Source organism: Ciconia boyciana, chromosome 21 (assembly GCF_034638445.1).
Source record: "Ciconia boyciana chromosome 21, ASM3463844v1, whole genome shotgun sequence".
Taxonomy (NCBI): Eukaryota; Metazoa; Chordata; class Aves; order Ciconiiformes; family Ciconiidae; genus Ciconia; species Ciconia boyciana.
This window is the reverse complement of record NC_132954.1, coordinates 3,171,419-3,299,766: the sequence shown is the minus strand read 5'-3', so window position 1 is coordinate 3,299,766 and position 128,348 is coordinate 3,171,419. Positions and strand designations below refer to the sequence as shown.

Here is a 128,348-nt window from a genome sequence, read left to right as displayed (position 1 = left end):
TGAAATTAGTTCTCCTTTGGGCCATAACGTTTTAAATACCTGAATCTTAAAGAAGGCAAGGGAAATATAGGAAAGTCACTGATTCTGCAGAAAATCCTTTTCTTCCCTGTCTTGTCACGTAAGCTTTTATTGATGAGATCTGAATGACTTCAGTGGTGCAAATAGGCTCCTGCAGCACTTAAACACTTTAGAAAGCCTCACCTGTGCCTTCTTGTAAACTCTTTTCATAAAAGAGTGCATTAGCAAACAGTCCGTTCTAACTTTCCTACTGCACAAACCTTCTTCTCATAAAAGAGGAACTGGAACTGATTCTTTCTTAACTTGCTTTGGCCAGGTAACACCACTGATCTGTCAATTCAAGAAAGTTACTCTTTCTTTACCCTAACCAAAAGCAGGATTGGCCTACAAAATCTAGAATATGCTTTTTCCGCTAGATTCCCTGCTGTCTTGGTAATCCCAATGACTAGTTAGAAACTTTTGCGGTGGGGCATTTGGGAGGAGAGATATCACTCCAGTACAAACCGTGTTTTGAAATATCTTGGCTCTCGTTTGCCTAGAAAGGTTATAAATACTGTTCCCAGGACAAACATTCTCCATGTCTGAGAGCTAATGAGCCAAACAGCTGCTCTGAGGCTATTCACCTCTGACACCAGTAAACACTAAGCCATGTGAAAAAGATTTTAACATGCCCAGACACTCTGATATAAGAGGTTGTACATGTGTCTAAAATGCAGTTTTCTTGCCACATCCATTTTGTACCTTCAAAGGAAAAAGTCCTTCACTGACCATCTTTGACACCTGTAACTGTCAGAACAAGACCAGCACAGACCATCATCTCTTTGACACTGGTGCAAATCCAGCTGTTTTCCATAAAACGCACTGTGTTCACAGAAGGAAGAGAGCGTAAAGTGTCACAAACATCTCTCTTAGGAAATGATGCATTTTTTGTAAGGATCCATCTGAAATATGCCACATGCAGACAGTGTTCACTGATATCCTCTGGCTGCCTGAGCAGCTTCAAGTCCAAAGCACCAGTAAATCCACTTTAACTGGCTGACTAAACTGGGCTTATGGCTGCTTTGCGCTACCCGAACAATGAAAGGTGTCCTGGCTCATGCTGATGCATCTGATCTAAAGTATAAAAGAATTTGTAAACAGGGTCTGGGAACCATTTGAAGAATCAAATAACTTCGTCTGTAAATTTGTATCCGCACAACACAAATGTCCACGATTCACTTCAGAAGTGACATCACCAGGAGACTTAACTGTATATCAAACCTAAATTAGTCAGAAAAAGTGTGCAAGTGATCTTGCAGCCTGTCTTGCAGTTGTGAGGAGCTGGATGAGTGTGCAAAGATCAGCAATTTGCATAGAAACCTCTGCTCCTCAGCCATCCTTTGGGAGGATCACAAGGCCTTTCTTGCAAGACTTTTTCCCATCCAGTGCTCCTCAGACCCCGAACTCTAACCGCGCTTACAACTGTCCCACTGAAACCAAACTAAAATGCAGTTGCAACTAATTGTACACAACCATGAGAGCAAAAGCTGTGTTATCGGGTGGATCTCAAAACTACACCTGATTCTGGTTTCTGCAGAAGCTGCATAAATCTAGAAAAGCTCCTTTGACTCTGCCTGGACTCCTGGCACCACCGAGAGCAAAAGCAGTTGTATTAAAGGGCACTGATTCCTGATCTGGGGCTGTGGGAACCATTCTTTTTGCCTGATGCCTGACTCATGTTGAGTTCAACCCAGATGACTTTTAGTTCGGGCAATGTCAAGGCAAAGTTGTGAACAGGACCTTTTAATTCATGTTCCCAGTAAGCATGTATCTTCTTAAAAAGACAAAAAAAATAAACTAGGTCAGTTGAGCACAGTAAATAGTTCTGTCTCTCTTGTTTTGGGCTTTAAAAAATGTCCCAGTTGCTTAAGTGAAAATTGCTGTGACTTAGAGAAATGTGTCCCAAGGCCCCTCTTTTGTTCGTCTGTCTGTCATTAATCATTGTAAAAATCTTTCTCTAAGAAATGCAATTGGTCAGTTTGCTTTTAGTAGCTCAGGGCTGGATGCGGATCTGAGTTCCTCTGCTTGCATCTGGCATTAGTCTGCTGAAGTAAGTGGAGTGACTCAGGATTTATAGCTGTGTAAATGAGAGCAGAGGCGATCATCTGAAGCCTACTTGGTTCTTTAGCATCTGGAGAACATCATCTATTTATTAAAAAAACCCAACCAAACATCTAGTGGTAACTGCTCTTTGACATCCCAGTCATGACATTCTTTCTAACAGGGAGACAGGGCAAGGGTGGGAAGAGAACAAAAGCGGTGGGGGGTAAAGGAATTAAGAAATCTGGCCCTCATATGCTCATAGAAATGGGCAGGATACACTTCTCATGCTGGGTTTTCCCTGCTCCTGGCCCCTTGGATTCACTGGAATTCCTCCTGATTTACACCCATTCGAGTGGAACAGGATCACTGCGTTTTTCTTCAGCAAAACAAACATTTTTTACTTGGAAAGAAAAACAGAGGAGTCTTAAAATGTGACCCACAGCTGAGCGGAAATTCTCAGTAACGCAAGAATTCGGGTTTCTTTAGTTTGTAAACAGAGAAGGAACCCTTGGAGGGAGCGTGTTGATGAATGCCACGGGGGACTGCAGAGGGACAGTTCCTGCGGCCATATAACTGGGGAGTCATCCTGCCGTGGTCACAGCAGTTCCAGGGATATGCAAAAGGAACGTGGAGGAGCAGAATGCTCTAACAGAGGAGGGTGTTGAGCTTTGGGGATGCTGACAGCAGCTTCTCAACTGGCTCTGAGCCCTCAGGCAGGCCAAAACATTGATAAAAATAACCCCAACTGCCAGAAGAAATTGAGATCCAGTGCTGAACTGAAGGTAGTTAGGGGTCTACAGATGCAGACAAACGCTTAGAATTATTTCCAAAAGCACCCTAGCAGTCTGGGTGCCAAAAGCTCAAAGGGAATTGGTGTCAGATGCTCAGCTCGTGTAAACTGGTGTGGGTCCTCCCAGGCCCTACCTCTAATCAACGTTTTCTAGCTCTCTCCAGATTTCAGGTTCCTGTAGCTCTCAGGAATAAACTCCATGTTCACCGATACTGGATGGTTTTGCCTTCCTTCCCCTCCTTAAATACACCAGCACTGTTTTGAAATGCCAATTTAGCCTAAGGAGAGCCACAGAGCTCCCTGACTCAGGAGCTGTCAGTCAGGTAGGGAGAACCCAGAATAGCTTCCCTCCAGCAAGAGAGAAGAGACACATGCACATTCACACGCACTCTGCTTGCTTAGCACAGTCCATTAAACTCAGCATGAACTCCAGGCCCAGCCATAACCCATGATATTTATGGAGTGAATATCTTCCTGTCAAGGATGTGGAAGGATAATACAACCGCTGTAGAGCCCCTATCCTCCCTCACATTTGCTCATATCTCATACATAGGCTTTTATGACTATTTCACTTATCTGGGACTGGAATAGCAGGGTCAGATCCTGGCTGCTTCTCCATTCTGCACAGGAAAGGAAAGGACAGGAGAAATGCTTTTGCTCTCCCTCCCATGCCCTGGGGAAAGCCCAGATCCTGCTAGGAGAGTATCAGCTTTCCCACTAAAGCCTGGCTTACCAGAGCCAGCATGGGCTGTAGCCATGCTAGGGGCGTTATGAGACAGGTATGCTGTACATCCACAGAGCAGGGGTAGGGTTTGCAGCTGGACCTGCTCCTGCCCCCAGCACTGAAGATGCTCTTGTTTTCCAGCAGCCACCAAGCAGACTGCCTGGGGCAGCACAGAGGCTGGTGCAAGGTCTGTGGTTGTTCACTGGCTTCTACACCCTTTTTCCCTAAGAAAAGGGCAGGCACATGGCACCTGGGAAGAGTTGTTACTATAGAGGAGCTCAGCAGCCTGCATGGCACAAGCATGCTCCCTCCAGTTTAATTTTACAGCATCTACAGTATGAATATAGACCTTTCCTTGTACCTGGTCCCTCTTGTCATCTGAGGAGAGAGTCTGACAGAGAAGAAACATGGGGACTGATCATTGCTGACTGTTCCTCCTATGGCTCTGCTGATGCCTTCCAAAATCCAGAGGTTCACACTGCCTGTTGAGCTCTCACCTGGGGCAGAACAACCGCGGATACTCCAGAATGAGGAGCTCCTGTCTTTAAAAGCTGCATATGGAATCCTTTGCCCAGGAGCCCCAGTGCAGATGTGTCTCTCTCTCGGGAAATAGAAAGGACCTGGTTCCAATCTTGTGTGTAGGAGAGACTTGACTAGTGCAGAGGCTGAGGTGATGGCGGCACTGAAGAGATCAGGAACAGACCTGTTGTTCCCTCGTAGCTTCGCTCTCTCGTGAATTGATGGGAGGTGTTGCTGAATGTGCGAACAGCAACACCTGCACTCAGAAAAGAACTCAACCACAACTGAATAAAACAATAAACCTTGCAAGAAGATGGGAATTGCCATTCCCCAAGCTCATTTCGTGGCCTCACCTGAGAGATTTGGGTGACAAGATTATTTTAAGGTGCCTTTTCCTGAGCTGCACTATTCTGTCTTCCAGCCACCTCTTGCCAAGCGTGCTGCATGCACGTCCTACACCACTGCCTCCCTGCCGTGCCAGTCACCTTCCTCAACGGCATTCACAGGGCACAATGACTTCAGGAGGCAACTCAAGGGGAGAAGACAGAAAACGGTTTCACGCTGTCTCCTTCCCAACCCTGCTGTGCCCCACGTCACTTTGGAGCCATTGGCACAGGTCAAGGGCTCTCCCTTTTGTCTGATAAGTCATGAGGTGGGAAGACTTGGAACAGCAACAATCCCTCTGTAGGAAAGGGGTAAAACTGAAGGGTCTGCTCTCTCTCCCTCCTTTTGAATGAGCTGCAAAGAGCTTTAGAGCTATCCAGTTAAAACAACCCTGAGACAAAAATAGGATGAGAGTGTGCTACTTTAAAAACAAAACAATTAAGCAAAGCCTATCCCTTCCCCTCCCCGGAGGCTCCTATGGAACTGGCAGCTTTTGAGCCAGACAGCTCTGCTGAGTTGGGTATTTCTGGCATTCGAACCCAAGGCAAGCGATGACCTCCCAGCGCTGGCTTTGGAGGAGAGGCTGTACCGAGCCCATGGCAGCAGATGAGACCAAGCTTGCAGGCACTGACACGTCTCCCCTAAAGGCTAGTTATGCCGTAGCCTGTGGAACAGCAGAAATGAGATTCTGAGTGTGGGAAAGAGCTGAGCAGGCACTGGCACAAGCTGCACCAGCAGCCAGCCAAGCCTGGTGGGGGGCCGTGCAGCAAACACCGTTTCGGGCCTTAAGACTGAGAAGGGAGAATGGGTTTGGTCTTGAGCTCACAGATCTGAGTCCAACACCAGGCCACCAAAACCTGGTGCTAACATGGCTCCACGGACCAGGGTTGTGGGAACCCCTCTCCAGAAAGGGTTCGGCTCTCTGCCTGCTGTTTGTGTGGCCTCACTCTTAGCAGGGATCCTTATGTCTCCTTTTGAAGACCAGCTGCTGCTGCTGAAAAGGCACAGGGCCAGTAGCTTCACTGACCAGGCTGAATGTTTCAGGAATCTTTTTGGAACGTGAAAGCCTTGCTGATCACAACAATGCTGCTTTAAATGTTCTTCTGTACCTCATAACACTTTGTTTGAGCTGTGGGATGACTACCCATAAAGTTAGTCTCGAAATGATCAGAGAAGGAGTGACTGCCAGCGCTGTGTCTATATAACCTCAGAAGTTCATCCTGCAGTGAACACATCACTTGAGCCCCACTGCCAGCAGAAATCACTCTCAATGAAACCAGGGACTAGCATAATCACTGTGCGGTTGCCACAGGAATGCTAGGGGTAAGGTTCTGGCTTTCGTTATATCAGTGAATGTCAAATTAACCTCATGCTTCTGTTCCTGAGGTCCCTTTGTTGCGGGCGACTTTTCTGCCACAAGATTCTTTCTTTCAACTCTAATTTTAGATCATGTGAAGGATGAAAAAGGGTCTTACATCCTTGTCATGAGCCTGGTTCATGGGATTCCCCTCTGACTCAGCACAGCCTGGACTCTTCCCTGGCCTCTTCAGCTGAGATCCCCTTGAAATACACCTAGGGCTTAAAATAGCATCGCAAGCTCTTTCCTGTGTCCATTCTGGTAAAGCGAACAGCCCCACTGCGAGCATGGGAATTTGTCTCATTCCTTTTGTTTCTCCAAATTCTTGTTACAGCATAGCAGTACTGACTAAGCTGACATATTATTTTGAGAAGAATTTGAGAAGCTGGAAGTAATTTTGTTTGTTTCCTTTGTTCTAGGAAAGGGATCCACACGGCCCTGCCAGCCCTCCTTGTTTGGGGCAGAGTGAACAGGCTTGCAGGGCTTGCAGGCATTTGAGCTGTGTCCTGGCCCTCACTGTTTCCTCTGAAAGAAGATGAGCATAGCAGAGGAACTTCACCGGTCCAGGGGACTTGCACATGGAGAGGGTGAGTTTCACCATTTTAGTGGAAAGGCAATGGCACTGGTGAGTCTATGCAGCTGGGTAGTTATTTCTCCACTTGGAACATCAGGGACACACAGAGCTCTAACAGTTAATGCCAGAGGCGAGAACCTTTCTGTGGTTTTTGAAGGTGTTGAGTGCCAAGTGACCAAGAGCTGCCCTGGCAGGAAAAGCCTTTTTTCCTTACCTCCTCGAAACACAGCCAGGCTCCATAGTTTTCATTTTACCTATCCCCTTTTCCAAGGTCAGGACACCTTGGGCTCAAAATTGTAATAACCTGAGAATCCCCAATAACTGTTTTTTAACAGAGCCGCTTGACCTAACAGATTGGCCTATCTCTTCCAGGCAGGTCATTAATTTCCAGTCTAATGCACAAGGGAGAACATTGTGAAATGACTGCATAAAGAGGCATTAGAGTAAAGATGATTTGGGGCTATTTGCCTGGCAAAGAAATTGAACCAGCTACAGCTTTTCTTTTACCTGACTCATGGCTGTATTGCAGCGATCAGATTGGAAAAAACCAATATTGTTCACCTTAAGTCTGCTTTCAAACCCATGTCTGCGCACCTCTTGCCAGATTACATCATGCTTCTGAGGGTGAAACAGTTTAAACTATAGAGATGAAAATTATTGGTTCAAATAACTTCCTTAAAACAGCAACAACAACAGCAGCAGACTGAGGCTTTGTACAACGTATTTGAAAACGTCTGTTGCTGCATCTCTGGGGTAAAGCGGCCTGAACTGTAAAAGCTTTAGTAGTCTGTCATAGTGGTTGCTTTACCAGCAACAGGGTATTTTAAAGACAATACGGCAAAAGCCATACTGAAAATAAAGGCTCTGAACTTAAAGTGGTTTAAGCAGGTTTGTAACAGTAATGCTGTTGTACCTATACATAAAATGGTATGAAAAAATGCAGCATTTGTAGGCAGAACTAATAGTTCTGCTATTAGCAGGTTATTAGCTAGAATTGTTCCACTACTAGCTAATAAAACTGTCACCTCTAAATATATCAAGGGGGTTTCTAATATCACACAAGTTTCTGGGGACTAGAGCTAGGGCAATTGTTTGGGACAAGGGGCTAGGGGAGGAGAGAAGCACCAGGTGCTGCGAAGCAGCCCGCATCATCCAGCATACAGAGAGGAGTGGGTGACCAGGAGCACGGCACTGACTCTGCTCACGTGAAAGCCCCACTGGAGACCCCACGCAGGTTGCAGCCTGCTGAAACATCTTCCTCAGCTTGTGTGAGTTTGCTCTGTCTGAAGGCAATGATGGCTGCAAATACAGACTGTTTCCTTATTAATGTTGTGTAAAATGATGCCGTTCTTATAACAAAGCTATTCATGGAGCTTGAGACTTGTCTTTTCTTAAACATTTGTGATGTGAAACTTCTAAAAAATCTATTAGTAAGGAAACAAATGAAAAAAACAAACATGAAAGATCAACCTCAGAGACGTGTGCCTGTAACAAAAATAAAGAGTTAAGAACATGTAAGTGAAAGTCTCCCACTTAACGTGTCACAATTATTTTTCATCGGTTTGCAACTTACAGCAGTTTGTGCAGACCTTCGGAGTAAGATCATGTTCTTTAATCAGCAGTGAAGTAGTTGGTTTACAGCTAATTTCGAAGGTGTCTGCATTACATTCCAAGGTTAACACTCCCTTCAGCCGAGAGAAGTCCCTGCCTCCCTAAAGGTGCAAGCCCTGTGTTAAGGCTGGCTCACAATTACAGCCCCAGGGGCCGGAAAGCTAATCAAAGATTCATGTGGTGAGATTCTTTTGTGCCATACAGGAACAGGCTGGCAAGAGCACTGCCTCACTGAACTTGCAGACCCCACTGACCTGCACTTCTCTCTCCATCTCTGAAGTCTACCCCTCTTCTCTATCCTCTGCATTGGCATCGGCTGCAGGAGGAACCAGGTGACCTAAGGGTCCTTCCAACTTACATTATTCACTGATTCCATGTAATGAGCTGGAATTTCTCCAAAACCTGAATGGGAAAGGTGTGGGCAGGCTCCTGTTGGAATCCCAAATCCCTAATGAAAGATACACGCCAGTCCTGGTAGGCCACCCACCCCTTCCGGTCCTACCAGCCTGGCAGAGCTCAGGGACCTGTTGCTGCCTGTCGAGTCTGTGTGAGATGTGCAGCTGGTATAAATTAGGGAAGACCTTTTGGGTTCAGCAGAGTTATTTTGACTGAGGGGCTGAGTCCTGGATTTTTAGGGCAGAGATCCTTTGAGCTTAGGTGATGCCAGAGGTCTGTGGAGAGATGGGATCTGGTGGAGAATTTTACCTTGCACCCTTTCAGATATGGCTGTATAGACACAGCAGTGCCCAGCTTCTGCACTAGAAAAAGCTCCTGGTAATTATGGCAGAGTGGCTGCTTATTCGGGGGTGGCAGAGCCCAGTGATTAATGCAGTAGCCCATAGAGAGACCTCACGTTAGTAGCCCGTCAGTAGCCCATAGAGAGACCTCAACTAGAGAGACCTCACGTTAGTCCCTTCTCTTTCACAAGCCTTATTACCTTGAGCGCATCCTTTTGTGCCACATCTGTGCAGGTGTTGTGAGGACCAAATCCCATAAAAGATAAGAGTGCTATTCAGATACATCAGAGCTGTGCACCAAAGGAGTCCTGTAGATCAGGAGACCTCCTTAAATGAGCCTGCCCAAGTCCACCTTAAACATACCCTCCCTCCCTGCAGTTTTCCTTCAGGATAATTAAGCATGCAGTAAGTTAAGAAGTGGAAAAACCCAAGGAAACATCCATTTCACAGGTGGGTGCAGCTGACTGTTTCCTCCCAGGGCCTGTTCTTCCTGCAGTTCCGTGCAAGCCAATGCCTTGGCACAAATGCTCCTGGCCGTGATGGTGAGCATCCATTTGTATCCAAATTTTGCAGTTGCTAAGGGTATCAGATCACCCGCTATTGCACTGGCACGTGGAGACCGGTGCTGGTCTGCAGGTAACAGGTGCTTTTTTATTGCACCTTGACAAACCTCGAGGCACAGAGTGATTGCCTCCAGCTTTGTCTGCGTTGCCCTCGAGGTCTGATTTTCTGCGTGGACCCTGGATGCTGAGCCCCAGGGATCCTGGGGCGCCGGCCTGCACAGGCGCGCCTGGTGCAGATCGTGCCCTTGGACAGGTCTGCACAGCCCACGCTGCCTCCAGGCAGGGTCAGGTCAGGGAACAGGCTGTGCCTGCAGCCCTTTCTTGACCACCCTTTGGAGGGGTTATAGCTACAGCCAGAGCAGTGTGCCGGGGTCTCGCAGGGGGCCTGCAGCAGGGCTGGGTGCTAGGTCAGGCTCCCCAGAGCTCTAGGCCGGGGCCTGGTCCGTGCATTAACTTCTGCCTCTTTGCCACATTCAGAGCTGGTTGTAACCTGCCAGGAGGCAGAATACAGAAGCTGGTCGCAGAAGCCCTTGTTGCAGGATCTCGTGCATTATTTAGGCAAAATCCTTCAGCCTGGCAAGAAGTCAGGTTAGATAATGAGAATGGTCCCAGCTGGCCTGAAAGCCTCCCAGCTGGCTGTGCCCTGGGTTGGGGTGAAAGGCCAGAGTTCTCACAGCAACAGAAATAGGGCAAAAGAGAGGGAGAAGACTGTCAAGTGCTCTGCTCCCAAAAGCAAGGCCTGTTTTTTGCAAAGAGCTCAACACCTGCGGTACTCTGCTTTGGGAAGGCTTCTTGTTGCGTGTCTGTCCTTAGAAGTGGTGACTTTCTTACTGCTCACCTGTTCTGAAATGGGAATCCTGTGCATTGATAAATGGGGTTTAGTGTCTTTGCTGGTAGCCCCTCTGGGTACCCTTGGTTGCACGCTCTCTGGTAAGCTGCAGAACTGGCTTTTTGCCTCCTGCCAAGACCAGGCTCCAGGGGGGCATTTTTTTTTTTCCCCAGAAGAGAATGTGTGCTTTTGCTGGCAAGCTCTGTGTCTCAGCACTGGCTCTTTCCGAACTCGTGATGCCAAGGGTGTTTTTATATATTTACTTCCTTTATAAGGACATCAACAGGCACCCCACCCATCCCAAGTTTTGCATCCCTTGATAGGCTTCTATTTCACAATAAATCCTCAAATACAATGGAGGGTTCCTCCCAGAACCAAAATAACTGTAGACTTCATTAGTGAACTCTGCAGCCAGGGACGAAATTTGTTCCCTGCTTGACATCCCTTACACTATGGGCACAACAGCGTGCCCTCGGGGCTGCAGTATCTGGCAAGCCAGGCGGAGAGGGGAATCCTGGCTCTGCTGAAGCAGTGGGTGTTTCCCTGCAGTCAGGATTTCATCCAAGGCTGTGCTGAAGTGGGGAGGGGTGGTTTTTCCTGCCCTTTCCGTCCCTAGGGCAGGGTAGCCTTTCCCACCCAGATTGGAGTCAGATACGCTGTAGCATTTAGCCTTTGCTGAGCTCTGACGCTGCCTTTATATGACACTTTCTCTTGACAATTTACAGCACCTAGTATCGTGATACGGCTGATGTGCACGGAGCAACGGATAGAGGGACCGTCAGAAGGCAGTCCAGGAGCTTTGGTCCTTCTCCACTGATTGTAAAGAGAGCCTAGAGAGATTAGGCTTCTAATGTAGACGCCTTAATTAAGTGCCTAAGGATTAGATGGCATGAATCTGACCCCAGATGTCCCTCTAGGCAGATGCTGAATTAGCACTGAACTTGAACTGGAACACGGGTCTGGAAGAGACCATCTCAGCTGTGAAGCCTCTGGGAACCATGTTTAGCCCAAAAGCGTTCAGAGGCTGCTCACCTGTCCTACCCCAAGGCACACGGACCTGCAGAACTCCTTCGCAACCTTGCAGCAAACTTACGGCCTTGCTAGATGTTGATGGGGTTTGTCCTTTTATTAGTAATATACCACAGATGGAGAAATCACTTACCTCTTGCAGCCTTGTATCGTCAGGGGAGAAGCTGGGTGAACGTGCCCAGCCAATCTTAAGAATGGCATCTTATCCTCAAACTACAGAAGGCAAAAAGCAGAGGACAGGACCCCTGCATGGCCCCAAATCTGGCAATCGGTTTAGCCTGAGCATGTGAGCAGGATGCATCAAGCAGGCATCAGTAGTTGGGTAATGAGCAATGAAATGAAATTCCTGCGTTTCAGACCATCTAGCTGGATGAACCTCACCATCTCTGCTGGGCCAAACTTATGTTTGATATAATTTCAGTGAGGCTCATAAAGTTAAGAGTGCCAAATTAGAGTGATTGCCTGTGATCCACTCCAACAGTGACTTTTGCTAAGACTGGCCAGCTGAGAGAATGGAAACCTTCCCGTAAGGAGCAGTCCCGAGAGCCACCAGCACGTCCTGTGGATGACGGAGCAGCTTTGAGACAGGCGACAGCTTTGAAGTCATTGACAACTGGGTGAGCATGATTCCCCTTACCATGCTGCTTGTACCGGCTTTTTATTTTGGCTTCTGCAGGCAGAGTGCCACTGGGAGAGATCACACTGAGCCAAAAAACTGTGTGTGTGCTTGCCTTAATTTTATTCTTCAGCCTTACATGATTTTTAGCAATTACCTAAATGTCTTCTTTTTGTAATTACTATAAATTCAGGAAAGCCACTGGTTGGGGATGGTGAGTGATCCCAGAAGAACGTAGCAAGGTGAATTAAACACTCACTATTCTTTGCTTGGGGGAGATTTTAAGCAGGGTTGACATCTTTATCCCTTCAGTTGAGGCAGCTCAGGCAAAAAGAAGAGATGCAAATTGGTGTTAACTTGGGAGTTTCCTCCCTTCTTCTCTTGCTTCTTGGCAAGTGGTATGTCCAGTGGGGTGAACAGTTCAGCTGCTAGCATTAGGGGTAGTTTTGGTTGCCGCAGCGCCCTAAGAAATTCTTGGACCACGGGTGTAGGGAGCTCCCCAACACTTGTCCTTCACGTCCTGCTGCTCCTCTACTTTTTTTCAGCTTACGGTAAAAAGGTGCCTTTGTGGCAGACTTGCTCTGGGCTCCGAGAGGCAAGGTGGGCTCCTCTGTCCCCAGAAACCCTCATGTGGAGGCCTTGGCGCTGCTCCCGGCACTTTGCGGTGAAGATGCTGGTGCAAGATGTTGGCTCTGTTACCTAGTAAAGGAGCTAGAGTGGATCCAGGTGCTCGCCTCTTGGCAAGGCAGGGGAGAGAGCTGGCTGGCTGTGGCAGAGCTAAGGTGGCTTGAAGGACGAGCGGGGTTGCAACTCTGTTTTGCTTATCCTACTGTCTGGGAAGATGAAAGCATTCAGGTGGATGATGATGAGCAGCTTGGTGAGGATGTTTTATAATCAAATTATTCTTTATTTTTGTTGTAGGTTGAAAACTTAATCAGCCATCATAATGCTGGTTTAGTGCTGAATGTTACCTACAAAACTCCTGACAGGTGGGTGAGCGTTATGATTTTGGTTGAACAGTTCATCTGAGGTCACACAGCAGGTTAAAAGAAATTCTGAAAGCAGAGTTTGGAAGATCATGGCTCAAAATGCCACTGCTGCTTCTTGGACAAGGAGCAATGTATGAATTGAGCCATACATTAAGCACTGTCCTTTTAAAAAGGCACACACCTTCGAATGCCCATATGGCTTGGAATTCAGCTGTAGTTTATATTCTTGCTGTGTGAGAAAACGAGAACAGAGGTGTGTAGCACTTTATCCCTGCTTATTTACAAGCAGTGGGAGAATGTCCTGCAAAATGTGAGCAGCTAATTTTAGGCGACAACATAGTTCAAGGTGCCAAGCCTTCCAAAAGGGGAAGGAATGTATATCCAGCTAGAGTGCCTTTAGCTCTGAGCTGCTCTAGGGCACTGGGTGTTCATACCACCTCCAGTATGTTAAATCTTTTGTGTGGAGACATAATCCTTCGTTGTGACATTAGTAGAGGTAGCTGTTATGGAAATGATTGTGAAATCCCTCAACTTATGGGAGAGGAGAAGAAGGAGGTGCATCTGAGGTGGTTTGCAGTGTGCTAATGCTCTCCAGCCCCAAATCCCAAGGGGCTTTCCAAGTGCTAATTAATTAAGAGTCGGAGTTGTCTGTTTTCAGCAGTGGACAAACAGTGGCATAGGGAGTGTGGAGGCTGATCTGGTGTTGCACAGGGACCTGAAAGGACCCGACTAAAACGCAGGGCTTGGATTCCTAGCTAAGATGCCCTACACTTGGAGGCAGGAAGCAAGGAGGCTGAGTTTAAATGACCCACGACAGGCTCCCTATATTTTTCTTCATCTTCTGTCCTACTTCCCAGCACGCTCTGCTGGGACGTGGTAGGGACTGTATGGCACAGTGCGTTCTGCATGCGCTCCTGCCCCCTGCTTTATGTTGGCCCAAAGTAAGTACATAGATCTTGCACCGCTTCTACCCTGGAAAGGTCCCTGACCCAAAGGCACGGCTCCATCTTTTTAAGGCCACTTCCTGTGCAGGATTCCTGTCCGGTACCCAACCTGCTCTGTCACACCCCAGGCCAGCAAGGACTAAGAGTGCCCTCTGCTGCACTCCTTCTCCTCATCTTTCCATGGCAGCATTCCGCTTGCTGTTTGGAAATAAACAAACCAACTCTTTTAATACACAAACCAAATTTTTCCTATGCTAAAGGTCTTTTTGTGCAGGCTATGCAAAAGCCTGGTTCTGTATTTCAGCAGCAAACAGAAAAGATCATGCCCAGAGATAAAAATGTGTGATATCCTGCATCAATCCCGAGGCGCAAATAAAGCACTACAGGGAACTGCTGTCCTTTATCAATAACCTTCACCCCGTAGCTTTTCATTGCCTCGTAAAACAAAGCGGCTCCTCGTTGCAGGAGTTCAGGCAGCAGTCTTTATAGTCACGAAACTTTTATTTCCCGGAGCTGGCAGCAGCAATGCACGGTCACTTATGGTACCTAATTGCGCCTAACAGTGCTGAACTTTCCACCTCTCCCTCCTGTTCAAAGGAAAAACATTGAGCACCACAAAGCTCTGCTTATTTAAGTCCTCAGCTCTTGCAGCCAAAAAGGAATGGATGTAGGTAGGGAAGGGGGGGTTGTGTCAAGAGAGCTGTCCCAGGCTTCATACTTTTGGAGTTAAAAAGAGGAAAAATTAAAAAATAATAATCCTGCTTTTACTGGGGTTTGATTTACCCACGTGGAAAGTAACCAAGCTGCAGGCTGCGCCGGCAGCCCCGTAACCGCCAGGGCCACAGGAATCTGCTCATGTTCCCTGGAATTTGGACATTTTTTGTTGCACCCATTTCAGCTTGCTTTCCAGATTGTCACTCAAGTGCGGGGCACGCCCCCTCCAGGAGGCTATTTAAAGAGGAGCTGGTGTGCAACTTTCTCCAAAGAGAGAGGAGAAACTCCGAAGGAGGAGGCGTGAGTCAGTCGGCAGCCTGAACCCCCTCCTTCCCTTTACTCGGGATGTCTGGCAACTTGGGGACAGTGACCTGGACCCTGTTCCTCCTCCTCCTTGCACCTGGCTGGGTATGTATTGCACTGCAGCAGCTCCGTTTGCTGGCTGGGCATTGCAGCTTCTTGCTTTGATGCATGCGAATGCTTTAGGCTGAATAACTCTTCCCAGCTGCCACCTGCCTCCCAAGGTTTCTGAGAGAAGGCTGGCTGTTAGCAGAGCGATGCAAATGCACTGTGTGACTAAATCACGCTCGGAGCTGCACCGCGCGTAACGCCTGTCATCTACGGATCTCAAAGCTCTTGGCAAATGTGAATGGATTTTGTTTCACTCCACTCTTGTGAGCTAGAAGCCAGCCCTGGTTTACAAGGGGGGAGAAGAGAACAGAGAGGTGAAGTCCCTGAGTTTATGTCACTGCAAGGAATAAAGGTCTCGTATCCCAGGTCCTTACCATCACCATCCTTCCCCAGCCACCACTGAATCCACCCATGTGTTCCCAGAAACAGTGATCCTGAGGGGGAAATTAGACTGCAGCCTCTCCAGAGCAGGATTTGTGCCTGGTTTTGTGTTAATACAAGTGCTTGACAGAGCAGCTGATTCTGCTTAGGACTTTTGTGTGCCACTAATAGCAGGAACATTGCTGCAGTCATTAATGTATCTAAATTGCAGTAAGTACTTTTGTATCAGGGATGAAATCAGGTTCACAGAGCCACTGCGCCTTGTGAGGCTTATTGTGCTGATAGATGCAATAACCTTCTGGTTGATAAGGTCTGTTTGATTGCGCCTGGCAGCACTCGGCGTGTGCCAGCCCCTTTCTTCCCAGGAAAGGTGTCCTCTGCACCAAACGCTACTGCGATCTGAGGGTAACTTCTGCTGTTTGGGATGGTCTTCTTGTTTCTTGCACTGACTCAGCTTTGGCAGCATCATATTGGTCGTATAAACGATTGCAGTGAATCCCACCGCTGTGACGCTTCATTGTTACTCTGAGATGATGTAATTTTCCCTAAACCTGCCAACTGCCTCGGAAATGGGACTTTTTACTTTATTTGAGGTCTGAGAGTGATGTTTAGTGGATCGAGCAAGGAAGTGAGAGCTGTTGCTCCTGAATCCGCCCCCTGCGTTGTTCAGAGGTGAGAGTAGAACCAGGATTGCTGGGAGTTACGTTTAGCTCTGCCAGGCTCAGCCTGGGCAAGTCTCCGTGCCTCTGCTCTCTGTGAAACGGGGGTAGTGTTTCTTTTTCTCATAACGGGCTGTTGTACAGTGTGCCGCAGCAACCTGGGAAGGTGCCTTGAGAGCCTGTGATGGAGGGAGAGCAGGTATTATCCATGACAATTCAGTGTTTGGAATATGCGAATAGCTGTGTTTTGACTGCTTTGTCTACTGCCAGTCTTGGAGCATGAAAGAGAACCAGTTACGTGTTTATTCTATTACTTCTACCTTGCAGCGTTAACCCCTGGCTCCCAAAGCACTTTGCAAACAGCTAGCTCAGCTTCGAAACGCTCCTTTCCCAGCCCTTTGAATGCAGTCATGAGCCCAAACGCATTTTAAAAATCCTCTTTGGCTTGGCCCTCTTAGCTGGTTCCCTGGGCTCCTGTGGACATTGACTGATCAGGAATGAGAAGTCCTGACAGCGCCGCAGAACTGCTGCAGTGGTGTGAACTCGTGTCCCCCCACTCGTGCCTTCCTGAGGGCGTAGGTGGAAGAGGTTTTACGTGAATATGAAGGAGGAAGAATATTCTCACTTTTTCTTTCCCCCCAGGTAACTGGGTTCGGTGCTGGCAGCTGGGAGGAAGCTTGTTCTGGCTTGTCAGCTGAGCAGATGGGACCCGGGAGTCAGTGGTGGAGAACGTGTGGAGCACAGGCAGGGGAGCCCTCTGGTCAGACTGTTTTAACTCCCATTGTGGCTTGGCCATTGCTCAGGGGTCCCGGGAGTGGCAGATTCGCACATGGTGTTTGTGGTCAATGTGAGAGCTGCCAGCAAAGCCAGGAGCAGGGAGAGCTGATATTCCAGGCGTTAGCACTTCCTTAAATCTATAGCCTTGATCTCTAATACTGGTTCTGTTCTGCTGCTCTTGAAGTTCGCAGAAATGCACTGCTAACCTCAACAGAAACAAGGTCAAGGCTATAGTGAACTTGAAGTTAGGATCCTGCTCAGTGAAGGTAAAAGTGTAATTTTGGGGACAGACCCTTCTGCAGAGGGGAAGAAAATTAAATGTTCTCTAAGTTGAATCCCTCTGCACCCAGGCTGGTGGCATGTTATGTGGAAATGCTGGTCTTTGTGGTACGTATGGGTCTGTAGCAAAGCCTTGAATGTGAGTCCTTGCAGTTCTTTGGGACAGTTCAGGCAATTTCCACACCGTATTGAAACAACTCCTAGAAGCAGTCCTTGCAAATAATGGAGGGTGGAGGGTGCTCCATGCAAATCCGATATAATCCATTATTTAGCCTATTTGAAATTGCTGCAAAAGCAAATTAAGTAATGGAGAACTCCAGGAAGTTGGTTCAATGTTGACTTTCTACCAGCTGTTCCCAACTCAAGAAGTTCCCCTCGCCAGCCAGTTATTCAGTGCTCACTGTTGAGTGTGCGTGAGCCAAAAAAGATTTCAGCTCATTCTCTCCTCTCTTGGGCTCGTGAGAGGAGCGGGAGTTATAAATAGCATGAGCTGACTTTGCTCAGGAATAAAACAAGCAAACAGGAGCCCCAACACACCCTGGGGCCAGGTGGACTGGGCAATGAAGAGAGGCATGTCTGAGCTGACTGGTGGGAGAATCTCAAAGTATGGAAAAGAGCCCTGCAAATAGGGGTGAATTGGGCCTTTTAGGCCGTGCTGGTGCTTACAGGTGGGGGAACTGAGGCACCGAAGAGGTAGGGCTGCAGAGTCACCCAGCAGGTCTCTGGTACGTTGGAGATCTGAATCCAGATGTTCTTGTGCTGAAAAGCAGCCATAATATGAGGAAGTGAAGCTGATTGTGAGCAGAAGGTAAAGCCAGGTGGTCTGGTTTCTTTGGGTGAGTTATTAAAGGAAATAAACAGCACCAACAATGATTAATGAAGGCGAGAAAGAAAACTCGCTTGGGTTTAATTCCGTTGCATTCTCTGTTATCCCGAAAGAGGTTGTTTTGGTTTGTTTTTCAGTAGGAGAGCTATTTTGAGAATGTTTCTTTATATGGCCTGTGGCTGACACTGCATTGGAAAATGCTTGTTGTCATTATTTTTTTTAAGTGCATGGATTGCATCTTAATATAGGTCCTGTGTTAGGAATGCTTTGCCTCTTATGATCTCATGTACTCCCCACCCACTCATCCATGGTTGAATAACACGTCCTTTTGGCAGCCACAGCGGTTGCATACATGAAAAACAGTAGGAAAGCATTTCTGTATTTTTAGCGTCTTTTAATGCACTTCAGCAGTCGGGAGGAGATCTCTGTGACATGCCAGCTCCCAGCGAGTGGCCCTAAGACTGCCGTCTGGGAACAGCTGGGCTACAGCAGGACAGGCTTGCTTCCAAAATACTTTGCGCTGGGAGTTTTCAAGGAGAATTGTGCTGATTCCTGCTGAGCAGGGTGAGACTCTGGGAGGGCTTGTGAGTCAAGGTTTAGATTGATCCCTGTCCTACACCATACCGCGCTGATTGTTACAGAAGTACAAAGCAGTTGGCATCTTCTGACCCCATGTGAGCTAAAGTCAGAGCAGCTGTTTCGGGCAACAGTCAAAACAGCTGGAAAAGTTTTACTACTGTTATTGGTGACAAACACAATATCCAAGGAAGCTGTTTCACAAGCGAGGGCTGGATGGGATATAACAAGTGCAAACAGAGCTGTAGCAGGATATTTTTTTGGCCTCTGTTCCAGGTGTTCTTCCCTCCCGCCTGTCCCCAGGCTCTTTCCAGCCGCTGCAGCCCCTCTCCCTGGGTGGCAGTGGCCAGGTCTGGCAGCGGAGCTGTGAGGGGTCTGCCCCATCGGGTGCTTTCCTCTTCACCCCACCTCACAGCAATACAGGATCCCAGAGCGTTTCGCTGGCATCATCTACGTGCGAGGGTTCTATCAGCCCTGCGGCAGCAGCTGCCCCTGGGGTGGGAGCTGACCCGTGTCCGGCAGCGTGCAGCATCTGAGCACTGCAAACTGGAGTAGTGCTCTTGCATCCTTCTGAACTGCCTGGAGAATTTTAGTGGGCAGAAGCTGAACAGAAAACCAGGCTAGAGTTGGCACACTGATGTTTCTGAGGAGGTGTAAGAGGATCTTTCCAGACCGTATGCTCTGCACCTTTCACAGTCGTGGTTTTACGTCTTGCCCATCCAGAGCTGAGGCTAGGGTATTCGCTCCGAGCTGATTCAGGACAAGGATGCCACAGATGGAGTTACTGGAGTGTTTGAAGCATCCTGGGTTTCCTGGAGAAGGTCACCCTCCTTCAGACATAGCCTGACCTCTGTTTAGCATCTGAAGTGGCATAAAAGCCAAGGGTGGGTTTCAGGAGGTGGCCAGCACCTCTAAAATGCTACCAGGATTCACAAGGTCCTGAGGAAGGTTGGTTACGCTGTGTTCCCTGCACAGGGAAGAGGAGAGGGCACATCTCTGGGAATAATGAAGAAAGTAGGAGATCCAGGGGACAAAATGGAACTCAGGAGCCTTTGGGTCAGTTTTCAGCGCTGGCTGACTTTGGGCAAGTCCTTTCTCTATGCGCCTCACTTTCTCCATATAAGGCAGTAGTGGTGTTTAAACCTGAACAACTGTGTGCAGTACTGTGAACTGGAAGGTGAGGGAGATAAAGTCTTCATTTGGCAAGGACAGCAAAATGGGGTAGATGAAGTCTGTAAATTAGACACTGAAGTACTTCTAGCTGATTTAGACCCCAGAAAAAGAAGTAGTATTACATATTGTGCGCTCTAGTCTACCTATAGTCTCACTGGGTCATTAGATGCCGCTGCAGAGTGCTTTGATGTTTTCTCCTGAGCAGTGCTATGTAAGAGCTGGGAATAGCTTACTGTTAATAATTACTATTTTATTGCTTCCAGGGAAGTGGAGTGCTGAGCTGCGCATGGGACTCCAAGCTACTGCTTGTCCTGTTTGTTTTGGCCCTGCTTCCCAGAGGCATCTTTTTTCCCTTGAGCTCCAGATGAGTTAGGGATGAGAAAAAGATTAGTCGTGCGAGTCCTCGGGAGCTGCTCGCACATCCTCTGCAGCAGGGCTCTCCGGTGGAGGGCGAAGTTGGTCTTCCCTCCTCTTGATGGGGTGTCTGTGCTTGAGGCAGAATCATGTTTTTCATTTCTCTGCCTGGCTGGCTTGCGGGAGACTCATTCTCTCCATGGCTTGTCTGCCCTCCAGGTAGAGCCGCAGGCCTGCACGTATCCATGCCAGTGTCCCTCCCAGCCTCTGCAGTGCCCCGCCGGCACCAGCCATGTGTTGGATGCCTGTGGTTGCTGCAAGGTGTGTGCCAGGCAGCTCGGCGAGCTCTGTTCCCTGCAGAAACCCTGTGATCATCACAAGGGACTCTACTGCGACTTCTCCAAAATCCACAGAGGCAGCGGGATCTGCTTAGGTGAGAGCTGTATGTTCTGTTTTTGTACGGTTTTCTTGTGGCCCCTTCAGCCCTCTGCCTGCAGACCTCCCAGAAAACCCACGGCATCGTCAGAATTTCCTGTACTGCTTGGAGCTTCATCCAGCATCGCGTTGTGAGATCTGTGCCAGCCCTGCGACACAATACACACGCAACCTACTTCCTCCTTCCATGAAGGATGTTTCCAAAGGCATGAGTGGGGGTCTGGGACTCTCCTTTGTTCCCGTGACATTGTTAGGAGACCTCCTCTAGCTCTGTAGCGCCTGTGGGTAAATATCAGCAATCTGGACTTTGACTGGAAAGTACAGTTGCTTGGAAGATCTCACCCAAAATCTCACTGCCTTCCACTGGAGATTGGCATTTTGCACTCGACTGGTTACACGCAAGAGGCATACTGTATTTCTGGCTTTAGCACGTGGGTGGAAAGAGCCGAACAACTCGTTTGCAAAATAGTGTATATGTAGACCATGAGAATTACTGAGCCAGGTAAATACAAATGCAGACCTGTTTTCTCTCCTGGTGCCTCTTTTCAGCCAGAAAAAAAAAATCTTTTTTTTTTGTTTAGTCGCTATTTTTAAAGCCTGCAAAAATTATTTTGGTAGAGGGGAAAAAAAGTATTTCCTCAGTCTCCTGTTCTTTGTTTAAAAACAAGACTCCTCTGCCCCGTCTCTGCCAGGAGCTGACCATTATTTTAATTCAAGCTTTTCAAAATAGTCAGGAAGACACGAGGGCTGGAAGGCTGATGTGAACGCTTTGGGAAGCCTTCAGCCACTGCACGTGGCATCTCTGGAAATGCTCCCGCAGCCGTACCACTTGCATCAACCCGAGACAGGGGCGTTGGAGGTTCGGGGTGGAACTGCACTGTTTTGCAGTGCCAGAATCACATGCAATTTTTTTTTACTCTAAATAATGAATTTAAGTTGTAGAAGGTGTTTTCTCCTTTCTTTTGAGAAGTTTTTATCAGTTATTTGTTTAATTTTCCTCCCCCAGTTATTGTGGTCTTTAGAAGACACATGAGCTTCCTAGTACTTTCTGTAGGCATCGATACACCTAAGAGCTGATGATTGAAGCTTAATGAGGTGAGCGTAGGCGTGATAACATCCAGCGGGTGTAAGCTGTAAGCTGCCTAATTCGACTGGAAATGAGGTGTATGTTTGTAGAGTAAAGGTAGCTAAATCGCTGGAACAATTTACTCCGGAGCATGGAGGAGTCTTCATCTCAAAGACTTCACACGAAGACTGGACATCTTTCTAAAGAAAGTGCTTCATATTCACCGTGACATATGGGTTTGATACAAAGATTTTGGAGTGGGAGTCCCAGATCCCTGCTGTGTAGAAAATCAGACTTGAAGACCACAACTGTCCCTCCTGCCTTGAAATGAGAAATTAAGTTTTTCATGGCAAAAATCCCAGATGAATGTAGACCAGGATATCTCCCTAAATTGGGCGGAGGATTTGGGCTGTAATGTCCTCGGGTGATATTTTTGTGGTGTCCACACTGATCTCTTGGAAGATGGGGGATTTTGGAGGCAGTGAAAGAAGGTGAAGGTGGAGTGATGAATCAAACGAAGGGAAAGATCAGTGTTTGTGAATAGAGAAGAGAGGACTTAGAGGTATCCAAATAAGACAGATGTGATGGGAGCAGAAGGGAGCAGAGAGGTGTTTGGGTGTCGTGCGAAAAGCTTGTGGGTTGGCAACTAGCCTGAAGGCCATATCAGAAAAGACAGGAAGGGAACCATCAGAGTGAAAATTACTGTATATTTGTTTGATGTTATCACAGTATGTAGCACCTCACGTCTTGCAGAGGAATTCATCTCTTCCTGCAGAGTAGGATACTCTGGAGGATATTTGGAGTATCAGAAAGGTAGAGACAATCCCACAGCAACTCTAGAGTAGGACAGCCCAAGGGTGGTAGGGTGGCCTGGGTGGGCGCAGGGAGCTGGCAGAGCTGTGGCGGCTGGAGCGGCTCGCTCGAGCTCTGCCGTATTCCCTGCAGAAAAGGGCAAAAGCCTCCTTGGCTGGATGTGGTGTTTGGAGGTGGGAGGTGGCAGCGGTGCCAAGCGGAGCTGGTAAATAAAGAGCCGTCTCACTCTGCTGGCACGATCTGTTTTGGTACTTTAATTGGATCAGGTCAATGGGAAAGTGAGGTCACTGTAGGGCAATGAAGGGCATGACAAAACGATTGAGTTTTGGAAACATAATAAAACCCCGGAGCAGGCTGCCATTCCTTGGGTGGGGAGGAGTGCTGCTGAGGGAACAGCACGATCAGTTCATTGGGAAGGGAGAGAGCTTGGGCTAAAAACCAGTGAAAGAGGATTTAAAAATAAGTATGAATGGTTGTGTAGAGGGGAAGTGGATGGCTTCCACTTTGATGGAAAAAGTGAGGATTTTGAAACTTCTAAGCAGGAGCACAGGAGTATTTTTATACCAATGGCATTGAAAAGAGTTGCAAGTTGAGATCCAGCTCCGGTTAGAAACCATTAGCAGCCCGGAAGGATTTGTGTCCCCTCAAGGACTAGGTGGGATGGAAAGAGGCTCTCGTTCCTTGTTTGGTCCAAACGCTTTCTGTCTGAGACAACGTTCCACGGGCGAGCAGGACTAAGGGGAAAATAGATCAGGTTTCCTGGTAAGCCTCCGCAGGCAGCCAAGAATCCTTCATTTGGGTAACTTCCCAGTAGAGGTTTGCATGGATTTTTTTGTTTTTTAAGGGTCAGGATTGCAGAAAGCAGCAGCTGACAAGAACTGTCCAAAAGCAGGATTTCTGTCCTGTGAACAACTCTGAGATTTCAACATTTCATTTCAGGCTGAAAGAGAAAAAAAAAAAAAAAATCTCAAAACTTTCCCTGGAGTTAATTAGAATACTCCTTTGGCTGTGTCAACTTTCCACGTCCATGTTTCATCTTGATCTTTATAGTATCTGAAATAATTACCCAAGCAAAATGCTTCCCCCTATGGATACTGTCCAACAAGTATATTGTTTGAGCTATTGTAAGCATAAAGGAAATCTATGATATCAAATTGAAATGCTTCAGTTGTTTCTCATTGAAAACATTCCTGACGTTGATCTGTGCCTGCAAAACTCCTAATCCAATACGAGTTTTCTGCTGGAAAACTTCCACTGGAAACATTTTGGCTAATACAGACCTAAGAACTTGTGAGCATCGCTCGCACCCGCAGACTGAAGATTGCTCCTATGTGTCAGATATTGTTGCATTTCCTTTTTGCTCATTTAAGTTTCATCGGGAAGGAGTGAAAGACTCGTAGGAGGGCTGGAGATGAGAGATCTGGAGATCGGAACAGAGAGACATAGAAAAAGTTGTGGCTGGAAGAAAGAAGAGATTCATGCATCACAGAGGAGCCAAAAAGGTCATAAACCCAAAGTGTTATTTTCCTTCTGTAGGTGCCTTTAGACACATGGGGACCCAACTGCTCTCAGCAGAATGTTGCCTTTTGGTCTCCCAGGAGTAACGAGGAGCAAGGCTGCTGGCTCACACATCGTGTCAGGAATGCATCTTGCACAACACCGCTGACTGGAGCACTCTCTGAGCTGGGCAGGAAGACCTCTGACTGGAGAACAGGCTGTTTACAAGCTGTAAAGACAAAGTCCCACTTAGTAGCTCATCCAAGTGGAGAAGAGATTTTTCTAGAGATCTTTGCGAGGTCTGGCACAGCTGGAGCCAACTTCCAAAAATCAATGTCAGGAATAGCCTTGGGTCCAGGGAGCCAAATATTAAATGTGCCAACTTCTGCTGCGTCCAGCACTGGGATGGCAGAGCAGAGGAGAGTCTGCACGTGGGCACTTGTCCCTCATCGGGAGCCCTGTGACCCCCTGAGGCAGAGGCCGTGCTGCCAGCCCCGTACCATCTTCTCAGCTTCTCCTCCTCTTCCCCCTTCCCACAGCTCATGAGGGTGCAACTTGTGACCTGCTGGGCAAGATTTACCACAACGGGGAGAGCTTCCAGCCCACCTGCAAGCTGCAGTGCATCTGCATGGACGGGGCCATCGGCTGCATCCCTCTCTGCTCCGATGACCTGCGGCTACCGTCCCCGGAGTGCCCCAACCCCCGGCGGGTGAAGTTTCGCAATAAGTGCTGCGAAGAGTGGATCTGCGAGGAGGGCAGTGAGGAAAACCGCTTCGAAACAGCCATGGCGGGTGAGTGGTGGGCAGACGTGACAGGGCCGGGGGCTCTTTGCTGGGAGATAGAGGTGGATCCAAGCTGCCTTTGGATCTGGTTTGGAACTGGTGGTGACTGCTCACTCTGTGGTGTGGGCACCAAGTGTTGAACTCCAGACCCATTAAGGTGAGACCGAAGTGATGCTGCGGGGAGGCTCGCACACCCTCTGATACCGCAGCAGAACTGGCTGGAGCTGGGCTGTGGTAGGAAATGGCCCCATGCTTGCTTGTGTCCTCTGTCTGCTGAGAGGCCGAGTAGCTCATGGGATGGATCAGCCCTTTGCTACTGTTCCTGAAGAGTTAGACCACATTGGGAGCAGCCATGGAGCTGCCACGCTTTGTCCCAAGCCCTGAACCTTGCCTTGTGTCTCTTCCCCGTGTCTCAGTTTTCAGGGAGGATCCAGCACACAAGCCGGAGCTGAATAACCTGCAGGAGAACTGCTTGGTGCAGACCACCGAGTGGAGCGCCTGCTCCAAGAGCTGTGGCATGGGCATCTCTGCCCGAGTAACCAACGACAACCCCCAGTGCCACCTGGTGAAGGAGACCCGGCTCTGCATGGTCCGGCCCTGCGACTTCCCCATGGAGAAAACCAAGGTACTGGGCTCGGGGACAGGGGATGCAACACCGTGAATGCCAGGGACAGCCTGGTTAGGTACTTGTCAGGCATCAGCCTGTCTCACGGGCTCTGCTCTGTGCCTCCACTTTTTCTGTCTCCTGTTGCCCAGTGATGGAGATAGAGCACAGGCCTTGGTGGCCCTTTCGTCTCATCATCATGTCCTTGTTAACCCATCTGCTCTCTCCCTAGAAGGGGAAGAAGTGTGTGCGGACCCCAAAGCCACGCCAGAGCCTCCGCTTCGAGTTTTCAGGCTGCACCAGCACCCGTTCCTACCGGCCCAAGTTCTGCGGCAGCTGCACCGACGGCCGCTGCTGCACCCCGTACGTCACCAGCACCGTGGAGGTGGAGTTCCGCTGCCCCGAGGGGGACTTCTTCCAGCGGAAGATGATGTTCATCAAGATGTGCTCCTGCCACTACGACTGCCCCCGAGACAACGACATCTTCCTGGCCACGTATCGCAGGAGGATGATTGGAGACCATGTCAAGACAGAGAGGCAGTAGCTCTCTCCGTGCCAGATCCACAGGCCAAGGTGTCAAGAGGGCTCTGCAGCGCTTTCGTGGCTGTGTCCCAGGACAATGCAGCCTCTTCCCCCTCTGTGAGGGACTGTGCTCTTCAGAACAGCACCGCTCGCCACCAGTGGTCCCGGTGGCCTTGCTAACAAGGCGAGGTGCGTGGGGGAACAGCCCCGTCTGCCCCAGGCTCCTGACCTTCACCCATGGTGGTGCAAAGGTCAGTGAAGGAACCAGAAACAGGCTTGAGCTGCAAACTTGATCCATGTTCCCACTTGACCGGGTGGGAGAGTGGATCAAAGCCACGTGGCTCCAGCCTGTCTCCAGCTGAGAGCACGGTGGGTACAATTCCCCGTGGCCGCTGGCCTGCCAAAACCATGTGGCAAACCCAGGGCATGAGACAGGGGAAGCCCAGGAGGCCTGAGCTAAAGCCGAGCTCCGCAGCCTGCTTTCCAGCAGAGTGGGGCTCTGCTGCGTGTTGATGCAAAGCTTCTCGGTGGGGAAGGTGGTCCTGGCCCCGTGCTGGGCTCCTGCTGAGCTTTTCAATTATTTTTGGCTAATTGGATCCAACAAGTTGGCAAAAGCTCTTCCCCCTCCTTGTGCCCACCTTCCTCCCTCCCAGGTGCTTTCCCGTCAGCACCTTTGTTCCAGATCAGTGTGCTCCTAGAGAGGCCGGATCATCTGCTGGGCGACCCCTTCTCCGGGCAGCTCAAGGCTGGGCTGTCTTTTTTCCCCATTAAATTCCTTTTTGCCTTGTGTGCCAGCGAGGGTGACGGCGAAGACAAGGAAACAGCGAGTTGTGTAGTGTCACTGCAGGAGACATAGCATGGCTCAGGGCCTCCTGCAGAAGATCTGAGCCCAGGAAGGGGTTTCTTGATAGAAGGAAGGATCCGGCCAGGCTGTAGCTTTGCCTCCGGTGCTGGCAGGGCAGCGTTCCCTGCATCCTGTTGCAGACCCGAGGAGCTCTTCCAGCGTGAGACGGGGGTGAGCCAGGCTGCCAGGCTGAAACACGTCCCCTGCGGGTGCTGCTCCTGGCAGTTTTTAGTGTCGTGGTGAGCGTGTCCTACCATCCCTTTCGGTAATCTCTTCAGAAAAGGCTCTGGGGTGGGAGAGGGGCTGGGCTCCACCGGCTGACACATCCACAGTGGGGCTGCAGCTATGTTTTGGCTCCGGAGTCTTTGCCTGTAGGTCGTAAGTTGGAGGGAGGCGGTTCAGCTGGGGTCTCCCGGGGAGTTTAAGGCACTGGCAAGAAAAACGCCCGTATTTGTAAACGGAGCAGATCTCTTCTGGAGTTACCGAGGCAGCGGCACGGAAAGCTGCGTGGTGCTGGGGTCTCCAGCGGTGGGATTCCCGTCTTGCCGCAGGCCTGGGCAGAGTCTCTCTGCCATTAAGGACGTGCTGAGTGCCGGCCCGCAGCTCCAGGAGAGGCCACCAGCCCAGAAGCGGTCCCGTGAGCCCCCAGCCCGGCTGGCACAGCCAGCAGCAATGCAGCCCCGTGCACCACGGCAGCTCGCTGGCATCTCTGAAGACTGATCAGCTGTGTTTAGTCTCTGCTGATTTTAGCAGAAACATCCAGGTAAAGGCCCAGTCTCATTCCTTCAATCTTCACCCTTTTCCAGTCACTGGAAATCACGATGAATTCCTGTCCCAGCCGGGCAGGCGCGGGGGCCACGCTGCAGCACTGAGGCTTTACCCCACCACAACTCCCATCCCAAAGCAGAACTTGATGTCGGAGGATAATCCCAGCCGTCAATAAACACGGCCCATAATGCCGCTGAAACGCCAGCTCGGGGCCTGCGCCTCGTCTCAGCCCCTCTTTTCTTGCTCTCTCAGCCTGCGGAAGCTCGTGAGCCTTCAGCCTCCTGTTACCTGTAATCAATTGGAACTGTAAATAATTTATCTGATGTAATTTCTTTTTTTTTTTTTTTTAATGCCTTTGTACAGTTTCTGTACCCTTTTAGCACAACCTTGCTCGGGGCCTCTTCTCCCCTTGCCCTCCGGGTCTGCTCTGAACTTTTCCCCTGCCGTTTACACGGTTTCTGAGTGTAAAACTACGCTGAGGTTGCACTTTACTCAACGCTAATAAATATCTCTTTATTTTTTATATCCCTGGCAGCATCCCTCTGTGCGAGGCTCCTGCCTGGTTTCCCCTCCAGTCTTTCCCCCGTGCCGCCAGCTTGCTGGGACCAGTGCTGGGACCCTCTGCAGAGCTGATGGCTGGGTGTGGAGGGGAGGGGGGTCCCGGACAGGCCCTGTTCCCCCTCCCAGATCGCAGCGGGGCTGGTGTTGGTGTCTCACGGGCACCTCTGCAGCCACAAAACGCGGCTCCCACTCTGGGGGGGGGGGCAAGCGGAGCTCCCCCTCCGCCTGCTTAAGGACCCAGAAGTCCTTAATACCCGCTTAAAAATAACCCTGGGAGCAGATGTGAGCAGAAGTCGGCGATAACGGGGCCAGAACGCGAGGGGCTTTGCGGCGGCTTAACAGCTTACGGATTCATCCCCCTCTCATCACATTAGCCAGGGGCTCCCCCCTCTCCCACCCCCGGCACCGTGGCGGGGGGCGAGAGGCTCTTCCCCTCCCCGAACCTTCCTCCTCCCCTGGGGAAGGCTGAGGGCTCCCCGGGGGGAGGCAGGGGACAGGGGGACAGGGCCCCCGGCGAGCTTGAGCGGGAGCTGCGGGGGCCGAGGCTCCGAGCCCGGAGCAGGAGCCGTCCTCTCGCTCTCTGCAGGCTGGAGGGGCCCTGGGGGAGGCAGCGGGGACGCACACGCACACGCGCGGTGACAGCCCTCGCCTGCGTCCCCGGGGCGGTGGCCGTTAGGTGGCACCAGGCACCTCCCTGCGGGGACAGCCCCCGAGGCGGGGTGCCGAGGGGTGCGGGGCCGCCGCCTGCCCCTGGGGACCCGGCTGCGGGGCACAGCCCCGGGGCAGCGCCCACCTCCTCAGGGCCGGCCCCGGGCGCCCACCGCGGGGCCGCCCCCGCCCCCGCCGGGCCACCACCGCGGCCTGCCCGGGCGGGAGGGCAGCGGGGCCCTCGGTGCCGGCGAGGGGCGGGATTCCAGCCCGCCACCGCCTCCGCGGCCGTCCCGGGCCCCGGGCAGCCCCGCTCCCCCTTATCGCCCGCGGCCGCCGCCTGCGCGGCACCGATAGCCCGGGCGTGGCCCCGCGGCCGCCGGGGATAAGGCCGGGGCTGGGGGCGGCGGGGCCGAGCGGGGACCCCGGCGGGGAGCGGGGGGCGGCTCCGGCCCTGCCTCGGCCCCCGCCACCCTTATCGGCCCCGGCCACGCCGCTGCCGGGACGGCGTCGCCGCCCGCGCCTCCCGCCGCCGCGGGCAGGGAGGGGCTTTTCCCTCAAAAAGCTCAGCAAGGGGCGGGTGCGGCGGGACGCGAACCGCCTGGAGACCCGGCTCCGCCGGGCCCGGGGGCATCGGGGGCTCCGCCGGGCCCGGGGGCATCGGGGGCTCCGCCGGCTGCGCCCGGCGGCCCCGGGGACCCGCCCGGGGGTGCCCACGGCCCGTGGGGCGCGCGGGGAACCCGCGGGCGCGCTTTCTCCTTATATGGGGTGGTGGCGTCACGGCGGCGCTCGGAGGCCAGCGGTGAGGTCACGCGCCCCCCGCGGGGGGAGGGGCGGAATCTCCTCGCCCCGTGACGCCACACCGTCACCTGCCCGCCCCGCCCACTGCAGCGCCGCGCCGCCGCCGGCCCCGCCCCCTCCGCGGCGCTGACGGGCGGCAGCGGCAGCCAGTGGGCGCGGCCGGCGGCGCGGGGGGGCGGGGCGCGCGCTGACGTCACGGGGGCGGGGCCTGCGGTGCAGGTGGAGGCAGCGCCGTGCGGAGCGGAGCGGCGGCCCCGGCCCGGGTGAGTGGGGGCACCGGGGGCACCCAGCGGGCTCGGGGCAGCCGGGGGGGCTGCAGGGAGGGGGGTCCTGGGGCGGCCCGGAGCTGGTTGTGGGGTGGGGGTTATAGGGTCAGGGTGGTTGTGGGGTGGAGGGGTCACGGAGGGACCTGGGGGGCCCGTAGTGGGGTCAGGCTGGTTGTGCGGTGGGGGTTATAGGAGGATTTGGGGTGCTCTGGGCGCACGTGGGGGTCAGGCTGGTTGTGGGGTGGGGGTTACGAGGGGACGTGGAGTGCTGTGGGGTGGGGGGTCCGCAGTGGGGTCAGGCTGGGTGTGGGGTGAGGGGAGTGTGGGGCGACCTGGAGCTGGGGGAGGAGGGGGGACCCGTAGAGGTCAAGCGAGATGTGGGGTGCTCTGCGGAGGTCAGGCGGGGTGTGGGGGGCCCGCAGTGAGTGAGGTGTGGGGTGTGGGGGTTATGGGGAAATGCGGGGTGTCCTGGGGCTGGGGAGACCGGGGAGGCACCACAGCGGGATCAGGCAGCGTGTGGGGTGGAAGGAAGGATGTGGGGTGCTCTGGGGTGGGGAGGCCCCCAGTGGGGCCAGGCTGGGGAATGGGGTGCACTGAGGCTGGAGCAGGGACCCTGAGTGGGGCTGGGGGGTGCGTGGGGCTGAAGGGGAGGATATGGGGTGGGGAGGGCGGGAAGCTCTGGGGGGCAGCGGGGGGCCCCACAGCGGGCTCAGGCTCGGGAGGTGAATGGGGCGCAGAGGGCAGGGGGGCCCTGCCCCGCGGGGGATGCCAACCCCCGGGCTGGGGCGTTTCCCCCCCCACGGTGTTGCTCCCGCTGCTGCAGCGGAGGGGAGAAGGTGGGCGCAGCCTCGGGGAGTCGGGTCCCCCCCCTGCACCCCGCGGTCCCGGCGGCAGCGCTGGTCACCTGGGAAGCAGCAGCTCCCGCGTTGGCATCTGGGCCCGGCTCTGATTTCCCAGAGGCGTTTGGTGCTCGCTGGGGTCGCGCCTCAGCCGCAGCCTGCTCAGCCCGGGGCTTTGGGCGGCTGCGCTCTTTCCCCTCTCTCCAAGACGCCGTCTGCGCCCGCCGAGACGGTTCCCGAAGCTGGCGGTGGCGGCCAAGCTGCAGAGTGCCGGGAGCCTCCTCCTCCCGTCGATACCTTTCCCAGCGCGGATCGATGCCGCGCTCAACCGGGCAGCGCTAAAACCTCACCATCAACTTTCTGCGCCGTTCCTCCCGCGCGGCTGCGGGAGCAGGGGATTTATCTCGCCACATCCCCTTTTAGATGGGAGTGCTTTGTGCTGATGTTGCAACCGGAGGAGCGTGCGGCAGGACTCTCTGTCCCCGGCGGTTCCTGCAATCTCTTCCCTTCCTGAATTTCACCCTCCTGCAGCCGTAGCAGCACGAGGGGTTGGTGAACCTGATCACTAGCCCATGCCATGGGCTGCACCGGGGGCTTCTGCCTTCGCCACTTCCCGGGGGGCTCAGCAGGTGCCGTGGGGTCTGAGCTGCTAGCCGGAGTCGCAGGGGACGGTGGCTATCTTTAGGGCTGTGTTGCAATGGAGGGGTGTGCCTTGGCTCAGCGCTGCCGGCAGCCACCTCCTCGCCCGAGGATTGACTTACGCCGGGGCTCCCGCATGGGGAAAATCAACATTTGCTCTGCGGTTTGCAGGAGCGGGTGCTGGGGTGCCCCGTCCTCCGTGGGGTCCATAGCGGGGCTGTGGGGCTGGCCCCGGCGTGGGGCTGAAGCCTAGGGTCGGGCACGCTGGCAGCTGCCTGCAGCGGGGTCGCTGCCAAGGCTGCTGGCCGGCCCTGCCAGCTCGGGCGGGCAGGGGCTGACGTCAGGCGACGCACGCCCTGCGCGAGGTCAGGCTGTGCGCGGTGCACAGGGCTGCGGTTCGGCGCAGGGTGCGCCAACGGCTCCCCGGCACCCTCAGCCGTGCTCTGCCGCTGCCCAGCAGGACTGGGTGAGCCGGAGCAAACGGCCGGGGACGGGGAAGGCTGACGGTGCGAGGAAATCTCTCCTGCCCCGTGGGAGAGGGAGCCGCCTTGGGGTGCGGGAGCAAGTTAGGTTCTTGAAGGTGCACCCCAAAACTGTCTCTGTCCCTCTGCTGCTCCCTTCCTAAGGCTTTAACGAAGGCACGGACGTGGCTCCAGGAGAGTGGGGTCAGGGCTGCCGGCGGCAGCGCATGCTCCCCTCCGCGTCCTCTTTCTGCTGGAGTAACCCGGTTAGTCCGTGGCAGTAACTTGCACCCGCGCCAGAGCTTCAGGTGTTGCGGGACTAAGGTTCCCTGTTCGGCTTAATCCTTCCTCCGCAGCCATTGCCCTGCTCGTGCTAAATGTGCCCGTGGGTGATGCAGCTACGCCGTGCCCGGCCCCGAAAGGAGGCAGCCGAAACTTGTGGAGCAGTTTGTGTCCCCCTGGGTGCGCAGCCGTGGCACAGCTCCTCTCGGAGCACTGGGGCATGCGTAGATGTGGGTGTCCCCAGCTCGTCGCGGCGCTGGCAGCCCCTCCTGTTTCTCGCCCAAAGCAGGGCACATGCCGCTTCTGCGTGTCGTGATGGTAACGGCGAGTCAGCGGCAGCAAAAAGTTCCTCCGTGCATCAAACTGTTTCCCCGTGGTTGTGCTCAAGCTGTTTTGCGGGCGGCAGGGGCCTCCCCCGTCCCTTCGGTTGGCTTTGCCTCACGCTTAAGAGAAACTTCAGGCCTTCTTGAGAGGGTTTGAAACCCTGTCGAGGAGAGAAAGTGCCTTCTCATCCGCGGCGGTGCTGCTCTGATGAGGCTCTCTCCTCCCGACGCCCAGCCTGGCAGCTGCTGGAATTGCCTGCAGCCGCATCTCTCCGCACCACGCGTCCCCTCTGGGCCGGCACAGCCCTTTTGGAGCTGCCGGTGGGTGAAGATCGCTCAGAGGGTAAGCAAAGCATCAGCCATTCTCCGAGCGGGGGACTCTGAAGATATGTCACTAATTTAGTGTATAATGAAGCTTTTTCTGAGCTCCATCCGCAGCCGTTCCCCAGGGAGGAGAGCAGGCTGCAGCCGGTCCCTACCCCGGAGGGCAGATACTGTCCTTTCTGTGCTGAGCAGCATGTTACCTTTGTGCGTGCTCCCAGCTGCGGGAAGAGGCTCAAGGCCGTGGTGGCTGGAAGTTTGGGGTCAAAACTGCCTCTTGGCCACGCTGGATGCTGCGGGCTGGAGGTGTGGGAGCTGTCGAGGTGTGATTCAGGCAGGGGGGATGGACTCACCCACCATCAGCCTGGAGATTTCTCTTTGAATGAGCAGCCTGGGAAGGATTTGGATGTTTTCGTTGTCCCTTTTATGCATTTTTTTCTTCACCTAGTGATTTGTGCGAGGCTCTGAGTCAGGCTTCATGGGGAGACGCTGCAGCCGCCTCTCCGTGCTTAGCCCAGGACCAGCAACGGGCATGGGACCGTGGCCGACGCGTGGGGATGACCCCTCTGAGCAGTCTCCCGCGCTGGATGCTCCGCCGAGGCCGTGGTGGTTCGGTTTATGGCTCTCGGGGACCCTTACGCCGTGAGCATCAGACGGGCCATCCCCAGCTGGGCTGGTGGGAACAGCGAGGGTGGGCTCAGTGGGGCTGCGTGTCCCGGGGCTGTGGGGTCCGTCCAAAGCGGCCAGCCCGTCTGCGTGCTTCTCCCCACTAGAGGCTGCTGATGAACAGAGCATTTTTCTTTCCCTGGCTCTGACGGAGCAGCCGGGTCTTGAATTTGCAGGGCTGAGCATCCCAGCCTGAGCTTTTCCTGCTGATTCACCCTGGAGACAGCAGCAGGCTTCCCCTGGCAGCAGCCGGGTTCAGGGGGCACATCTGCTCCCCTGCCAGGCTCATAACAGATCTCCCCACTTCATTAGGTCTTAATTAGGCAAATGCACCGGGACGGTGTGCAAGGCCATTGCCAGGGGACACGGATCATGTGTGGAGCCGGGTACTGGGGATGCTGACTCCCATCCCGCCTGCCTCAGGGGTGCTGATGGGGTTTTTCCAGCTGGGTGCTGAATGCGGAATGAGTTCAGCCTCTCCTATCGTTTTCCCAGAGGATGCGTGCGCAGCGATAACCACTTCACCCCTCTGGCTTATCCCACCTGGCAGAAAAGCCGAGGATTAGTTAAGCGATGGAAGAGATACTTCACCGCTGGGCGCAGCCGCGACGGCACAGTAAAGCTGCCCTGTAGACACAAAGGAGACTCTTCTTCCAGGGCAGCTGGTTTAGTACCTAAGGCCTAGGCAGGATGGTAGTCTGGAAAACAACCCCAGCCCCTGGGAAGATGATTAATCACATAACAATTAGGTGTAAAATGCAAGGCAGTTGCTGCCCCATGGTAATAGCTGCAGTGGAAGGTGTCTGGGAAGGAGTTTGTGGTGTTGCACAAGAGCCCGCTGCCTTTGCTAGGTACAGGCACTGCTGGGAGGGCAGCGCGGTGCCAGCTGGCTCCGGCACCGAGCAGGCAGCGTGGCTTCCCCGACAATGGCAGAGCGGCACTTTACATAATCTGGGACTTGCAAAACAAGCTTGAAGGTCTGGAAAATCCTCCTGCTATTGTTGGTGCTCAAAGTTTGCTGAATTTCCTCGTTTGATCTGTGGGTCTGGTTTTTGTTTTGGGACCATAAGGGGGAAAAATGCACTTTGCACAGGGAAAAGAAAAGGGCGTTTGTGGCATTTAATCCACGCCTGCTCCTTAGATGAAACTGTTTTTGTGGTTCACAAGCGGTTTGAGCAGCTGCTTGCAGCGTTATAGGGCTGCGGAGGACTCTTCGTCTATCCAATTAGCATGGTTTGTCTTTAGTCCCCTCCTGATGCCCCCTGAGAAAATCCTGAAATATCAGACGTGCAGGCACAGGGCGCCGTGGGCAGTGCGCACACAGGCACCGTCTGGGCTCCCAGCCCAAGTCTCTGCCCAGGGGCAGAAAATGCTGGGTCAAAATGGCTTTGTGTTGTCTGAGCCTCGTGCGAGTTGGACCCTGCTGCTCTGGGAAGGCTCTAAAGCTGCCTCTCGCTTGCAGGTTTTAGGAGGAGAGGCTGGAAGGGAGCTTGGGTCGTCTTATTTTGCTGTGCCTTTTAGCTAGAGTTGTCTGCTGCTTCTTCCTTCAGCTTGGTGATTTGAAGGCAGCTGGGAAAACGCACCCAGGAGGGTGCTGAGGCTGTTGGGAACCACCCCAGCCCCGCACCGGGCTGCGGACGGCTGCAGGTTCAGCAATGGCGCGTTGCCTGGCCCCTGGGAAGTGTTTTGGGGTGTAGGGCCTGCCCTTGCTCCTCCATTTGCTCATCCCAAAGCCTTTTGCCAACGCAACTACAGCCACTGATGCCCTGTGCGCTATTCAGTTAAATGAACGAATCCTGTTAAAATGTTCTCTGCTCCTGTTTGTAGATAGGTGACTAAGAAACCTGCCTTCTCCTGCCGTTCCTGGGAAAGCCAGGTCTGGTAGCAAAGAGGGAGGTTAAGTTCTTGCTGGTCCACTTAATGCGAGGCAAGTTTTGGCACCCTGGTAAGCAGCAGAAAAGGAGGAGGAACCCTGGCCTGATGGCACAAATACATCCTCTTATTAGAGGCGGCTTCGAGCTTCTTTCATGTAGGTAATTACATCTGGCTATGGTTGACCTGAGCTGGATTTGAGCAAGGGAGTGTGAGGCTTGACATGTGCTGGGAGTCTTCAGAGTGACCGAGCTCCGACCGCAGCGGTGCTAAAGCAATCTTGTAGATGTTGCAAACAAGCCAGCGCATCGCAGCGATGGGGTGGGAGATGTGGTGAAGCTCTGGGCTTGCTTACAGCCTGGAGAACCTGCTGTTGGTGCTGAGCTCTGCTCAGTGTGGGTGGGAGCTGAGGTGGACTGATGTCTTGAAGCATCGTTGTAGCCGGGGCGTTAACGCCGCTGATGCATTACAGCATTTATCATGCTGGACGTGACCTCCGTGAGCTGATCCCTGCTTGGTTGCTGTCCTCTGATCGCAGCGAGGGTTTAGCTGCTTGCCAGACAGCACCAGCCTTTAAGGGCTTGTATTCCTGTATCCGGTCTCCAAAAACCCTTGGAGATGGGGTTTTTTGTGGGCGCTTCCAAAATTGAGGGGAGCTCTTTCTCTGCACTGAGGGTCTGTGTGAAACAGGAATGGCACCGACTCGCCTCCCTGCACCTGCGCGAACTCAAACGCTGAGCACAGGAGCAACGGAGGGCAGATGCTGGCCCGGCCCTGAGCCGCGTCGGGCTGTAGCGTGACATTCTCCGCCTGTGTGGATGTTGTGCTGGGGCGCCTGTGTCTGAGGTGGAGGTGAAGCTCTCCCGTATGGTCGGGATTGGCCTTGGCCAGTCTGCGGCTGTGAGGAGCCTCGCTGCAGGCTGGCAGATGGGGTCAGCGCTGCTTGGGGATTTCCTTGGATGCGGAGTGGAGGCTTTTAATAGCAAACGCGGTCGTCTGTATCATTGCATAGCTTGAAACCTGTCCCTTAAAAATACCGAATGGCAGCTGGGATGTGACTGAGCGACAGAATTCTACTCTTTTCAGAATTTTTCCCTGGTTTTGGGTCAAAATGAAATATGGTTTAAACCTATCACTGGTGATGCTAACATGCTTGTGGGTTTGGGGTGCAGTTCCTCCCTGGGAGGCAGCCTGGAGAAAGCCCTGCTTTTCTCAGGAAGGTTGCTTGGCCCCGTGTGACGGTTGGATCCTTCCTGGTGTGCTGTGCTGTGTCGGATCCTGTGCCTCAGCCGAGTGCCAAGACTTCAGCCTTCTAGGAAAGGCAGCGGGGGCCGGTGTGGGTTTCCCTTGCTGCCCGCTGCCAGCCCATGGGTGCCTCGTGAGCGGCAGTCAGGGGTGTTGGGGAAGCATCTGGAGCTGCAGATGGCTCGTGCTGGGGTTGCAGCACTGTTCGATCCATCCGAGCTGCCTTTCGGTGGGAATACACAAGATATCCGAGTGCAGAATTGATCCATGCTGCTGCTGTTTTTCCCCCACTGCTGTAGCAGGAGGCAAATGTGGTTACAGCAGCTGCCTGGCTCTGGCAGTTTGCATCTTGCCTTCCCTACAAACTGCCTTCAAACTTCTCGGCTTTGTGGCCCCCTGTTCTGGTCGATACGAGGCTGTTATCGGAGCTCAGCAAACCATGATGATCACATCCAAGTGCTGTACCTCAAACCACCTGGCAGCGCTGGGCTGGATGAAGAAGCTCATTTGCATGGGGCAGTTAATTCTCTGTATGTTTTAATCTCTGCGACCATCTGTGTTCTTGCCTGGGCTGGGGAGATGGGAGCTCTTGGGATTTATTCCAGGAGGTGAATGTGGAGAGGACTGCTTATTCTGTGTCTGCCAAAAACTGCCCTGGGTCAAAGCAGGACAGCCTCATTAACTCTGGGAACAGTTGTTCCTGCATCTTCAGGCAAGGCGGCCTCGATGATGTGTCAGCTCTATCCTGGAGGCATGTCCCAAAAAGCTGCAGGGAGAGGGCAGAGGCAAAAGGCACTTACTGAAAATGGGGACATCTGTGAATGCTTTCTAGCATACAAACCCAAAGACGGAGGGTCTGCGATGGGCTTGGCTGGCACCTTGGAGGGCTGAGGTCCCTCCAAGGAAGGCTGCATTGGTCTGGGGAGAGGTAGGGAGATAAAGCATCTCCTGGCCGCCCTAAAAGCCCTGCCCCAGGTTGCAGCACCCTCTGGGGCGTGAACCTGCCCCACCAGCAGCTACTGCAGTCTCTGCTCTGGTGAACACCACGGCTGGAGCTCAGATTTGAGCTTCAGAAGCTGCTGTTGAGACTGAGTTCCTCAGGACGGGTGCTTGCCTACAGCACCAAAACCAGGGGACCAGTACCTATAGGTGGGCTGCAGTAGCATCTCCAGAGAGAGCTGTGCAGGCTGCTGCTGACCAAGAGAAGCTTTTTTGCAAGCAATGCCTGAAGTCTTCCTTGGTTTGGGTTCTCACATTTGCCAGCCTGAGGCTCTGCTGCTCATTGCAAGAGCCCCAACCAGGATCTTGCTGACCACAGGCTCTGCACGTGGCACAGGCAAAGGCAGCGCTTGCTGCGGGCTCTGTCAAGGAATGCCTGTCCTGGGGGGCAGCAGGGCCTGCCGAGGCTGCTGCTGACATCTGAACCCAGAGGGAACGATCCCTGCCCTCTAATTAAGCTCTCTTCTGCTCCTGTTCACCATACTAATGAGTAGTCTCGCAGATGCGCTCCTTGCAGCCGAGGTGCTCTGGATCCTCTGTGTGGCTCAGGAGCTGGAGCTGGCTTTCCAGGAGAGCCACCTGCAAAGGGGCAAACCCAGATCTCTGTCCCTGTCTCGCTGGGGTGAAGCTTGTGGGCTGGGAACCTTTGACTTTAAAGGCTTTTCCCTGACTGCACCTTACTGGATGGCACCCTGCATGCTGTAAATTTGTCTGCCAACGTACACCCTGCTCTCTTAAGTGAGGAAAACCCTTCCTGCTGTTCATGCTGGCAGGGCCGGGCTAGATGGAGGTGTTTCCCCAGCCGGCAGCTGAAGGACGGAGGCTGCCTCTTGAAAGGAGAGCTCTTCTTCACCTGCTTGCCAGGCTCTTGACATCAGTGGATAATAACACTTAAAAACCACCAGCACTCCACCTAAATCCTCTCCTGGTTCAGCAGTTCAGGGTTTCAGCCTCGCTGGAGATGACAGCCCTGGGACGGTCAGCATTGTGGTGCATCCCAAAGGATGGGTGCAGGCTTGTGCCCATCTCTCTGGTGTGGCAAGGTGGCTGTAGAGGAGTCCGGCACCGTGCTAGACTTCCCCTCTGTGCTGTGAGCGCTCGACTGTGCACTCGTGTCGAGCAGGTCCCCAGACCCTCGGTGGGGCTGTGGCATGGGCTGAGGATCTGGCTGGATTTCGGGACCCTCCTTGGGCCCCGGCGTGTGCCCGCTGGAGCATGCAACCGGCCTTGCTGCGGCTGAGAGTACCATTGCTCTCTTGAATCTCTTCATTTAGTTAATGATCCTTTTGTTGAGAGGATTAGGGTTTAGAGGCCTCTGGCAGAGTGTTAATTAAATTAAGTCTATGGGTGTTTTGTTGAGTTTTTAAAGCCCACTAGAGGGCTCAGTTGGAGCCCTGTGGAGTTAGGGCTGGAGGCGCTGGGCTGTGTCCATCCCCTGCAGAAGTTTGCATGAGAAGTTACGCAAGGCCGGAGGAGCCGGACGGACGCAGAAGCGCACGGGGTCGGTCTGCAGCCTCCGCACCGGCACTCGCTGCTTCTCCAGCCCGGCTCTGCCCGGGGCTCGGCGGTGCCTGGCCCGTGCCGTGCTGCTCCGGAGGATATACTCGCTGGAGGATATACTCGCTGGAGGATATACTCGCTGGAGGATATACTCGCTGGAGGATATACTCGCTGGAGGCTGGCAGGCACGGGACGCTTGCGTCACCGCTCGCTGTATTATCAGCGTTAAGTAATGTCGGGTTATTTTTTTTTTTTTTCCCCTTCCCCACTTGGTGTTTACATTTCTAAGAAGTGGCTCAACGTGAACGTCCGGTTCCAGCTTCAGTTCTGGGAAGAGTCAGACACCGAAGGTCGCTTACATGAACTCTGTTGCAGCGCTCACGTAAAATACAAGTGTGAGCACTTGGCTTTGTGGCTCGAGGGATTTTTCTGGCGGGTGTGTGGGGTTTTTCATGTTTAGCTGGAACTGCTTATTAACCAGTGTCTCTTCTCCTTTCTCTTCTATACGCTGCCCCGTGATGGATTTTGGTGCCTCGCCTGCGTGGTTTGCCCGGCTGTCTCATCTCGGGGTAAGTACCTGCTTTGTTAGATAAGTGAGGGGAAATAGTCGAAATGAATCACTTGGACTTAAATGATGAACTGACGTGTTTATTCCGCCTTAAACTCTGGAGCATTGATTGTTATCAAACAGTGGGATTTATCTTGTGTGTGTGTGGAGATTTTGGATATTGAAAAGCACTTCATATAGCAATTTCCAGGCCAAGTTTATAACATGAAAAAGCCCCCAGCAGTAGTTTTTCTTGCCAGCCTGGGCTGTGGAGCACTGACCCGGCAATAAAAGCACACTGAGCGCCAGCAAGTGAGCAAATGGAAGTGAAAATGTCTTTGGTAGTGGAAAGCAATGCTCCCTCTTTCTCCCCAGATGCCTCCTGACAGCTGTTGATGGTAAATCAGTGCTGTGGTTGTGTAAGGGACTCTGAAGGCCAGAGTGCGGCACCAGGCTGGCTTCCCCTTTGCAAACCCGCAGATGTGCGGGCATCGCAGGGCACGGAGGGGATCCTGAGGCTCTTCTGGCAGGAGAGGAAGGGAAATGCATGTTGAGCTTGGAGAAGTGTGGTAGGCACTGATGTTTCCAGCTTGCGTTCACAGAGATCCTGCTTTGCACAGAGGGAAGATCGATCGTCCTGGTGGGCTGGATTCTCGTGGTTTCCCAGCAGAGGTTTGGTGCCTGCCCCTGAGCACCCTGTGAGGTGCTGTTTGTGCCTAAGGTGTGTGTGCTCAGGGTGGAGGAAGGAAAGGGGTCTCTGCTTGGTAAAGCTGGTTCTCCAGATGCGGTGGTGCCTTTGCATTGAGACTGCTATCTCTGGAAACTTCATAAGTTTTTAATTGACTTTTGTTTTTTAAATTTAAAGTATCCTGCTGCTAAGCTTTCCCCTTTCCTGTCCATTACCCCCCTTCCCCAGTAATAGCCTCTTCTCTCCCAGTAACAGAAAGGACTGAGTGTATTTAGAGCAGCTCTGCTCTGTGCCCGAGCGCTCGATGTACTGCCAGTCACTGATGAAAGACTTGAAGGGAAAGCAGAGGAAGGTGCTGGAAACAGATTGCTTTATTCTTAAACTTAGCATTATTATATGATACCTCACAGGGGAGGGCAGGAGAGATGAATCAAATCCAAGCATAAATCTGTTGTTCTTGCACAGAAGTAAGTGAAGCACTATATTTGGAAGCTGAGCAGCTATCTTCTGTTCTGAATGAGCTGTTCTTTGCTACCAAGTCTCTAAAAGAAGGATCATTAATTAACTAGAGAACCTGCCCTGGTCAGAGGTGCTGAGCTCCCATCCCCGCCAAACACCCAGCAGTCATTTGAATGCAGAATAAAACTCCTCCGCGCAGAAGGTGTAACTGCAAGAAATGCAGGCTGGCAGTGTGCTGGCTGGGAGCTCGTATTTGGAGCAAAATGCAAGTGCTTACGCGCATGACTGTCGGAGTGGGTTAGCAAGAGGCATGCCTCTACCAGCGCAGCGGCTGTCGCTGTGCCAGGGTGTCCCGGACCAGGTGAGCAGCAGCAGGGCCTTCCTCCTTCGTGCTTGAGCAGACCTTCAGGATACAGTCACCCATCTGGTTATCGCTGTGTAACAAGTTTCTGGTCAAGGGTGAATTTCTTCCTTGGGGAAAGCTGGTAACCTGAACAACCCCTGGTTTTCTTTCCCCAGAGCAGTCTCACTGCGACTTTTGTCTGCGCGAGTGGTCTGTTGTGTTTCATGTACTGCACAGAGAGTAGAGAATGGCATTTCAATGGTCCTGCTTATTACAGGCTTTTGGTGTTTTGACCCCGATATGAGATGAAATGTGCTGCATGCTGAATACTTGGTATTAATCTTGGTCAGCAAACAAGAAAGCTAAGTGGTACCTTGTTAGCGATGGCGAAGATAAAGGTACAGTTTCACTGGATCAGGGACAGCCCTGACCTTCACCCAGCAGAGGAATCGGCAGGCTCAGGTTGCCTTTCCGTCTTTAAGCCTGGCTTATCTCTTAGGTAAATGTAAAAAGCATAGGAGCTGTAGTAAGTGAATCTCCTCCCCTGCCCTGATAAGTGTTGGGCATTGGTCCTAAAAGTAACACACCAGCAGCTTCCATGAAGGGATGTGCTGTGAGAAGCAGGAGGGCAGAAACCGTGAAGAAAGATGCTGAAGATGCAAGTGCAGCAAGAGGAGCCTGTGATGTTTGAGGTTGTGCTCTTGACCTTCGAGCTAAGATTCACATATGTTGCCATTATTTGAAGCCTGTCAAGAAATCCGAAGTGAGGTCACGCATGCTGGCTGAAAAAATGTTCAGAGCTATCTTTGTGGCAAAGGAGGTGGTAAGCGCAGTGTGTCCATTAACGGGCTGCTGCTGGGCTGTCTGTCCATACTTTGGCATTGGTGATGCTGGGAGCCACATGTTGTGACCTTGAAGTTTACCTGTATGTGAAATTGTTTCTTTCTATCCCTTAATTCATGGGTCACCTAGAGAAGGGCATTGCTTCATGAAGCTGTTGAACAGCAGTTGTGTCGTGAACTCGGGTCTCACCTTAATTCTTATTCACATATAGCTCAAAGAGGAAGAACAAATAAGGTCTCCTGCTTTTCCACCCTTCAGTGAGATTTCTGCTTTGAACCTCTCCTGGAGATGTGGTAGCAGGGTATCTCTTTCGCTTGTCCCACCCCTTCAGAAGAGCCCATCAGAATCCCATGCGGTGTCAAGTTCTAGGGCTGGCTTAGCTCAGTGGTTTCACTTCAGCGCTTTGTAAGGCAGTGAAATAGTTCTCATTGTGGTGTTTAAAATAGCAGCGCTGCCTTCTGAATTACCATCTAATTAAATGAAAGCAAAAACTCAAAAGCAAGTGGGCTTTCTGTATCTCTTGTTGCATAAGAAAAGCTGTTTTAGTTGACCTAAAAACCAACATTGAAAAGCAGCCTAAACAGAGATGCTTTCCTCCCAGCTCTGCAGGCAGTTTGTAGCAGTTGCTACTGTTCTTGGAGAGCCATTCATGTGGTGGCAGCTGCAAGCCCTCTTCAAAACAGTTACTCCTTTGAGACTTGCTTCCCTTTTGCTTGATGGTTGGAGGAACCCTGCTGTGGAGACAAATAATTAGAAATAAAAGATGGCAGCTTAATGATTATTAGCTTCTTTCTGATGCAGTCTGGGGTGAATGCAGGGGTAAGATCCGGCTAGCGTGCATCTCAAAGCTGTTGCTGCATCTCTTGCTTGAAAGATTTACCATGTACACCATGTCAACTTGCAGCCTCCGTGGACCTGCAGAACGTGCTGAACTAACAGAGTTGTTTTATTTATTTCAGTAACAAACCTTTTTCACAGAGGATGACTTTTAGCAATTAACTGTGATGATGGCAACCGTTCAGATGAAGCATGCTTCCTGCCCTCTCCTCTCCATCTCTCCATCCATACCACAGCTTTCCTCTACAATTTCTGATTTCCCCCTCTCCCCTCCTCCAGTACTTGGATTCTGCCTATAAATCTGAACCACTTTGGGTTTTCTTTATAAAATGAGCATGGAAAGATAAATTTGAGGCTTAAATAAAGCCTCAAAATGCCTTATTTTGTAAAGCTCCAGAAGAACTGGCAGCAATGTGATGCTATCCTCTGGGATTTTGTCCTATTGATATTAATCTTTTTGAAGCTGGTATCCATGACTGCTGGTTTCAAAGGTTAATATACTGCATTTCAACCAAGCTGAGAAGTCTTTTTTTTTTTTTATTTGTGATATGGAAATGTGCACCAATTAATCATTGCACACCTGCAGACTTTCTCAGCAGACTTTGGCTGTGCTGTATTAGGTTGTGGGATCGTCTGTAGAAAGGACTTGAGGTGATGAGTCTGATCCAGTTAGTAGCTCAAGACAAACCCTGCAAGGTCCAAGGAGATAGCAGGTGGGGGAAACAGCACTGAACAAGGTGGTGCGGAGCTTCAGCTCTTATTTCTGGAAGAAATAAGGTAGCCCGTGCTCTGTTTGGAAGTTATATTTGCTCTCCATAGCTGAAGTCTTAAATAAATAAATGTTAGGTCTTGCCAGGTGTCCCTCGCTGGTGGACAGGTCTAGCCTGCAACAACAAACTGCTGTCAGTTGCTGTTGGTGCTGGGTTCATGGCTTGGGTGAACTTGTTGCCCGGCCTTTGGATTACAAGTGATGTGTTAGTACACACGAATACAGTTAGTACAGACTAGACTGCCGAGTACGTAGCTCTAACTTACTGCTAGGTACGCATCGGTCCTAAATAAACCCTGATCTTGAAACTTTCCTTCCCTGAACCAAAGAGCTCTGAGTATTTTGAGGTAAAGGGATGCTCTTGGCCCAAATTGGGAGAGTAACAGTATGGAGTCAAATCTGTGCTTGAGCAGCCTTTGGTGAGAGCTTTTCTGGGGAGAAGCTGCAGCTCAAGAAACACCTACCTGATGTTATTTAAATAGACCAGAGCCTCTCCTTGCTGCAGTTTGACTTCTCATCCATGCAAGGAGTAAAGCAGCTGCTGACACCCTTTGTTTGCGGTATGGCTCTTCTGCCTCCCTGCCTTAGCACTGGTCCCTAGGTGGCACTAACTGTTATTTTTGGGTTTATTTCAACAAAGGCTGCATAGCTGAGCTTGTCCCCTGCTGAAGTGACAGCTGTGTCTCTGGCCAAGCTGGCTGTTCGTGTTTGGTTTAGAAGGCTGGCACAAGAGCTTGAACTTCCTCCTGCTGCCCAAACATAGAGGTTTCCAGCAGCGTCTCCTGGAATTTATTAACGAGGAGCAGGGAGTCGAGCACTCTTGTGAGCAGCGCGCTCCTCTATTTTTAGTTGTGTCTTTGCTAAGACTGCTAGGGAGCGCAAAACCGGTAAATACTTGAAATGAGGGAGAGCTCACGACCTGATGGAGGTCAGCGTGCCGTTGGGCCGGCTGTGTCTCTTGCAATGGCTCTTTCCATGGTTCAGTCCATTTCTTGGACTGTTTCTGGAGCTCAGGCTGATGCCACGCTGATTCTGCCTTTTCCTGAGCCTGCACTATTTGTATTCACAGCACTGCCTGTAATCTATTCTCGAGGCTTTTTTAAGCACTTTCTAGTCCTTTAAGTGCAGCCACTCGTATGTTTAATACTTCCTACCCATACTTAAGGGGAAGAGTGTTTCTCTCTCAATGTAGAAACATTCACTGTATGAAAACTCGATCCTGCACTCTGAAGCTGACCTGCTCTTATCTTTAAATGGTGCATCTTGGCAGAAATGTGATTTACACACCGTCTCTAAGCCCTGGAACAAAGCTGACTTTCCAGGGAGCTGTTCGTCCCTGCACTGGCGTGTGGCCTGGAGAGAGCTGATGCTCCTCTTCATCTATTTTATTCCTCTTTCTTCTTGGAGCTAGTCTGCGGTGCTGCAAGACACCAACTCAAGTGAACATCAACTTCGTGCAAACCGATGAAACCCACGGTGGGAGCTTTTTGCATAAATTAACCAGATTCTGGGTGGGACAGGAATTCCTAGGTGTAGAGGCTTAGTTGCCCACCCGTCCCCTCTGCCCTCTCCCTCTCCCCAAAAGGCATCCGCATAAGCCAGCCCAGTACCAAACAGATGTAGTGGCTCGAAAACTGGATTCTTCTGCCCACAGGAAGAACATGCAGTTTTAGTTTGGCAACAATGGCCCTTAAAGGGCACAACTCCTGCTGTTAAAAAAAGACCAACAAAGGAAAACTGTCCGGTAGGGAACCGCACAGAAAACGGATAGGAGAAGCAGCTTGGATTTAGCAAAACTTGAGGCTAACTGCCGTGATGCGAAGTGGGATTACAATAGCAAAATCACTTAGTGTCTTTAACTATGGAGGGTGCTGCTTGGCCCTTTAACTTGCTCAACAGTTAATCGATTGTTGGTTTTGGAAAGTACTTATGATGGGCTGGACTGGATTTAATCTTTGGTTAAATACTTGATATGGAGCCAGGTGAGTGTAGATGTTCCAGGTCGCCTTCACTGCGCACACACGTAGCAAAGCGATGCAGCGTGTTCTGGTTCTCTGTGAAAATGTCTTGAGTTTGCAATTCAGCCTGTCAGAGCCTTTTTCTGGCAGTGAATTCTGCTGTGCCTGCCACTTTGTGTGCTAAATCGAGGGGTGAGCATGGGAGAAACGCAGTGTTAGCTGAAGCACCCCTTCCTTCTAGGTAAATCATTCACCTGAAATATCTTTGTTCTAGATCAGCGTTTTACAGTAAAACGAAGCTTGTGAAGCCAAAGGGAGATTTCCTTTACACCTCATCCTGGCCTTCTGCTATCAGCCAAATCAGCGCTGCTGATGGTGACAGTAAATCTCGGAAGAGGAGCCAAGGGCAAAGGGCCAGTAGCTGGCAAAACTGAGCCACCTGCTCTCCTCCCACCTTGTTTGTTCTTGTGAAATGGCTGCTGCTGCTCTGGAGGTTGTCACTTGCTAGCAAAACGCGTGAACGTGGCACATAAACTGCATATGCCTATTGTGTGTGTACAAACGTATGCATAATACAGACCCAACCAGCTTATTTAGAGCAGCAGTGGATAAATGATTCAGTTGACCAGCTTAATTTCTTTGTTTTCCTAGAACTTGGCTTAATCCTGAGTATTTCTCTTCACCTTAAATCCTGCTTGCTTTGGGGGAGGGAGCACTGATACCAGTGTGATGCACAATTCCTTTGTTTAGATTGGGAATTCCTCATGTAGAGAAGCTCCTCGGGGTGAGCAGAGCTCTGTGCAGTTTATTATTTGTGCCGGTAATGCTCTAGGCACAGTGTTCACCGGCACTGCTGTGAATTGGGAGCCCTGTTTTACAACAAATCCTTCCAGCAGTATATCCTGCGGGGCCCTGCAGAGCACTGGATCACCTTACAAAATATTTTTTTTTTTTAATGAAGAACTTACTTGAGCTGGATTTAATCTACTGTCTAGATGCTCTTAAGATGCTAGAGTGCATACTGCTGAGCCCCTTGCTAGCTGCATGCACATTTAACAGGCAGAGGGTAGGGTTTGGCATCGTTCTCTGTTGTGACCCAGTTGATTTGCGCTGACTGAGTCCATTGGGATCTGAGCGCTCACCAAGTGGACTTTCAGCTTGCAAGGAACAGCTTCTGCCTTAGAGACCACAAACGCATGCCTAAAATGAATATAATTCCTCTCCTTATTCCAATATCCAGCAGCCGAATACCAAGAAATCCTGACTTATTGAAATAATTCTCAATCTCTAATTGACTCCTATAAAGCGACTTAAAGCAGCTGTAACTGGGAGAGTTCTTTAAATATTTGCAGTCTGGGCTTGGCACAGGGCAAACTGTTCTTATAGTGAAGAATTTAAGAAATTTCCATTACTTCCTATGGGATTTCAGAGGTCAGGTTGGGGCTGTGTAGGAAGGAAAAGGTTAGAAGCTAAGCCAGCGATTTACAGCAGAAGTGTGGTGTTGATGGTGGTATTTCCATATGCAGAAGAGTGTTGGTTTTGGTTGGGTTTTTTTTGTATTTTTTCCTTTTTTCTGCTCTCTATGAAAGGATTGCTTTAGCTTAGGTTCAAATCACCCTGCCCCAGAAGAACATTTCCAAGGCGCTCTCATGGCACAGACCATGTGCCTCTTCTCATGTCTGATGACTACCGCTCTTAAGTTTCTCCTGCTGTTCGATCTCTCGGCCATTTGCTTGGGGTCTGAAGAGGCAAGAGCGTCCTTTGCCCTCGTGCACAGTGTGTACAGCAGCTTGCACTAGCGCTCCCTGTGGATAAATGCTTCACCTGGGAAATAATGGCTCAAAATATGGGAGCTGCTGCTCTCTGTACTCGGATGCTGGCAGATGGAGTTGGGGCTCATCTGGTGATCTGAGCACGGTGGATGATGTGCTGCGTGGTGTTAAATCACCGTTTTGATGCGAAGTTTTCGTTGCCCTGGTCTCTTCTCCATATCATCTGCAGTCTGCTGTCGGTCAGCGTGTGTGCGTGTTATGACGAAGCAACGTGGTTTTGTTTGCTTGTTTTTCTTAATTGCAAGAAGCTGTTGCCAACCCCTCACATCCAAAAACTGTGGCTTCTTTGCTCGGTGGTTTTCTCCTTAAAGTCCTTTGGACTCGCGTTTCTCTTCTGATGCAGCCTGTTTTCAGCCCATCCGTGGGTGAGCAGTAGCAATGGCAGCAGTTATTGTGGTGGGTCAGCACCAAACATCTGAGCCTCCTCCATTCACAGCCCGGGCTATTAAAATGTGTTGATTTAATGCCGTAGGGAGTGAAGTCAGAGCTTCAGGGCATGTTTCAGGCGAACTGCCCGTCCCTGATGTAGGAGCAGCAACTTACAGCCGCTAGACCTTTCCCAGCCTTCTGTCTTGAATCAAATGTGCTCATCTGAGCCCAAGGAAACCACTAGAGAGTCCAGATTTAAGGCAAAAATACCTCTCTTCCCTCCCATTAAGGAGTTTTTTGCAGGCGATCTCAATACTGAGACGAGGGGGGAGCTGCCCTGTTCTGTGCATTTTGGCAGAGCTGAGTGTCATAGACATGTAGAGGAGAAGGGGTAAATAGCTGAGAGAAGCGCATTATTTTTTCTGGAAAATTGGTTGTGTTTGGCTCCTGTTTAGCACAAGTGTCCTCAGTGTGTGAGTGGTCCTTGCTAGGTCAGTACTAGTGAGGGCTTCAGCATGAGGATGAAGCCGTCCCAACCAGGGTGCGCATCAGCTCGGGGTATTATCTCCTGATGAAGAGGTAGGATGGTTGCTCTTAAGGCAAGCAGAATAACGTACCTGATAGCTTAATTCTCTTTGGGAGACAAGTGGAGATGCTCGGTGCCATGCATCTTTTGGGGTTGTGTAAATATTTGAGAGGGATTTGGTCCCCCCAAGCTGGTCAGGCTGGCGCGCTGGCAGCAACCTCACTGGAGCTCTGTGGAAGCATTGACAAGAAGCTGAGCAGCGTTTTGCTCTGGCGCACGTAGCGGGGGGAGCTGGACAGCTCTGGTTGACAAAAATAACTTCTTATAATTTGGCTGTAGGTGAGGAAAAGCCACTCCGTGCTGTTACATGCAGTTTCAGAGCAGCCAGCAGGTCAGTCTCCTCTGCGGGCTTGTGCTGGTGCTCCTGTTTTTGCACGTTCACCAGCGTGACTGTGGGCTCTTCTTGCTGACCAAGCACTCGCCATCTCAATTGTCGCTTTGTCGGCTCAGCACTCTATCGACTGAGCCAGTACCGGTTCGGTTCCTAATGGCCTTATGTTTAAAAAAAATAAAGAAAACCCTAACACACACACACAGACACAGACACCCCCCCCCCCCCGGTCCTTCCTTCTGAGCTGGGCCACAACTTTCTCTGGCAGACAGCGAACTGTATTTAAAATCTAGGTCACGGAGGGAGGAGAGAGCAGCCTGCTGCCGCTCGGCGGTACCGGCACACAGGGTCCCTCCCGCCCCTTTCGTACCGGTTCCGGGCGGTGCCAAACGGATCTCGCCCCCCCCACCCCCGCCCCCCATCGGCTTAGCGCCGGGCCGGCGGGGAGGGCCGGCGGTAATTCTGCCATTTCAGCCTCCCCCTCCCGGGGCGCGGGGGTGTTTTTCCGCCGGGCCGAGGCAGGCGGCCGAGGCGGGGCAGGGCCGCGGTCCCTCGGGGCCGCCCGCGGGCTCCGAGCCCCGGCCCTGAGAGGGGAAGCGATGAGGGGGCGCGCGCTCCCGCTCCCCCCACCCTCCCCGCCAGCCGCGGTTTCCCCTCCGCCAATAGCAGTGCGGCGCTCGCGCCCCGCCCCCTGCTCTCGGCCAATGGGAACTTACTACAGTGTTGTGGGTGGGGGCGGGGCCGGGGGCGCGCGGCGCGGGGGGCAGAGCCGCGGGGCGGGCGGCGGCGGCGGCGGCACCCGGGCGGAGCGGACTCGGCGCGGAGCGGGCTGGGCTGGGCTCGGCGCGGAGCGGAGCGGTACGGCACGGCACGGCACGGCACGACTCCCAGGCGCCGCACCGGGGGGCTCTGCGCGGCCCGGCGGGAGGGCGGCGGGCGCCGCGCGCGGGGGCGGCCGCGGCCGCGCGCGCGCGTGCGCTCTCGGCGGGCGGGTAAGTGCGCGCGGGAGCGTGTGCGTGTGTGCACGGCGAGTGTGTGAGTGCACGCACCCTGTGTGTGTGTACGGCGTGTCTGTGCGTGCGTGCACCCCCTGTGTGTGCGTGCACGGCGTGTGTGTGCACGCACGGTCGGTGCGCGCGGCGTTCTGTGTGCGCGCATGGGCTTTGCACGGTGTGTGCGCGTGCACGGTGCGTGTGTGTGTGCGTGCAAACGGCGCATGAGTGCGTGCCCGCGGTCTCTGTGCTGTCTGGGCACGTATGGCGTGTATATATATATGTGTGTGTTGGTGCACGGCGTGTGTGTGCGTGCGTGTGCGCGGGGTCTCTGCGCGGCGTGCCTGTGTGCGTGCGTGGTTTGTGTGCGCGGTGCGTCTGTGCAGGCACGCGGTGCGTGTGTTCGCGTGTGCACGGTCTGTGCGCAAGGTGCATCTGTGTCTGCACGGCGAGCGTGTGTGCGTGCGTGCACGGTCTGTGTGCACCGTGCCTCTGTGCGCGTAAAGGATAGGCGTGCGTGGGGTTTGAGTGTGCACGCGTGGTCTGTGCACGCACGGTGCCTGCACAGGCACTATGTGTGTGTGTGGTGTCTCGGGGGTGCACGATGTGTGTCTGCTGCGGTCTCTGCGTGTGTGTGCACAGTGCGTGTGTGTGCACAGTGCGTGTGTGTGTGTGCACGGTGTATTTGCATGTGCACAGCGTGTGTGTGCACGGCGTATCCGTGTGTGCACGGCGCGGTGTGCGAGCTCTCCGTGGGGGTGCATGTGTCATGGAGAACTGCAAGCCGAAAGGCTGAGGCTCAGCTGGAGACAGGTTCTGCAGGAGGCGAGAAACGGGGGGATAGCGGGACAAGGGGACACGACACGGGGGAGCTGGCACCCAGTGTCCCCCCCTTGCTGGGGCGGTGGGTGCTCGGCGCTGCCGGTGGCCGAGCCGGGGTCCCCAGCTCTGCGCGGAGTCCATTGTGCAAGAGGAGGAGGAAGGAGACATGGCGGGGAAGAGCTCTGGGCTCTGCAAACCGGCGGGGCCCCACTCGCCCACCCGTGGGATGAACGTGGGTGCTGTGGTCTGGCACCGGCCGGGTGAAGGCTCTTTCCTGGCCGGGCATCCCACTTCCCTCTGAATTTCAGCTCAAGAAAACACCTCATCCCACTGGGAAGCAACACTCGTCAGCTAAAAGGATTTTCCGCCAAGCTGTATTTTTATTTTTTACCTCTAGCGAGGCAACGCTTACAATGAAAACGGTTCCAAAGGGCCCGGAATGAGTTAAAATCGCACCACGACCGCGTCTGTGAGTGCAAGTCTGCAAGCCTCCGGAGTGCCGTCGCTTAAGTGTTTCGTGGTGAAAAGGAACTTGCTCCCCCTTTGTGCGCCGAGGGGGGTGTGTGCGGTTTGGGGGGGCTGGTTTTGGGCCGGCAGCCCTCCCAGCTGCGGGTGCGTAAATGTTTAATTAAGAATTGCATGTCCAGCCGCAAAGAGAAAATTTCTTAGAGACTGTCCAAATTCCGGGGCAGGTGTTGTGGTGGAAATTATAGTTCAGTTACAGTTTGGTTCTTTGTGTTATAATTCAATTAAGATGCTGGTAAAAATACAGAGAAGCAAAGCAAAATCTTATTTCTGAACAACAGCACACAAAATTGATTTTTGCCTTACTTTGCTATTTATTTTTAGGATTTTAAGGCTTTCCAAATGCGCTAGGTTTTGTTTGCATAAGTTACGTAGATCTGGAGGGATGGTCCTTCTAATTAGTTGATTCTCATTGCGCAAGTGAGTTACTGAATGGAAAAATAATCCCTGTAAGATCTCAGGGGGAGGAGAATACGGCCGTGTACTGATGGGAGAGGCGGGGGGCTCTGACCTGGCTGCTGCCGCTGGTCATCGCTGGGGCGATGCTGCGAGTGCAGTTCCTTTCACAATTAGCTGACTCGCGTCTCGCTGCCCCGGGAGCTGTTCCCTTCGGTGCCGCAGCCCTGGAAAGGTTGTTTTGTGGAGGTACAATAGTAGGTTTGGGGTTGGTTTTTTTTTTTTTGAAATGGCTGGCACAACCCTGTTTTGAAGTCATTGAAGGTTTTCCTGCAATGTTGTGGTGGTTGCTAACGGGGATGTCCTGCTTGCGGTGCGTGTCGGGTGTGGATGCTGCTAATGCACTTGATGTTTGGTTTTTTACATCATGGTGCCAACCTCTGGCATCTTCAGTTACGTTCCCGTGACCATTTTGAGCATTTGGTGTGATTTGAAAGACAGTGGGGTCCTTTGCTTATCTCTGCTGACATGGCCTTAATAAAGAAGGCGAGGATTTTCTAGGATTCCCATGGACAAACATAATCTGCTGCAGAAGGTAAATATCAGGATAAATGTAGTGCTCCTTACCTTTAAAACTCAATTAGAACCTTATGAAACAGAGAGAATGATGATTTTTTTCCTAACATAAATGCATTAATTATTTCCTGTATCAGTTTAGATGAGAAGAACAGGAATTACCTGTGTTTTCATCTGATCTCACAATTGCAATTTAAACCAAATTCTTATCGGAAGAAAAGCATTTGACGGGAAGGCAGCAGGCTTTCTCTTGGGCGCTCCTGGCCCGGGCAAAGGGAGGAAGGACTCTTCTCAGCCTGTTTCAACACACCGTGTGTTCCCAAAGCCTAAAAATGCTTTGGACAATGATACTCCAAATCTACAGCTTCTGTCTCTGGTAACGCGCTGCCAACCGCCCGCCTGCTCCGCGTGAGCGGACACGATATTTTCACTTGACAGCATTTGATTTTCAGAAAGCGGTGAAACATATCTATTCCGACACCCCATTTACTGCTTGTTGAGCAAGTATTTGAATTGATGGGAGGTAGGCTGGTAGGTACGTGGCTTCTCTTGTCAGCAACCAGGTTTACAAATTCATTCATTAGTGATCAAAGTGTTGCTGTGCCGGGGTAGCTTGCAGGCTTCCAACCACGGGATGTTGGGATGCTCCGTGTGCTTTGATATGTTGCTGGGTGGATGACGATGTCGGGAATGTGGCATGTAACGTGCTGGAATAAAATTGTATGTACAGAAGTGTTGCTGATGGAAGGCAGTGGCTCCGTACTGGGTTTTCACCAGGAGTTATTTAGCGTCTCAAAGGAATCTGGGATTTTTGGTGTCAGAGAGTAAACCTCCAGCCCTTTATCCTCGGGGAGGTTTGTGGAGGTGTTGGTTGTGTGTCCACAGCACCTGGTCAGGAGTTTCTCATCAAACGCCTTTCCTTGATGCGCTCTCTAATGAGGGGTGTTTGATGAGAGCCTCTTCATTTGGGGGGACCGTGGCAGTACCTGTTCTGCTGCAGAGCAGGTTTTTCTTCAGCCACTTACTGCCACGTTGCATCTTGTTTCTAGGAAAAAGCCCAAGAAGTTGGTGCAGCTCAGAGATGCTGTGGATGGGGAGAGCTCCGGGCTCTTTCCAGGTGTCCAGACCAGGGGGTTGCCTGGAATAGAGGAACCCGGCTGGAGTGGGAGGCAGAGCGGGTGCTTCCCGGCGTGCGTGGCTCTGCGGATGGGGTGCTCGAGCTGGGCTGTATTTGTGTCCTCTGCTGGGTTTGTCTGGACTTGCTCTGCTTGCTGAAGCTGCTTTTACCGTCACGGTAATGAGCAGTGATGAATCAGAGATGTTGCTTTAATGAGGTGGTCTTTGAGGGGCCTGCAGTAGCCCTATGGATGCAAATTGTTTCCTCTTATAAACCTTACTTTGTGTTTTTAAACTCTGCTGCAGATCTAATCCTTCCTAACCGCAGCTCACCCCCATGCAACTTTTCTGGAGCGTTAAGAGACGGCCGATACTCAGATTGTTCAGACCTGGAGCTGTGTTTTGTTGCTGTCATGCGTCTCTCTGGGGAAGCTCGATGCGAAGCTTTGCATCTCGTGTGGAAATTGCACTCTGGGCTTGGTGATCTTTTGCAATGATTGTTCTGCTTTCTTGGTGCTTGGCTTTTGCTGTAATCTTGTGTAGATTAAGCAGGCGACTATATGTAAACATTTCACCTTATACTTCTCATCTGCTACGCTGTTTTGATCAGTACTGTGGTTCCTTAAGTTGCAAAGAACTGTAGGATGCGACGTAGCAGGGATTTTGTCCGTCGGATGGATTAGGTAGGAATGTTCATGGCTTGTACTTAATCCAGATTAATATTATTAGTTTCTTTACGTTCAGTCAGTTGTTTACACGCTTGTTTTCTGTTTATGTGAATTTTTGCTTGTCTAATGCTGCTAACATTATGTATTAAAAGCAAATACTTTTAATTTGTCTGTGTAGATAGACTAAGTATCTTTATTTTATTTTTTAAATGGAGCAGTTCCACAGAGAGGAAAATTGTGTGGACTTGGGGTGCGTGTTTCAAGCACTCGTACTCTTCCAGGGCACGCTCCTCCAGACCCTGCTGCCATTCTGATATGGGCTTTCTAAACAAATTCCCATGCCAGGTTGCTTTAGCTGCTGTGCTCAGAGCAAGCGTCTACAGCAGTGGTTTATAATTTATTAAGTCCCACAGCACTTGAACTCTGGTGCTTTTGGAGGGGACTGAGTATTTTGTATCTCCCTGATCTCGATGCGGAGCCTGGAAGATGTCAGAAGAGCAGCTCTGGGGAGTGTTTCTGCTTGCAGCGTGTTTCTGGTGGTGGGAGAGCTCCGTGGCTGGCCGGTCGCGTGCCGTGGCCATGGCCGTCACGTTGTGCGCTTCCCTCCCACGCGTGTATTTTTGGAGAGTGGTTCCTTCCATTTCTTGGCGAGGGTGAGTGCCATGGGATGTCAGCCGGGCTTTCCGGCAGGTTCACAGCATGCAATAACGTCCTCCCTGGCCACCCGAGGAGACCTGCAGCCCAGACCGGGGAAGGAGCCTTCGCTCTGCTCGAACCGAGGCCCTTCTTACAGGGGTCAGGTCAGCCTGACTTGTAACCGCAGGAAAATACACCGGGGATGGAGCCCTGCAGATGGAGGCACGGTTCGGAAGCATCAGGAGAAGATTTGGGCTAGTTAGCTGTTTCTATGAAAAACACAATTCCTTTGAACCCGCGAGTCACTGGTTGTAGGCTGATTATTTCCCCCCCTTCCCTGTCCCACGTAATGCGTGTGTGTGAGAGAGATAATTAAAAGCTTTTAGTTAAATAAATAACTAAGCCGCTCACGCGGCTTTATAGTAGAATTGCAGAGTCGAACACTTGGAGGTAGAAGATGGCGTGTGCTGCTGCTGGTCCCGCAGCATCTCCTCCGTCTTTCCGTGCGAGTGCAGACCAGCGTGGTCTCAGTGCGTGACTGCATATGGGCTTTTCCCCCACAGGGCTCGCATATTGCTAAATATAAGAGAAAGCCTCCCGCTAAGTGGAAACAGTCCATCCCATTGTGTACGGCGCCCCGGGCTGTATTTATGTCCTGCTATTCAATCTCTGCTCCAAAGACAGGATTAATAATTCCCGCCCGGGTTCATATGCGATGCCTGCGTGCAAATGCATCAAAAGCATGAGCTGGCCTTTGCAATTCGCTTGTGAGATGGGGCTGGATGCTTCGGGACAGGTAATGGTAGAAACCTTGAAGGGCGGTTTGGTTTTATCCCTTAGACACGGAGTGTGGTGGAACATTTTATATTCAAGCCCTGGTTTCTGCCTCTGTGAGCTGCCCGCTGTGTCTCAAGCCAGGCACTCGGAAAATGAGAAACATGCAGCTGGTGACCATTCCTGGGGAGTTTTAAGAGTCGTTTGTCATTGGGCAGGGGCTGGTTCATGGAAGGGTAAAAATCTTTCAGGTCCAGCTTCAGCTGCTGTAGCTAGGAAATGTTTCTCCTCCTCCAACCCTGCCTTGCTTGCTGCCTTCCAGTTCATGAAAGAAATGATAAGAGGGCCCTAAAACCAAATATCCCTGATTTCTCCTCTTAACACGAGGGCCAGAGGAGAGCAGGATGCTCCGGGGCTCTACAGGAAGACGCGGATTTTAAGAGGTGCAGAGGCAGCTCAGGATGGCATTTTTCAGTCTGACAAAAAAACCCTTTGAATCCCCAAACAAAAACTGTTAGTCTGTCTTTTAAATACTGGATTCTGCGTGCACGTAGTTTTCTAGTCCTGCTTGTGGCATCATCTTGATGTGCACATCGGTCGTTAGAGACACAAGCAGATACGGGGATGCAGCCCCTTGGGTGGATGGGGGAGAAGAGTAATGGTGGGCTGCAATCCTCCCCAGACAAGGGAGCCCTCCTGTTGTTCATATAAATGAAAACAGCTGTTCATTTTGTCTGAAAAGTCTTAAAATCCAGCGTTAGGCCAAAGTTTTCTGTCTTAGGTGCCTGTTTTACAACTGTTGGCTTGGCAGCGATTGACGTGCAAGATGGAAATTTTGTGTTTAAATTGCGTGGGGGGGGGGTGTGAAGTCAAAAGAAATGCCACCTAACCGACGTCTCCGTTTCTCCCACGTGAGCGCGTGTAAGCATATAGCGGCAGTAAAAAGGCCACCTACAATGTAACCGTGCCCTGACACAGGCAGAAGGCAGAGCATGTGTTTCTAGGCTTCTCGTAGGAGGAAGGCGGTCACATCCCATGCAAGAAAACAGCGTTTTTAGGATCCTCAGTAGCAAGTATTAGAATTTGGGCAGTGAGAGACCAAGTGGGGTGAGTACCAGGCACTGCCCTCGTGTCCCTCCATCCCTGCCAGGGATGTGCCCTCCCAAGGATGTCACTCTGTCCGTCCTTCCCGGGGAGGACCGGCACTCTCCCCGTGTCCCTCCATCCCTCCCAGGGTTGGTGCTGGTGGCCGCTGCCAGTATTGCTGGTTTTTTATCTCCAACTGCCAACTTGAAAGTGAGTATGTATGGTGAGAAGCTAGTGGAACTCCTGGTGAACAAGCACATCAAATAGCAGTACTATAAAACGGAAGTGTGGGCTGCCTGGAGTAACTTTCATCTAGGTACAAGTCGGAAATGTTTGGGGCTTGGGGAGGAGTCCAGCTGCAGAGAAAATGACTGTTTTCAGCTGTTTGTTGTACGTAGCTCTAGTCAAAAGGGTTTAAGGACCTCCATGCTTTCTTGGAGAGAGGAAGAGAAACTGATTTGGGAAGGAAAAATGTTGTTTTTCCATTGATTTTCATGTGCAGCCAGGCCTCCTGGAGTGTTTAAATGTGATGGAAAAGAGCTCTTGCAGATGCACGGGTTTGCTGAGTTAATTACGCAAATTGGATGACTTCATTCTTCAGGAGTTTCTGAAAAATAATTTAATATTGTAGAGGACGGGCACAGGATGGACCCTGGAGAAGGGGGGTTTATCTGTGGCGAAGCCAGCAGGAGCAACGGAGGCGATTGCATCAACATGGGAAGGGTGTGCTGCCGATAGCACGGGGAAATGGCCACGAGCTGAATTCCTCTGACTTCAGCAGCATCTGATATCGTTTCCAGCGTGTTTCGTTAGAGGAAATAGTTTCTTTAGACTACTCGTTGAGTTGGTTTTTTGTTGTTGTAACTGCTGCTTCTGTTATTTCCCTCCTGTCTACCTAGATGCTGTCTTCAAAAAACACTTCCTTTGTTTATGGGCGGCAGTATCTGGTTTGTTTGCTCCCGCCTGTCTCTGCACTTCCTTTCCCTCCCCCGGGAAATGGAAAAAAGCTGGAGTTGGCCGATGAGGTCAGAGCAGCCTCGTGCCCGTCCTGGTGCAGGGATCACGTCCCTGCCCCTCTCTGCAGCGTGGTTTGGGATGCTTCACCCCCTCGTTAGAAATGGTAACGAGAACCCAAGGGACTAGCAGCGTCCGAGTGCGTTCATCTCAAAGAATGACCTTTTTCCCCCTGCTTGCAGGCTGGAGCAGGTTTTTTTCTATTTTATTTTGCTCCTGAAGTGAGATGCTTTGGGTAGCTCCCATCCCCTCAGTTTTGGGGCACCGATGCAGAAAATATTCCTCCTCTCGGTTGCATTCAGGTACGCTCGATCCCGACCTGCAAGCGCCCAGCTGAACGGCATCTCGGATGCTGGTAGGGAAGCCAGCAGTGGCATGGGCAGTGTTACTGGCTTCATATTTTGCAGCTGCTGCTCTTGGCTTATTTAAAAATGATGATTGACTCTCTTCATCTGACCTGATGATGACAAATGGCGATATGCCTTTTGTAAAGATGTAGTTTATTTAAAAAAGAGCTCCCACTGCATGATGAATAGAGAGGGAGAGCTCGGGGAAACTGAATCTATTAGTGTTACATGCCCATGTGCCTCCAGAGGCAGGAGTGGGACTGCATAATGAACATGAGAGATGACTTCAGCAAAGCAAGGAGGCTTGCAATTACAGTGAAATTTGGTATTTCACTGTGATGCTTTTCTTGCAGCTTTCTTTCTTTCTATAATTGTACTGGACTCTCCAGCATCAGTATTGCCTGATTATTACGCTGGCGGGGTTGTTCTGGCTGGGTTTGATCCCTGCAGCGCTAATCACAGAAAAGGCAGGCAATCTAGTAATGCGAATACAGCGGGCTTAAACTTTTTTCTCCTTTTTTTGAGGTAGATGCACTGCTGCATCTCTGCCAGCAATTAGATTCATTGCAAACGCAGGTGAAGCGAGCGGCAGAGCCGGTCTGGGGAGACCTGCCAGCACCCTGTGCCCGGAGATCAATCACGCACAAGTTCAGTAGGTTGTAAGGTCTGCACAGAGCTAATCGGTGGCTTGGCAAGGTGCAAGCCTGATTGCAGGGTTAGCTTTGTTTGCTGGGCTAATGCTGCTGGTGGAAGTGGTTGCACATTAACTATTTCTCATGATTTCTCATTGCAAACAGTTGTAAATCGCTCATGTAGTTGGAACAGATGCAGAAAGCCCTCAGCCCTGGTTTTGCTGGGCAGCACACCACCTCCTGCTTGGGTCTTTGAAATTGGAAACAGAACTGTAAGGAAACAAAGATCTGTGCCCTTTTGATGCATTACTTATAAAATCAGCTGAAAAACTGTCGATAGCTTGTGCTCATTTTGGAAGCAGTTTAACTTTCTGAAACTTCTGACTGGCAAAAAACCAAGTAGTGATTAGTTGTACTGAGATTAAAGTTGGATTAATTGTAACTTTCATAACACTTCAGCTTTACCACTAGAAAAACATTCTGGGATAGGCGAAGAACATTTGGGTTTTTTTTAAACTAAAAAACACCTGTTCTATTAAACTTTATCATAATCTGGCTGGGGGTGGAGAGGATGTAGGCTGAAGCTGCAGCCGTGCATGTCTGAAGTACGAGGTTTGTGGATAGGTTGTTCCTATGTACTTCAACGGTCTGCGTATTTTTTCACCTGTGTTGAATACCCTGCTCCACTTCAGCAGAAACACTCCCTGGGATAATATTTTGAGACATTGCTTTAAAACAAAACACAAATGGAGAAAAGCACAAGCCTCTCTGTATTCCTTTCAGTTGGAAAACATCATCAGGGGTTTTTTTTGAATGGAACAATTTATGAAAACAGTGCAGAAATGCGGCCAACTGCACCCCACGAAGTCGAGCATCGTCTCAACATCCCTACATAAGCCAAGCCCAGCAGTCGCTCGGTTCCTCCTCTCTGGAGCAAACAGCACCTGGAGAACGTGCGGCTTTTGTCGGCTTTTCTGGGTTAATCTCCTTGCATTGCTTTCCCACCCATTTACTGTGTTTTTGCCTAGTCACAAGGTGTTTCATGGGTGCAGCCAGTTCAGATGCTGCGAGTCACCGGGATGTTTGGGAATGAGTCACTAGAGCTCAGGGTGGGGCAAGTTTCTTGAAAACAACCTGGGAGATCCCCAGGCTTTGCACAGGTTTAAAATTAAAGTTTGACTCCAAGACACAAAAAGATCCAGACCTCTTGGTATCGGCAGCTATAAGCTCTTTTAACGGTGCTTTGGGAAATAATGCTTGTAATTTGTTGCTCTCTTTTTAAGAAAAATCTGTCTTTGTTGCTCCAAGCAGTGAATTATAATTTTTTAAAAAATGCAAATTGGAAAAAAATTCAGCTTGGAGCAATGCAGATACTTGATTTTTAAGTTGATAGTTTGTCGTGCAAGTAATGAGCCAGTGTGGTACTGGGTGCGGCCCCTTACGGCTTTGTAGGATTGCAGTGATCATATATGTGATCTGCATTTACTGCGAGGAAAAATGGATGTGGCACTTGCATTTTAGTAGGCGGACTGTCTTTTTGGTTGAATCACTGTAAATGGGGATGTATGCTTTTCATTCAAAATCTGAGATGCACCCATCTCTCTCATTAAACGAGTGTTTGGTGTATGCCACCTGCAGTAAAAGCCTATGCAGCCATTGCCTAATTCCTAATGGCACAAGCATGTTTATGTTTGTGTAGCATCTTCCTATTTTAAACCATGCTACAAGTTGATTTTGCTGCTTGAAACGATCTCCTTTTGTGAACTAGCAGCTCACTGGGTGACCACTAATTGATTTAATTGCCTCTCTTAAGATGAAATATGTTGTGGATTAGAAAGGCGCGTTCTGCTGCCCCAAAGTACTCGACCGCAGCGGTCCCAGATGTGCGTGAGTCGTCCACGTTCCCCGTGTCCCCGTGCGGGCACATCCCTGACGTGAGCAGTTCACGGCACCGCCGTGTTCCCTGCTCGTGGTCCAGTGGGGTCTCCAAGCCCTGTTGCTAAGCAAACCTGCAACGAGATGGGTTTTTCTCAAAAAGCTTGTGTTTGGGAAAGTGGGCAAGGGCTGGGAGCAGAAACGAAGCACAGGGAAGAGCTATTTACCTTTTTGTTTTTCCTCTTGTATATAGAAGTCTAGCACTGACCTTCTCTGCTGTTGTCAAGAATGAGTTTTGCAGTGCAGTTAGCGAAACGCTTTGAAAGTGCACAGCACCATGCAAAGAGAAACACATGTTTTGAAAAAAAATCTAATATTCAATTAAAAAATTGGTAGATAATTGTGGTAAAGTGATTTTTCCTTCTGGCATGTAGCTGTTTCACACAAGTGGCACTGCATCAGTCCTTTGTGCAATAGATACCTATTTGTAGAAAGGAAGAAAAGAGACCAAAGTTTACGGGATCTTTCTCAAAATCTGACAGAAGGATGTCTTGCACTGGCGTGATTATTAAATCTGAGCAATGTGAGTTGCAAAATAACTTCTTGCGCCGCTGTCTGCAGATGCCAGCGTGTTCATGAAGGCTTCGCAAGCTGCAAAGGGTCGTTCTGCGCCGTTTCCCAAGGCTCATGCTGTGCTCCCTTCTCCCTGGGCTCTGCAACAAGGGAGTTGTTCCGGGTCTTACCTCCCAGGTCTGGTGTTAATACCTGAACAGGCTCGGTTCATGGTTTAAAGTGACCCGTGCTTGGAGGGAGATGGTTTTCAGGCATTTTTCCCGTACTCTGGGGAGTTTGGGGTCTCCATCCTCCTTTTTTTGAATGGTTTGCCAAAGGCACTTGGAACTCGCATGAATTTATATGGCGCGCTGGCTGCTGATGTATGCCCCACATCCCAGAGATTTCCAGGTTAGCGTCCCCAGTCCTGAACTGGTGCTGTATTTTGTGGAATCCCAAAGAAGAAAACAGGCATTTAGTGTGTGGATACACAGGGGATCCGAGGGGCTGGCAGAGGCCGCTGAGATCTGGGCATTGAGGCTACGATGACCTTCTGCTCATCCACTGTTTCCCCAAACCTGCTCTTCTTGCTCAGGGCTGTTAGTCCGCCACCGAGACCGGGAACCTCTCTTTCTTTTCCCAGAGGAGAGGCTGGTCCTGGATGCCGGTGGGTTTGAAGCAGTGCCTCCAGCTCCGTGCAGCGCAGCCGGCAGCAACCTCGTGCGCAGGGAACTCTGTAATTAATGTCGGCTCTTGAGCACCGAGTAATTGGGAGCAGTAATTGGATGGTAGCTTAAGAGTAGGAGCATGGTTAAATAAAACAAACAGGCTTGCAGTCGTAATGTCAGCAGGTAAAATGCCTGGGAAACAACAAATCCACATGGCAATGACGCGCGCCGCGAGCGAGGTCTGTGCTGAAGCAGGCGTGCTTCAAAGCAAGCCCAGCGAAACCGAAACGTGCAGACACAGAGCAGGGGCAGGCTCCTCTCCTTCCCCGGGTGCTGAAGAGGGGACGCCACCCGGTAAGGCAGATATTTTTTAAGCATCTCCCTCGCTTAGGATTAAGATAATGAAATGTTTTTGATGTGGAGTTGTAATTCACCTGTAAACAGTTTTTGCAACTTGTTTAGTTTGGGGAGCTGAAACGAGCTCAGGCTGCTGTGTGTGCGTGCACCAACGTCCTACGTGGGAGACCAGCTCATGACATTTGTTTCTGTCTTTGCTTTGCTGTCTACTCTTAAACCACTTCTTGCCACTGTGAGGGCTGCAAAAACCAACCTGCTTTCTGGAGCTGGTGTGGCTCTTCTCTCATTTTCCATACTGCCCTGCTAACAGCTTACGCCGGCAGGGAGGTGTCTCGGAGTGAGCTGAACCCCAGTCAGACCTTGTTTGCATGTTCATTGTTTTTGTCTTACGGAGGAACAGGCGACCATTTACCTTCAGCTTGTGTATATATAAAGAGAACTTGAAGGATGTGCAAAGGAGGTGGTTTAAGAATATATTGGAGGAGTAAAGAGCTGGTTTGGCATGAGCTGCCTGGCTGGGGAGCCTGGGTGAGCTCACCGATGCTTTTTGCTCTCTCCACTCTTTCGCCCTGGCGTCATTTGAAGGGTCTTCTCATGGCAGTTTTAGCCTGAACAATGATATCGACAGAGCTTGCAGAAAAGAGGATTTGCGTGGCATTTTATTCCCTTGTGCTGCATGAATGTGGATTTCGGTGATATTGTTGTGTCGCTCCTGCTGTCAGCAGCGCGGTGAAAAGAGTAGCTCACTTGTCTGGTATTGCGACTGGGGCACTCGCAGCCCTTTTGCAGCATAATTTTGGCTGGAGCTCTCCATTCGGTCTTCAGTACTGGGTGCCAGACAAGACCAGTAGGTTTTGAGTCCAAAATACCAAGGATAATAAGGTTTATTCTTAATTTTCTGGTGGTACTGGTACTTGATAAATACCCGAACCATGCTGGGTCCCCATGAGTCTGTGGAGCTTTCAGCTGGATGAAGCAGCGCTGGGCTCAGTGAGGCTTCAGCTGCGCATGAGGCAATTGCACAACTAGGATTTAAATATAAAAAGGGGAAAAATAAGCAAAGCTTTTCCAAAAAAACATGCAGTTATTCATACCGCTTTTGTATTGTTGGGTGTGCGCGCGTGCACACGCATGCGCACGCTTTGAATAGAGTGAGGATTATTCTGAGACCTAACTTGCAAAATAAGTATCAATGGGATGCTGGGTTGTGTACACAAGACCAGTAGCTTATCCAGAAAGCAGCACTAGCCTCGGCTACGATTTTATTTTAACAGGGAGATGTTTAAACCGGCTGCTTTCTGTTTTCTGCATATGCTTTATCCCTGCTAAAGGAAATATTTTGTCTTGCGTGGCTCTTCATTTATTTTAAAATACTGCAATGTATAAAAAGTTGTGAGCTGTTTGCTGTTTTCTTCTCAGCCGGACCGGCAGCATGCCAGCTGTGCCGCGGTGGTGTGTATCGGCAGCGGTGGCGTGCATCGGCACCGGTGGGAGCAAAGAAAGCTGGTTTGCAACTTCAAAGCGATGCCCCGGTTTCCCCGGCGTGCGTGCCTGCGGTCTGCCCGCCTGTCTTTACGCCCAGGCTCTCTTTAATGCCTTCGGGGACGTTAAGCTTCTCTGGGTGCGGCGTTTAATGCAGGATGAAAGGGAGAAGGTTGAAAGGGCTGCGGGGGGAAGATGTGAGCGGGCTATGGAAGGGGGCACCCGGGCAGCCCCCGGCAGCAGGGAGAGGGTAGGAGGGGAGCAGTGGGGCGGTGGGGAGGAGAGCGGGTCTGGTGCCCCTGGACAGGGAGGGCGGGAGAGATCCTTTTAGTGCCTCTTGTCCATCGAGCAGCATACGGGCTTCTAGGTGGAGCGGTGTTTGGATCAGCAGAATTAAGGGTGGCTGGAGAGGAAGGTGCTGCGGTGTGTTATTCAGAAATACAAGGGCCATCCAGGAGCACCAGTACGAGATTCAGCACTAAGACTGTCCTAGTGTGCTGGATGGCAAAGGTGGGAGTTGAAGAAGTCAAAAATACTCCTCGAGAACTGCTCAAACCTGGCAGTGCTAGTGTTTGTTCAGTGAAATCAAAACCTACAAAACCCCTCCCATACCAACCCATCGAGTGTAGAAAGGAAGGCAGCAACCGAAAATATACGCAAACAGCCCCTGTAATGTGGGTGCAAAGCGTGTTTCTGGCCTCCTCCCTGCAGGTACTGAGGGTGAACACAGCTTCCTTTTCCTTTCTGTAGTTTGAAGAAAGCAACATTTGTGCACATTTCCTCTGTGCAAATAATTGCAGCGACCGTGAGCAGGAGGATTGATGCAGGAGCTGAGCAGAGGGTGCTGTGGGGACCAGCGAGGACGCCTACTTGGGTCTCCGGCAGTGGAAAGAAAACTCGCGATGCCATGTTATCTTCCTTCCTATTTTTTAAATCGATGCTCTCCCTTCCCTCCAAGACGATATTTAATATTCTGCTTACTATTTCCTATCGCTGATAGGACAGGCTGCACGCTGGAGCTCAGCTGCCGCGTCCTAGTGAGCTATTAGTGCATCAGGATGGGAGTCCGGTGTAGTCATTCAAAGAAAGAGTGAACACAGGCACCCTGTGGGATGACGCTACAATGGCTCCGTGGGCAGGCAGAAGGTGTCAGTAATTATTTTGGTTCGGCAGCAGAAGTGGTGGTAATAAAGTGCTCGCTGGGTATTTGCTCTCCCAGAGGATCAAAGGGATTCCTGACAGCTGAGCAACTGAAATGAAGCGTGCCGTTGTCCGCCTTTAACTGAGCTACCGAAAGGCGATGTACCAAAATAACCGGGTTAGGCATTGAAATATCATCCCTCTATCCCATGGGTCAATATTGCCTGAAATGGTAACTTTTTTGCTGCAAACTTTTAATAGCTGCGCTCCCGCTCTGCTGCTTCAAGCAGACTACCAGTGGTTTCTCAGTGCTGTAGTCACCTCGTGCTTAAATCCTGCCAAAGAAACAGGTGATTATTTAATGAAAATCACATTTCCAAGCTGTGTGCGAGTGTGTTTTGTTAAAGCATCCGGAACGCCGGGTCGTGTCTTCTCCCCATCAGCGACACAGCGCAGCCAGTGTGGGAAAGACGGCAATTTTAATTCAAAGCCATCTCCAGTGGAAAATGGTTGTTTGTAAATGTGTTGCATCAGATGTGTCAATGGATGTAATTAAGGAATGAAGACTGCTGCACACCCCTAATTAAGGGGATTAAAAACTAAAGCTGCCTGATTTCACTGCTGGGTGGAAAAAACAAACAGATAGGCTGGTGGAAATGGCTGGGAGGCCAAGTCTTGGGTAGGGTGGTTCTGCTGCAGCCACGTCGGTACCGAGAGGAGCAGCTCTGGGGAGGGTGACAGGACTTGGCTGCTCTGTAATTTGTGTGTAATTGACTGCTGAGCGCAGAAGAAGATATTTAATCGCTGCTTCACACTCCCTGCCATTTGGTTTCTGTTCCTGGTGGGGATGGGAGGGTTTTCATCCCCTGCCAGCCGTGCCGGGATGCAGCCTCGGCGAGGGCACAGTCGTGTCACTCCCTGCTGGGTTGCTCTCCTGGTGTCTCCCCACCATCTCGGTACCCATTACCGGTTCTTGGCTGTTCAGGACGGTGGTGCGAGATGTTGTTGCATAGAAGCAGAAGTGAGATGTGTGTATGAGGTCCTGGAGACAGGGCAGGACCCTCAGGCATCTGTGAGGTGCTTTTACGTGCATGAAACGGGCAGTACTCTGCCAAATCCGGGACAGTGAATGTTGTGTAAGGGAGATACTAGAAAGCTGTGCTCTCTGTGGGCTTCTCCCTAGCCTTGATAAGAGAACTACTTTGTCGTGGGATGGGGACTGCCACCAAGGATGTTGACGCTATGATCTCCCGTTGCTTATCTGACTCCGGGCGGGTGTTACATGCCGTGTGGGTGCAGATCCCTGAAGGGCTTCTGGGGGAACACCCTCCGCGCGGGAGGTGTTGCAATGCCAGCTGTGATTTTCCAGGAACCGTCTTCTCCTTTACTCTCCAGGTTGTGAAGCCACCCCAGGGGGAAGGGTGACTTTGGGGTTACAGAGCATCGTGAGCAGGAAAGATGGGAAGAAAACCATCCTTGTAGAGGCCGTGTTAGGTGTCTGAGTGAGTGCCTGGGACATGCTATGCTCTTCTGTAACACACAATGCTCCATTTGCCGGGGCAACGTCCTTCTGGGGACCTGGTGGCACTTGGGTTTGTCCCAATCGAACTGAGTCAGTACCTTGAGGCTTTACAAACAGCATCAGACTCTTGGGTATGAGTATTTGGGAAAACATCTGAATGACTGGTTTGCAGGCCTGCTGTTGATTACCCATTGACAACACGGTTGCACCCAGGCTTTCAATGACGTTGGGTGTTTGCCTGCTACCCTTGGGCCCAGGCGGGAGCCTGGACACACGCAGTGGGATCGTCCCCGTGGGATGCTTTTCTGGGAATGGTGCAGAGTTTGAATTAACTCATCACCTGCACTATTTAAAAAAAAAAAAAAGGGGGGAGCTTTCTGGAGCAGGTGTCTCTGCACCTCCCTTCTGTGCATGGTGCCAGCAGAAGATGCTTTGCAGTTCCTACTCTTGAGGCAAGGTCAGCAGCTGGCTGGGGCTCTGCATCCCAGTTTGCATTCCCCATTGCGGTGTGCCCTGGGGAGCTGCAGCCAGCTCGGAGAGGGCTCACAGGGCTTGTGCTTCTGCAGGCTCTTCTGTTTTTGCTGGGGAACGTTAATTAGCTTTTAGTGGTTTCTAAAGCTAAGCTGCATGGTCATGCGAGTTTTCAAATGGTTAAAGTTCTTTCTGCGATACTGGGAGAGGGCGAACCTAGTGTGACTCAGGCCATGCCAGCCCTTCTTGTAAGTGGTTCCCTTAGATAGTTTAAATGTTGTGCATTTATTGTGCAGCTAAAAACATAAAAATAACTGGCACGATAGATTACTTCTAATGAATTTTGGGTGTTGTACCAGGGTGCGGCAGATGTATTTGAGGCGGGCGGATGAATGCAAATTCTATTGCAGCCATATAATTACAAATCAAGCGCTTGAGCGCGATGTCCCCAGCACGCAGCAGAGGAACAGCCCGTGCGTGTGAGCCGGAGCCGTCAGCACCCGCTGCAGAGCAGCAGCAGGCAATGAAGCCTGTTAAGAGCCTTTAGCATCAAACATCCTCCCGGCTCTCGGTGCTGCAGCAGTACGTACTTGGCAGGTGCCTCTGTGTGTGTGTGCACGGGCGGTATTTATCTAGCAGGCAGCTCTTTATCAAAGGAGCGTGCAGGTCCCTCTGGATTCTAATTATAGCTTTGGTTTGGAAACAACCAAAGGGAAAATGACAAACGCAAAAAGCGCTTTACCCCTGTGCTTGAAAAACTGTAAGGAAGGAAAATGAGCCCTGTTATGTTAAACCTTGAGTGTAAATGAGGCACAGTGTGAGTAAACACATCTGTGTTCAGGCAGGGAAAAAAAAAGCCTTATGAATAATGCATGGAAAAAATCCTCCTATTCAGTTGATTGAGATCTAGTGCTTATTTCTGTTTAACTGTTGCTTTAGAAAGCGGTATGCTGCTGGAGGAAGAACGTTGTTGTCATGTGTGGCGCTGGCGTTTTCGTCCCTGTTTTGCTGTCATTGTCATCCTAGGTATTCCTTCAGTGCAAAGTCAGGAGCGGTTGTGATGGAGTGACCTGCTGGGACGAAGCCCACGTGTCCTTGGCTTTGCTCGCTCGTGACGAAGTGCCGCTCGCTCGCGGCGCTCTTGCGAGCGTGCGGGCTGCGCCGATCCCACTGCTTTTATTTGCACAGGTTTTTGGGTCCTGCCTCACTTTGTGCGTGCTGGGCTGCCCGTGCTCCCTGCCTCTGCAGAAGGCTGGTGGACGGAGCAGCCCCCGGGGATGCTATCTGCAAAGTGCAGGTGCCGGAGCTGCTTGTGGGGTGGGGACGGGTGCCGGGGTCCCCTCCCTTCCTCCCCGAGGTCGGGCCGATACCGGCTCCTTCCGCAAAGGAGGGTTTCGGTGCGACTGCTGCCTGCGAGGCCGAGCTCGCCGTTTCCTCCGTGGCGGGTTTGGTGCAGTCGGGTGGTTTGGAGACTTGTTTCTGCAGAGGGAAAGCTTCGGCAGGTGCCGTGCATTTGAGGCAAAATGTTGTTGTTTCTGCTCTGACCTCTGTTGAAGCAGGGGAAGGGAGCCCCGAGAGTTGTTTCTGCTGCTTGCTATGGGATAGGAAGCAACACTTGTATTAAACTGATGATTTTCATAGCCTTTTTAACAAACTACTGATGTGCTTCTGCGTTGCAGCAGGAGAAGGGATAGTCTATGAGCGGCTTTATTTTGCTGGCAGCCTGGTGCGTGCGCCTTCTCTGTTCTGGGTCCAACCGCTCCAAGTTCAAATGAGTTTTCTTAACACGTCCCACATGGGCAGCCTTCCCAAACCCATTGCTGTAGACAAGGCTCCAGTGACAAGTACGTGTTTTCATTTAAATTTCAGTGCTTTACCGATAAGCAAAGCCCATGAATTCCTGCGGAAGGAATCCTGTAGCATCCAGGAGGATTTCTGAGGATACATGGGAGAAGCTCCCGGCTCCCTTCGGTTGTAATGCACTTACTGCTCCATTTAGTCAGGTCATTTTATAAGCCCAGTCTTCAATTTGACATAAATGATTTGCTTTCAGCAGATGGTGAGCTACTATTTTTTGCCCTCATTTAAATAGGAAAGCTGTACGATAGCAGAAGATGAAAGAGGGGCATGGTGCTGCCGACATACAGTAGATTACGAGGGCTGGTCTAGTGAGAATTAAATCCGGGCGGTTGTAATGTGCCATCTGTGTTGTGTTGGGTGGTTTATTTTTCCCCCGTTCGATGAGGCTCCTGGAGTCTCCTGTTACCCTCCGGGTAAGGCAGCGCTGCCGGCTGAGCAGCACGTCCCTTTTGTTCAGGACCCAAAGTATCGGCACAAAAAGACGATGCACGTTAATGCTAACTGTGGTTATAAAATGCCAGCGCTAATTATTCCTCTAATAAAATATATTAAATAAATTTTGAAAGGTTTTGGTGCTTTACAGTATTTTAAAGTTGTTTGAATTTCTTATTGAGAGGATTATTTTATTGCATTTGAATTTCTTATTTTGTTAAAAAAAACATAAAACCAGTTCTCTGCTACGTTTTTCTAACTGTAGTAAAAACCACGTGTAGGATATGTTACTCGAGCACACGCGTGGGGCGAGTCCTGCTTGTGGTGGTTGCAGATTCCTCCTCTCCCACCCGCAGACGCAGCTTTGTGGCACAGGCACCAGGTCTTGAGAAAACTTTTCAGCCTGTGCTATCTATTTCAGAGCAATGTTCTGTGTAGTTTCCCTGGTGAATTGTGTGCTTTTCACACATATTATGAAATGGGAAGGAACCCATTTTAAAAAAAAAAAAAAACACACTGTTGCTGAAACGATTTGATTTTTGCCTATTTTTAGCTGAAATTTCTTTCTTTATCGTTGTCTCCACCTCTTGCTGGAGCAGTAGCATTCAGCAAAGCCACACATTTTTGGGTAGGAAGGTCAAGACAGTTTGTTCCAGCAGCGTGATTACCATTACCTGGCATTGGGCATCACTGCGAAACAGTTTGTGTTTCTGAGAAATGAACCTTCCCGGTGGACGGTCCTTTTTCTTCGCTCTCTGAAAGACTAAAACACTGGGAATTAAGTAAGTCATGGCGTGAGCCATAAATCGTTTTTCCAGGCTTGGAAGCTGGGATAAGTTAGATTTTACTTATTTGTGTGCCTAAATAAGAGAGATGGGAGCACGCTGACAGGTAGGAGACACTGATAGACGCATATCTAAATACTAGTGTTTCTTTGAGCCTCTGTAACTTGTCACGAAACAACCCAAACGAGCAGCATCGTTATTTCCAGAGAACTAACGCACCATCACTTAATGACAACCTTCTGGGAGCGCAGGCGCAGTAATTCAGCATCCTCCAGCCTTGAAGGCTTTCTCGATGGCGAGCCGTTGGGATCTGTTGAGCTGCTCTAAAATCTGTATTTTAGAGAAATTGTTGTGCATGCGTGCAGGCTGGAAAAAGGGGCACGGTTTGACTTGGAGGGTTGGTTGTCTTTTGATGTCTGTAAGAGCAGAGTCCGTGGAACGGTGTGGGGTTGAAACCGAGTTTTGCTATCCTCTGCTCGTCAGATATTAATTAGCATTGGATCAAACCACGGATGTTAGGAACAGGATGAGCAATGAGCCATTATACTCCTTTTAAGCCTCAAGTCTATTTTGTTTAAAGGATCTTGATGCAGAGAAGCGGGGTGAGTGTATAGGTGACAACGAGCCTGCAGAGATGTCGTGTGCTCCCTACAGCCATGTCCTTGGGTAGAAACGGGGTGAGCCCTGCGATGGGGGAGCTCGGGATATTTGGGTGGCTGGAGGGCCTGCTGTGCAGGGGACAGCAGGTTCATAAGGTGCCGGCTTGCTTCGGTGTAGAGGTTTGCTTTGACGTTTGCTGTTCAGAGATGCTGATACCTTTTAAGAAGAGGTGTGCGGGGCTCCTCTTCATCATGGCAGCACTGATGTTCCCGGTAGTGCCGTGGGACACCAGGAGGTCCAGGTCCTCTTCTGGGGGTTGGTCTGGTGCAGGCGAAGGGGGATGCTGTCGGTGGGGAGGTGGACCTGTGGTGCGGGTCTCCTTGGCGGGGAGAAGCCTATCTGTCTTCTCCCCACAGGGTGCTCTGGGTATGTTTAATTACCTTTTCCTCAGATTACTTCCTCTTGCTAAAGTCTTCTTGTCTGGAGTAGGACGTTCTTAAACTTCAAAATGCTTAAATATAAATACATACTTGAACTCTTTTCTGCTGAGATTTTTATTCTGAAATCTCTATGTGGGATCATATCTAAGTTTTGCTGTGATTTGCTTATTTCCGTAGCGTTAAACGCCTTCTCTGCACTAGACTTGTGAAGAGCCTGCCTTTTACAGGCTGTCTGGCACCGAACCCTCATCCTCTACCAAAAAAAATCCCCAAATCCAGCATTTACAAGCGTGGCAGCTCAGAGCAGGAGGTGAGCAGCACTGCTTGGGTGCTCCTACATGAGCAGAGCATCCTCCTCCAGCATCCGGGGAGCTCCCAAGGCACTTGCAGGCTCTGCAGAATTGCCTTGTGGAATAGCCATGGGAGAAAATGTAATTTAAAAAAAAAACAAACCCGCTTGTGGTTTGGCTGTGGGCAGTGCTTTCTCCAAATAATGAGTTGAAGAGCAACTGAATAAACAGTTGAAGGGAACCTCGCCCTTCGTGCTGACTCTGTTGTGGGCTGGGTTGGAAACAAAATGCTACTTAGCAAACATCTCCATGCAGCAAAGGTGCTTTTTTAAAAAAAAAATAATACAGCCTCTCGGTTATGTTGCTTGCTTACAAATCTTTGTCCTTTTGGTCGAGAGCTTAGGGGAAACCATTTCTGAACATAAAACTTCAAAGGGAGGGAACCAGCTGTGAGCCCACGCAGCGGCCGAGCGTGCTTGGGTCTTGCAGCAAGATGTTTCCCTGCACCCAGAGAGTTACTGGTGCTGGCTGCCACTGTGAAATGTTTATTGGGAAGGGCCGGGAAGGGAAGGGCTCATCCGTGCCCATCTCTGCATCCCCAGCCCTGCCGAGGGGATCTGGCCGAGCTGCAATATGGTTCCCAGGGGATGGAGGAAAGATGCGGAGACGTTTGCTCATCGCCAGCGAGACCCACCTTCCCACGCCAGGAAAGGTCTGCAACTGTGGCTTTGAAATCCAAACAAGTAAACATTTCTTGTTCCAGAAATGTTGGTATTTAAAGAGAGAAAACTACTTCCAGAGGAAATGTTTGTTTGTGGACTGTCCCTCTTGTTTACCACGGCTGATAAGAGCTGCTCTTGAGCTGTGCCCTCCCTGCAGTCATCATTTCAAGAGCCTCAATTCTTTTTATTTTTAAGAGCAACACGCTTCCAATGTGTGTTTAGATAACGGATTCTTACAAATGTATTTATTCAAAACAAACACAGTAGGAAGCAACTACAAAGCAGACTGCTTTGGCAGCTGGTGCAAAAGGGAGCTTGCTATTTTTGTGTGTTCGTGGTGGGACAGTCTTGCAACGCGTCTGTCCCCCTCGGTGCGTGCCTGGGCATCAGGAGTTTTGCCCTGGGAGTTGGCCATGGCGAGTCTGTCCTGCATCTTGGGCTCGGGGTGATGTGCGTTTGGCTGAACGTAGCTTGTTGCCTCCCTGCATTGCCTTGTGGCATCTCTAGGAGGTTTTGGAGAGCTGTTGATGGCGTGAATTGGCTGTGTGGTGGCTGGGGTGACTGCAGATGGAGCTGGGTGTTGCTAACGGGGCCAGCAGCATCCACGCGTGCTAGCAAGGGATCACGGGAGGAGCAGAAACAGCAGCAAGAGCTGCAGGAGCAAGTCACCGGGTGCTGCATCTGCAAACCGATTGCAGCCCTGTGCCCTCCATGAGTGCACAGCCCCTTCAAAACCTCTCCTGAACTGACCCGCAGATGTTTCTGGTTTAGGGGAGAAGGAAATTCAGCGTTGCAGATTTCTTTTGCTTTCCCCGCCAAAGTGAGCAGCAGGCGCGAAGCTGCCCCCTCCTCGAGGGGGGTGGTGGGAGCCAGCGGGATGCTGCGTGAATCCGCCGTAGCCTTTCATTTAACTTGGATTTTACAGCTTTCTCCCAGAGCCTGTTCTGTGATAATCTTGCAAAAACAAACTCCTGCAAGACTTCTGGGGAAATGAGGTGACATAATGCCCAACTGGACAGCGTTTTGGAGAATTACCCTTGCGTGCTCTCGCTGCCTTGGTTGGGCTATGCCAAGCGGTTCTGTCTTCTCCTGTGCAAAGCACCGGAGAAGGAGAACCGATGGAGTGTGGTTTTCTGCACATTTGCATCTCTGTCTAGCTCAGAGACTTGACACATCTGGGTTTCGGCACCGTCTTTGCCTTGCGATGTCCCTGGTGCCCATGCAGGCTGTCTGCTCGGACGCCTGTTTTCTCAGTGCAGGTAGAAAGCTCCTGTTTCGGTGGGCTCCACCTCTCCGTTGGGTGTGGAGAAACCCAGAGCAGCTCACCGAGGAGAGATGGTGTGTAAGGCATGAGGCTTTAAACCTGGCTTCTGCAGGAGACCAGGCTAAAATGGGCCCTGCAGCTCATCCCCAAAGCTGGCTGGTGGGGCTAAGTCCAAGTGAAGAGGTTTCACAGAGTCCAGAGAGCCCATCCCAAATCTGATGCAGCTCTGAATCACTCTGATGGGAGCACAGGCCCTGTGGGTCACCATCCCTGCTTTTACAAAAGACCTCCCTGCAAAAAACCCCCAAAAAACTAAAATTGAAAACAAACCAAACCTTGTAAACCCAGGAAATTTGCATTGCTGGGGAAATGAATTCAGTGACGGTCTCTAATGCTGCTTTGTTTTAACCACAGCTTTAAGAATAATATTAAGCTTTTGCATTAAATGCAGGGGAAGAGTACTTTGGAAAGCTAGGAGGGCTTTTCTCTTTCAAGCCCTCTGGTTATTTTGTCAATCAGGATGAGTTAAATTAAAATTGTTGAATGCAATAGGTAGGAGGGTGACATCTTGAAATGTTTCTTAATTTTAAGTATATATTTTGAACAAATGTTTGTATGCCGAGGCTTGGACTGGTGGGATTGGAAGGCATATTGGATTATATGCTATTTGCTCTGTGTAAGCAGCAGCAATTTATTGCTGCACATACATGTGATGCAACGCGCAAAGATTAGTTCTATCCTCTCTAAAGCATGATTATTTTGGGTCCTCTTTATACCTTAAATAGATATTCTTCTCATGTGATTTCCATCTTTTTGTGTCAACAGCCCAGGCTAAAGTTGAAATAAACATTGCATCAGCTTAATAGCACAGGCTCTGAAGAAATCTGCTCTCTGTTATGGGGGTTGCTTGGAAGCCTTTTCATTTTGCATTTTTCCAATGTGCAATGCAAAGGTCTCATGAATCCTGAAGCCTGCTCTGTTTCCCTGGACCTTTCTTGTGCAGATCAATGTAGTTGATCAACACAGATGAGTCCCATCTGGAGCAGAGCATCAGTGTGGTTCATTGTGTTTAAATATTCCTCTTTTTAGTTCATGGTGAGGATCTGTAGCTTCTTTCAGGGACATTTAGAAGTGAGCAGCTGTTAAAATTTGTTGTGGCCATCCAATTTTTGACTCTCAAATAGCAGATTTCTCCTTCCAGTTGCAGTTGCGGAGAAGGATGCTCTAACACGGCAAGCCATCGCAGGTTGCTTGGGGTTTTGGCATGGTGTGGCAGGAGGAAGGTTGCCTGGTCACATGCGTGTCTTCATACAGTTGAACTCGATGATCTTAAAGGTCTTTTCCAACCTAAATGCTTCTATGATTCTTGTCTGCTCCACTCCCGCAGCCAGTGCTGCTAGAGGGACTTGGAGGAAGAGAGGACCTCAGGACAGCCCTGTGGAGCAAGACCTCCTGCCATCTCTTCCCCTTTCCCTAATCTTGTTCGCATTTTTTAGTCATTTGCTCGTCAGGCTGCAGACCTAGTGCCACGGCTTTTAGCAGTTTGGAGTCAGTGTCATCCAAATGGTGGAAGATGCATGGGCAAATGTCGATAGAGATGTTTCTATCAAAGCAAACCTTAGCAAAATGAATGATTTGTTTGCTCTTAATGACTTTGCAGGCTGGAGTTGGCAGGACAGGGTGGTATGACTGGGGAACGTGGTGTGTCTGTGCTTGTGGCTTGGTTTGAATAGCTTAATGCAGACTGAAATATTGGAAAGCTCTTGACTGAGACCTTTTGCACCTCTCTTACAGCATCATCATGACAACAGAGAAGAGTCTAGCGGCGGATGCCGACAATTCAGAGCAGCAGCAAGCCAAGGAGGAGGAAGGAACTGCTGAAACACAAAAGCAAGAGGCTTCCTTAGAAGAAGGGGCTCAGCAGACGTCGGAGGGACAGCCTGCAGCAGGGCAGAAGCAGAAGGCCTCCAACAGCAATACGCCCACACACGAGGAGCCGAGCAAGAAGGAGCGCTGCACCTCCGAGGGCCGGGGTCTCTCCCGCCTATTCTCATCCTTTCTCAGGAGGCCCAAGTCTCAGGTGTCCGAAGAGGATAAAGACACTGATGCTCCTAAAGAGGCGGGAGGTGACCAGAAAGACCCGGGATTAGGAGCCAGCCCTGATGAAGACATCCTGGTGAAAGCCCCAATTGCAGCTCCTGAGCCTGAGCTCAAAACCGATCCATCACTAGATCTCCATTCCTTAAGCAGTGCGGAAACACAGGTAAAACACCCTGCTCCTTGTGGCATGCTCCTTTCTGTTCTTGAAAACTTGTCTTTTCAGCCAAAACTATAAAATCTTCGTATCCTAGGATGGTGAGCTTGATCAGAAAAACTCATGAGATGCTAAAAAGGCTCTTGTCAGCCCCCTGTGTTGCATCGCTTACTTCCCACTCTTGCATTCCTGCAACATACTGTCCTGCAAAGTACCTGCTCCTGAAGTTGTGCTCACGCTTCACAGCATAAATTAAAAAGCTCTGTGCTGACTCTGTACTCTGCTGAGGCACGGGAAGTCACATCAGAAATAGGGTTCAAATTCATAATTCAGGATGGAGCGGTTGCTCGTCGGGATGTCCTTGGTGTGTGCAGGATAAAGGCAGCTCAGTGGCGTGAGGTGGGGATTGCAAGAGGACATGGATTTGGGAAAGGGTTTCTTCAGCTTCAAGGAGCACGAAGCATGGTGTTTCAGGATTTGGTCATCTGTTCAGTCCGGGCTGGTGCTGAGCCTGCCAAATACAAGTATTTTCTGCTTATGCATCATGTAGACAGGGATTTCTGCACAGCACGTGGGCTGAGCCCAGCTCCTAGTAGCCGTCTGATATCTACTCTTTACAGCCAGGGTCATTTTTCATGCAAAATTTAAAGTTTTTAAAACATGGTAGAAACTGAGGCAGAGAAACCCACAGGGAGACATTCACAAAGCTGCAGCTGGTTATTGATCTGGGGGTATTGGATGCCCTCTCTTACTCCTTGGGTAACGGCTGCTCTGCCGTTACTGGTGCAGCTGCCCGGAGTTAGAGGAAGGCGGGTGCCCCTTCTCCTGAGATGGGGATTTCTTACGACCCAAGCAGCCTGTGTGTATTGCTGGAGTCATGGCACATTTGTGGTAAAATCTGGATTACTTACCCCACTGCCTTAAGTTTTGAATGGGCTCCAGAGAGGTGTTACATATCTGCGAACTCTGACTTTTGGAGCGATACTTTACAAGCTAGAGCACTGACAACTGTAGGCAGTGATTGTAAATCCGCCTCCTTAAAATTATAAAGTTGTAGAGAAGGTAGTAGGTAACACCTTTTTCTCTCTTTTCTCAAATTTCTGAGCCTGCGAAAATGATGGGATGATCTCTGCTCGTGTTTTGTACCTCTGAGGGTTGGGATTAGCAGAATGGGGAGGAGCTGGAAATTTTCATGTAATTTCAGCCCAGAAATTGTGTCTTCAAGAGGAAATGCATGATTTCTTTCTCTATTTCACTTTGATTTGCTGCTTCTGAGCGCATGTGAGTGTGCATCCACAGCCTTCCTTCACCATGGGCTGTTTGTTTCAGATGAAGCATTTGTGCTTTTCTCTTTTTTTTTTTAGTTCTTATTTTAGATCAGCGTCAGTGGCTTTTTGAACTGTGACACTCGGCAGATATTTCTGCTGTGAAAGCATTTGCGAGGTGCTGCCTGTTTGATAAATGCTGACCGATGGGCATTACGAGCTTTGACTGATTCTCTGCTCCCGCTTGTCCTGGCCCTGCTGGAACAGAAGTCAGCAGCTTGTGGACATTATTTAGTTTTTAAATACCTCTGTGCAGTTGTGCCTGGGTGTGATTTCATGAGGTGCGATGGGCTGAAAAGACAGGGTTTTGCTCTTCCTCGGCCGCAGCTGCGTGCTCCTGCTGCATCGAGCCACTTCCAGCACTTGTCAGAGCCTGCCGTGAACTCGTTTAACCTGCTGAAATGGCAGTGGAAAAAAAAACCCCAGCTTTCTTCCTCCTCCTGTCCCCAAACTGCATCTCTTTCTGCTATTTTAGTGAATTAAACTGGCTCGCAAAGTGCTTCGGTAGGCCAAAGGGAGAGTGGTATGAAGGCTGCCTTCCCTTTTTGGTGGCAGAGAGCTGCTCGGTCAGCTCGGACGGCTGTGAAATCTCAGCGCTGACCCCCCCCTTTAATACCACTGAGTGCTCCAGTGCATGGGAGCAAGGCCCATCGCCCAGGGTGGCGGTGAGAGTGTGGGCCACGTGCAGCGGGAGCAGTGGGTGCGCTGGGTGTCTTGCCGAGGAGGGGAAAAACTTACTAGTCCAAAAGGTGCTGTTGTTAAGACCATGAAGGTTTGCATGATGTAATTTGCCCTGATTTCTCTAATCAACCCTTTTTTCTTTTTTATTACATCCTTTATTAAATGAAGACTTGGGAATGACTTGAAGGGCTTTAAAAATTAATGTCATTACCTTGCTCATCCAATCTGCTGCTCCAGGTCCCGGGTTACACATTTAAGGCAGATAACTAATTCTGGGGTGAGATCGAGCCCTACAGTGCACCTATGCAATGCTTGTTTCATGTGATGGTTTTTTTACTTGACACATCTAAACTTCAACTTGGGTGATACGGGGGTTTCAGCCTGCGCAGGAGGAGAGGAGGGACGACCAGGAGCCGGACAGCAGAGACCTCGGGGGCGAGGAAGGAGGGGAAGCGAAGGAAGAGTGTGCCAAGCCAGAGCCGAAACAAGAGACTCCGGAGACCAAAGCAGACAAGGATTTGAAAGCTGCCCAGAAAACAGTAAAGAGACACAGAAACATGTACTGCAAAGTTGTCTTGCTGGATGACACCATTTTTGAGTGTACCGTGGATGTAAGTACTTTTGGGGTTGGTTTATGCTTCTCCTCTTTTCCCTTTCCCTTCTCCTCCCCTTGAAAAATCACCACAAACACTATTTAATAGGGGCCTAATTTGCTGTCGGTGAATTACATGACAGGCTTTACTGCAGAACAATCTTGCTGTAAGCTATAACAACTTATTTAGTGTGTTGTAAAAATCTCTGGGTGCCTAGGAATCTTTTTTTTTCTTTTCAATTGTTCTACACTTTCCAGGGTGCCTTGCTTTGTAAAGGTGGGGGGAGGCTTAAAAAAAGAAGAAAGTTATCTTACTTGCTGTTCATCTTCTCTCTCATTTGTATCCCAGACTAGAGTTTAGGTTTTTGTGTTAGGTTGGGATTGTCTAAATATCTTCTGCCCCTTTCCTTTGAATAAAATGGGTTGTCAAGTTGATTTGTACTTTTCTGTTCACCCGAGGTACATTTGCCTATCAGGTTACTGGCGAACATAACTCCTGGAGCTTGGATGTAAAGAAAAACATGCTGTGTTTAGCCTGCAGTTGAATATATTTGCAGTAAACAATTTAAAATTATTATGTTGACTTACAGCACTGCAAACCCCTTCATCTGAGAGCTTTTCTTCTGCTTTATTTTGTGCATTCTCTCACAGGGCCGTCTTGCTGTCAGGGCAATAAAAAGCTCACAGAAATCCCCATTTCAGTATTGAAGCACTTGTCCAGAATATTAATAATCCGGTACTTACCATTCGAGCATACTTCCATCAGCTTGTTTTTCCCCAGTCCCGCTGGCTAAATGGGCCAGGAGAGGGTATCTGGGCACAGGGCTCCTTGTGAAAGCAGTTACCTTGGGTGATCCTGGGCAAGTAGGTCAGCGCCGGCCGTTTGTGTAACGGCCTCGCTGCTGTTACTGCCTGGGATCAGCTCGGAGCATCACCGCCCCGATCGCCTTCCCCACCTGCAGCCAGCCTTTGCCAGGGATTTTATGTGCAGCCCCCGAAAAGAAACTGTTCCCCGAAATGTTGGTGGCAGCATCTCCGGCAGTGTCGGCTTGCTGTGGCTTTGTGCATGAGTTTGCTGCAGCAATGCCTTCAAATGCCAGCGGGCTGCACGGACACTGTTGGTGGGAGAGCTGGTGGTGGTGTGGTTGGTCCTGACGTGAGCAGGATCTTAGAAGTCTCTTTCTGTAGGTCCAGAGAGCGGTGATGGGCACTGTGGAGAGGATTAGGAGGGGCTGCCCTGTCGGTGAGACCCTCTTGACTTGACAAGTACCCTTGGCTTTAACGCCAGTATAATCCTGCTCTAGCATTTTGAGAATTTATTAAGACTTAATTGGGAAGGAATTGCAAAGGTGTAGGCAAAGACCGGCACAAATGCCTTTATCCAAGAAGAATAAGTGCTTTCAGGCATCCTTTCCAATTGACAGCCATGGAAGGTTTTCAATTCCATTTATATGACTTTAAGTGCCAATTCCTTGAGAAATATCCAGGCTAACACATGCACTATGTTACCTATAGAGTCACAACGTATGCACTAAGGACCTTACAGCTGAAGGACTGGAAGAAAACAAGGCTATGGTCTTGGATCAGTTGCTGTGCAAATATGACTAAAAGGAGAGATGCGGGCACAAGCGATGCATTAGTAAAGCTTATTTTGCATCACTGGAACTGCACTTTCTTTTTAGCGAAGTCTCCAATAGAAGTAGCTGCTTCTGCTTAGCACAGTTTTGTGCCTCAGGGATGTTTTCCTTCATGCTTTTGGACTAAGAGGGTATCTGTTCCTAGGGCTAGTTCACTTCTGCAGGATTTGGAAAAAAAAAAAGAGGAGATAGGAATGCTCAAAACATGTTTCTGGATGCAAGAAGTTGTGTGGTAAGCAGCTTTTGGTGCATAAGGCAAAACTGGAGAAGCTGGGTTTCATCAGCAGATCGGGTCGATGAAAAGGCCACGGAAACGATGGTCTTTGGTTCTCAGACGCTCTTTCTTTTGTGGCTGAGGTTGCCCCCAAAACGGGGGACTATAGCAGTGGTTTCATACCCCGCGTTGATCATCTTTTGATCAGTGCCTGATTGTCTGACAGCCTGGAGCTGGGCGATATCAGTGCAGTGGATGTACTTTGGGAGGGAAAATCCATACAAATCCTTGGTGTTTATTGAGCTGTGTTGAGAAGCTCAACTTTCGGAGGGCTTCAGGCATGGAGGTGGTGGTAGCAGAGAGACCCACTGCAGTTCCCATTGCCTCTCCGGTTTGAACTTTATGCCTAAGGCTCTTTGCTATAAGGAGTGCTTGCTCAGAAACAGCCAGGAGATCTGATTTTGAGCTACTCAGGACTTTTTTTCCCTTCTTGATAGCGTACAGCGTGGTTTGATTCCATTCCCTTTCTTCCCTCTCCCGTGAATGAGTGCAGGCAAAAACCAGCCCATCCTACAGGATTTCTTTTGTTTATTTGCAGAAACACGCCAAGGGGCAGGATGTACTTAAAAAAGTCTGCGACCACCTCAATCTCCTGGAAGAAGACTACTTTGGTTTGGCCATATGGGACACGCCGACCTCCAGGGTAAGCAGCTGCTGGTGCGTGGTGTTCTGCACCCGGCTGGGTTCAGCTCTTTCGAAGGACCCTCTCCCCTGGGGAGCAGGTGGTGCATAAGCTCTTCTTAAAACTCCTTTTGGTGTCCTCCCCAAAAAAGGACTAAGAGGGTCATCACAGAGGTAGAAATTGTGAATAAATGACTACAGGAGTGTGGATTTTAGTAAAAAAGCTACGTGAACTTGTATCTTCACCTGGAGAAAATTAATTATATTAGTTTACTGCAAAATGGTCCCATTAATTTGTAAAGCTATAGCTCAAGAAGTTAGGGAAAGGTAAGGCTTTTCTCACTGTAGAAAAGCAGCAAGTTTTTTTATTGTGATTTTAAGAATAGGTTAACTACTCTTAGGCTATAGAAGATGAGCCTGAATGTCGACACACTGCAGGGGAACGTCACAGTCCTGGAGCCTGTGCTCACCAAAGGCGTGAGGCTGAGCAGTCAGCAGGAGGAAAGGCTGGCTTGCCCTGGCACTGCTGTCATTTTTTGTAAGGTTTGGTCGGAGCCATCCAGAGCAGTTTTGAGTTGAAGCTTTGCCCTGCGAAAAAATGCGCGTGACTCTTCATACCGAAACTCTTACTCATAGGGTTTCAGTTTAAGGTCTTTGTTTGGTTAGACTCAAGCAGTGTCTTATCTTTTAAACCCTTGGTTACGCTTTAACTCAGGCAATTACCCAAGCTCTGTTTCATGAAGCTAGCCAAAAGTGTCCTAAATGGAAATCAAGGGCCCACTTTTATGTCCTTTAGACCAGTTATGTTGGTCCACGTTCTGACTATTCCCGTGCTTCACCTACAGCAGTCACTTATGGGCCAGGTTACTATGGCTGACAGACATTTGTCATTAAATACTTAATAATTGCAAGCGTGAATTTTTAATATACAGGCAAAATAACACCCCATCGCTATTTAAGGCAGGCAGAGCTCTGTCTTGGGTTTGTTTTACTGTCTCTGGTGTCTTGCTGTTTTCTTGTATGTGAAATTTGCTTCCGTGTATATAGCCTGGATTTTTTACTCTAGGAGTTTGTTGTGCTTGCAGAGGGAGGGATAGTGTACTTTTTAGATCCAATTAAGAGCAAAAAGAATTTAACTGGAGCAGCTCAACTTCTCTCACTTGTGCTGTGGGTAGCTCACTGCTGCATCTCCCAGACCCCCAGGACTTGCTCTTCTCGCGTCTGGGCTTGCCGGTGTCGATTCTTCCACAAGCAAAAGCACAGACCTCCTTCCCCCCCAGCCCACAAGGGCTAAGGGGCTGTGCAGCTTTTTAGCCATAGGGACTGAAAACAGGCAGTTTTGCCAGATTCGTGTCCCAGAGCTGGGAGCTGAGGAAGGTGAAGCTGCTGTGCATGAGTTTAGCTCCAGTGCAGAGCGAGCTGCTCGGTGGAAGTCTGGTTTGCTCTGATGGGGGAAAGCACCATTTTTGGGTTTCTTTGGGAATCTTTCTGGTTATGTTTCACTGAACTTCGAAATCTGAAGCTCCATCTCTCTCTTGCTGTAACTTCAAACAAGACCCGACACTGAGTTACTGATTCACAGGTAGAAATGGTCTTAATAGGAAACCAACAGATGAGCTTCACCCGCAGCTGTGCGGAGCCGGCGGAGATGCGCGTGTGTATTCCGGGACAGGGAAGGGTTGTATGTGGGATTTTCCACCTTGGTATTTAGGGAATAAATGTTTCTGGGGACGGGCATTTTCGCACACGGGAATAGGAGAGGGTGACAGCGGGAATAGGAGATGGTGACAGTGGATAGAGCAGCTGGTCAGCAGCGAAGGAGCTTGATGCTGCTCTGAAAGGGAGGATTGTTTCCCACTGATTCAGGACACAGTCCGGATAAAAGTGCCGTTAGTTGCTGTACCCGTCATTGTCTGCTGGATCAGGCAGGGTGCGTGCCGGGGACGCGTGACTGCACCCCGGGCTCAGCTGCCCGAAACGCAGCCGCTATCGCTGCAGTAACGAGCAGTCGTGGCACCAGCGTGGGCGTAGAGGTGCTCTGCTTAAAACGGTGGCCCTAAAAAGACAGCAAGTGGCATGCCTCCCTTTCCAATGGATTTTGTATCCCCAGTTTATAGGTTAGAGGGGCAAGCATATAAAAAGATAAGATTAAATGTAAGTATTGCTGTCTCCCTGCCATGAAGTTACGTGTCCTTCTGGTCAAGACAGATTAGCCTGGGGGATTCAATGAGTTAATTCCTTCACCTCGGGAGACCTGGACATCCAAATCCTGCTCAGGGCTGGTGAAAATGAAGAAGGTGGTTTAATGTAGCCTCTCCAGGAGGGCTGTTAGCACCGTGTCAACGCCTTCAGCGGGGCAGACCCTGACCTCTGCAAAGGGAAAGGCTCCGTCTTGATGTGCTGGGAGTTGCTCAGACCGTGCTGGCAAAAGCAGGAGTTGTTTTTTGAGGCTTAAGTTGCACCACCATCCCACAAACCCCCAAATTACAGAGGGGGGAAAGGATATATTTCTAAATTTGTAGCGGAGATAATTACTAGAAACTTGAGTCATACTTAAAAGAAACGAAGTTTATGTCACGCTCCTGTAAAATATTCCAGTCTTCCCCAGTGATTGGATGTTTTCACTCGTATTTCAGTGATTAGGTCATTAAAAACCATAGCTAATAATAGAAAGTCTTGGCTATCTTTGAATAGGGTAAGTATAGAGGCAGGGTGCCTAAAATGAATGCAAATATCCTATTTGCCTATTTTTAAAGGTGCTGGAGGAAAAAAAAACGTGTTGCACAGTTGCCCCTTGTAGCTGGATGTGCCTGCGACCGTACCTGCTGCTATGCACTTGCAGCCCTAATATGCTGCCTTTTTTTTTTTTTTTTTTCCTCCTGTTCCTCATGCCTCCCCTACAAGTACCTGGTAGGTGAAGGGTTGGCACCCACCTGGAAAGGCACCCACCGATACCATGGACTGGAGTAAAAGTTGTGAAAAATGCCCCGTTTCCCCAGTTTCCATGGCTGCGTTCACGTCAAATATTGTCTTTTTGCCGTATTTTTAGCAAATTGCAGTTTTCTGTGGTGTTTCTGGAACGTCTGTTAAACTGTGAATGTTTTTATCCTCTTACAGACGTGGCTGGATCCTGCCAAAGAAATAAAAAAACAGGTTCACGGTAAGTAGATCAAATTTGTCATGTGGGGGTGTGTGGTTTCTCCCTGCATCCCTAAATAAGCGTGGCTTTGGCGGGCGATCTGAGGGGCCCAAGGATGGGTGAGAGCTCGAGTGAGGATCAGCACAAGTTCAAGCAGCCTGTGCATCCCGTGTCTTCTTCTTAAGTACTTAGTGATAATCTAGATTTAGGAAAAAATGTCATTTCCTTGGGAAAACATAACTTGGGGTGTGTTTGCCTTATGCAAACCCACGCTATCCTTACTACCATGCGACGCTGAAGTGGGAGATCTGCTCCCTGTTGGAGGATGGGAAAATAGGTGTCAGTGGGAACCATGTAAATCTGAAAGGAGATTGGGAGAGCCTGAGCAAAAGTGCATGCTGTAGCAAGGTTTTATGGACTCTGAGGCTGTTTCGGGGTCCGAATAGGGGTACCGGGATGATAAATGGCTCAAGTAGTATCAGGGCAAATGCCAGATGCTCTCCAAAACTGTATTTTAAGGTCTGCTAGCGCTGAATTAGTTCAAGATGAGGGCAGTGTCAAATAAATTTGAGAGGCTTTTGTTTTCTCTCAGGAGCAAGTCTGACTGCTTCGAAAGCAAAATACTGTTTTTTCGAAAGCAAAATACTCTTTTACGTAGGCTTGTGGTGGGGGGCGCAGAACAAAGTGTGTCATTAAGTTCGGACTGGGGGGAAATGCCGCAGGGCTGTGGAGTAGGAACAGCTCCCGCTCTTATCAGCTCTCTTTGAATCGATAGCAGGATGTGTGCGAAGGGCAGGAGCTGCTCCTGCCGTGCAGGTAAAATTCAGCTCGTAAGTGTAATGAGCAACCTGCTATGGAATCTGGTCCCCTGAGATGGGTTAAATGGCAAATTATTTGAGTTTACTTGAATATATGTTGAGTGTACATATGAATATGTGTACACCAATATATGTTGTTGTACATAGGGAGTCAGTCTCTGCATCCTCCTTGCAATACGTAGGAAACCTCTGCTACCTAAAATGTCTTCTTGGAATAACTTGTTTTGAACTGGGTATAATGAAAACAACATGCCTTGTGTTTAATCCCAGTTATGGCGTTGCATAAGAAGTAAATCCATGAATGCTATGTCCCCCCTCCTCCCTGTTTGAGATTGCGATAAATCTCTGAGCAAGTTAAGCGCAGGGGTATCTTCTCTTTCTGAAATAAATATTATTTTGAACTGGTGTTAAAAGGCACAGCAGGGGGGAGTTGTAACTATGAAAATTACTTTGAGTGCTTAATGGGTCGTCAGGACTATTTTCTGTGGGTAAATGTGATTATTTTCAAGAAAAAGAGCGAGTAACCCCTTCAGCTGTGTCACCTAGACTGTCCATACCACGTATCAAGCCAATTCTAGGGGTGATGATGTGGATTCTCACTCCAGCTAATGCCGGTAACGGTGCTGTACAAGGTTTGCAACAAGGTGTATTAAAGCATTTAGGTCTGGACTTGGAAAGCTCTTCCCGTCTTGGTGCTTGCTGTTTCTTCCAGAGACTGATGCTCATATTGTGCTGAGTTTAAACTGTGGTCCGACCACCCGACCGCGGTGCATTAGGCTGCTGAGTGAATTAGCACATCTGCTCCTTACGAGAAATTGGAAGATTGGGTCGAGTGATAAAACAATACTAATTCATTAACTTGTAGCACACGCCTGACCTCTCTCCATGAATCTTTTTTTTTTTTCAGTCAGTGAAAAAATATGTGAGTAATTTAGCCTCTTAGCAATGAATTCAATTTTTTCCACACGTTGTGGTTTATTCACGTGTATTTTCCTGCCCTGCTTTGTTTTCTCCTGCTTGTATCTTAGGTCTTGTAAATGAAATTGTACCTTATACCATCTGCTAAGCAGCAGCTAGCCGTGCAAGCGAGCAGTATTAAAATCAGCATTATGATCCGCTGGCCTTATTTTGAAGATCAGACTTGGATATCCTCAGCTTTTTTGTAACGACTGACTATCATGAAGCTGTTGTGGTGTGTTTATTTTTCTCAACCTCTTCTTTGTAATTGCAGGAGGCCCCTGGGATTTTACCTTCAACGTCAAGTTTTATCCACCGGATCCCGCGCAGCTGACAGAGGACATAACCAGGTGAATTACCTGGGAATCTTGTTACCAGCCAGGGAGCTCGCTCAGCAAAGCAGTGAATATTGAATGGAAATTTTTAATATTTGGGCGTTATTCCATCCTTCAGCAAGGAGAGCAGATGTCTGAACGGTTTGGAGGGTTTTTTTGTTTGTTTTTAGTGGAGGTGTGAGATGCTCCCTCTCTTCACCGAAGTCCGCATGTGTAAAGCAGCGTCATTTATAATCCTGGCATGTGTCTGTTTGTATAGAAAAGTACATTTTTATTTAAAACCAAGATTTTTCTGATCATAAGTGTCCTCTACTCCCTTTGCAGAGTGGAGGTGACCTTAAGTCCTCCTGTCCTCCACACTGTTTACTGTGGGACTGTTACTCCATAAGTAAAAATACAGGTAGAAATTAGAAACAAGCATCATGCTGCATTCATCAGTGGCATAAAAAAAGAGACTCTGTTTGCTCCTCCAGTTTCTAAAGTTTCTCTGTGTTCTCTGTAAATAGCATTTTGCTCCCCCGCAGGTATTACTTGTGTCTTCAGCTTAGACAAGACATCATTACGGGGCGGCTGCCCTGCTCCTTTGCGACTTTGGCTCTGCTGGGTTCGTACACGGTCCAGTCCGAGTTGGGAGACTATGATCCTGATTTACACGGCCCAGATTACATCAGTGAATTTAAATTGGCCCCGAACCAGACAAAAGAGCTGGAAGAGAAGGTTGCGGAGCTTCATAAAACATACAGGTAAGGTGCAGTGGCTGGAGCAGCCTGAAATAAGGGAAATAATGGGGCTTTCTGGTCTCATCCCCGCCTCTGTTGTATGCTTCTGGCTTCCTGCTGCACCAATTTTTATGTTGGCAACAGAAGCTTTAACATTTAGATGTGAATTTTCAGCTACTGGGAAAATCAACTATTTTAAAGAGATCTAATATTTTAAAGTTATAACAAAATCTGTCTAGAAGCTGGAATTCTTTTTTCCTGTGTGAAGAAGAAACTATGTTTCTAGAAAGCAGATGCAAAGTCTGGCAATTGTTTATTAACAAGTGCTCTTTTTCAACAGCATAGCCATGAAAGTGGGTTTTATTTCATGTGAAAATGCAATACAAAGTTTGCTTGTTTTAACCTTGCTCTTTGTCTTTTTTTTTTAATATTTGCTTTGGGAGGGATTGATGTAATTTTTGGATTGCAATCTGGTTGGAGCAGATCCGGTCTCTGTGTATACGCTGTAGCCTGGAGCGTGTTCGGGGTTTTCCGCTGCCGCGTTTAGTGAGTAACACTTTGTAACGTGGAAGTATTCCAGATCATGCAGGCGGTGTAAACCTGCAGTTAGGCTGTCCGCCTCGTGTTTCCCAGCGCGGCCATGACCTGGGCAGATGTGTCTGGTTCAGGTAGGGTTGAAGGACTCCTGGGAAGTCCCTCTGGTACCAGATTGAAGGGTTACAGCAACCGAGCCTCTTCCTCATCTTTGGAGCTTATTTTCATAGATGCTCTCGAGCACGTGGATTGCAGAAGCTGTGCGGAGCTGTGCGAGAGCGGCCAGCCGGCAGCTTCTGCACCCTCCCAGAGACACATTTGGGTTTTAAGGGGGGGGGAATAAAGCCCATAAAACCGCTCTGCGATACCGAGGCCTCCATCCAGCAGCCCCTTGACCTGTGGAAAGCTGCTGGCTGATGCACTAATGATGAGAACAGAGCGAAGACGAGACCTTCTCGCAGGCAGATGGGAACTAATAACGTGAGTGCAGTAGGGAAGGGTGGCCGTGTGCCCCCGGCTGTGACCAAAGCTACAATTAACACCTCGCTCAACCCCTCAGATCAATACTTTAAATTGATTCCCCTCCATTTGCACTGAGAGGAGAGGAAATGAGGGAAAATAAGTACGGGGCTACTGACAAGCTTCATGACTTGAAGTCAAAGGCCGCTCGCAGTGCTAGAAGTGGCAGATCACATTGCTGAATTATTCATGGCTTCATTAGAAGGATACTTCAAGGTATAGGACGTAGTTATATTTAATCTGCTTGTGCGTGCAGCAGGGAGGAAGCAATATGCACCCATTTAATTTCTGGTCCATGTTCTGTGAACATTAAACTGTCAGAGGGTTTCCAGTGGGAAAACTCTGCCAAACCGTGCTCCCTCTCTGGCTACTTTATTTGCAAAGCGCAAGGCACGTGTCGGAGATGGCGACTGCTCCTGGGTCTTTCCTAGAGGACTGTCCTTACAGTCGTCTTTGTCTGCCCTGTCTCCCACCACTAAAACCTCTATTTACATCGCACACGAGAAGTATGCGAGCGCTCGGTGAGAGAGACTTCAAAGCAGGGAACAAAACGAAATGCGTACAGCCAAACACTCTCCCAGCAGAGCTGCTGGATGTACCTCGTACACCAGAAACTTATTAACAAGGGCACTTCAATAACGTTGATAATAGCCTCCATTATCAGGATGTTTCTGTTAAGCGAAGTTGTGTTGCCCCTCCTGCAGACAGGGTACCATCTGTTCCCAGAAAACGTCTCATTCATCTCGTCTGCCCCGGTTGGAATTGCTGCCGAGCGGTCTCAGCTGGCCTCGCGTTTGGTTTGGAGAACAATAGCTGGGTTTGGGGGGGTCCGGAGGCGGGAGGTCCGGGAGGACAGTACCTGTCACCCTCTGCCTTCAGCTGAATTGGCGTTTCTTCCACTGAATCAAGGTTTGGACCCCGTACCGCACTTCCTTGCTGGATAACTTGCTTTCTTGTCTGGGGTCCGTACTGCTCCACAGAAATAAGGTGCATCTGTTTCATGAGGATGTGTCAAAGCACAAATTTGTGTATTCAGAGCAATTTAATAATTCTTCATCTGGGCACAAATTTGCGCTGAAAGCAAAAGAAAATCTAACTAGTAACTGGTTTTGTGAAGTCTGATCTGTCCCCTCCTAAAAAGCAACAGTTATGGGAATACCAAGCCCTTTCTCTCTTTCCTCAGATCCATGACTCCAGCCCAAGCAGACCTGGAATTTCTTGAGAATGCAAAAAAGCTGTCTATGTATGGAGTCGACCTTCACCAAGCCAAGGTGAGAATCAGTGTGTGTGCACCTGCCTGTGGATTTTGTAATTTGATTATCCTTCCCTTGCAGGAGCAAGTTTACCTATTTCAGGAGGCTCCTTTTGAAAGATAGAGGAAATAAGCTGGCTACTGGCACAGACAGACAGACGCACAACAGAAATGCCTCAAGCACTGTTGCAAGTGTTGTAAGAGAAGTGATTCTTCCCAATCGCTTATTATTTATATATTACAGGAAGCTTTACAAAGCTACTGATGTAGACAGGTCCTTGCTCTGAGGAACTTAGAATAAGGCTCTGACCCTGCAAGGTGAGCTGCTCTGCTCAGAGAAATGCAGGATGGATTCTAGACCAGCCCTTTGAGCAAAGAGCAGGGCAGGAGAGATCTGCAGAAGGGAGGAGGTTGTAAGGAGAAACGTGAAGGAAAAGCAAGCCTGGCCCTGGCTGCGCAGGGAGCTGGAAGCTGAGGTCTGGGTGGTGGGGAGGTGAATGCAGGAGAGCCTCGGGGGAAGGCCAGAGGGGTAGTTTGGAGGACAGACATTGACCTGAAATTTGTAACTCTGACACTGCTTAAATCCTCATCTGCTTTCCCAGGACTTGGAAGGAGTGGATATCACTCTAGGAGTCTGTTCCAGTGGCCTTCTTGTTTACAAAGATAAACTGAGAATCAACCGCTTCCCTTGGCCCAAAGTCCTGAAGATTTCCTACAAACGCAGCAGCTTCTTTATTAAGATTCGGCCAGGGGAGGTACGTTCTGACTTTGTTGTGCTCGTGTCTTCTTTAATTGCCTTCTGCTTATCACCAACGTGTATGCTTCACTAAAACAAAGTGGGAGGAGGGAGGAAGCTTTTCTCGGCATGAGCGTTTTACACTCTCTTGGGTTTCTGATCTTGGCTTGGTATTAAGTTCGGCTCTTATTAAGTTCGGCTCTTCAGGTAGAGCCCGCTGACTTGCTGAAGCCGTCAAACAGCGGGTGACGGTTTCAACAACGTGTCATCCAGCACCACCTCCTGGCCCTGCGTGGTATTCCCAGCATCCAGAGGAAAGCGGTGGGAAGTTCACAGTTGAGACTGGGAGAGGACTAACTCCTTTTTTGGAAACAGGGGAAGACAAAGGCTCTTTGTCTCACTTAAAAAATAAATAAAAATACAGAAGCGTACCTTTTCACTCAGATTGCTGCAGGCAGGGCTTGGCTGCCCTGACACTGCCTCTCGTGAGCAGGGAGGTGCCCGGGGCAGCCTGGCTGCTGGAAACACGGTGGGGAGAGAGGCTGTCATGGGGGTCTGCCTCTTCACTCCTCTCTTCCTTCCTCCTGCTTCGGCTGCCATGACCCAGCCTTGCAGGAGGTCAGCGTTCGACCCCGTCCTGCAGCTGGGCAGCGTGATGGGGCGGTGAATCAGTCTGAATGGCTGCCAAACCCACGGCACGCTCCTCCGCAAATCCCCGTGCATCCTGAGAGATGCCCTGTGGGCAAGCCCTGTCTTTTCTCAGACCCGAGCTCCTCCTGCGCATCATGGAGTGAGTTCAGCTGCTCTTGGGCTAGACCAGCAGTTTGTGCCGCAGCAGAACAGGTCAATGGGCTGGGAACTGGACTCTTGCCACATTTATTTCTTGCTATACCTAAATAACTTGTATTTTCCGCAGCAAGAACAGTATGAAAGTACAATTGGGTTCAAGCTACCAAGTTACCGGGCAGCGAAGAAGCTGTGGAAAGTATGTGTTGAACATCACACGTTTTTCAGGTGGGTTTTCTAAACGGTAAGCTCGCCTTGAATAACTAATGCTTCAGATCAGCTGCTGACAATGAGCACTCCTTCAGTGTTCCTTGGTGTTTCACAAAAATTGGAGTGAAGTGGTTGCAGGGACATTAAGTGTTTATATTGCAAGAAATTTGTAGGCAACTTCTGCTTCGTAAGATACATAAGCCAGAGGTCTTCTAGCTTATGTAGATGTGGGGCTTGTTGTTAGTGTATGTTGCTTTGTTAATCAAGTGTCTGCAGAGGCTTCTTTAATTTGTATTTTAATTTCTCTTTACCTGCCGCTTCCTAGATCTGGAGGTATGATTTTTAAATCATGCGTGTGGTTTTCAGGCTGACTTCCACCGAGGCTATCCCGAAGAGCAGGTTCCTGGCGCTGGGCTCCAAGTTCCGCTACAGCGGCCGGACGCAGGCACAGACGAGGCAGGCGAGTGCCTTGATCGACCGACCCGCTCCACAGTTCGAGCGGACGGCAAGTAAGCGAGCCTCCAGGAGCCTCGATGGAGGTGAGCATCTCGTCCCTCTTCCCTCTTTGTGGCTGGATTCTGCAGGATGCTGAAAAACTCGTTAAATACTACCTATATTCCCTGCTTTTTAAAAAAAAAAAGCATAACTTCTCACTTTAATACAAGACCTGGATATAAAATGCAAACCGATAGTAGTACTAGCAAGAACTGACTGGCAAAAAGGATGTAGGTGGGTGCTGAAGGCTTACGGCAAAGTTCTGGTTGTAAAGGTATTTCCTCATTCAATCTCAACACATTTTTCTTTTAGCAAATCAGGAATTAAGCTATTCAAGGATTTGTTTTGTTTAATGTAGCTTCTTTAAATTACATAGTTTTCCTTGAGAAGGAGATTTTTTGCCACAACTGTTTGAAACCTCTTCAGCGTCTGTTAAATGTTGAAGTTTGTGGCATATTGATCAGGTGGGCTTGTCCCTGACATTTTTAAAAGAGCCGGATAGTAGCAGGCTAGAGGAGGTGAAGCATGGAAGGGGGAGTGCCTAAGTTTGCTCCCCTTGATCTGGATCATGAGGTGCTTGTAAAATTAGGATCCAGGGCCGAGGGGAGCATCCCTTTGCACCAAGAGGATCCAGGGAAAGGGGAGCATCCCTTTGCACCAAGGGCACCTGATGGAGCAAGAACAGCGTTGCTTTGAGCCCCGAGGTCGTGCTGCAACCCAGGAGGGAGCAGGGCTGCCCTAGTGCCCCGTGGCCAGCAGCAGCCAGGCTGCCCCTGCTCCTGGCATGGGTTTACAGGGCTCAGCAACACCCCGAGCCCGGGCTTCATGCCTCAGAGCCGGGAGGGAAAGGGCTGCTTGGTTTGAGCTCTGTCCCACAGCAAAGCAAAATGCCTGCTTGCCTGCTGGCCAGGCATGCAAAGTTACCCAGGCACGATGCACGGAGGCGAGGGGACCAGTGCTGTTGGTTGCCCCTTGGCCATGCCCTGTAGACTGTTATGACCCCAGATGAGTAGAGCAATCCCTGCTGCAATCCCGCACCCAAATGTCAGAGCTTGGAAAAGAGCAGCCTGTGAATGTAACGCTTCTGTCCCCGTTGAAGTCTTCAGCCTTTTTCCATCTGCTGTGTGGGCAGTCGTTAACATGTGGCCCGTTTCTTCAGCTAAACGTGCGACTCAAAAAGTTGAGTTCAGAGCCGTAGAGGAAGAGAAGCAGGAGGAGGTGGTGGTGGTTGAGGTTCCCGAACCAAAACCCGTGGATCAGATCCGAGAGAAGCCAGGTATAGCTGTGGTGGTGGCTACAACTCTTCTGCAGCGCCTTTCCTATCCTTTACATGCTTGTTCCTGACAACTCAAAGTTTCACCAAATCTGGCGGCTTTCTTTTTCGTTTCTTTGCAAGAAGAGTTTCACAGTCAGAGGACAGACAGCCCAGCAGAGCCCCGGCTCTGGGAGACTCCTTAAATTTCCACCTTGCACCCTTGTTAGACTGTAATTCTTGCGGGGAGGTGGGGAAAAAGTGTAGGATGTGCTGGCACTTGAGAACTGTCTCCTGATTAAATTTGGGTGTTTTTCTAAATGTGGATTAGAAAACTTTTAAAGTTTGATCTTGAAACTTCTTGTAAAGCTTCTGAAATTCTTCATCCTGGGACCTGCTTGCCATTTTTTAAGCCTATTCTGGGTTTTTTTGGTGGTTTGAGAAATGCCGCCCATTTTGCTACATGGAGCTTATATTTCTCTTAAGATAAGTACTGTTAATAAATATTAGCGCCCTTAAGAGGTGTGTAGGTACCACAGCATATTTGAATACTAATGAGCATATCACAGCAGAGGTGGTGTCCCATATTTGCAGTCTTCATCACTTAAATAGCGAATGCCTGTGGTGCATTAGGGCTGGAGATATTTCGTATGCAAGCACATTGGGTACTGCTCCACTTCCCTTCTTCCACCCTGATTTTTTTTACAATGCGCTTTTGACATGACTGTTTGTCTGGTATGAAATCTAGACCAAGCTTTCATAAAGTAATGTGGCAGACTGTCTCCCCACCACTGTCTTGCCTTGAATTCTCGCTAGTCAGCATCGCCTGGCAGGGAGAGCCTGATGCTGTGAAAACAGAAGGTGGAGAATTAACATTTAAGACACCAGGATAGATGGCTGTATGTTCTTAGTTTTTAGATTTGATCACTCAAGTACATTTAATTAAAGCTGCTAGTTTTTATCTAGGTGTTTATCTAGAGGAGCCTGGGTGTGCTTTTCCTGGATTTTACCAGCCAGCACCTGCATCTCCCCAGACTTTGCAGGCAGAGCCTGTCCTGGTACTGCACTCGAGAGCCGCTCGCGTGTCCCCGCGTATCCCTGCCTGGGCAAGATGCCTGCAAAGCTTATTTGTGTTGTTTTTTCCCCTCTCATCCAATACACAGTTGGGCCTGGCAGCACTAGAAAGACTGGTACGCAGTTGCGTGGTGAAAAATTACTATTAAGCTGCCTGGTTTAAAAACCTCCTTGCTGTTCTCAGCCACTGCCTTGGAGAGGGATCTCCTCTCACTCTTTCCTCTGCTGCGGCGACCATCCTGTGTCCGTGTGGTTCTCCAGCCGCTCTATTAACGCATGCAAACCTCTTTCTAGCCAAACACGCTCTTGAAACTTTTGAAATGAAACCCATTGCAGAGGAGGAAGAGGAGGAGGAGAAGGTAGAGGTGGTTAAGGTTCCCGTTGCCAAGCCAAAGTTACCGGAGCCGTTGCAGACGCGGTCAGGTACAGCTGCAGCGGCGTTTGGCATCGGTGCGGCTCCCACGGCCGCCTGTGCTGTGACCTGCTGGGTTGCAGTGATGCAGTGCTGTAGGACAGAGGTGTTGCATCGTTTGCGGTGGTGTTCATTGCCATTAAAATCGCACTTGGCTTTGCAAGCGTGCTGTAATACGCGAGCGCGGCTTTATTGGGGTGAGATGAGGAGGTGCCGTGCCGTGGCTTGGCTGTGTGCCTGCGTGTTGAGGTGAGTGTGCAGTGGCCTTTTAACGCTCCTCTGTTACTGTCCCTTCCTGTAAGGTTCGTTCTCCTGAGCTGTGGGAACGCGCAGTGCCTGAAAATCAGGTTGTGTGCTCCAGGACTGCTGGAGGTCACCTACACTCTGCTGTTTTTCTTCGCTAGGGAGCCAGCTTCTTCCCTAGTTGGGTTTTTTTTTTCAGAGCAGCTTCACTGCTGCAGACAGATACACCCTGATGATAATTAAAAGCAGAGTTGGTTAGTCATTGCAGGAAGAGGAGATTGAAGCTGTGGAGGGAGGTAACTGGGAACTTCACCCGTTTTCTTGAATATTCTGAAAAACACTAAACCAGCCCCTGCGCTTAGACTCGAGGGTATTCCATGGGGTGGGCTGCAGCAGAGCAGACAGCGGCCAGCGTCAGACCCGAGCACATCCAGGGGTCTCCTGCTGCAGCCGCCCCTTCTTTTCATTCACCTCCTGCACTTTTTTCTCCTCTTGACACTTTTGTTCCCAGTAGGGACTGTTTTCTTGGCTGGGGTGATGGTGATTGGTATTTTAAACCTCATATTTTGGAGCAGCGCTTTTTACTGCGTTTAAATCATCATGTGTCAAAATAGCTAAAGGTGGTAAATCAAGAAAATACAAAAATAAAATAATGCAGTTCTGGACAGCACAGAACTCATTGCTGAATATCAAAGGAAAAGCCTAGGGTCTTTTATGAATTTCCCCCCCCGTCTTGATGCCCTGAAGCGCTGTGAGAGAAGCAGGAGTCCCTAAAGAGAGGTGGCCCTGCGGATTTACTGATGGCAGTATTTCCTTTGCGACTTGATCTTTGAGGTGGCATTTTAACACCTGCATAACTTTTTTTTAGCCAAACGTGCTCTTGGCAATGTTGAGATAAGCCCAATTGAAGAAGAAAAGATGGTGGTGATGAGCGAGCTAGAGCCGGTCCCGCAGGAGCCAGGTACCACCATGAGGGCTTGGCACGCCTGGCATCCTCCTAATCCCGACTGTCCCTGCCATCTCACCGTCCCTCTGTACAACCTCCCCGGCGGCTGTCACCGCTTCTGTGGCATAAACGACACTGGGACACGGCACTGGTTGTCCTTCCGAAAGGATAACACAATGTCTGGCTCACAGAAATGAACTGCTGTGCTGAAGCGGGGGGAAGATAACGAAGATGACGGTGGTGGTTTGGGGTCTTAGTGTGGATTTTCAGCAAGACGTGGTGTCTAGGAGTTTGTCTTAAAAGTGTAATTTCAGCCTCTGAAAAATCAGGTTCTTTTTGCCCCTCCATCTTGTATGTTTTTGGCCACATGGACACTTTATTCTGTACACGTTTTATACACACAGATGAGATGCAGTTATCTTTTCAGTGGAACAGGAATTCTTACTGAGAAATTACTTAAAATTACTATTTCTTTTTTAACATCAAATTTTCTAGTGTCTTTGACTAGCTGGATGGACACTAGTAACCTAGTGTTGGCTGGGGGGGTTACACAGTGTCACCCTTACTGCATAAACTGACTTTAGGAATATGAGACCACGTCAAAGAAATTATTTCAGGTGACTAGGTATATTTTTAGTGGAACAGCCATAAAAACCAACACCAGGAGAACTAAATAGCTTACTGTGTCTATAGGTACACACAGTGAATTAATGGGGGCTTGCTTTGTCACACAGTATTGGCTTGAATATTTGGGGGGTGTCAGGCTTTTCAGGGATCGGGAACTGTCTGGGAAATCAGGAATCGAAGGAAAGAGTAGGCACTTGATTTTGTGTGTACCTAGTGCTTGTATTTAAGACTGTCATCCTTCCCTGGAAGGATGATTTGTTGGCAGCATGCTATTCATTCCTGCACTGTCACTGATCTGGAGATGCTGGGTATCTTCTGGCAGTGGTGCCTTGGGCTGCCGCAGGAGATACCCGTCTCGGACACGCAGCCTCAGCCTGCTCTGAAACCCACTGGAAGTGGCTGTAAAGTTTTATAGAGCAATGCCTGTTGATTGGGGTTTTTTTTGCCTGAATTGCTGAAAAGATTGGGGAGATGAGGGAAAACCTGTGTTGCCCTTCCAGAAACCATCTGCTTCTGGTTGAGGACATGCCAGTGAGGCAAGAACTCACCGCAGCTCTAAGTGTTTCTATTTTAATGGCTGCATTGGGATGGACTTCTGTGCTTGTTGTATGTGAAGGACCCAGAAATCGATGGCACAGTGTCAAAAATAGATTTGCCTTTCTGGTGTGGCTTCTCTGCAGAGTGCAAGCTTGCTTTTTGTAAACCATCTGTTGTGGGGTTTTATTTTATTTTATTTAAACCATAAGGAAAATAATCACAACTTTCCCGTACTAAATGCACAAGCTGCTTTGCTCAACACTTTTATTTCTTTTCCCTTTTTTTCCTTCCTCCTTCCTTTCTTTTTAAACGACAGCACTGTAATTTGGAAAGACTTTGCCTGGCGCTTCAGAGACGTTGCCTGCTCTGAACCTTGTCGCTGTCTGTCTCTCCCCCATCCTCAGCAGTGGCCGTGATTACCCCCGAGAGGAGTCCCCGTCCCACCTCTGCCCCGGCCATCGCTCAGACCCACGCTGCAGAACCGGTCCCAGCTAAGCCCAACGCGAAGGACGTGGTCGCTGCCTCTAAAGTAGAAAAGGAAGCAGCGAAACCCGATGTGAGGCGTGAAGAAATCCCACCGGAGAAAGCCAAGCCGGAGCCAGCCGATGCATCAAAGGTATGTCAGACCAGAGTCTCTTTGGAAGAGGCTGTGCTCATGCCGGGCTGGGGCATCGGCTCTGGAAGCCGCCCCAGAGCAGCAGCTCTGTGCATCTTCCTCTCCCGGGCAGCGAGGGGTTTATTCCTGGCCCAGGCATCGGGTGGGAGGGAGGTACGGGGCTCTGGGTCCCAGGGAGATCCCAGCCCTGCCCCTGCGGGTGCAAGGAAGGAGGAGGTCCAGGGCAACTGGGTTTTGGTGGTTGCCATCAAACTAAATGCAACTTACTGATATCTGGATGAAAAAGCTGACAAGAATTGCACAGAAGTTCACGGTAATTGAATTTAGAGCTCACCCATTGCTAAGCTGTCTCTGCTGATTCCTGGTACAACAGCAGGAGCAATTCCAGTGAAATCACTGATATGGATCTGGTCCGCAGCCCAGCGTCTGAATGCAAATGTTTTTTACATTGATAGGCTTTCTCTGGGAGAGCTTGTTAATATGTTTCTGCAAACAGGACTAAAACTTCAGTTGTGAATGGCACTGTTGAGACCTTGGGGGGATTTATTGTTTATATAAATTTTTTTAAACATTATTTGAGCTTTTTACAAATGTCTGAGACCTCTGCTGATGTTGATCTGTGTGTATTGTTCTCCTAAGCGAAAATAATGTGAAAAATTATTGTTCATATTACAGTGTCCTTAATATTCTGCAAATCTTATTGACCGAAACCTTCCAGTGTTGCAGCAGAGGTGTATGCCTCGAGATACAATTTTCACATTGCTCTGAATATTTAGCTGTTCTCAGCATTACCGGAGCCACATTTTTGCTATAACATATCACGCAGTGGGTCTTATATGGCATACTCCAGGGGAGATCACTGTTAATTAAGGTTGGGAGATGGAGGTGAAGAAAGGACGATTGCTGTGTGACCTGTAATTTTTAAATGAAAATGTTGAAGAGATCTTCAGGATGGCACTTTGGAGTGTGCATCGTGGCACAGAGCTCCTGTAGTGCTGTTCCCCCATGGCTGCTCACCCTCCCTAGCACTGAACTGAGAACAAGTAAATTTTATTCATCCCATCCCACTTATTACAGGATTTTTTCCTAAATGCTTAAACATTGGATTTTTGTTTTTCTTTAAATGTAGATGTGGGAGGAAATTGTGGATTTGAACATGCCAAATTTACCCTGTTTCTCGCATGTAGCTGCATCACTTCTTTTAACACCCAGCGATGCTTTCGCCTTCAGAGTATTTGGCAATCCAGTTTCCCTAAAATACTTTCCTTGAAGTGTTAGGACAATCTTGGCTCTCTACTTATGGACAGTAAAGAACTTAATTTGTGATGTTAGGCATGATTTTGTAGATAGGTCTCTTCTTACTGACTCTGTGAACCTAATACCTGTGCTTAACAAATAATGCTCTGTTTTTGAGAAGGTCTATGTTAATTTGGGCGTGTTGCTTCTGGTGCGGATTTCACTGGGAGATCCAGCTGTAAATGAAATTCGAAAACATTGCCTGGCAAAGCTAATGCAAGTGGGAAGCCCGTCTGCAGAAGCACTGGAGAGCACTGGTTTCAAATGCAAATAATTCTCAAGCTGAAGGAATTATCGTAAACCTGCTGTTAACTAACAGACTGTCGGAGAGCTGCGGTGTCATTAACTCTTTCCCGAGGACTGCATGTTGGTTTTTGCATGTTCACCCAGCATTTCAAAACCAACTTTATGCAGCTGTGTTTTGAAACTAAATGGTCTCTTGAAACAAGTCTACTAACAAGAAATGTTTTTACCAATTTATTTCTTAAATGTAGGTGAGGAAAACGCACACTGAGGTCACAGTACCCACTACGAATGGTGACCAGCCCCAGGTTTGTGCTAATAATTCAGTTAGGTTGCTCACATTTTTTTTTTAAGGTTATACAGTGAGGTTCAACGTAGTTAAATGAACCAACAACGTTTTTCTTTTTTTTTTATCACTGCCCAACAGCAGCAGCCTGCAGAAAAAGAGGAAGAACTGATAAGAATGAGGAAGGTTAGCCATTTTGCACTTTCACCAAACAAATTTGCCATGTCATTCATGCATCTGCAACCTGTTTAAAAAGACAGTGCTCCAATTTCTTCATGTGCTTTGGGTTGGGTTTTTGTTTTTTTTTTTTTAAACTGCAACTATCAGATATTTGATTTTAAGATTAATAGCTTTTTGTCCCATAGGCAGTCTGATGGCTAAAATTATGCATGTTGAATGTTCGAGAGGAACAGAGTTGGTTTGATTTATAAAATTCATCTTCTCTGTAACAAATTCAGTTAGAAACCAAAGAAAACTGTATAGTGTGCATTGCAGGAAATGCAAAAAAAAAAAAAAAAGGATAATGCTTTTTTTGTATTGGTTAAGTAATAGGGGACATATCCAAGCTGGGAAAGGTGGTTAATACATAGTTACTGTGCACACTGAGACCTTGTAAAGGTTACAGCAGGCAGTACAGCCTCGGGCATGCATCGCTGTCAGGAATATGAACTTCGTGCAAGGCTTCCACAGAAAACTGGTAAACTGTCTCTTTGTGGTGAGCGATACAAATCAAGGCGAAAGCCGATGAACCCCTGGGAGCTGTCTCTTTAAAGGACTCATTGCATTTCCCCATTCTCCATGAGCAAGAAGCCCCATTTCCTGGTGGTGGCCCCACGCCGGGTCCCTGCGGCTGGGTCCCCACCCCACACTGGCACAGCGCTGCGCTCCCAACCTTGAGTTAACTTTTTTAATTTGCCAATTTGTCAATCCCGCAAGAACAACATTTTAATTTTTTGTGCTTTTCTTTTTTTTTTGTTTGTTTCCCCCTTTTCTTTCATTTTCACAGAAAAGATCAAAGAGGCTAGATGGTGAAAACATTTATATCAGGCATAGCAATTTAATGTTGGAGGTTTGTATGAACTTGAAGCTTTTTTCAGTTGCGTTTGCCTAGACCTTCTGCATCTGCGCTGAACTTTTTTCTTCCTCTTCTGCCACTGCCTTTGTTTTTGCATGCTGTTGCATGAAAGACCTTTTTTTTTTCTTTTTTTTTAGAAAAATATGCTTTTGCATGGTGACAGTAAACATGAAAATGTGCAGGCATTCTTCCTTCTGCCTCTTCTGACTTTCATTCTCTCATACTTACCCAAAATATATGATTGGCAGAGCTGCGTGCTCAGGTCTGCTCTTGGACCCACTGGGTGCTCACACTGGCATGAATCGTGGCAGGGGGCTCAATTACAAGTTCCTCCTTGCTTGAAATAAGTTATTTTCCTGGAGGAAAAGACAGTCTGTGAAAATACAAAATTCAGGATAAGCTGCAGGTGAAATTGTCACCTCCATGGCGTTCAGGCCACCGCGATGTCCGCGTTGCTTCAGAGAGGAGCGAGTCCTCCTTTCGGACATTGCTGCCGGTGTTGCAGCGATGTTGCAGCGTTGCAATCCTCCTCGCAGTGCTCGCTTGCCTTGCAGCATCTTTAACGCTCCCCCGGGCCCCATCCTGCATCGGTGCCAGGTCCTCTTGGAGCTGATGCGGGGCTCGATGGCCATGGCTTGCGAGCGGGCAAGAAGCCGTTTCATCCCTCTGCGTACAGCCATTGCCTTCGGCTTTGGGAGCCCTTTACACTTGGTTTTGCCCAAGCACGGTCTCAGAACAGACCATGCCAATCATATATTTTATTTTTTTTAATACACTGTGTTACGGAAGATGTTTTGTGGCTTCAGATACTCTGTGTTATGTGTTTCTACTCAAAATTGCAGCACCAGCAGCTGATAGGGTTTCCCTGTTGGTATCTCTTGCAAGTGAAGTGTACTAACTGCCTTCTCCTAATCTCAGTTTTAAAAGTTTTGCAGCTTTTGGGTGGTTTGATTTTTTTTAAAATTTTTTTTTTTTTTTTTGGACTGCTACAACTTAAGCTTTCGGCCACGAGCGAGGGGTCTGCAGCACGACGGGCAGGGTTCAGCCGCCACCGGAGCACTGCGAAGACTGTGCCTGTTGCTTTCTTTCGCCCAACTTGAGCATCTCCATCTCCCCAACCCCAAACAGAGCTTTTTCATTGCTTCTAAACCCCTTTTTCCTGTTAGTGCAATACTTGGCTCTGGCACCCAGCCCCTTCTCCAGCCCGTTCCCTCTCCGCTGCCCTCCCCACCAGTTCTGTTGCAGGTGTCCAGCCCTCCCCTAGAAAAGGGCTGAGCCCAGCAGCTCACCCCCTTTATTCCTTTTTTTTTTTTTTAATCCATGCATTTGGCAGATCAGATGTGTTTCCAGCAGACCTCACACCCCCGAAGCTGCCGCTTGATTTTATTGAAAGCCTTTTATTGCTCCGTGCTCGATAACCTGCGCTCCGTGTTCTTACAAAAAGGGCAAAACAGGAGGAAAAGCATTAACGCTTAGCGAGCTTGTTCCTCCAGATGCTTTTAAGACCCGTTGTGGCTCCATGTAGCTCCTCATGGCTGTAGCTTCTCTGCAAACCCTCCCGGGACCAGCTCTTGCGCAGTGGTGGATAGCCAAGGTGGTCTTTCTCTCTTCTCTAAACCAGGAGCAGCTGTAGGACTCCTGGACCCGGGCAGGGCTTTACCCTGGAGTCCTCAGCAGACTTATTTGTGCCTTTTTTTTTTTCTAACTAGCAGGCACTTGCCTTGTGCTTTCATCCAGGATGGATGCCAAAACTATTTTTTTTCCCCCAGAACCATGCCAAAAAGAGCAAATGTTGTTAATGAGGCATTTGGAGCTATAGCCCTGCGGAGGGAGGGTGGTGTGTGCTGGGTAAGCTGCAGGGACACAGATATTTGGGGGGGATCCTCCTTTAGGGATGCATTTGCTCTCCCATCTTCTAAAATCCATGGGCTGAGTACCAACTAAAAGCACAAAAATAGTGAAATTTCCCAGTGATGCTTTTACTGACCTTAATTTCCCCCTTTCTGACGGTGAGGCTTGCTGCTTTTTGGCACTGTCCAGAAAAGTTGTTGTTTGGCTTAAGCCTATTTTATGCAAAAGCTTTGATTTCAACAAACTCTGTTTTGCTTTTAAACAAGTTGAAGAGAGCTGACTTGCCTTGAAGGCTGTGCATTTATGCTGTAAACTGGCATTGCAGAGTAGAAATCTGGCTTTTTCCAGATGAAGAATTTTAGCAGGATTTTCCTGATTGATCCAGCATAAAGTAAATTCTCCCGTCGATTTTAGAGGGCTGTCATCTCATCTTCATTTCAAAAGTCTAAAACCTCCAGTGGTAGCTCCTGGAGGGATGAGATGAGAGGGGGGAAGAAAGGTAATGGGGGTATTCTGGGACCAAAGGTAATTCCTGGTAGGATGAGAGAGAATAGGTATGAAGAGAATAAATAAAATTGGGAAAACATTTTCTTAAACACTACTTGCATTTATACCCGTGAATATTCAGGCTAGCAGAGGGAAAAGAAAGCAAACCCACCCAATTTAAAGGCATTAAATTAAGTAACCCAAACAAACATAGTCTTGCAACTTAAAAAAATCCCATATGGGGAAAACCCGTGAGATTACACCTAGGCTGGCATCTCTTTTGGGGTCGCTTGAGATGAACCGATGGCACGTCCCGCTCCTGGAGGAGACCCTACTCTGTGCCGATTGCAGTTTATCCCAATTAATACAAGAGGAAAGAGGAGAGAGGACGTTCCCTTTGTGTGTTTGCAGTGTGAGCACAATCGATGGAAGTCGGCAACAACTCTGCTGAGTGCAGCTTTGCTATGCGGCAGCCTAGGCAATGGCAGGTGTCACCTCCATGTCTCTTCATTTATCCTGTCCTTTTACTGATAGGATCTAGATAAGACCCAAGAAGAAATAAAGAAGCATCACGCCAACATCAGTGAGTTGAAGAAGAACTTTATGGAGTCTGTCCCGGAGCCTCGGCCGAGTGAATGGGACAAACGCTTGTCCGCTCACTCCCCTTTCCGAACCCTCAACGTCAACGGGCAGATTCCCACGGGAGCGGATGGAGTGAGTACCTCGGCGGCGCGTGGGTGTCAGTGCACTGCACTGGTCCGAGAGACAGCTTTGCAACCTAGGATTCAGCCTCAGCTCCCCTTAGTTTTTAGTTATATTGAGTTTTAATAGTTAATACTGACTTTTAATGTATATAATGGTCTCTGAGAGAATTGATGCTTTAGTTGTAGTATCATAAAAATGTGGGGGTTTTTTGGTAGAGAGGAATGCAGGAATTCTTCACCTGGTTTTGATGCCTCTTTTCCTAGCGCTGCGGTCATCCGTGATGCTAGGGTATACTTCTCATGGCTGTTTTGGGGACTGACTTATTCCTGGTGCTAGGGAATGCATCTCCCTGAAATGTGGGAAAAAAAAAACCCCAAAACCCAAACACCTGAATAAAAGGGATTTATTACTTCAGAGCTAATATTGCAGATAACCCAGTAGAGAAGCACTAGGATGGTATCAATTTTCAAAAGTCAGTTTATTCGCCAGTTAATCCAGTATGTCATTGGGTTTAGTCTTGCGTTAAGATCTGCAGGTGCTGATCTGCTGTGGAGACTTCAAGAAGACTCCTCAGGTGGCTACAGCAGGGCTGTTCATACGTGATGGAAATCTTTCTCCTTACAGGAACAGTGTCTGTATGTTAGTAGCCACATACATTCACAGTTTCCCTGCTAATTTCCTTAAAAAGGTAATTTTTCAAAGAAACCAAGTTGGAGCAGCAGAGATCTGTCTGCCAACTGGTTTCTTCTTGGATAACAGACAGCTTCTCTGTTTAATATTGGCGTTACCTGGCTCAGATTTGAAGCTTGTGAGTAAAACTGTAGTTAGAGCCTGTGGTAATAAGTCTCTTAAATAATAAATGCGATTTTTCATTACAACTGGAAAATTGCATCCTGGCTGCAGTGGCGGCAGTCGTAGAGTCTCTCCTGGTTTAAGCCTAGCTTCTCCCCTTCCTGCCCACAGTGCTCCAGATAAGCTTGCATTTCATCTTCAACCCACTGCAAGGGAGATACTTTTTAAACAGAAATAATCTTGCAGTGGAGGGAGGGTTATCAGAACAGGTACAAGGGGTTTTAACAGCCAGATTTACTACAGGTTCCTCAAAGCACAGAGAAAAGCCATGACAATTATAGGGCTTTTCCCCCCACCCCATTAGAAAAACAAAACCCCCAAATCAACTAATTGGGGTTGATCGTTATCCTTGGAATTACCCTGTTTAACACATGATGGACTTTCCTCTTTCGTTGCTGAGTCTCAATGTAAATCCTGCAGGGATTTGGGCAGCAGAGCAATGCAGAGCTCTGCCCACGGTGCCACGTGGTTTATGGGTGTGCGGGTGGGATAGAGCAGGGGCTCTCATGCTCCATAACTACAGTTCAAGAATGATATTCTTGGTTATTAGGAAGAATTTCTTGCATGGTGACTGCATGTGAGGTCTCGGGGGGGCTGCTGTTCTCGATAACTGGATGGTGTGGGCTTTCCCCATCTAAGGCTGCAGTGGTCCGCAGCAATGCAAGGATTTGTGTCAACCCTGGGTTTGCATTTCTGGAAATTCCCTCTTAATGTGGTCCTCTCTGAAGTGGTCTTGCTCCGAGGTGGACACGTTCTGCTGTGAACTTCCAGAAATGCATCTTCGCCGGGCATCTACCGGGGAGGGTGTTCTCCTTCACCTGCACGTGTTTAAGGATGGTAAATCACGATGCAAAGCAATCCTGTTTCTCCTGTTCATGGTGGTATCTTCACCCTGCTGTAGTGGCCAACGGGTATTCTGCCAGGGGCTGCTTTTCTGCTGTTCCTATATGTTTTATTGCAAGACAACTGAACCTTAACACGCTTTGTGTGTCCAGGTCAAGAAAGTCACTGTCCTATCTTCTGAGAGACAGGTTGGTGGGCTTGAGGTAAAGCTGTGGTTCTGATATGTGCTTCTGAACCAGACTTTTGCTATTGCAATGGCACCAAGCAAAAACTCAACAGCAGCTGCTGGATAACATTTTTTCTTTTGGCTACATGAAGTAGTTTCATAACTCACACCAAGAGGACTTTTGCACTGCTGCAGCTTTTGCAGCTTTCAATTTTGCTTATTTTGGTGCATGGCTGGTTCGAAAAAGCTGCATGAAAGATATAACCGTGTATTCGGAGAGAAAAGCAATTATGAAAGTTTAACGGTACCCTGTTCTTTTTATGTTGTCTTTCTTTCCGTTTTTTGTTTTAATGATCATGTTACTCTTGCATTTTATATTTTCTTTTGCTGCCCAGTCTCCCAGCTACTTTCTCCCCAATACTCATCACTTAGGGGTGTGCAAAGAACCAGTCCCAAAATACCGCACTGATCAAAGGAGGCTAGCTCAACTGAGAGAGCTTAGAGCCAAGTTTTTCCTCTCCTAGGTGCACTTGGGTTTGACCAGGTCTGGCAAACTAAAGGGATGGAGAGTTACTGAACAGCAACATTCCCCACAATCTTTTCTTTCTTCAACGAAAGCGCTAGAGCCCTTGCATGATCCTACGTGATGATTTGCTCATTCTGGTTTTTTACCTTCTTTAGACTCCAGAAACAAAAGTGCTAAAATGCAGAGCAAAATTTAAGGAGTTTGCAACGCTCCTACTGCCGTCCTGCCTGTCCCACCCTCGGGATTTCTAAGATGTAACAATTTTTCACTTGTTCCAGTAGAATTTTCAAAACAATCGAAATTTTGATACTGTCGTGAGAACTTTGAAAAAGCATTTTGTATCTGCACTGCAGTTGGATGTTCAACAATATTTAACAAACGCTATTTTTTAAGGGCACTGTAGAATAGGAAGCTGTCAGAGACCACATTTTGTACTACGCCATTTCTATTTCTAATGCCTCAAGCTTTTTTTCTCAACCATTCCAATTCCAAAACCCTTCAGTACGTTTTGAGCGTACGCTTCTCTGTGAGGGCAGGCACAAAACACAGCTGATCATGATCCAGAGGTTTGTGACAAAACAGGCGCGATCCTGATGCAGATGCTCATGAGCTCTGCAGAGAGGACTAGGTTCTGTAGCTCTAAGGCTGGTGCGACCCAAGCCACCAGCGGCTCTGCTCTCCAGAGCAGTTTATCTTTATGTTGAGAGGAAGGCTGTCCTAACGCTTTGCACACCTCTAAGTACCATTTTGGGCACTTTCCATCTGTCATTTTTGTTCATCTCTCTCTGTCTTTCTTGATCTTCTACCACGAAAGCAGACACAGGAACGTCCTCTGTTAGTACAGGATGAAGACAAACTAAAAAAGCAGGAGATACCTACTGAGACAGCCTTTTCCCGGCAAGCAAGTGAAGAAACTCTTCCAAAGGTTTCTATTCCAATTCCTGAAGAGCAGAAATCAATCAAAAAGTGTCAGCTGTACTCTAGCATTTTTCCTTCTCCACGTATTCCCTTTATGATGTCCTTTCTCCTGATCGTAGCACTGACTGTTTGGTGGCTGCTCTTTCTCTGAGTGGCAACAGGGTCACGTTGAAACCTCAAGACCAAAGCTCCTGAATTTCTTGGCCGTAGCCTCTGCTGCATCTTCCTTGTCCTGGTCTTCCTTGGCTCCGTAGTTCGCTGTCCCAGGGAGGGACACCCCGCGACCGTCGTGTTAATCCTGCTGCGTGTCGTTGTGTAGCTGTGATCCGGGACCTGGCAGGAGTGGTCATGGATTGCCAGGTCCATTCTAAAGTCTCCTAGTGTGCAAAAGCAAATTGTCCGAACCGTGCTCCTGATTGCTGTAAGAGGGCAGACGAGGGGCGTAAATACGTGGGAGGAGACGTTTGCTTCTTCAGCCCCTGTAGACTTCATGTAGAAATTGCTGAAGACTTGCTTTTAAGCTTGTTGTTTTACCTGTAAGGTGTTCACAAGCTGAAGAACATTTGATACTGGTCCAAAAGAGGCTTTACAGCCGTCTGCTGAACCTAATCCATAACCACTCCTTTTCTAGGAAACTGAGATTGGCATTTAAATAAAAAGTGTTGATTATCAATGCTGCTGTTAGTGTTAACTTAGAGACAGGGTCGGGCAACTTTTCATTTTCCCAGTGGGGGAAGCCTTTTGCAAAGCATCGCAGCTTCCCTCCTGCACCCCTGTTCTCGTTGCCAAGGAAATACATCATGTTATAGGAGAAAACCCATTGCAAGGAAATATTTATTGTAAACAAAGATTAATCGTTCTTCTGAATCTGGTGGTCTTGGTGCACTTCAGATGTGTGGGGTTTTTTAAATTTCTTTTGAACTAACTGACGCATGTTTGCTTGGATCACAGGAATGGAGTAACCTCCTGTTAGGTGCATCTCCCCTGTTAGCATGGTGACTTTACCACATCAGGACACACTTCTAATGTTAAAGCCATCGATTGTTTTGACTCCTCTAACAAAACTGTTGCATGCCGCTTGTTGTTTATTGCCTAGAAATGTAAATGTCTGGATGATGCTCACGTTTATCCGAGTTACCCTGGTTGAGCTGCGTAGGCTCCAAGATGAGTTGCCCAGCTGGGCTGAGCAGAACTGGTTTGCGAGCTGGAGGGAAGGTGGGACTTTGTGTCTACAGGGTTTCTTTTCTGTATATAGTAATTACGGGACTGAGCTGAGCCAACCGCTTCTCCTTTCGGTAGTAATGTGCTTTCTGTTGCTTTCTCTGGAGGATTGGTGTAGACACAGTTACTTCTGAGAACAGCCACCAGTGCCATCAGTGTTGGCAGCTGCTCCAGCAGCACAGGAGAGAAAGGAGTAGACCTTTATTACAGGGACTAAAATGTGTGAATATATATAAATACGTGTATTTATAACCCTTTATAGATCTGTATCTGTGTGAACAGTGTTATTTAGGAAGCTAGCAGATAAGCTTGCAGGAAAAAGGCATAAGGCAAATATGGCATGTGCTGTCTGATCTGAAGGACCGTGGTGTATCACAGGCCACTTGAGCCGCCTCTCTTGCTCTCAGTGTACAGGTTGAGGCTCTCTAAATGCTGTCTCAGAAACTTAGGTTGCTAGTGAAACCCTTCATTTTAATCTCGCAGGAATCTTTCTGATTACTCTTGTAACCTGCTCCGATTAGTTCACCGGTTTGTGCCTTTAGGACTTTGTTTTGTGAGGATGCTGATTTTTCACTGGAAAGTATTCTTCCCGTTTTAATACACTGCCTTTAATACACAGTCTTCCTCTTTCAGTGGTTGGAAGTGTAGAAGTCACTGGGTGGTTGTACAGGCGTACCGTGGTGCGAAGGAGAGCTGTCGGCAGTGCAGCCTGCCTGCTGCCTGCGTGCTCGGCACAGACGCCGGACGGTCGGTGCTGCTCGGTGGGCTGCGTGCCTGCGTCCTAGGAACACGCCTTGGGATGCACGTGAACTCCGTCGAGCTTGGCGTGAAGTTTAGGAAGACTTTCTCGAGAAGGCGGGCCCTGGAGAGGAGAGGTGGGAGAGGCGGGGAAGGATGCTGAGGTGCCATGTGCTGTGCAGAAGATGCAGGATGGAAGAAGTCAGGGGGGGATGCTTCTGGCTGAATCTCCTTCCCAAAATTGGACAGACATGATGAAAAACAGGGACTGTTCGTTCTCCCCACCCTGGCGTGGAGAGGGAAGGGACAGGAGTTGTTCGATCTCTCTCTGTCCACTTTCTGTCCATATTTCCTGGAGAAGAGCAGCTTACACACACACCTGCTTGCTTTCAAAAGCCATTGCTCAGGTTAGCTGCCGTGGTGCTGCGTTGAGCACTGCTGAGGTTACTGCACGCTGTCTTTCTGAACCCATGACAAATACTTTGAAGCCATACCAGTGGCTTTTGCAAAGCCATGGTTTCTGTAGCTCTGTCTACCATTTCCAAAGGACCTGAAGTCTAAAAATCTTTGCCCAGAGCAGTGTTTGAACATAGTGCTCAGGATATCTTACCCCAGAGTGATGAGAGATGCACTGTGTTGCTCATTTCGACTCAATTCTTGAACTTCTTAATTAAAATGGTCTCTCTCTCGCTTTTTCTTTTTTTTCCTTGAGATAAGGCTGGTTATCGTCAGCAAAAAAACTTTGAAACTTTACATTCTGAGAATGCTCAGGAACATTTTTGGAATTTATATAATAATTATCACTGCACAGTATAAAGAAACTGAACAAATGCTTTATATTTCTATGGCAGTTCAGAGGCCAGTTATCTATATTCATCCGGGTGGATATGATCTCTTCTGGCAGAGAAAGCCTGTGGCTTATCAGGAACAGAAACCTCATCCGTTCGATGTCGCAGTGATGTGCCCGCTGTGCTCCAGCCCCTTTGCCGGTTGCTTCTCTGCTTTTTTTCCCGTTTGCTTGTAAGGCAAAGGGAGTTACAGACGTGCCCCGTGGCAATCCACGTAAGGTCTCATTCCTGCACATCATATATCCCGTTCCTGCACGTTATGTATCTCGTACACGTCGGTGCTGTGCTGTTTGATTCCTTGTTTCACCCTTTTCCCTTGGCGTCTGCGCAGGATGCGGCGCTGAAAGAAGGGATTTCGGGATGCCTGCTGTCGTACCCGTGCACAGGGAGAGTCGTTTCGCTGTAGCTTTGTTTAAGGGCAGAGGTCTCAGGGTTTTCGTAAAGGAACCAAGGCTTTGTGTGCTTTGCTCCCTTTTTTCCTCAGGAACAAACCTGCTGCAAAGCACCGGCAGCTCGCCGGCCGCCTGCCCTGACATTGTCGCTGACCCCGAGCGATGTTGGGATTAACGCACCCTGTTTGTATGTGGCCAGTCTGTGAGTGATGGAGAACTGAATTATCCCTTCCAAAGGGAAGCTTGAAATGTCCGCAGCACGTAACCTCATCCGGGTTGGCGTGAGAAATCCTGATTTTGCAATGTGACCTGCTGCAGAAAATGACATTTCAGTGACTCTGGCGTGCCGGTGACATAGCTACAAGAAGACTGCCAGCAGTTTTGATGTGAATTAGACTTTCCTGATGTTTCGTGGTGTGGCCACATGGCTGCAGCAAGGCTCTTTGGTGCTCGCGTGTGGGATCCAGTTAGCGGCTGTTGAGGCTTCAGCGTTTTCCATCATGAGGTTGGTGGTTGGCTCTGCGCTCGCTTTCTGAATCTTCTTACCCTGATATCATCTCTTCTGAATACCAGATAAAACGCAGAATGGTTTCTTGTGCTTTCATGCTTTAGGGAAGATGGACATTAGTATTTTGAAGCAGCAAGTATGCCAGAGCTGATTGCTTGAAACTCGGATTCAGCTCTGAGGCTGTGTTAGGTATTGGGCTCTGTGCATGATGATCATTGGTGGTATTTGAGGTGTGCATTACCGTAAAACAACATCCCTTTTTCCTTTTCCGTTATTAAAAGTGAACAGATACATGAGGGTTTTGTCTGCAACTCCTGCCGTGTGCCGCTTTGCCATGCGGGTCAATAGAAGATGGACTGGGAACTCTCTATGGGCAGGTCAGGTTAGGGTACGGGTTAAGCTAAGACCAGCTCTCCTCCCTTGCAGTTTGTGCAGTAACTAGTGATGACCCTAAAAAGTAGGTATTCAAATTTATCTCCCATCCTGAAATAATGAGAGGTGGATTTCCTCGGCGTGGCACCAAAGGAGTAGTTCGTGTTTGCAGGAACGAGGTTGGGCTGGCCTTGCTGTGTCCGTACCACGGGGCTCCTTGGGAAGGTTATGGGCAAAGTGTCTTTCACTTCACCTAAGGGTCAGTAATTTGTCACTCTGAGAATTATTCCACTGGTTTATTGGGTTTTCTTTTTTCCTGGTCATGAGTTGATGGTGCCTGTTCTGACTTAGAGACTGAGGTAGGATGCTTTCTGGAAAAAAATAGCCCAAAGAAGGGTTATGGGTTCATTTAGAAATTCTTTGGTCTGCATTTACCAGTGGGTGACATTGGAGAACCTGATAGTGGTGGTTCCTCTTGTGTCCCTGTTTGCATCTGTCCTGGTTTGTGAGGCTTGAGGGAAGGACTAGCCTTGGTTTGTGCCACTTTGGGATCTTCTAGCAGTGATACACGGTCGTGTTGGATCAGTTTGTGGGGACTAAAAACACTTTCTTTTTTACCTAAAATGCTCTCTTTTGGAACACTTTTTCGGTTTTGTATTTTTTCTCAGATTTTTCTTTGTAAATATGTACATTTATCATTAATAAATGTTATTGCAAATCAGATTATTCTTTCCACTGCTTATTAACAAAAAAGGTACATGGGACCTGTGTTAACGACTTCTCGGGCTAACCCTCAGTATTGCTTTCTCAAACCAGGAGCCGTCAGACCCCAGGTCATCACCGGTTGTGTTCAGGGTGTTGGGTCTGCTGGACGCTCTCTGGTCTGGGTTTCGTGCTCCTGGGGAGAGGGAGCACGCAAGGCTGCGGCTGTAAGCGATGCACGCTCTCAAACTGGCCAGAATAATTTGATTGAGGATTAAATCCGGCTTGGTTTAAGAAAGGCTGTGCTTGCACAGAGTGGTCAAAAGGTTCAGCTCTCTACCAAATACTTAATGTAACACTAACACGTTCTCCCTCTTTGCTTCTGAGACTGAATGGTGGGAACAATTGTTGCGGAAAGTTGTCCTGAGCAGAAGTGTCGCAGGTCCTGCGCAACGCAACTGCGAGAGCCTCTGCCCCCCGTGTTGTATTAATTTGAGGACAAAAATGCTCCTTTCTGTTTTTGTAAGCGAAGAAACCACGTTCCTAATTAACCACCGCCTTTCTGCTTGGTAATACAATGCAAGCCTTGGGTTGGGTTTTAGCTGGTTGAAGCTGCCTGAGGTGGTGTCTAGAGGCTGTACCAAGAGTCAGTCTTAATTTTAACTCCCAACTTTTCTTCTGTGAGATTATTTACTTCTGGATAAACTGTTTGGCTCATTCTGTGCAGTCATGAGCCATCACAGGAAAGCAAATCTGGCTGCGGCGGAGCAGCACGAGGCTTGCGCTGCTGCTCTCCTGGATGAGCCTGGCATCACAGCAGAGCTGTAACTTGATTTATGAAATGAAGCAAGCGAAATGCAGCAGCACAAAAGTGGTGTCGGTTATAAACCCTGATGGTATCCCCGCTCTCTTCACTCGCTGCTGCTACGCTAAATCGGAGGCAATGTTTGCAATGCCCCTGGCAGCTTTTTCTCTGCAGAGGGAATTCGGAATAAGAAGTGCACAGTTTTGTACCCCCCATCCAAGGGTACCTGCCCCAGAAAAGGGAAGGGAAAAGGGGATCAGGGTGGATGGGGAGGGGAAATGCTTCTGGAGTCATATTGCTCAGCAACCTTATTTTAATAACCGAAGTATTGATCTTGAGGTTGCCAAGTAGTTGATGCAGTGGATTGGAGGTGGCTGCTGTGTATTGTGTAATATCCTGGGATTCTTGTTCATGACAGCAATTTAATCTTTTTAAGCTTGTAGCATGCTGTGTATTTTCTAGCCTTACTTCTAACTTTGGTCAAATTCTCTTTTCACCTTCTGTGATCTGACTAGGCTGGTCAGGATGTTGTGATCAGATGAATGGCAATTAAAAAAATCCATCCAAAAATGTAAATCCGTAGGTAACGGCCATCATTTTCAAATGCCAGGGTTTGTTGAACGGCTTCTAAACTTTTTAACTTCTATCTTTAAGGCAAAGCAGTTCTATAAGGCATGGCAGGTATTGTAAAGTAAGGATCTCTTGTTTTCTGCTTTATAATACTTTTTACCCAAGTGCTTTGCCAGCTGTGAGGTTGAGCATCATTTGATCTGGGAGCTCTCACTGGTGAGTGTGGTTCGCTGCAACAGCAACGTCATCTACTTGTGCATCCGTAGACGGTCACACCGAGCCTGTTAGCTTATGTGGATACTTGTTCGGGGATAACCTAATAACACGCGCCAGCGTTAACGACTGCAATGCCATACTGAAAAAGAAGGGAACCGGGAAGTACTAACTAGCTGGAATTTATAGCATTTCACATGGTGGTTGGAGGGAGTTAGCGTGCACTGTAATTTCATGTTGTTATCAATTTGTATCAAATGTCTTTGGTAACGGGCAGGTTGACATCATTTTAGCACTCCTTAAGTTTCCTGCAGGGTAGGAGTCTGGTTTGGGATGAGGATAATTGAGTATTTCTGGGGAGAGAGGCAGCAGCATGCCTGCGCGGGCTGCAGAAAACAGGCATCCCCTCGGCAGCGCAGGGCAGCTGGTTCATACGGATGGATCCTGATCCAAAACAGGACCTTCTTGTATAAATTTGTTTGCCTGTATTTTTTCAAAAACACTTTTTAAGGAAAATAAATCTTTTTGGTCACTGGTATCAGCCATGCAATTAAGCCTGTTATTAATTTATCCCCAGTCTGAATTACTGTGTGTCACTCCCTACACTGTAACGCTTGAGCTATATCCTCAGTATTTGTCAGCGTCAGGTGAACCAAGATTTGTATTTAGCAGGGTAATGTTTTAGTTGCATTCATGTCTGGTTCGATTCGTTTCTTCTGGGGCATTGCATCCTGTCCTGTATTTTCTTTACGCTGTGTATGGCTTATGCGAATAGTCTGCTTCGCGCTTGATTCGGGCGTCGCTGGTTTGGTTTTGTGTCTCTGGAAAGGAGTCGTTTGCAGCCCGGGCACCCTCAGGTTTCGCGGGTCTCAAGGAGAGCTTGGAACTCTGCAAATCTGAGCCCTAAAAATAGGAACGCTTTGGCATTTGCAAATTAAAATAAATCTTGATAAGATCAGAATTTGTAACAGATGTTCAGATTCCGGGGGGGAGGGGAATGTTTGTTTTGGTTTAGTTTGGGGTTTTTTTTAATAAAAAGATAATCTTTTCTAGCCTACATGCAAACTGTGTTCTTAAATATAGGAGCAAACATAGTTGTATTTAACAAACAAAAAGCATGTGTAAATAGATAATTTTATATAGAAACAAATACCTTTCAATTAGTCTAACTTCTTACTGGTGGAATAGGAGGGCAAGAAAAAAAAGTGCTTCTGATCAGTTGATCTTATCAGGATTTCATTCTGTCTTTATAGCTTGCATGTTTACTGCCACACTGTGCTCTACTGACAACCGCTATATGTACGCCATAGGCTTCCTTTAAGCTTTTCCCTTCCTTTATGCTTTTACCATACCAGATACTTTCAAAATGCAAATTATTTTTTCTGTATACAAAAGGGAGCTGGGAAGTTGTTTTGACTGGATGCAAATGTTTGTCTCGTAAATGGATCTGCGGTTGTGTAGCTGCTTAATCTGCTTTGTTTTATCTGTGATTCTTCCTCTTGGTGAAAGCACTGCCCCAGCTGGTATGTAAGGAAATCTTGCTCCCAAGGCTTTTTCCATTAAACCCCAGAAGATGTACTGTGTCTTCTCAAGATCCCGTGATTAATTTGCAAGATTTAGCATATATAATTAAGGAAAGATCAGTATATTGGCAGTACATAAATTGAAGTTTTAAAGCAAGATTAAGACATGGGCATTCAAAGCTGATAACCTCCGTTCTGTTTTGTGAAGTATTGCAGTGTAGTATCTTGCGTTAGGCAAAATGAGGGTGGGATCTGGATGTACCTTTGGAGGAGCACATATGGAAGTGGTTTTCGATCAGAAGTAACAATATGTGCGGTCAGACCTGATCATCACAGTGCTGATCACTGTCCCTTCGCTCCTGTTAAACCCATTTTCCTAAGCAATGTCCCAAGAACTTAAAAGATGCCCAAGAGGCTGGAAATCCTAATGGCTGGAAATCTTAATCTGCAACATAAAGAAGCTGGGAACTGAAAAATACGTGGGAGGAATGGTGGAAGAGTTGTTTCTTGAAGTGATACTGAAATAAGCATCTATTTGTTCCTACATAAAGCAGTTGCTATTCTTAACGTACTATTGAACGGTGCCATTAGATTAGGTCAATCAGGGTGAAAGCCTCTGGTGTACGGAAAATGCATTGTACCAGATAACCCACAGGCTTCAGACCTCACATTTTAAGCACAAATTACACTTTTTTCGTTGCCCAGAGAATCTTAATAGAAAGTGAGGCAACAGTTTCTGTTATACCACCACCAAAATTAGAATAACAATTGACAAAATGGACTTGCCATGCTTCTATGAAAATTTAATCACTCTCTTTGGATGAACAGATATGTGGCTATTTGTATACGAAGTTACCAGAAATCAACTGTGAGGTTAATTCTTGAGAAGAAATAGAAATGGCATTGATTAAACAGCATCCCTCTGGGTTTTTTCCCTCCTTGTTCCCTAATGCTGTATGATGTGACAACTTTGATATGTGTAAAATTGTAGGTGCCCTTAACTGCTTATTCTGCCCTTCCTTGAAGGCAACTTTCCATGTCGATAATGAGAAACACAGTTTCTAGCACAGGGCAGGACTGCAGCCATCGTTCACCGCTGGTGACTGAAACGCTGCTTCTCTGTGCCTATGAAATATTCATCACTCGGGCATTTGGGCAAACAGCTGGGTTTTGCTAAAGCTTTCTGTCTTGTTCATGTTTTAACTCTTCTCTTCTCTTCTGTCACTGTTGCTTCCCTCCTGGCCAAAGGGCTCCCAGAGATGTGAGAAGACCTAGTTGAGACCTTGCTAACGAGCTGAACGGAGAGCAGAATAGCACCAGCCTTAGTTACACCCTCTGGCTTGGCACGCTCTTCCCAAGTATCTCAGGTGCTCTAGACATGCTTGCTTGCTTCTCGGAGGGCCGAGGTGCTTCATTACGTGTCTTCTCTCCCGTGCACCATCGCAGATGCCAGTTATGTTGTACCTTCAGGAGGTTTAGCTACTGCAAAGGTTTCCTTGTGCCACCTGCTTTTGGGATAAAGAGTGTTACAAACATTTCGAATAAATCGTCCCAAATAAGTAAATCGTCCTGAATAACTGGTCAAATGCAGCTTGTTGAGCAGTCAACTGAACCGCATGCTCGGTGGCGATGGGGTCAGCAGGCGTTAGCGTGAACGTCTGGCTTTCCAGTTTAAAGCTGCATTTCTTTATTCCTCAGCTGAAAAGTTTTGTGCTAAGTTGTGCGAGTTAATTGAGCTGGTTTGTCTAGAAGAAATAATACAAATTCTTTCAGATGACCAGACTGCATCGTCAATTCAGGAGCCTCTCGGTAATTGAAGCAGCTGATTTCAATACTAACTTGTAGATATTCTTGCAATAATTTTATCAATGCCATAATGACAAGTCTGTGTTCGTTATCCTGGAGACTGCAACAGCAAAGACTGTGCTTGGAGGTGTGAGCATTCCAGGGGCGAGGCCAAGAGCAAGGCACAGGCTCTGCGGATTAGTACACACTAATTCTGGGCTTATTCTCTTCACCTCCACGTGCAAATTAAAACACAGCATAAAACATTTGGAAGAGTTAAAAGCAGAATTGGGGTATGGTTTTGGTGTGGTCGGTGGGTTTTGTTGCACGTGTGAATTTTGGATGTGCACAAGTCCCCACTTGCTACACTGAAATGATTCTTGTTTCCAAACGGGGCAAAAAGTGCTTAGTTGGTGGCTCTTCCTTTAGTTGCAGAGAGTTGTTTTAATACCAATTCCTGAAACTTCAGGAGAGTGGATTATTAATGTCCCAGGAAGGCCGTGTGAGTAAACGCACTGGATACATCGCATAGCACAAAGGTTTTCAAGCTTTCAAGTGTCCGAACCCACTGCTGTTGCATGTGTTCCTGGAGATGTGATATATTATAAGAAACCGATGTTTTGCCTTTATGCTTCATGACCTCCTGTTCTCCCTAACGCTCTCTTTCTCTCTCTCTCTCTCTGGCCTTTTTTGTGTATTCGTTTCTTTTTAGAAAATGAGTGACTTTCTCTCCAGAGAGGATGTGGCTGCAGTGCCAGAGAGGAGCAGTGTTAACACTGGCTTTGCTTGGGAGGGCTCAAAGCAGTCGGTAGCTTTTAGCGAGACCCCCGTGCCACCCGCCTCAGAGCCTTCTCCCAGCTGTGACTTTGCTGCTTCCTCCCTAAGCAGTGAGGAGGAGGAGGAGGAGAAGGAGGAGGAGGAGGAGGCGGCGGCGGCAGCTCCCAGCCTCCCCGCGAGCGAGGAGGACCTGAGATGTGGAAAGGGGCTTTGTGCGGATGCGGAGAAGGACTCGGAGCTCTCTGAGCTGGAGCCCCCCGCCAGCCCTGCCGCCCCTCCCCGGCAGCCCTGGGGAGGAGAGGAGGAGGTGGCAGAGGATGGCGAAGACAGATTTGCCTTTAGAAAGCTAAATGGCGAGTGTCAAGACTCAGATGTTAATAACGGGCTGCCGGCAGTCATTCGCTGCTTCCAGGTAGTGAGCCCCAGCGCCCGCTCCCCCACACCCCCGGCTGGCTTTGGAGTGGGACCCCAAACACTGCAGCAAGCAGGATGCCACGGACCCAGAGAGGAGCTGTGTTTGCCTTGGCTCGGACTCGTGCTTGGAGCTAATTAGCCAGTTAATCTCCTGCAGCCAGTGCACGCAAGCCCCTCTCAACTTATCTTTGCATGAAAGACAAGCCCCTCTCAATTTATCTTTGTATTAAAGACAAGCCCCTCTCAATTTATCTTTGCATTTATACAATTGCCGCAGCGCAACGCCCTTTGCCTTTCTTTGATCAAAGCATCCTGTTGCATTCCCCAAAAGGGAACTGTTTAGGCTCCAAAGGCATGTAATTTTAGTTCCTTAAGGGTTTTGCCATTTCCTGCCTTGTTTTCACAAGGTTTTTGCAAGGTACAAGGTTTTTGCCTTGTACCGAAAGCTGAGCCTTAGCACAGCAGAGCAATTTGAAGCGCTGTCAAACGTACTTCTACATCGTGAACGTGGGCTTTGACGTCCCTTCCTGCTCCCCACCGTGGGAGATATTTTTGCCTGCTTCAGTGTTGATATTAATTGCTTACGGTTAAATAGATGCCCCCTTCCCCTGCTAACAGTCACGGTGGCATCTGTCAGGGTTGGGGACGGTGAGCAAGAAATCGAGGCCTTTGGGAAAACACTGTGGGTCTGAACTAACTCTGTCGTCTTCTGGATAATTATCAGGTGGTGGAACAACTGATTTCTCTTCCCCCCCATTTCTCTTTCGAGATGTCATGTTTCTGTTTTGTCTGACATTGATTTAATAAAAGTTAAAGACTTAGGATCTGATGAGGATTTTTTAATAATACAGTGTTTCACTTGCAGTCAGGATAAAGCTTCTCAGCTGTGATCAAGTCTTTATTTGCCCAGGGTTTGTGTTAATCTTGACATTGTCATCAGTAGATGGGGGTCATCTTTTACTGGCAGCTGGCGATGAGCTTCTAGTAATTAGAAAGTTAATAATCGGCGGAGGCAGTTTCTTCGTGGTCTTGTGACAGACCGGTTAAACCCTTAAGGCCTCGGTTGGGCTGACCTGAGGGCACGGTGTTGGGGAAGGTCTGGAGGATTTTTCTGTCTGTTCAGTCCTCACGCGTGATCCCTGCCCTCTGAGCAGTGGCTCGTACCAGAGGCTTAAAAACAAAGATTTCCAGGCTGACCTTGGTTCCCACAGTACTTTTATCAGATCAGTGTCAGAACATTTGCCAGCAGCACGGTCACGATGTGGAAATGCTAACTGGGTCTTTACGGAGGTGTTTTTAACCCTGTCTCATAGCCACCGCTAGTGAAGACACAGACGGTCACCATCTCTGACGTGTCCAGCGCCGTCAAAAGCGAAATTCCCACGAAAGAAGTCCCCATTGTGCACACGGAGACAAAGACCATCACTTACGAAGCTGCACAGGTAAGGTGTGTTCTGATTAATTTTCCAGGGGCTTAATGAAACTCAAGTAAGCATTTTGTTTCCGAATCCTCCGGATGAGACAGCAGCACCTGCCTTTCTCCAAGCATCTGAGTCGCAGCACAGACGTTAACCGATGCTGTGGACACTATTTCCAGGTGCATCTGGTATTTTTAGAGGAACAGTGTTTTTGCTATCCCTGAAGAGTAATTATTTTTTCAAGATGTGCGTGCAAACAGAATTTATCTTCAGCCACTGGTGGCTTTGGGATGTAGCTTTGACTGTATGGAGTTAACCTGAGTTGGCCTTTTTTCTGCAAGAGATGCCTCGTCTTGTTTTCCCCAGCTCTCGTTGCTGTTTATGCCTCTTCAGAACTTGGTTTATAAATGATTTGATTGTCCTTTAGGTTTCAACCCTGAAACAGGTGTTGAAAACCAAAAGTTTTGTATAAAATGCAACCAAATGGCTATCTGGTGATTGGAAACTAGAAATGTTAGTGGAGTGATATCAACATACCCAGGTATGGTTTCATTGCTGAGGTTAAAATTAATCCTCAATCTAAAATACGTTTTATTTAGGTATTGGAGAATTTTGGAGCCTGTGTTAGCTTGGGTTTGTCGTAACTGTGGTTGTTAGAAGCAGCCCATGCTCTGCTGTTGGAGTGTAGTGACCGTGGGATGTAGGTTTGGGTATCCCACGGACCACGCTTGTATAATTTGGGATTCCCAAGGAATCCCGTGGCTGCCCAGCATCCTCCCCGACTGCAGTAGAGGGGGCGTTCAGACACGCCTGCACCGGGCGGTGGTGAGCATCGCCCTGTTTCTCAGCGAGTGACTAGATGAAGAGAGGAGTTTTGCTCTGGTTACTGCTGTTACCGTTTCTAACTGGGAAATGGAAAGGAAAAGTGCATCTCCAGGGCTGGGAGAAGTCGGCCGTTCGTGCACCAGCTTGTGATGTGCCATGAGATTTCTTCCAGCCTGTGGAAAATGGTCCCACCTTGTGGTAACTCCAGATACCGTCCCACCGCCGTGCTGGGGATGCTGCCCAGTGTTAGTTTGTGGTGCATCGTAAGGGAGACACGGACGGCACAGCCAGGATGAGTTGGCAGGATGACTTATTTTAGGTTTTTCGGCAGACCTTGAAAGGTCGAGTCATGCAGGATGAGAACCACATAACCGGCTATAAAAGAAGTTGTTCCTAGTTCAGCAGGTATCTGGACTTTGCTTCTGCAGAGTTTAAAGCGAGTGATGTGCAAGGTGTTGTCAGGAGGGAGGAAGGGTAGAAAATACCTTCTGAATCAGATTGCGCTCTCCGGCTTTGTGAACCTCCATGGATCCAGGCAGGTGTGATTCGGGATAGGTGTCTACTTTGGTCTCCCTTTGTGGTCCAATGCATGCAGCTTGGCATGGAGGAGCATGCCCGGCGTTGCAGCGTACCCAGATTTGGGTATATCCTATGAGGGGTGTCATAGGTCCTGCCTGGGTGATTTTGTGGATCCCTGCATTTCCAGCCTTAAAGTCCGTGGGCTTTGTGCTGAGCCTTCAGAGACCTGGGAAGTCCTTGTGCAGCTGGATGCAGCTCAGCCGGCCGCAGATCAGCTCGCTCTGTCCCGCCGTCCACGATGGAGAGGAGTGTCTGTCCTCAGATTGCGTCCTGCTCTGTTGATGTGGAGACCCTGCTTCTGTCCACGCTGCCCGCAGAGACTGATGGCCTGTTCTTCTGTCCCACAGACAGATGGTGGCAATGGAGATTTAGACCCTGGCGTCCTGCTGACTGCTCAGACCATCACTTCGGAAACCACCAGCAGCACCACCACCACACAGATCACGAAGGTAACAGCACGGGAACACGATAAAACGACGACAACTAAAACACCACCACGATAGAGAGATGGGCAGAGTTGAATAATAGAAAAAAAAGCTTAAACCCCAGTTCTTTTAAAAAAATGTGATTAATACCTGAAACAAAGCATGAGGCTCCCAGGTTTGCCTGCGTTGAATTAAGACTGTAGATTACGCATTAATTGCAGTGCAGTGTGTGGACATGGGCTCTGACTGTCCTGTGGGACAACGGGGAAGAACTGTACTGTGAATCAAAGCCCTTCCCTGGCTCAGTTATAAGAAAATGAATATTTGACAGTTTTTCTTTGAGCAGCACCAGTTTTCCCCCATGATTCTGATACCGTGGTATGACGGCAGTATTTGCTAATGCTATTTCTGATACCGTCTTGAGACAGGCACCCCCGGTGCACTCAAATTCCTTTTCACTTCTAGACTAACAGTAGTTTTTTCCTTTTGTACTAGACTGTAAAAGGCGGCATTTCAGAGACGCGGATTGAGAAGAGGATTGTCATCACAGGAGATGCAGATGTAGACCACGACCAGGTAGGAGCTTGGATGCGGTCCAAAAGAGCTGCTCAGAGCTGGCACGAACTAGTCAGGCTGCCTTTCCGAAGATAACTTAACCAGAAAACAACCTAGGGAAATTTTACCGGGGTAGAAATAAAACTTCAAAACTGATTTCAATAATGAATTCCTCTTTGACAGCACGCAGCTGTATAGCTGGGCCAGCAAAGCTTAATTCTGCTCTGAAACTGGGGTTGGCAGCAAAGTTTTGATTCCAGAATTGTTTTGGACGAATGCAATTTTTTTAAAAAACCCACAAAAGTGTGAAATAAATAAAAGTTTTCCTTGACATCTGGATGATCTACATTAATTTTCTAGTAACTTTGAGGTGCTATTGCTGCCGTATAGTGCCAGAAGTCATTTCAGAGCACTCAGCACCTGCATTAAATCTCATCGGCTTTATATGAAACCTTTCTGATGAGTCAGCCTCATTGGCCTCTAGCGTGTGTTGGAAGTGATAATTTTGTCATCAGAGAGTTAGACTTTGAATTTAATTTTAGTTGCAAGTACCATGGGGCTGGAGAATATTCGTACAACAAGAACTAGTTTATTAATTCCAAAAGAAAATGTCTGAAATGTGCTCATCACACTTGCTGGAAGAATAAACAGGATTTGCTTAATTGCTCTCATGCATCTTCTACCATAGGGCAGTGGAGGGATGTAGTGTATTTGTAGAAAACAGCTTTTCCTTTCAGAAATAATCTAATAGTACCAAAAGTCACCAAACTGTGCAGCTGAAGTGGAATCACTTTTCTTTTTCTCTCCCCAGAGTTAGAACTAGTCTCTTGTCCCCCTGAGGACCCTCGGTGGCATGCTCTGAAACGTGGTCTCTTTCAGGTTCTAGCGCAGGCGATAAAGGCAGCAAAGGAACAGCACCCGGACATGTCGGTGACCAAAGTGGTCGTGCACCAGGAGACCGAGATCGCAGAGGAGTAGCGAGGCTGCGTAAGTAGGGAGACCACGTACGAGTGAGTGACGGGTGCTGCTTTCCCCGCCCAGGGCAGGGGGCTTGATCTCGGTGCCAGCCAGGGTTGGCTAAACATGGTCAAAGTTTAAGTAAAATTATTATTGTTAGCTGATGAGTCCCGCTCGGGCTGTTCCTATTAAATCATTTAAGGCTGATGAAGCAGTCACAAATACAGACTAATCCTGCAGTGGAAATGAGCCAGAAGAGTCTAAAAGAAGCTACGTGGCCCCTGTGATGAGGCTGTTTTGCCTTACAATCACCTTCGGTGCACCAGCAGCACGCTGATCCATAGGTTTCATGTAGACCCCTGCCTATATCAGTGCCAGGTAACCCCTGAGCTGGACCCCAAGCTCCTGACTTGCCTGGAAAGATCCCTTTTCTGCAGCCTTGATGGTTTTGGGAAAGAGCTACTCGAGGAATCCAGGAGCTCTGCCTGCGCATCAGTGCCGTAAAGCCCGTCCTGCCCCGCGCTGGGGTTGCCCAAGTCAGTGCTATGCGCTGCCCTGCCTGTGTCCTGCCTCATCCCAACAAAGCAGAGATTTGGGAGGTGGAACAAGAAGAAGTTAGGCGAGAGGAGAGACAGCATGGTTTAACAGACATTGTGGTTGAGCTTTGTAACTGTCCAAACCTAAATAAAAATGGCAGAGGTCTCCTCAGGGTTCCTGGACTTGCAGCTCTTGAAATATGGTCCTTCGGGGATGGGAGCGGGACGTTTTTTGTGCCAGGCGCCTGGAGGTGGCTCTGAGCCTGAATCCACGCCTGCCATTGATGGTAACTCACCTTCCGATTTCAGTTCTCCAATGGCTTCGGGGAAGCAGGTGCCTTTCTTTCCCAAGAAGCCGGCTGTTGGTAGCTATAACTTATCATGTTTCTCTTTCTAGGAAGCGTTCCTGCCAGACACGACACCAGGAAAAAGAAACCCAGCAAAACTACCAAGAAACTACCTGGAGCACAAAGACCTCGGATTTACAAGACTTGACACTCAAGAGACATTCATATCATTTATTAGGAGTTGCGCTTTGACATTTTACTTGGGATTTTCCAGACGCCACTGGATCCTATTGGATATAGATTTCTTTTTTTATATATATTGTGACAAAAGTATGCCATATTTCTAACTGTACTGAATATTTTTTACAGGTTTTCAATTTTGCATTCCCTCTCACGCATAGCCTCTTCAGATACAGACCCAGACACACCTCGCAGGGCTCAAAGGGTCGCTGTTTTAAGTCGTATTCCCTCCGCCTCGTCAGGGATAACGGAGATAAGCCACATCCGTGCATATTCTGACTGCGGGATCCGTACGCGCCTTCAAAAAGCCATGGGTCCTACTGCCGGGAGAGTCAGTTTAAAAAGTCAGACTTCAGTTTTGTGCAGCATTTCCGATTGCCTCTTGATTTTTTTTTTTTAGCTATAGGGAGCTTGAGATTCCAGCTGTGATACCTGGGCGTGCAGAGCAGAGCTGCTGCCTTTGCTCTGAGTTTCCTCCCCGTTGGGTTTCAGGTCCCCGACGTGTGAACACAGTAGGGTTTTGTGGTGTAGCCTGTGCGCACATCTTAATAGTTGACTAGATTTAAGGAATACTGGAAGTTGCTTCAAGTATCTTATACTGTGAATTTTAGAGCTTTAAGAGAACTGTGATAGCACCTTGCCTTCCTCCTGTGTGTCTCTGCTGAGTGCTACCTACCTGTTTGTGTTTTAGATCTAGATGCCATTAAATTAAAAAGCCCTTAGAAGTGTGCGTTTAAGGTGTTTGGACTCTGAATGCTATTAAGGTAGGCTTACGCAGCATTCACAGTAACTGATTTTTTTTCAGTGTCATAGTTTTTCACTTGTTTGTGTTCATGATTTTTAAATTAGGGGGTTTTTTGTAAGTCATGGGTTGATTTTTTTTTTTTCCCCTCCTCCCCTCACAGCGCTATTTAAAGCTAGACACATCACCCATATATCAGGGGATATTATCTTACTATCATTTAATTTAAAATCCTTTAGACAATCCTTCCTAGGCCTGTAAGCTGTCTTTGGAGAGGCTGAACAAGAAATCTTGGGAGGTGTCAGGTGTTGCTGGTCGTGATGGAGCCAAACCATGTGGAAAGTGCTGCCACCTCCTCTTCCACGCTGGCTTAAGGGTCTGTACTTCATTTAGCTTCGTCATCGCCTTGCTGGAATTAAATACCAGGGTTAGTGTCTGCATCTTTAGGCTGAGCTTAGAGACCACCAGGGCCATCACCAGCTAGGTGGGGATGACCAGAAACCATCTTTTCTGGGGCCGGACGCGCTTCCCTCCACAGCACCTGGGGCTGAGCTCCTGCTGCTGCTCTCTGAGCTTCATGGAAATGTTTTAATCATGCCCTGGTTTATCCTTCCAGCATTTAAATTTAAAAAGAAAAAAAAAAAACTAACAAGTTTTATAAAGAGTCTGCCCAGACACTTGTGAACACTTTAGTACACTTTGAGGTTGTGATTTTTTTTTTTTTTTTTTTAAATATATATATAGTGTGGCACATTGGTAGCTGAGGGCATGGAGTGCTCTGCTGCTGCTCCTCAGTTGAGGATGGGAAGAAAATGGCAATAAAAAAAGCTCTCTGCTATTTTAAATTTGAATATTGTGTTTCAGAAGTCACTGGATTTAGCTCAGGCTGCAACGACTTGCTGTTTAGCTGCAAACAGCCTTCAAACTACACTGGGGCTAGTGTAGCTTCTCCGATTCAGGTGCAATTTTAATTAAGCTGTCAGTATTGATTGGAGACTATGCTGAAAATGCTGGAGCTGCTGGATTTTTGCTTTCTTTGAGCCTTGCTGGCCGTGGGTCCTTCTCAGCCTCCAGCCTTCCCGTGCCGGTAGCTGCTGCTCGGGCTGCTCTGGGTGCGTGGTCCCCTCCGGTGATGTCTGCCTTCCATGGGTACCGGGCATCCTGCTCTGAGGATTTAGGGAGTCCTCAGCTCCACAGCTGTAGTGTAGAGATTAAGTCTTCCTATTTATGTCTGAAACAGCCCTTTCCTTCCTTATTCTGCGACACAGATCCTTTAACAGGTCTGTGTCCCTACTGTTCTCAACTTAGTTGGGTAACGCTTGCCTTAAACGCCCGTCATGCTGAGCATCCCTCTGGCGATGTCCCTTTTCTAGGAGTTCAGCTTTTTGCCACTCGGTCCTTCCTTCTCACCCTGGAGCAGCTACCCGAGCAGTAAATGGGCACGCCGAGTAGTCATTAAGAGGATTTCTGAGCTTTACCAGACAAAGCCAGCGAGATAAATTAAGTTTGTCCACAGCACTTAAAGGCACTTGGCCATCAGGAGAACTCAGGGGGACGTGGTGCGAGGCTGAAGCTTGGCCGGGGGTGTTCAGTTGGGGTGTCCTGTCCCCTGAGCACGATGAACGGGACAAAACACCCTGAGCAGGGGATTTCTAGGGTGAGAACCTGCTGGCACGAGAGACGATTCCTTTCCAAAAGGATGTGCTCACTGTGGCTGCGTACATCCCTTTTGAAGGGCCCATAGACTAGAATAACCCTTTTTTTTTTTCTCTTTTTCCTGGATTTTGGGTGGCAGTTTCCAGGTTGTTCATTCTCACACTTCCCCCTTCTAAATTCTTGCTTCTCCTTGAGTATTTTAAACAAGTTATCGCCTCGGCTGAACTTTGCCATCACCCTGCTGTCTGACCCCGCGGGGGATTTCCAGCCCTGCTGACCCTCTGCAGCCGACGCGGCCGCCCACGTGCAGCACCCGAGCCCAGGAGCTGGACAGGAGCAGCGGCAGCCTGGGAAGAAGATAGAAGCTAAGAGCAGAAGAAGCTTCTTCCATCCTCAGCCGGGGCTGCTCACACCCCTTCCACCTCGAACGGGTTTTTTAAATCCTTGGCTCTTAGCGTGCTGTGTTACTTCTAGGGACAAACCAGCAAAGTAAGGTCTATTTATATGAATGTTCCCAGCTCTTCCCACTCCACAAATTCACCCAGAGACTGTCTTGATTGTATAATACACATTATATGGAAGCTATTTATATATGAATGAATGTTTTTATAGAAAGGAAGGCAAGGAGCTCATGTTCTCCTCCATTAAACTGGAACAGCAGCTCCGGTTGCCAAATAGCAATCTCTGACCAACACAGATGTGTTAGCAAAGGACTGACTGATTTCTGGTTTTAATGAACTGTGGTTTGCTGATTTCCCTAATTGTACAATTACCTTAGGAGGTGGTAGTGTCCCAGCCTTAGAGATGAAACTTGTAAAAAAAAAAAAAAATAATAATTTAGTTGAGAATATGAAGGAGCTTTGTAAAATTTTTTTAAGGCAATTGTGAATTGTCTAGGCTAGCCATTTACACTCTTCTTTATAAATATAGGAACTTTTAAAATTGGCAAATCTTTATAGATCAACTAGTGATGGGAGCTGTTATTTTGGACTTTCATAGTAGCATTTAGACAGACCTAAGTGTTCAGTATTGCTTCTTGTATTGCATTTTTCAATAAATTTTCAAACAAAACTGTCTCCCTGGCCCTGAAGCTTTTTTTCTTCTCCTCACCCTCCTCCAGCTCTCTCTCCCCAGCCTGCCTTCGTGGCAATTCGCTTTTTCCAACCTAAGCCAGACCCGTCGCCTCCCAAGAGCATCCCCGGCACAGCCGCTGCGTGCTGGGACTGCAAGAGCTCTGCCCAGCCCCGGGCCGGGCTCTGCCGCCGGCTGCGTTCTCCTGCGCTCTTGGTGGCTTCAGATGCTTTTAGCAGCTCCCGGGGTGCCGCGTGCGGGACCAAAGCCTTCAGGGACCTTCAGGGACCTTTCCCTAAAGCATCATCACTTGATATAAAACCCCCTTTGAGCTATTGAATTCGAGGTGAGCTCAGGTGAGGGTTTCTGCTCCGCAGCTGCTGCCTAACCCCGAGCGAATGTGATTGAACGGGAGCAGGGGAGATGTCCCCCCTGGTTTGGTTTGGTTTTGTTTTTTTTTTTTTGTCCCAGCTCATTTTTTCTGGCTGCAGCATCTTTAGGAGGGACAGAAATACCGAGCAGAAAGCTGACGGGGCATCTTGGCTGCCAGCCTGGCAGAGAACAAAAGCCAGTTGGCCCAGTTAGGACAGCTGGAGACTGGGAACTGGATGGGAAGAGCATCCCTGCGGGCAGGGGCAGCCCCGGGCTGCCTGCAGTACCGCCCGCCTGTGCCTCAGTTTCCCCAACAGACAGGGAAGGGTTACACTATGTCGTTGCCGCTCATGCACACGTCTATATTGACATGCTAAAAGTAGCATTAATTCAAATTGCTCCAGAGACAAGTCATTGCATCTTACCGACACCCTGCCTTTGGCCAGTTCGCTTTCAAGCCACTCCCAAGTATTCAATCTCAATGTCCTGTAAAGCAAAAATTACAAAGGGGCCACAGAAATCAGCCCCGGATAGTTGGGAAACGGCTACCGCTGGAGCTGCTTTTCCGTCACATGTCACAGCAACTTGATTTACTTGCAGCAACGAGGCCGAGTCGAACGTCACGTTATTTCCCCAAGCCAGCACGGGCTGTCGCACACGGCCGGGGCAGCCCCGGGCTCCTCGCCTTGTCCAACCTGATTAGGGTAACGCCAAAACGCGCTTTAAATAACCCCGTCCTGGGGAGCTGGGGCTTGCGGGGGTCCCGACTCCTTTGGATAACGCGCAGGCATGATGAGCCACAGCCAGGCATGAACCGCAGCTCCAAAAACATCATGTTGGGGGACAAACAGCCAAGAGAGAGCTTAATTACTCTGCTGGGCTGCGCTTTGGGGTGTCAGTCACCTGCCCCCTCTCTGAATTGTTTAATGTCACCCAGGGAGCAGCACTAAGCTCTGCCGGGGTTCAGTGTCCCAGCCCATCCCTGCAGCGCCCGGCTTGGCATCATGGATATGGGGGGCATCACCGCCCGACCGGGGTGTGCTGGAGCCCGGCAGTGTGTCCTGGCAGAAAAACCATCGGCCTTGGGAGCCCCGCACCAGGGCAGCCCTGCGGTGAGGGGACGCTGAGCTGACGACCGTCCCCGCTGCCCCTGCCCTCCCCAAGGGGCTCCCAGCCCGTCCCCTCCCCAGACATCGGTGGCACCGGGGACCTGGTCCCACATGGCCCATCTGCCCGAGCCACGATGCTTTGCCGGGCAGGACCGTTGCCATGGCAAGCGCAAGGACATCCACAGCACAGGGGACATTTGAGCCCCGTCTGAAATGCCCAGGGGAAGTTCGTCCCCGGATCATCGCCCCAGGGGGCCAGCGCAGGGACAGAAACACCAACCACCAACGCTCAGCCACGACCCTTCACTCTGCCACCGAGCCCTGGGGCCGTCAACCGCAAGACCACCGTGATTAGAAAGGCTTTTCCTTAAAGCCCCCCCCTTAAAGCCTCCCCCGGGCCGAGCGTCCCTCACAGCCAGAGCTGGGGGGGTCTGAGCCCTGTTGCTTCCCTTTAGCCCCGTGCCTCAGTTTCCCCCTCCCCTCCAACTGCAAAGTCCACCAAGCCTGGAGCCCTGTGGCATTTTGCCTGGCTACAAGCAAGGGAAAATATTAGGTAAACAGACGCCATGGCAATCTAGAGATGCAGATAAATAAAAAAAAAAACAAACCCAAACCCCTCATCCCAGCACCAGCAGAAGGCAGCAGCAGCCCGCAGGCTCCCGGAGCACCAAACCCGGCTCCTGGGGGGCCTTGTGCCAGCTCCAGCCCCCAGATCCTGCACTGAAGGCAACAGCTCCATCTCGGAGGTCCCATCCTTTGGGAAGGAGCCACAAAAGCTGTTTCCCTTCGTCACCCATCCCTTGTCCTTCCTCAGGTCTCCATCCCGGACCCTGACCCAGAGGAACAGCCGTCATGCTGCGAGGAGGCAGTTCCCATTCAAACCCTAGCTCGTTCCAGCCCAGGCTATTTTTAGGTCGTTCCTCTCGTTTCGGGGGCTCGGGCAGCCAGTCGTGTTCCCGGCGGGTCAGCGTGGTGCATGGGGTCGGGGCTGCTCTCAGGGCCCTGAGGGGAATTGCTGCGGGAGCCAGGCAAGCAGCGGGGTTGACTCCATCACTTCTAGACAGAAGAGCCCAGGGTGGTTTCGGGTCTGGGATAACCAGGGTTGAAAGGGAGGAATCGCATTTGCAACGGGCCAGGTAGGACACGCCGAGCTCAGCCCTGAGCTCCATAACTGGGGAAACTGAGGCATGGGGGGAAAGTCAAAGCCAGAGGCAGGGAGTGACCTCCCATCCTGCAGCCGCCGGGTCGGTGGCACCGGGTTCATCCCTGCTTCGCCCCCGGCCCCCAGGTAAGCACCGCTGCAGGCCGGTGGGCATCAGCCCCAGCAGCTCTTCACTCCCCCCCGGCTCTGAGGGCTCCCCCAGGAGCAGCCCCCCAAGTCAGTTTGGGGCGGCAAAGCACCCCCATTGCTCTGCAGAGCACCCCAGGACCACGCCAGCCCCTGGGAGGCTAAAAAACCTCCCCGGGTGGGAGGCAGTCAATGGGTGGGACTACGCCCCAGTGCACACCAGTACGGCCCAGTTGCTCCACACCAGGCTTCCCAAACACCGCAGACCTGAAGTGGCATCCGCTCCATCGCCACCGCCGCCTCGCC

The 128,348-nt window shown here is 49.4% G+C and overlaps 2 protein-coding genes across 15 annotated transcripts; both read left to right on the top strand.

Moving 5' to 3' along the window:
* Positions 1-14,758: 14,758 nt before the first annotated feature.
* LOC140662206 (CCN family member 2-like) lies at positions 14,759-25,897 on the top strand. Its single transcript, XM_072885390.1, has 5 exons — positions 14,759-14,888; positions 20,136-20,349; positions 24,267-24,518; positions 24,926-25,134; positions 25,346-25,897. The coding sequence occupies exons 1-5, from the start codon at positions 14,826-14,828 to the stop codon at positions 25,655-25,657; spliced, it is 1,050 nt and encodes a 349-aa protein (XP_072741491.1). The 5' UTR covers positions 14,759-14,825; the 3' UTR covers positions 25,658-25,897.
* Positions 25,898-29,387: 3,490 nt separating this feature from the next.
* EPB41 (erythrocyte membrane protein band 4.1) lies at positions 29,388-125,278 on the top strand. 14 transcript variants are annotated; one of them, XM_072885387.1, is made up of 24 exons: positions 29,388-29,520; positions 74,088-74,539; positions 76,917-77,147; positions 79,578-79,682; positions 82,778-82,820; positions 84,849-84,924; positions 85,434-85,652; positions 87,865-87,952; positions 88,536-88,688; positions 89,586-89,683; positions 90,032-90,204; positions 91,320-91,436; positions 92,781-92,909; positions 94,010-94,102; positions 95,656-95,867; positions 97,658-97,714; positions 97,834-97,878; positions 98,699-98,761; positions 101,639-101,818; positions 117,296-117,424; positions 119,152-119,253; positions 119,725-119,805; positions 120,664-120,771; positions 121,675-125,278. In XM_072885387.1, exons 3-23 carry the CDS (start codon positions 77,094-77,096, stop codon positions 120,760-120,762), a joined length of 2,316 nt encoding a protein of 771 aa, XP_072741488.1. In that variant the 5' UTR covers positions 29,388-29,520; positions 74,088-74,539; positions 76,917-77,093; the 3' UTR covers positions 120,763-120,771; positions 121,675-125,278. The 14 variants fall into 14 exon arrangements, with proteins under 14 accessions (XP_072741488.1, XP_072741489.1, XP_072741476.1 ...); XM_072885388.1 differs by lacking the exon at positions 29,388-29,520 and adding an exon at positions 115,504-115,980 and having other exon boundaries at positions 74,071-74,539; XM_072885375.1 differs by lacking the exon at positions 29,388-29,520 and having other exon boundaries at positions 74,071-74,539.
* Positions 125,279-128,348: the final 3,070 nt, after the last annotated feature.

What these genes read in the sequence shown, in the direction of transcription:
- LOC140662206 (XM_072885390.1), top strand. Translation starts at nt 14,826, where the DNA reads ATGTCTGGCAACTTGGGGACAGTGACCTGGACCCTGTTCCTCCTCCTC. An exon ending in TCCTCCTTGCACCTGGCTGG is followed by an intron (nt 14,889 to 20,135) that starts GTATGTATTGCA and finishes TCTGCCCTCCAG; the next exon opens with GTAGAGCCGCAGGCCTGCAC. An exon ending in AGGCAGCGGGATCTGCTTAG is followed by an intron (nt 20,350 to 24,266) that starts GTGAGAGCTGTA and finishes CCCTTCCCACAG; the next exon opens with CTCATGAGGGTGCAACTTGT.
- EPB41 (XM_072885388.1), top strand. Translation starts at nt 74,078, where the DNA reads ATGACAACAGAGAAGAGTCTAGCGGCGGATGCCGACAATTCAGAGCAG. An exon ending in CGAATGGTGACCAGCCCCAG is followed by an intron (nt 97,715 to 97,833) that starts GTTTGTGCTAAT and finishes ACTGCCCAACAG; the next exon opens with CAGCAGCCTGCAGAAAAAGA. An exon ending in CAGTCATTCGCTGCTTCCAG is followed by an intron (nt 115,981 to 117,295) that starts GTAGTGAGCCCC and finishes CCTGTCTCATAG; the next exon opens with CCACCGCTAGTGAAGACACA.